The sequence below is a fragment of the Atractosteus spatula genome, chromosome 4, assembly GCF_055471065.1.
Source record: "Atractosteus spatula isolate fAtrSpa1 chromosome 4, fAtrSpa1.hap1, whole genome shotgun sequence".
Lineage (NCBI taxonomy): Eukaryota > Metazoa > Chordata > Actinopteri > Semionotiformes > Lepisosteidae > Atractosteus > Atractosteus spatula.
Genome location: NC_142709.1, coordinates 35,810,577 through 35,935,808, shown reverse-complemented (window position 1 = coordinate 35,935,808; position 125,232 = coordinate 35,810,577). Strand labels below are relative to the sequence as shown.

At 37.7% G+C, this 125,232-nt stretch overlaps 1 protein-coding gene across 6 annotated transcripts; it reads right to left on the bottom strand.

Annotated features, from left to right (window-relative positions):
- Positions 1 to 13,288: 13,288 nt before the first annotated feature.
- Positions 13,289 to 124,640, bottom strand: agpat3 (1-acylglycerol-3-phosphate O-acyltransferase 3). Of its 6 annotated transcripts, none has more exons than XM_088912852.1 (11): positions 124,449 to 124,640; positions 117,950 to 118,064; positions 69,047 to 69,164; positions 68,721 to 68,946; positions 57,938 to 58,107; positions 55,694 to 55,855; positions 47,004 to 47,157; positions 44,566 to 44,668; positions 42,654 to 42,729; positions 23,909 to 24,107; positions 13,289 to 23,584 (listed from the first exon to the last, which is right to left on the bottom strand). In XM_088912852.1, the coding sequence occupies exons 4-11, from the start codon at positions 68,896 to 68,898 to the stop codon at positions 23,496 to 23,498; spliced, it is 1,131 nt and encodes a 376-aa protein (XP_088768978.1). In that variant the 5' UTR covers positions 68,899 to 68,946; positions 69,047 to 69,164; positions 117,950 to 118,064; positions 124,449 to 124,640; the 3' UTR covers positions 13,289 to 23,495. The 6 variants fall into 6 exon arrangements, with proteins under 6 accessions (XP_088768978.1, XP_088768979.1, XP_088768977.1 ...); XM_088912853.1 differs by lacking the exons at positions 69,047 to 69,164; positions 117,950 to 118,064; positions 124,449 to 124,640 and adding exons at positions 70,863 to 70,932; positions 72,071 to 72,199; positions 87,714 to 87,794; XM_088912851.1 differs by lacking the exon at positions 69,047 to 69,164 and having other exon boundaries at positions 124,449 to 124,629.
- Between the last annotated feature and the right edge of the window lie 592 nt (positions 124,641 to 125,232).

Genomic DNA, 125,232 nt, shown 5'->3' with positions numbered 1-125,232 from the left:
CTGACATAAAAATTTGGATGACTCAAAACTTCCTTCATCTTAACTGCGACAAGACCGAAGTCATGCTTATTGGCACCCTCCATCAACTTCGTAAAGCCAGTCCTGTAACCCTATCTATAGATGGTTCTGTACTTGAGCTTCAGTCAAAATTGAAAAACCTTGGGGTTATATTCGATTCTGGCTTAACATTTGACCCACATGTGCTGCATACTGTCAAAACTTCTTTTTTCACCTCAGAAATATCGCTAGACTATGCCCTATGCTATCACTAACTGTGGCTGAAAAGCTGATCAACACATTTGTGTTCTCTTGAATTGACTACTGTAATGCTCTACTCGCTGGGGTATCTAAATCTACCCTGAACAAACTACAGTATGTCCAAAATTCAGCAGCCAGAATCCTGACCAGGTCTAGTGCAAGTGTTCACATTACTCCTATCCTGGAGTCCTTGCACTGGCTTCCGGTCAAATTCCACATAGACTTTAAAATCCCCATGCTCACCTATAAGGCTCTGCATGGCTTGGCACCTCAGTACCTGTCTGAACTATTATCGCCATACTCCCCACCTCGCAACCTTCACTCTTCTAATTCTGCTCTCCTTACTGTCCCCCAAGCCCGTCTACATTGCATGGGTGACAGGGCCTTCTCCTGTGTAGCGGCGAGGCTTAATAATAAGGCAGAATTAAGTGTTTCTGAGCTTCCCAAATGAGGCCCCATTTCTCTGTTCATCTCTGTGGTGCAGCCACAGAGAGACCATTAGTGCAGGGTGATAAGGTTTCCTAGGACAGCTCCCAAAGGGGGATGCACTTAGCTAAGCCTGGCTATCATGATCAATGGTCATCCATTGGCGCCTATCTGTCTAGGGAGTGCCAGATGGACATCTGGACTGCATTCCTAAGTGTCAGGAGTAAGTGACTCATATCTCACCTTGATCAACCAATCAGGGACTGGTAGGGCCGAGTAACCCACGTGGGACTCTGATGCCCATGGAACTTTCAGCCAATGAACGAGCTGAAGTTCCTCCAGGTAAAAACGAGATTCAGTAAGAGATTCAGTAAGATTCAGGAGTGGACTTCTGTGGACTGTTCTAAAGGGAATTCAAAGGAGAATTCCAGGGCAGGACGGCCCAGGAGCAGAAGGCTCCCAAGGGCAGGACATTCTCGCAGCGCGCCTCCTGACCATCCTGAGACTCAGCCCGGACAACCACGGAACGGCCAGTGTGTCCGAGTGCCAGAACTTTCCTTTGTTCTAAGAGTCTAGAGCGGAGGTTGCCAGAGAATAACCAGAGGATCCACCCGAGGTTAGCACCAGCAGCAGGCCTCGTGAACAGGTCAGAACTGTGGACAACTGAATCACTATTCAGAACTAGCTCTTCATCAGGAACGAACCGGTCCTCTTCCTGACTTGCTGGGACCCACAGTCATCTTTTCTCCTGTGCACAAACTTTGCTAGTTAAAGCCAACACTAACTAGCCGGTCAGTGAGCATCAGCAGCGCACCGTCGCAAGCCGCACAGCACAGCCTGGCACACAGCCAGGGAGCGCGGATTGGACAGCAACAGCCTGCAACTGTTTCTTTGTGCCCGCAGGAGATCTGAATCCCCAGAGATTGGATGAGTATTCAACTTCAATGCATTACAGCTCGAGAATTCAATTGTTATCCCAACCAGTTGATATCAATTTAATTCCTAAGAGTTATGTACTTGTTTTGAGTATCTAATGTAGAAGTTATAACCAAGTTCACTTTACGAAACGGTCTTAATGAATGATATACTGAACGTATGTCCTCTTGATATATGTAACTCTTTGTAACTGATTGAATATATACCTTTTGTATTCTGATAACCCTCTCGATAAGATCTGTTAGGTTTACATGCATATTCTAGGTATTAATAAATGTATCCTCGTGTATTAGTACCTGTGTGTGCGGGTTGTTTGAGTTATGTCGCATGGTTGGATTCTAAAGCCATCAAAAGAATCAACTTTGTGATTTACTGCTACAATTAATAATTGTCACAGTAAATGCCCAAACCCTACAGAACTGGTGCCTTCAGAGAGCCACTACATTTACATTTTGGCTATGGTTTTCTTACATATTTGGCGTCCCTGAACGGCTATGAAACATTACATATTTGGCGTCCCTGGGTGGGCGTGGCAAGACTGAAATGAATCAACCAAGCGGAATAATTCAATATAAAACGCCGCGGGTTTCATACACGATAATACAGTGTGCTGAAAGCCGAAAGAAAAAGTTCCCCTTGCTCTTTAAGCAGTGCTTGAGTGTTTTGTGATCTTTTGCGATCTACAGGGTTGATTGCATACTTGATCTTGTGGTTTTCTGTGGTAAAACTGTGATTTCGTGCTTAAAAGTAATACTCTTTAAGTTTAACGATGGTTGCTAAAAGGTCTGAATTCGAGTCGCTATTAAGCACTCTCTCTAGCAGCGACAAGTCTGACCACGATCTCTTCCATATCTCCGTCAGCGGAGAAGCTAGAAGAATAAATCTCCATTCTCTGAGAGAGCTAGCGAAGGACATAGAGAGATTTGACCCTGCAGTGTCAGAGAATAATATCGAGAGTTATATTCAAGACCTCAGGTATAACCTGCAGTTCCTGCCAAACGCCACAGAACAGGAGAAAGTGTTTCTGGTCAGGAAAACTACCAGCAGAGCTGTACATGAGTGGATGGCTAGGCAGATGAAAGAAGTCTGTAATGACTTTGAACAGCTTTGTCAGGCACTTATCGAAGAATACAGTGCGTTTATTGACCCGACTGCCGCGATAGCCGCCGCTCTTAACATTAAGCACGAGTACACCTGTTATGCCCCCAAGCTCTGGAACTCTCTCCCCAAGGATATAAGAGAGTCACCTTCTCTAAACTCCTTCAAATCCAGACTCAAAACCCTCTTCTTCAGAAAAGCCTTTACTTAACTGGTTTCATTCTTCACCCCTCTGCTTTTCTTAGTACCACCATCCACTGTCTCCTCTTTATATTGTAATTGTGTTTTATCTTGTGTATTCTTCTTATTTATTGTTGTTAAAGAGCTTTCAGAAGCAATCTTTAAAGGCGCTATATAAAATAAAGTTTATTATTATTATTATGCAATCAGTTATTTTCTATTTTCTATTTATAATTTCTTTAGCAGAATCTATAGAATTTTGTTTTCCCTTTGACATTGTAGAGGATTTTGTTTTGGTCAATGGCAAAAAAATTAAATACATTTTGATTCCATATTGTAACTGTACTGCATTGCAATCCCTGGTTGCTATGGCAACCAGCCACATTTCCATGTGGACTGAATCTTTTACTAAGGCCTTAAGTACAGGCTATTATCAGTACCTCCTGCCCTTAATTAAGCCTTGCTTGCACTTTACATTGATGCTCAGTCATTGGGATTGCTTCCCTTGCTGCTCTTCTTTATTGCTTGTTTCATTGTGTTCAGATCCTTGCTCGCTTCCTTGATTACACTACTGTAAGCCCCATGGCTTGTTCTTCCTTGTGTCTACCTGGAATTGGACTTGGTTAGAAACTTTGACTTCCACTACTGAATTTTCCCTGTGCTACAGTCTGGGCATATGTGCTCCTCTGCTCTCAATGCAGTGCTTCTTATTTCACTCAAAGTGCTTTACAGGTAATGGAGGCTCCCCTCCACCTCCACCAATGTGCAGCATCCACCTGGATAATGCGACTGCAGCCATAGTGCAGCCATAGTGCTCCAGAATGCTCACCACACATCAACTATCAGGACGGCACCTGTTTTACAGTATAGTCACTATATCCCCGTCACTATACTGGGGCATTAGGACCCACACAGACCACAGGGTGAGCACCCCCTGCTGGCCCCACTAACACCTCTTCCAGCAGCAACCTTAGTTTTTCCCAGGAGGTCTCCCATCCAGGTACTGACCAAATAATGTACCGTTATTTAAAGTCTAGCTCCTCCAGTCCTTGGGGCTCAACATTAGGGTACGGATGTCGCAAGGCCCACCTAGCACCAGGATACCCTATGTCCGTCTCCTGAGGGCATAGCCTCATCCTCAACACCTCCCGTTTCCTGAGCCCTGAGTCTGGAGGAACTCGCCCCGTCATCCTAGGACCTCCATGTTTTGCGTGTGTTCGTGTTTTCCCCCTTCCTGGGGATTTTAACCTTGTTGCGTCAGAGGATGGATTAATTGTTGATGGACTCTTGGACTGTGCCCTTACCTGCCTTCAGACCTGTTCAGATTTGGATGCCATTCTTTGTCTCCCCCGCTCACTGTCTCACGGACTGTCACTATTATTTTGTGCACTATTAAAACCCTGTGTGTTTTCCCAGACCACGGCTCCTGTTTACCGTATCGCATAGCATAGGGTACAAAACCCAACACGGTCTGCAGACCTTGTCTGTAACACTTGTGTGTGGATTCACTCTTCAGCTTTGCAATTGCTGCCTCCTGCAGGACAGGGTGTGCCATAAAAATAACAAAATAAAATGTGAAAAAGTCCAAGAAGATGGATACTTTTATAGCCACTGGAAGTCCCCTTAAAAGCTTTCATTGAAGATCCAGCTGAGAGATGTGCCAGTATGTTCAAATCTGTTTCCATTTGTTTTGAAAGCTTTGCATACTGTATGTCATCTACACTTACTGCTGATTCATGACTCACTCATGTTAGCTTTGTGAATGGTTGGATTATTTGTAGGATATGTTTGTCTTAACCCGCTTGGCTAATGATCAGCCTCCTGATAATAGGACAAGAAGGCTCAAACCCCATTCAGTGGGGAGGATGCTTGAGTCGAATGCAAAGGGAGGTGTTTGTGATAGATATTTATAGCTAATGCCTGTGATGATTTTGATTAGGAACAGTGAGATTAACTTGTCATTGTTATCCCTGTCGAACTTCAGTTAACTTCCATGATATATATATTTAATAATGTAGAATTTAAATCAAAGGACATTGTTTTAAAATTTTATGATGCGCTGGTATGACCTAATTTAGAATATTTTTCACATTATGTTAGGAACTAATTCTTGATTTTATTGAATCAATCCAGAGAAGGGCAACCAGACACATTTCTTAAGATTGTGCTGTGTTGACAAGCTAAAAGAACTGAGCCTTTTTAGTTTTGATCAGAGAAAACTGGAAAGGGGACCTGTTTCAGCCTAGTGGATTTTATCAGAATCAACTATTAAACACAAACCTGGTCATTGAAAACTTAGGGAAGTATAATTAAAATGGGGAACTATTGTTACTTCTTCACATAACAATGAGAGTAAGGAACAAATTACCCTTCCATGTTATTGAAGCCAATATCCTATTTTATTTCACTAAATGGCTGTATCAGATCCTCAGATGAATAAACTACTAATTACAGGAAGGTCAATGTGGGCTGAAAGACCTCCTCTCATTCGGAACTGTTCTTAAATTTAGACTGCAATGAGACAGAAAGAGAGTGATGAGCTAGGGACTGGGACACTGTATGTCATCAGTATAGAGTAATCATCATGTTAATTAAACCTAATTCAAAACCAATAGAAACTAAAGTCAACCATCAATATTACCATTTGAGCCAATAAATATCCTTCTTGATGTCTAATAAAAGAATCCCAAATAAGAAGGCAATGTCTGGTACCACATGTACAGTATAATGAGACGTAGGTAATGACTGCATTACCTGGTACTACAGCAGCTACTACTTGGAGTCAGAACAAATCACAGACACAGGACAATATCTCATGCAGTGTAGGATCTTTTTTGTGTAATAGGGATATAACAGCAGGGTTAACATCTCTTTTAAATGTACATATCTAACACCACACTCATTCAAGGCCCCTCAGGACAATTCCAGATCACCCAGATGGCATCTTGTACCTCCAGCAACCTTATTTACTGTATCTCTTGCAGTAAATGCCCAGCCATCTACATTGGAGAAACAGGAAGGAGACTCGGAGACCGCTTCAGAGAACATGTTAGGGCTGTGAAGATTAAAGATCTCTCCAAGCCCATTGTTTCTCATTTCATCTCTGACGGCAAATCTGTCACGATTGTAGTCCCTCCCCCTTAAGGGCGCTCCGGTTCTTTCACTTCTGAGTTGATTTTGTGCACCTGCCCCCTGTTCCAGCCTCCTATTCAGCCCACCTTAAAAGCCAGACGCTCACTCTGTTCCGGGCTCTGCATTGGTTCCTGTACCAGGCAAGTCCGGGACCTGTAGTGCCTGGTCCCGTTCCCCCCCTTTTCCCCCCAACCCTCCACCGGATCCCGTTCCAGTTTTTAATCCAGTTTGTCTTCGTCTCTGATGGACCGCCTGGCTCTGAACATTTGCCTCGTCTTGGATTTCCCTTTGGACTCCCTTTTGGACAGTTTGCCTTGGATTCACCCCTCAGAACACCTGCTCACCTTGGACATGCCCCCTGTTTTCATTCCCGACTCCTGCATGCTTTTTCCCCCCGTGTTTTCCTCACTCTAACCCAGATTGTGTCGTCTGCATAGGGTCCAGAAAGAACGCCTCCATTACATGATCACTCTAATCTCTCCATCTGTGTTCTCAAAGATGGTTTTCCGAACTCATACATCAGAAAAACTACAGAAACTAAAATTATCCTGCAGCTAGGATCACAGCTTCCCCCTTCTCTTAATGACAGACTACTTTTCTTCTAAATTCTCTCTATTCATGGTAGGTTTCATTTCACACCTCTCTACACCTATCCCGACTTCACACCTCCTGATTGGCCTCTCTTTCTGTCCCCTGCTCCCACCCCTTGCTCCTCCTCTCTCCCAGCTTTTGTTCTCCTGCTACATTAACTTTGCTTACTGCCCTGTCTTTCTCACACCTGCAGAAGGCTCCACGGCTGAAACGTTGTGTTTTCTTTCTTCTCTTTTCAGCATGGAATAAACCTATTACTTGTTCCTTTGCAGCCTACGTATGCTGACGCAGCTACCCACCTGAACGATTTATACAGTATACAGTATGCTTGAACGTTTGTGAACCCATTGCATAATTTGAGATTTTTTTGTTTTTTTAACCACAAAATGCATATTTTATCAGAAATATTATTATTCCTTAATAATAAATAATTATTCCAGTAACTCAAGGGAACAACCATGCAGATGCAGATGCCAGGCGAGCGGCCCTGGGAGACAATGAGTCTGAGACCCCTGTGAAACCTCTGTTGGTGAAAAAGGGTCAGCTACAGGATATTCAGGCTGAGGCCTCTAAAGCAGAGAAATAGACATAGTTAGAAAACAATGTGGGGCTGCATGATGATGGGGTATGGGAGCCACCAGCACACCAGATGCCCTGCATGCCTTCATAGCCTAATGCCCTTTGTAGCCTGACAAATTCATGCCATCAGACACCCAGGTGAGAGTCAAATGATGTGCTGGTTGTCCCAAAACTGGGTAGGAATTGGGTTTAAAGCAGTAGCCAGTGATATTGTATTTCAATGTGATGCTTGGCAAAGGAACTCAACTACAGCTCAGGTGCTGGTGCGATGGCTCAGAAGGCCAGGCCCTGAGGGACCTGTCATGCATTGGTGAATTAACTATTGTAGCTTGCCGAGATGTAAAGAAAACACTGGACTCATAATGATGGTGAATCTGTTCTCCTGGTGGGCTGAGGCCACTACCTCTGTAACTCACAAACATTTGATGACGAAGATAATCCTGTGGTGCGGACTGCCCTGCCCCTTGGATACTGATCTAGGGGCATACTACACTGGGAAGGTGTGTCAGGCTGTAATCGCCTCACTGGGGGTGAGGTGGAATTTACATTGCCCCCATCACCCGCAGTCTGTGGGGATGGTGGACTGAATGGAACTCTGAAAGACCTACTGATGAAATATCAACTGAAGGAACACCGTGGGTAGATGCTCTACCTGCGGTCCTGTGCAGTCTGAGGGCTGGAGCAAACGGAACTGTGAGACTGAGCCCATTTGAGATCATCACGGGCAACCAAAGAAACTCCCTGGAAATCAAATTTGGCTAATGGATTGTTGAGTTTGCTAATTCTCTATTACAGAATTGTAGGTTTGTTAACTGAAGCACAGGGCTCGTGAACTGGTGCTGGACGCTTGGGGACCTCCAGTAGAGGGAATACATGACCTGATACCTGGTGAGTGGGTGTGGGTGAAGAAGAGATACCCTGCCAGACGTTGCAACCCTTCTGGGAGGGACCATATCAAGTGCTACTGACTACCGACTCAGCCATCTGAATGGCAGGATGAGATCGCTGGATCCACGCATCACACTGTCACCTAGCCACTGCACCAGAGACTGAGTGAAAGAAAGAATTATGTTGTTACTGTTTCTGTGTCTGAGGCTTCCTAATGTGGGCCAACAGTGTGCTTGTTAGGCCTGAGGGGCATTACTGGGGAATATGGTATCAATACATTCCTGGTGTTGTTATATCTATCAGCCAAAAATGATAATCAGAGTTGGGTCTATATTGCTATTCCAAGATCCTGATGATAGATCTCCACATGGCTAAGGTCTGCATTTGGGTCCTGGGGTGGAACTTTATTACAATATTTATTTGTAGGATTAGTATTGTTTATATGTATAACTGTAATCATCACTTGTACAAAGACATTAATCACATCTTGCTGTAACCGTGGAACTCACAGTGTCATGGTAATGCATGCCTGTACACCTAGAAAGGAAAGATCTGCCCTGACATTGTTTGCGTATAAAAATAGGCAGCACTGACATATGCCATATTTTATAAGGGGGGAATGAAGAAAGATACAAGATGTGATGAAGGGGTTAACTGATTCCTTTCTCCATGAGGACTGGATTTCTAAGTAACAGGCTAGAGTTATGGCAGGAAAGGGGGATAACTGATAAGGATTCCTGATGCCAGCTAGGAAGGAAACCTAACGCTGACCATTAAGAGTGACCACAGTCTGTGAACTGGCCGAGCACCGTGACCTCCCTCCATTACCATAATAATGATCTACGTCAGAAGCGGCAGAAAAGGGCTATTACCATAGTAATGAGCTACGTCAGAAGCGGCAGAAAAGGGCTATATAAACTGGAAGTTTTGTACTGGCACTTTGAACAATACTTTGGTTTTATTGTTCCTTGCATGCAATAAAACTCATCTGTTTAACTTCATCTTGGGATCCAGAATTTATTTGTCCGTTTCAACATAGTGAATACATAAAAATAGTCCACTATTATAGCTTTTTGGTGGCTCTGGTGTGAATTTGTGTATCTGGATAAATTAAGTGATAGTATTGTGATTAAGGATTTCTTTGCGAAATTCTTTAAGTTAAACAAACGAGGAAAGGTAAAGAAATCATGTAGTAGTTATACTGTATGTATTGGAAGGTGCTCTGTTTTATTAACAGACACTCCGATTCAAACCTGTGATAGTATGTAATTCTGGCTTTATGAACTCACACCTGCCTGGAATTCAATTAATTCAAAATACATTTAAAAAAACTGCACCATGTACTAGATCTTGTTTATATTAAAGATATATCACTGGGCAGTGGTGGACAGTTGGTGGATGGTACACTATTTTGTCAGCAACCTGCTAATCTGCTTAACACCTGTAGAAAACTATTTTATTTCTGTATGGAATGTGTGTTGCGTTTACAAAATTAATGTGTTTCAAATGTTTAATTAAGAAGTAAAAATAACTTATTATTAAGTTATTATTAAGAGCTTAGACAAAGACTCAAAGACTACGTGAATAAAATGTGTTTTTAACTGATTTATATACAGTCTTTTCATGTTGATTTAATTGTCCTTCTTTCAGTTGGATTGTATGATTCCATCAACTTGTTCGCTTGTGATTATATTGTGAATATTGACATGTTCCTTCTAACTCAGACTTTGTATTGTCAGGCGCGCTGAACGAGTTAAGCTTTGATGCAGTACAAATAAATGTATTTCCCACAACCTATACTGTAGTGACTTTAAAACAATACAACATCGTGCTGTTTGCACATCTTTGTTCAAGTTTTAAAACTACAGTATGGAAAAAACGAGTGTTAAAAAAACAGGACATTTGATTACTGGTTGCCTTATATTTATTTTTAAAAATGAAATAAAAAATAAGATACAATGACGTGCTCCTGCCTAACTCAAACATTGCATGACTTTAAAAGCTGTAAAAATGGTTAAGATAGCAGAAAGTCACGTGGCTAGCACAACACAACTTTGTCAGTGAAAAAAATGAGTTGGAAAATTAAAGTAAAAAATTACTGAGATGGATAGTTTTAGTAAATATGTTGACAAATATCAAATATAAATTTTTACAAGATAAAAGTGACAATAGAGTGTTTGAATACACTGTACAGTATAACAGTATAAAGCAAGTATGTTTTTTTAATGTTTGTAATCGCTATTCTTGCAAGTACATTTTGTATTCAGATTGCTACTGTGTGTTAGCTGGTGTGTTAGCTAGTGGGCAAACGTTCAAGATTAAAATTAATCCACAAGGAGTGTACATTTAAAGCAGAGAAGACCGCACCAAACTTTTGGCTCTGTATGTCGCACAAGCCATTTCTCTTTGACACTTTCTTTAGTCATAGAGGTGATGCCTCCCCCCTCCCCCTTCCCTCTGCCTGCCTCACCTGTTCCCATTTTTAACCATTCTGTGTCTGAATCGAAGCGGGTTGTAGGCTCTGTGTCATTTGTTCACAAAGCTTATGACATCTGAAACATTGTGTCTCATAAATAGGTATTTTAATAAGCGAAGAAAAAAATGACTCTGAAAAAGATACAAGAAGCTAGAAATTCTTATTATTAAATTAATACTGTTAATAATGACATTTCTAAAGTTTCAGTGGTATTTTTAATACCGCTTTGTTATTCTCGATTCTAATTACAATATATATTATTTCATTTTAAGGCTTGAGGCATCTGTTAAATTGCCCCACTGAATAAAGTGTCTTGAATTAAATCGGTTGAACAGTTGACAGTAATCTCATTTGCTAATTCATGTTTTTATTTAATTATTAATATAACTTAACATTGAATATGTTATAATATATATACAAAAAAACATTAATATAGTGTAATAAAACGTGTTTACAAAGAAGGTGGATTACAGTAATACTACTAGCTACAGTATATAAATACATATAACTAAAACCTTAAATTAATATTGTTATTAATTTTTTTAGATACGCGATTCCATATTATATTCCCAATAATCAAAATTTTAAAAAGTATGCGGTTCTTTTACTGCGATAATGAGCGTAAGTATTCATGGAAATGGTTAAAACATTATAACTTTTTATGAAGTATATAAACTTAATATAGTCAGAAGGAGCACGTAAAAACTTCCAAAATAACCACAGTATGTAGCTGAACGAAAGACTTTGATGCTTAAAATATATAGGAAGAAAGTGGAATACTGGTGTGTATTTTTTATTTAAATGTCAAATATCAGCCATATACAGTTTACATAATATATTTATGTTGCTAAATTAATATCGTTTATGATCTTCAGACGTGTTATGCTCCTCTTCTTTTTATGCTCAGCTACTAAAATTTCCCTTTTGTTGTAAAATTCCATATTAATATTCAATATTAAACGGATTAAAGAGCACATGCACAGTAAAGAGATTAAATGATTAAATCGTTTAATTAACAACCAATGCACCACGAGTGCCCCTGTCAGTCATTTTGGCCAGCCAATCACGTACTGCGGTACAACGTGGTGAACTGTAGATAATTTTGCGCATGGTTGTACCGTGGATTTTGATTGGCTGCATCTGTACCTTTATCATTGCATCCGATGCCTAAAATTTGAATCAGGTGCACCAAAACAGGTGCAATTGATAAGAACATCATTAGAGAGTAATTGCCTTATATAAACATCAGAAACCTATAGTCTGTTTTGGTCTTAAGAATTGAGGTGTGTGACTACATCATGCCAAGATCCAAAGAGCTCTCCGAGGCCCTCAGAAGGAATATTGTTGATGCCTATGAGTCTGGGAAGGGTTTTAAAGTCATTTTGAAGCAATTTGTAGCCACTGTCCGAAAGATCATCTACAAATGGAGAACATTTCAAACCACTGGCAATCTATCCAGGCCAGGTTGTCCCACCAAATTCAGCTCAAGAGCTGACCGAAAAATGCTACAGGAAGTCTCCAAGAACCCCGGGATAACATCAAAGGATTTACAAGCAAGTCTTGCCTCAGTCAATGTCAAAGTGCATGAGTCAACCATCCAAAAGAGACTGCACAACTTTGCCCTACATGGGAGGTCAGGAAGGAAGAAGACTATGCTCTCAAAAAAATTTGCCAGACATCACCTAAGTGAAGATCACGACTATTGGAACAATGCTCTGGACAGATGAGACAAAGATAGACCTATTTGGCCACAATGCCAGATGTTATGTTAGGCGAAAACCAAAAACTGCCTTTGACCAAAAGAACCTCATTCCAACTGTAAAGCCTGGTAGTGGAAGCATTATGGTTTGGGGCTGCTTTTCTGCCTCAGGGCCTGGCCAGCTTGCCATCATAGTCAACCAGGAATTCCATACTGTACCAGAGAGTACCTGAGGAGAATGTGAGGCCATCTGTCAAAAAGCTGAAGCTGAACCGTAAGTGGACCTTGCAACAAGACAATGACCCTAAACACTCAAGAAAATCCACAAAAGAATGGCTCAAAAAGAAGAAATTGAAGGTTATGGAATGTTCCAAGTGAAAGCCCAGATCTTAACCCCATAGAAGTGCTTGGGGGGACTTGAAGTGGGCAGTACATGCAAGAAAGCCCTCAAACATCACACAGTTGAGGAAGTTCTGTAAGGATAAGTGGACAAAAATGTCTCCAAGTCGATGTAGGAGACTAATAGACAACTACAAGAAATGCCTACAAGAAGGGGGCAACACTAGCTAGTGAAGCTAGGGGGTGTACTTATTTTTTCCACGAGCAGACAATTGCATTTCTGACTTGTCTGAATAGTCTGACTTGAATAAATGATTGTAAATAATATTTTTCATTGTTACTTGTTAAATTAGATCACCTTTATCTATCAATATTGTTGAATTGAAGATCAAATATCCATATTTGCAAGTATGTTGAAAAACACACAACTATTCATGGGGTATACTTCAGTTGTGGATCAAGTGGGTCCTTTCCCATGTAAAATGAGTTCCTTTGTGATGAAAAATGCTATAAAGAAGCAAAGAATTATTCTTATGTCTGATAATAATCACTTTACAATATTATTATTTTATGATGTATTCATGATTATGACACTGAATGTTTTATCATGAAAGAAATTCTAAATTTCTTGATTAATTGATTAATTCAAGATGTAAGTCCTGACTAAACAAAGAAAAAGAGGCATATTTAATCTATTCAAGATGTCTTTATTGAGATTCAAATGCAAATACAATGCCTGTGTTTCACAGGCCAGATGAACAATTGTGCATCTACTTAGAAATGAATCCCTGAAAGTCTTTTTTGACTCTGTTAATGTGCAATACTGCATAATAACATGCAATAAAAGTAACAGCCTAGGTGACCAGGCTTTGTTTATTGTTTACAACTGTACAGTAGGCATTATGTTTTGTTTTTATCTAGGTAGGAATAGACATTAATTTACACATTCATACAGTCTTCAGCTGAATCAGACTAAGGAGATTCTTATTTGTATAATGGATAATTGACCTATATGAACAGGTTTCATACAGGTCAATATGAAGATGCTAAATCCCTTCTACCTTCTACTGGTTGATCAGAAGGTCTGCATTTCATCTAAATGGTTTTGTTTACACAATTTAATCTGGCTTTACCTGTCTCAAGGTAAAAAAGACAAGACATAAGATCATAAATATGCCAACCATTCAGATTTCACCCAGCCATTCATTTATAAACATGTTTTGAGGAGAGAAGGAAAATGGTCCATCAGTCAGATTGCAGTGTATTACTCTGTGACCCAGGGGATTCTGCTCATATTATAATTTTGACACTTAAGGGTACAGATCATGATTGTAGCCTTTAACCTCATAATGAATATAACACACATTTATACAACTAAGGAAAATAATTTTACCTTTAATGTGTATCACTCTTTGACCATGTGGTAACCAGAGATTGAGTAACTTAAATATTGTATCACATCACTGTGTCATGTAAGCTAGCTTGGGTCTCCTGAATCATTATCAGTAAAGGTTATGTTTTGCAGAAAAATAAAGGAATCTAATGTTTCAACAAATAAAACATTATTTGGTGCAGTGATGCAGAATGAAAGATGCAACATCTTTTATTAAAGAATTGTACCAAATATTATAAAACATTACTTGCATCTGAAGAAATCTCAGTTGCTCCTGTGTCTTTATACCAGGGGACTTATTGTATCTTATTGACATAATATATGAAAATACTGTACATACTGTAACTGCTGAAATGCTTAATTTGTAAATTTTTAGAAACAAAATAGTCATTATTGTTTGACTTCTATGCTCTGTAGGTCTAATAAGATAAAAGTTATTGAGTTTTCCTGTGACACTGCAAGTTGATCCACTGTTTAAGAAGTCTGGGCTGGTTTGTTCTGCTATGCTGTGGTGTTCAACTGTGTAAATCAGAATAACCTTATTCCTGTTCACTGTTCTGTGAAAGCAATCTTTGCTTAGCTATAGGACTTTCAGAAACAATGAAGAAATATTAGAGCTTTTCAAATGCTGAATTCCAAATCTGAGTGAGTAATTTAACAATAAAAATGTAGAACTTCAGTCATAAGGATTTAACAATACATCACTCTGTCATACAAAATATTAAAACTCTTTAGGACACTGAAACTGAATAGGACAACCTACCTGCCTACTAACCACTTAACTTTGTTAGTGGTAAATGACAGCTTAACACATAAGTCAAAGTGTCCTAAAGTACCCTATGGAGAAAGGATGTGAGTTTAAATACCCTTTCACTTTCAAAACATGGTTTTCCCAGTTTGCAAGTTTAAAAGATATACATAAGAAAATCTAGCTGGATAATTACAATTGTGTATTTTACTGCTAAAGACAACACTGCTCTCAACTACTCTTCCTCCGTGAGATCCACATGGAAATATTTTCTTTAGATAACAGGGTCAGTTTTTTTAATGTTAGTAACTAACTTTTCTATAGTGTAGCCATTTGATCTTGAAACAGTCAATGATAAAACATTTTAAAATGTAGGAAAAAATCGAAACTATTTAGTATTTTAATTAATCAATATATTCTTTTTGTATTACCAAGCAAGCACACCAAGTGATTTCTTAAAACAGATTTTGTTTCCTCAACCCATCAAATATTTTCAGTGCTAAGCTTTTCCTAAAATGTGCAAGGTACAAGGCAGAACTGTGAACACTCAACCTCTTGTCCATCTCTGAGACAAGAGTTATATCTTAAAAGTTAAAAAACAGCAAATTAAAGGGAAGACAAAGTGGGGAACATTTATTTGTTATATATTTGTTTCTTCTTAAGTTTGATTACACTTCCCAACATAATCTATACTTAAAAATAACTACAGTAATATATTTAAAATGCAAATTTATCAGTTGTGTAAAACAATCAACAGTTAATACAACTGGTGTTTCTTAAAAGTACGTTTGATTAAAATTATTTGCTCTTACATTTCTTTTCTCTTATCTAACAAATTAATAACAAGAATTTTTATTGGATAAAAAATCATATTACTCTTTGACATTTGTAAAAAAAACTTTATAAACTTGTTCTGCTCTGTGTTAGAATGTCTAAATTCAAAGATTTCAAGGTACAGTGTGCATGATTTGTATATTAATCACAGCAATGACTAACTGATTTAACAGGCTGCAAAAGATCTCTTTGCATAAAGGAAACAAATCAACAGAGAAAGACTGGGAAATCTTCACAGACCAAGCATTTACCAAACACGAAAACCAGAAAGGTCAGCTTTTGTTCTTTATGTTAAATTTCTATGAGAACTTTACATGAACTTTATTTTAGCTAAAAAAGTAACAAAATCTCCATAGTAATGCCATTATTTCATTTTAACTTGACTCAAATTTATTTAACAGAAGGTTACAAAGAAACTTGAGGGAAAACAGATGACACATACTGAAGGCCATGCTAGTGCTTTTAACTAAGAAGATTCCAGTGTGCAACAGTAAACTCTCATTGAGGCAATTAAAATATCACAGAATGGTTGCAGTTATATTCTGTTTCAGCAGCAGAGGAAATATGAATGCTCTGAGTGATTAAAAACAAAACAAATATGAAACATTATGAAAGCTTAGTATGGAAAACAGATTTGGGTTTTATTCTTGCCCAAGATCAGGAAATCTTTTACCTCAGATTTCTCCAGCCTTTGCACAGCAACGGCACAGCAAGTTCATTTACACTTTTGTAAATTAAGAAAAGGAAAAAAAACAGAGTATACTTTATAAATCTCTGAAGGACAGATCAATATAGGCCTTTGCGCCTTTAACAAGTTCCTTCTTTGTTGTGTTACGTTTTAGTGTAACATCATTCTGCATTCTGCATTCTGCTCTGTATCTACATGGGTTTTGGTCAAAACATGATATAAATGGTATTGTTTTAAAATTTGGAATCACCAAATATTTTAATTATATACCCAATCTATTTGGAATTGCAAATTGTGATTACCCCTCTACTCACACAGAGAGTATGTGGAAGAGCAAACAGGCTTCTCTGTGACTCGTCCACCCATTAGGCCATTCATCTTTTAAAACATAACAAGCTCCACAGCATCATACAGACAGTTTAGCACCACCTTGCAGCACCTCCATCACTAACAACAGCCCGAAGGTACCCAGGAAGCTTGTCCGTGGTCTGCTAATCCCAGCTCCATCACCTGCAGAACTTTAGGCTGCTTGGGAAATCCTATTAACACTCAGTTAATCATGAGACTAGTTCAAACTGGTACCTTCTGGATCACATAGCCCAGCACCTTTTTCTCAACAATGTGGAGACATCCAAAAATATATTTCATAAGAAGACCTGCATTAATCTGACCCTTTCCAACCTGAATTTTAGTATTATTGAACATACAACACACAAGACATTTAACATTTAATTAGTTTTGTCAGCTACTGAGCTAGATATTGCTTCTCACAGCTGTTCTGAGGCAAAGACAACACCATCATCTGAAAACAGCACCCTCAGGTTCCCAAACTAAGTACACCCCAAACCTTGGCTGTGCCTTGATATTGTGTCAACGACAATTCCGAACAGAAGAGTCAATTTAGTGCCGAGCATGCAGATACAATTCTTGATCCACAAATACAGGGGCTGGATAGCATACAGCAGCGGCACCAAAATACCATACTCTTCCACAAGATACCCTGGGGTACACAGTTTAAACCTTCTCCATGTCCACAAAACATCTAGGTAGGGGCTTCAAACTCTCATAACCCCCTTAAATATCCTTGTAAGGACAAAGAGTTGGTCTAATGTTCCAGGAATAGAACGGAATCAACATTGTTCCTCCTGTATCGAAAGCTCAGCTATTGGGCACAGTCTGCTTTCCAGCACTCTGGCACAAACCTTTCCAAGGAGGCTAACATCTACTATAAGAAACAGAATAATTGCCTTAAGGAGGAGGTCTACAAAACAGTTCAGTTCATTCACTGGTTGCAGAATTATGCTTTTAGAAAGTCAAGTTATGTTAATATCTCCCAAATGGTAAGACGGCTGTCCTTAAAGCATGGAGCCTCCTAAAACAGCACCAAGGGATACTGCAAACCTGCACAGACATGATTCATGTACACCCCTGTATGGAATCCCACAAAGAGCTGCCAATATAAAATCAGACACTTCAAGGACATTCACAGGGTTCACTTCAAGTTCACAGGATTGCAAAAGTAGGACAAAGAACAAATTTATCTGATGAGAGCAAGCCATGGGTCAATGAGAGCTCACTTATGCACATAATTCTATTAGGGTTTCAAGCTCAATTTGCAGTGTCATCCTCAACAGCCAAGCAGGTAGTTCATCTTTATATTATTAATTCCCTAGGTTAAAAACACAGCAGTAACAGCAAAAGAATCCAAAAAAGATTTGGTATCAACTTATTTATTATCTTTAAAATATAAACAAAACTAGAGATACATTCTGTAGACACTATTAAGGAAGAATAAAAAGATTAAATTCTTTCTTAGCTTTATAACACGTCCTTATGATCTGGAACAGATCTGCTTGCACTTCCTTAGACTTTCATTTGATCCTGTTTGTAATGTGAAAATCAGAAATGTTTGTGGTACAACAATTGTAACAATAGTCAAATTTCACCATACCTACTCTTAACTTGTATTTGCCACTCTTTGCTGTACTGTACTTTGTTTTTTGTTTTGGTTCACTGCCTGGATGTTATCCATAATAAATCTCCTAAAACTTTTTTTTTAATGAAGCATTTTCAAATAGTCTGCCAGATATGCTGTATTTATGTGTTAATATTTCTTCTATGTACCTCAGTTTCTCCCCCTATCAGTTCAGTTGCACATTACCCTGAAAACATACAGCTATGAGTTGATATTCTAATATCAATAAGACCATATTATTGAGAGTGAAAACACAACCAACTGTAGTATAGAAAAAGATCTACAAAAATGTATAACTACAAGCTACCTACAGTAGCCAGTTTCTTCACATATTCACAGTATTAGTTTTACATATTTAACACAACTGTGCTCTGACACTAGTTCTATTCAGTGCACTGATCTATCTCTCAGTTGGAGTGCAATGCCCTTCTTTTAACCAAACAAAAGTCTCAACCAATCCTTAAAAACACAAGACAGTCAAAATGAAAATATCCAAGTATAAAGTGCATGAGGTGAACCATACACTAGAAAGCTAGTGAGTTCCACTATACTGATGATAAGGTTTAGAGGCAAAGGGGAAATCAGCTCAACAGTCAGCTAGCTGCTTAAATTAAAAGCAGCCTGATGAACAATAGCCTACTGTCCCATTTACTGTATAGGAATAAATACAATTGTAGTGTACCCCACCAAAAATGAAGAATGACAGTTCCTTTGTTGATGATTTGAATTACAATGAATCACCAGTGTATGAAATTATACATGTAAACAAACTGTGGGTGTTATTTACTACTTAATGTTCTTGTTAACCTACTGTATACTGTTTTCCAGTTGTTTTATTCATGTTCTAAAAAACAGTGTTTCACAACACTGCATCCATTCAAAAACCAAAAGCACCCATGGTGTTCTGTTCTGCTGAGAATTTCTTTCAACTGGAAATCACCAACAAACAGTAATGTGTGATCAGTGTTATCAGTGCCCTGGTTTATTAGAACATCCCAAGACAATCTATAAGGCTTGCACATTAATTTATTAGAAATGCAGGTTACTCATTTTGGCAAGCACATCTTAGATGAAAAAAATTAGAAACTAAAACCACAGTTCCACAACAGATGCAAAATTCTCCACAGAGACGTAGACAGAAAAGTAGGACAGACAGTTTTGAAATGACAGATAAAACTAAACAAGCAATAGTTTGCCTACTTTGACTTTTTTAGGATTATTCGTAATTTGACTTCATAATAGATGCTTCATAAAAAATGCTTTTTCATCTTGAATTATAGATACCCTGACTCCAATATAAACAAACTACAGAGAAAGCAGTAAAGTTAATGATAAGATAAAAACATTATTAATATCACTGTGTGCTCATGAATAGGGCATTATAAAGGAACACCATTTCCAAATCCAAAATTCATTTTGCTCTTGGTCAAGGAGGGAAAAAAATCACCTTTTTTCATCAGGATGAAAACAACAATGGGACAGGTAAAAAAGACATCAAGACAAGGAAACAGTGTCAGCCCCTACTTTGGGAAACAGATTCCAAACACATAGAGAAGGAACAAATACAAATACAAATTCAGAAAGGAAAGGGACTTTTTATTGAAGCAAATATAAAATTTGCTTTAGCTTGCTGAAGAACAACATTAAAAGCTGTGTCAGTGACACCGGTTTCTCAGATGACACTAAATTATTACTAAAGATTTTTTATTTAAGAGTGCCAGATCTCAGAATTCATGAGGCAGACGGGAAACAATCTCCAGTTCAGAGCTTTGTCTGAAATGAGGGAATGGCCTTTACTTTGCTCATTATTCCCATATTAAGAACTCCTATAAAGATTCTGGCAAACACAATCTACTAATAATATTTTTATCTTTGATTTCCCTCTTATTTAAAAATAATTAATATCTTTCTTCTATTTTATGAGATCCCAGCTGATCAAGCTGAAGGATAATAACCGGCACACAATCTCACATCTGGGGAAGTTAACCAATCTAATTACACCATTTGCCTCTAAGCACCATCTTATAGTCCATAGGACAGGCTGTTTGTGGAGTTAGAACTGCATAGAGTTCCACTCCATGACAGATCACTCTGGCTGCTTTCAAGAAAGTCTAGACCTACAGTCATGCTTGAAAGTTTGTGAACCCTTTTACATAATTTGAGATTTTTTGTTTTTTTTTAACCACAAAATGCATATTTAATCAGAATTTGTCACTTCTTAATTGAAATGAAGTATAATTATTCACCAATTTGAGTGTTTAGAAAGAAAATGTCCACGCAGCAAAAATAACACACACAGTATACACAAATTGTGCAGGCGCACAAATAAGTGAACCCTTAGTTCTATGATTTACTTCAAGGTAAAGGAGGATCAGGTGGGTCAATGACAGAGTGTTAACCAATTAACCGAGATAACCAAAGAAACTGAAGATCTGAAATGATGTGTTAGGGAGGAGCAAACATAAACAGCTGCAAGAAAGCAGGTCAGTTCTCTTCCTATGAGTCTAGAATCATGCCACAAGCTAAGGAAACTTCAGCAGAACTGAGGAAAAAAGTAGTGGATGCTCATCAATCTGGACAAGGTTATAAAGCCATTTCAAAAAGATTCAGACACCATAAATCCACTGTTGGGCAAATTGTATACAAGTGGAGGGCATTTAAAACAATGGCAACCCTGCCAAGAAGTGGACGTCTACCTAACATTTCATCCAGGACCACAAGGAGAATAATAAAAGAGATAAAAGGTAATCCTATAATACCATCCAGAGAGCTACAAGCCTCCCTAGCTGCTTCTGGGGTAGTGGTGCATAGATCAACAATAAGAAGAACCCTAAACAGAAATGCCATCTATGGAAGGGTCCCCAGGAAGAAGCCTCTTCTGTCAAAAAATAACAAAGCTGCCTGTCTGAAGTTTGCCAGAGATCACCTGAACAAGCTTGTAGAGTTCTGGAAGTCTGTTCTCTGGACAGATGAGTCCAAAATTGAACCATATGTGGACATAACAAGAGGGCCCATGTTTGGCAAAGAGCCAATACAGCCTACCACCAACAAAACCTTATTCCTCATGTCAAGCATGGTGGTCGGAGTGTCCTTGTATGGGGCTGTTTTTCTTACTCTGGCCCTGGGCAACATGACATCACTGAGGGAATCATGAATTCTGAGAAATATCAAGGAATTCTTGAGAAGAATGTCAGGCCATCAGTTAGAAAACGTAAGCTGGGCACAAAGTGGATGTTTCAACAAGACAACGATCCTAAACATTCAAGTCCACTAACGAATGGCTTAGGAAGAAGAGGTTCCGTGTTCTGGAATGGCCAAGCCAAAGCCCTGACCTGAATCCTATTGAAATGCTGTGCCAGGACCTGAAGAGGGCTGTTCATGCAAGACATCCTTCAAACCTTACAGAGCTGGTGGAGTTTTGTAAAGAGGAGTGGGAAAAAATCCCTCCAGCAAGATTTCAGAGACTGATAATTGATTATAGGAAGCAACTGTTATTGCTGCTAAAGGAGGTTATTGACTGAAATTTACTTTTGCACACAAGAATATCTGGTGATTTGTTAAATATCAGTCTAATAATCTATGAGTTCAAATCCCTTTTATGTGTGGGAAGTCTTTATTTAGGATATTCATTCGATATATTTATTAAGAGTTCAGGTTCATATAATAGCTCTATAATATCTAAAATAATGAATACCTTGAAGGGTTCACAAACTTTCAATTATGACTGTATAACCCCTTCCTAAAAAAAGAGTTATTCATTTCACATTTCTGGTTTTTACAGACAATATGAACTTGTGATTTTGGATCCTACCAACACATTCATACATTCTGTATGACTCATTCAGACCATTTTTCAGCCACAGGCAAAAACAGTGCAATCCAGCTTAACATCCTGCAAAAATCACATAATGAAATCAACAGATCCCATCAGTCACCTCTTGGACAAATTAATTAGCAACTGTATCTTAAAAGAAAGCACATAAAAAATACTCAAATCAGAACATGATTGTGGAGGGACCAGTTGGCTTCAGTTGTAGGGATTCTGCTAAAAAAATTGATTTATCCTAGGCTGCAACCTGGCAATAAATGAAAGTTTACATACTGATAAGCTATCAAGTCCAGAAAATGAACCTGATTCTTTTTTTTAAATATACAGAAGTTCACCTGTGATTATAGAATATATTATATATTTCACTCATTCTTCAGTGCTCAATTAAACCTTTCTACAAACATTTCACAAAATGCTGGTCCTGGAGTAACATTTCACCCAAGTCTACAGGGGGAGGTTAACTGCAGAATTACAGTAAGGAGTGACGTGAACAGTCATGTAAATAATTGCATTTTTCCATCAACTATTATATTCAAAAGAGATATGCGTTTACTCAATTTCCTCAGGCTCTTGTGGAATAACCAGTCTTGTGTTTCATTTATAAAGAACCAAGACTAAGAATATTACCAAATTCAGCAAAACTACAATCTCTTTGCCTAACTTCTATTTGCAACATTTCCAGAGTTTACAAGGAACAGGGAATTGGTAAGTGGACTCACACTCTAACTTGATGAGACATATCAATATGACTTGAAACAACTGAAGAAGAGGAGATGCTCAAGAAGCAGGCTAATGTTAACACAACACAACAACACATTAAAATTAAACAGTAATGGGGGCTAACATAACCTAAATACTAACTTGTTCTCAAGAATCAAGTAAGATCCTTGCAGTATAGCAAATTTCAGGAATGAAAGCAACCATGCTCCTTTAGTACACTGCCAGCTTATTTTGAAGAACACTAAACAAAACTACACTAAATTCATTAGTTTCAGATAGTGTTCTGCAGATTTTAAGCCTGAAAGTTTATGACAGAAAGAATGGGCTGCTTCTATGGTTGATCCAAATCACCACATGGGACAGCAACAGAACTAATCTGTTTTTCCACAGAAACATTCTGGATCAGAACCGAAAATAGTACCCTATATATGTTTTAAAAAAAATGTTTTACTGAGACAGAAGTAGAATAAAATGCGTAGTTAACTGCTGTGCCTTGGATGGAGTTTCCAACCACCTTCCCTTCAAGTTGTATCTGCAATGAACTTTCAGCTTTCTTCCAATTGAAATTTTTTTAAAAGCTGTAGACCCCCTTCCATCAGTATCACAATTAATTGTATTATTCTTAGCACTATTTATTAACTATTTTCTCCATACGTTTCCCTCTACATGAATAAAAAAGAACGTTTAATTTAATTTTGTAAGTGCTCTAATTCTTCTTCTTGACTTCCTGGTTGCCATAGCTGGAGCCCTTTTCGATCTCTGTCACTCCTATGAGCCGTCTCACAGCAAAGCATGCTGAAGAAAGAATAGAAAAAAGGTTAATTTTTGTATGTGCCTTTTCAGTGAGAGTGATGACTAGGTGTGTGGAGATAACTTTTATATCAGAAAAAGGCTTTTATTTTTTTATATTTTGGTACCAAAATACTTTATCTCCACCCTCACACACCCAATCATAACAGTTTCACGGGTAACATATCTGTAATCACATTCATTACCATAAGATTGCAAAGTCCCAGTATTACTCTTTCTTATAGTGTTTTCTTCTTTGATTGCATCATTTTTGCAATACTGATTTACAGACTTATTGTAAAATGAAAAAAACACAAGTTTAAAAAATACCTATTCCAATAAAAAGGATGAATCCAATAATGAGAAGAGGGGAGCCACTGACAGCCACTCCAATGGCAAAGTTAATGAGAGGAGACAGCAGGACTGTGGCCCAGAAGAGGAAGTTGAGAAGAGTCCAGGGCCTCCGGGGGGGCTTGATCTGGGGACCAGGGAAAGTGCCCTCTTTCTGATAGAGGTCCTGTAGCGCATCCTGCAGGCAGATAGCACAAAGCAACCTCAGAGATCTTCTCTTCACTTGAAAATTCACTTCACTTGGAATTTCTTGAAAAGGTTAGGGGTGTTACTCTAGTGTCCTAGCCATATATCCCACTGGCCTTTACCAATTATGCCCTGTTAATAATTCCTATCTATGAATTGGCTTAATTACTCTGTTCTCCTCCCTTCTAATAGCTGATGTGTGGTGAGCTTTCTGTGTGCATTTTCACTGCTGTTGCATCATCCAGTTGGGTGCTACACATTGGTGGTAGCAGGGGGGGGGGTCTCCATTACCTGTAAAGCGCTTTGAGTGTGCTGTCCTGAAAAGCGCTACTGACGCAACCAATGCATGGCAAAAGTCTCACCACAGCACACTGCGATATTATTTGTCACACCTACAGATGCAGCCATTCAAAACGCGTGGAGTATTTCGCGGTACAGTACACCGTGGTGGGCATGACGCAGTATCACGCGGTGCATCGCGTCATCTGACGTCATGCCGGAAAGAATCACCTTGTAAAACCGCCAGGAGGAGCCAATAAAGCTTAACCTCTCATGTACAGCATTTGAGCTTTTAAATTTAAACTGTGTATTACAGCATGTTAATTATCAGTCATTAAAAAGTTGGTATATTTTATAAAAGCAAGATTGCTCAGTTGGGCAAAAGTACACAACCTACCTTTATCATAAGTATTTTAATTATGCAGAAATATTTTATGCATCAAAGCCTTTACCGAAGATATTACTAATAGTATTAATAATGAATGACTTTGGACAAGCTGTAAACTCAAAGTATTACGCTGGTCCACATTCTTTCTAACCGTCATTTTAAACGGAAATACTTTTATTTTTTTCTTTGACAAACACCACAGCATTTCGTTGATCTAACTAACGAGGACAGGACATTAGCTAGCCAATACGATAAAGGAATGACTTTTTTTGCTAATTTCTTTAGCACATTTGTACAAGCACTTGGAATCTGTCCAAGCCCTACTTTGTCAGGCATTTTCTTTTACTGTAACGGACATAAAAACTCCCTTGCTTTTAACAGAGCGTTTCATAATTTCTAACTATGAAAATTATTTAAACTGCGACACTTATCATTCAAACAGAGCTCAAAATATCACAAGGATCCTCAAGAGCACAGCAAAGACTGTACTGCAATGCTCTACTCCCTGGGGTATCTAAATCTACTCTGAACAAGCTGCAGGATGTCCAAAATTCAGAAGCCAGAATCCTGACCAGGTCTAGTGCAAGTGTTCACATTACTCCTATCCTGGAGTCCTTGCACTGGCTTCCGGTCAAATTCCGCGTAGACTTTAAAATCCTCATGCTCACCTATAAGGCTTTACATGGCTTGGCACCTCAATACCTGTCTGAACTTTTATCGCCCTACTCCCCACCTCGCAACCTCCGCTCTTCAAATTCTGCCCTCCTTACTGTCCCCCAAGACCGTCTACATTGTATGGGCGACAGGGCCTTCTCCTGCTATGCCCCCAAGCTCTGGAACTCTTTGCCGAAGGATATTAGAGAGTCACCTTCTCTAAACTCCTTCAAATCCAGACTCAAAACCTTCTTCTTCAGAAAAGCCTTGACTTAACTGGTTCCATTCTTCACCCCTCTGCTCTTCTTAATACCACCTTCCACGGTCTCCTCTATCGTTATTGTTGTATTGTTGTAATTATAATTGTGTCCTATCTTGTGAAATCTTCTTATTTATTGTTGTAGTCTTCTTATTTATTGTTATTGTCATCCTGTAAAGCGCTTTGAGAAGCCACCTTTAAAGGCGCTATATAAAATAAAGTTTATTATTATTATTATTATTAAAAGATACTTGTATCAGATACATGAGAATCCAAGCTTTTTTATCTACACTTTCTTTTCTGTATACCAGATATTATGGATCCACTTCAGAAGGGTGTCAGCCAGTCAGATTCCAGGAATCGGTACTTTAAAGAAAAAATACACACCAGTATTCCATTTCTCCCTAAACATTTTAAGCATCAAAGTCTTTAACTAACATGTGAAATACGTGTAAAAAAGTGGTAGTTTTAAGCTTTTCTGCTAATATAATATGGAATCGCGTATCTAAAGAAATTAATAACGATATAATTATATTCGTGTACTGCGACAGGGCTGTGTAGGGCTGTTTTGCCTCTGCTCATGTGACTTCTCCAGTAGCCTGCTGGTCTACGTGCTGCACTAGTAACTCACGGGTTGTGTGTTCAAATCCAGCCAGCGCCGCAAATTTTTCTTTTAACAAACATTTCTTTGAAAAAATAGAATAGCAATATTATGGACAATTAATTTACTTTTTATATTTCTTTATATCACAACATGATCGAATTTAAGTCATTTTTAATAACAACGAATAGTCACCTTCTTTCCTTCTGACAACTGTCCCTGCTTCTGCTTCCTGCTTCTATCGTGTGTGTGTGTGGGGGGGGGGATCCCTTTAGATCTCCCTTCAGATTTAAAAGGTTATTAATCATATCTTCGGTGTCGCATCTTCCCAGCGTAGCTTATCTTTTGCTGCCTGGGTAAACTATCACAAAGCTTTAGAGAACTTAACATTTCTATTATCAACAAATTCTAAATATGACATTTACATTGGCATTATTAATTTTTCACTTGAGTGTATGGAGGATTGTCAGCTGTCACTGAGAGTAGACCCCCTTAGGCTGCGCAAACGATCTTTTAAATTTTTATAGAGAAATGGAGGCTGTACAGTATACGTTACAATATAAACATTTATATTGATTTAAATCGCATTTTGATTTAAATCGCAAACGCGTGTTTAATTATATGTATTTTTTTATTCACAGACAAATGCAACATAAATTGTTATCTTTGTCTTCTAAGTATCTTAATAAACTTTCAGCATAGCTTTCTCCCTGTTTAGATTTATTTTTCTTGGGATTATGGAATCAAACGTGGAAAGATTAGATCGTTTTTATTTTTTAAATACATTTTAGAAAAGTGTAATCTATACTAAAAAGCTGTACACCACCTGCTATATAGATACATATTGTAATACTTTCGGGTTCGGATAGGACGGACACAAGAACTCAGACTTTTTTGACTTTTTTTAAATTACAACCCATACATAAGATGATACTGTTAAGACTTTTAATTATTTTAAACTGTATTACAGCAGCACAATGTGCTTTTTCACGAAACCTAGAGTAATGAAATGTCTTGCGTTGTACAGCTTTTCGGCTAAATATATTTATCGCTTACACCTGACACTTGAGGTGCCCGACAAAAACCAGTTGAACAGCTCTGTTGGTTTGCAGATCAGATCAGATTCCCTTCCCCCCACAGAAAGACAGACTTATTAGTCGCTATTCACCGCACGGCGAGCAGCTCTAATTTCAGGCGTAAGCGATAGATCCCAGTTTAGCCGATCTTGTTACAGCATGTTACAGTTTACTATTATTAACCATATTAATTTTAAGTGCTTAATGCCATTTTTTGACCACGCACAAATATTCTTATTTCCATATCTTCGCAAGGGAATTGGTGCGAATTGTAATACTAATTAAATGACCGCGGGCACTTTCCACCCCCTCTGACAGCAGGAACATAACCCATTCTCAGCTCAGCAGCTCATTACAATATAGGGTGTTCGAATCTTTTGCTGCCTCACAAAGCTTTAGAGAACTAACATTTCTATTATCAACAAATTGTAAATACGACGTTTACATTGGCATTATTAATTTTTCACTTGAGTGTATGGAGGATTGTCAGCTGTCACTGAGAGCAGTTAATTAAATGTATTTTTTGATTCACAATCAGACAAATGCAACATAAATTGTTATCTTTGTCTTCTAAGTATCTTAATAAACTTTCAGCATAGCTTTCTCCCCGTTTAGATTTATTTTTCTTGGGATTTTAGGATCAAATGTGGAAATATTAGATTAGTAATCGTTTTTATTTTTTAAATACATTTTAGAAAAGTGTAATCTATACTAAAAAGCTGTATTTATTTAATACCACTCGATACTTATATTAATGGAGTTTAGTTGATACTGTTTAAACTTTTAATTATTTTAAATTGTATTACAGCATTGTACACATGCTTAAAAGAGGAGAAAACGCAAGCCTTCTTCAGGTGTGAGGGTCTTCTGCTCAGAATGAAACGCTAAAATGTAATGTAGGCTCTGAATGGGTTCAATTATGATTTCGGCTCGATTAAGGTCGCTGCCTTTCATCTAAAATCCTGCTTGAATCCTTCTAAACTAAAAATTAGACACGAGAAGAGGCTCTGGTGAAATTTCTCTTTTTTTAATTAATTTATCTTTTTTTCTTGGAAAAATATCTTACCCGCTGCAGTCCAGGCACAGAAGGATTAAAAGAAGCCAGACAGGCAGGGGGAAGAGTGAGTTCTAAATAAAGAAGTATCCAGGTAACAGTGAAGGTAACAGCCGCAGAAGTGGCCTACTTAGCCTGCCAGGGTTACCCTACTCTCCCGGAGGAGGCCCACTGGGAGATAGCGCTCCAGGCGTTCCTCTGGGCCCTGGCGCCGACTGAGGTGCAGTGCCACGTGATGCTGGCCGCGCCGGTCCCCTTAAAGCAGGCCCTGGCTCTAGCTGAGCAGGCTGATGCCGTATTCGAGGAGACCGGTGGGCACCAACAGAGGGACGCATGGGGAATCAGATGGGGAGGAGGAGACGGCCAGCGCAGCGATGCTGGGGGAGCGACGACGGCTGGTCATCTGCCACCGCTGTGGGGAGAGGGGGCACATCGCACAGGAGTGCTGGGCGCTGGATCCCCGGGTGCTCCGGAGGCTGTCTGGAAATGGGAGCAGGGTGGCCTAAAGGGGGGAAGGCCACCCTTGAGCGACGCTACCCCCACTCCGGAAAGTCAGAAGGAGTGCTTCACCCCGCCTGCTGCCGTGGGAAGGGTTGGCCACAGCTAGGGCTTATTTCTTCCCTGCCTCATCGAGGGCAGACCCTGCCAGGCCCTCGTCGACACCAGTTCGACCATCACCCTGCTGCGGCCTGGTGTCCTGCCAGGCACCAAGGCAGCCGGACCCTCAGGGCGCTCACCGTGCACTTTGGGGCTGTGAGGGTGAAACACCCCTTCTACCTTGCCCAGTCCGTGAGGACTGTATCCTGGGGTTGGACTGGTTGCAGCAGGTGGGTGGTTGCCTTACACAAAAATTACACAAAATCAACATCTCAACACTCCATATTCAACAACGATAATTCACAAACAGCCAGAACATGTAACTCCACATTCCCAAATAGACCTCATTTCCATAGTCCCCTTATGCAAAACCATCATCCCTCCCCTGTTCTAGTCAATTAAGCTTCCCCCTCTTTCGCTTCTTTTCCTCACCTTCAACCTTATCACTCCCCCTTTACTCTCACCATCTGATTAAGAATGATTAAAAGCATTGTATTTTTGTCTGGGTGCTGACAAAGTAAGCAAAATCTTAAGATTTCTATATTTATGTCTTTATTTCGTGGTTTCATTAGTGACAAAGGCTAAACTTTCTTGGAAAAATGTCTTTTATGTAAACCATGTTTGCTATTAATTCATTTAGGGCTTACTGACAGAATTGCTGTTTTTTATGCATGCCAAAAAATTTCGGTGCCGTCGTCTCCACTTTAAAGGTACCCCCGTGCTGGAAGAATTTTATCTCAGAACGTTTGCCCAGCGTACATAGGCACATCCTGGAATTTTGACTTCACTGTGTAATGAAGAAATTTTAAAGACTACTTCTTAGCGTAGATAAAAAAGCTTGGATTCCCATGGACAGTATCTTATACACATCTTTTTCTGTTGTCTTTGTTGATCTCTTGAGGATCCTTGTGATATTTTGAGCTCTCGTTGAATGATAAAAGTGTCGCAGTTTAAATAATTTTAGTTGTTAGAAATTATGAAACGTTCTGTTAAAAGCAAGGGAGTTTTTATATCTGTTATAGTAAAAGAAAATGCCCAACGAACTAGGGATTGAACAGTTTTTCAGTGCTTGTACAATCAATGGAAATGTTCAAATAAATGTGCTAAAGAAATAAACAAAAAAGTTATTCCTTTATCATATTGGCTAGCTAATGTCCCATCCTTGTTAGTTAGATCAACGAAATTAAACGAAGATTAAAAAGTATTTTTTAATCTGGCTTCTTTTAGGTATTTACAGTATGCTAGTTTTAAATACAACGTGTTTTTAAAGTCACAATGTCTTATATATATATGTCTTATATATTTTTTATAATTAAAATTCTAAACAAATACACCTGTTCGCCATAATAAAATATTTTAAACAATATGTATACTATATTGACATTTTTATTAATTTTATATATCATAGTATGTTAAATATTCACTTTACATTCATGATCCCTTAACCCCAGAGTGGCTACTAGGTACTGGGGACATATTAAACTGAAGAAGAAAGACAGGAGATGGTAACTTCAGTTCTGTCCCAACCGCCTAGACAAACTGAGAAAGCAATTTGAAGGCGTTAACTATCCAGTGTGCCCAGCAAGCCATTCTGCCCAGTGATTATCAGCCTTTCTCCTACTTCACACTATGATGTGTTTCTAATTCCTTTAAATGTAATTGTTTTCTAATGCTCCCTTTTTAAGGCAAAAATGGCAACTCTTGTGTTTTAAATTAAATTTAAATGAAATTTAGATTTAACTGTTCACACAAAAGCATAGTAAATACTACTATTCAAATACTGTTTCTCTGTTATCCTCTTAACTGGTAATTAAATGCCTGAACTGTCTAGACTGTGTTGCTAATGTTCACGTTCCTTGTACACAGTCATGTGATTATCGGAAACATAAGGCGCTATATTTCAGGAACGAAAGCAGCACAAATACTACTTTTACTTGCACAAACCGAGCATGAACAAACACAGGGGGTTTAGTTGTTTGTGCTGTTTGCGGGGGGGGCATTTTCACAAAGCTAATTCCCAGGAGCTAGTTCCTTAACTGGATACAATTTGATCTTGCTTCGTGACACTGAAAATCCAGATTTTTCCAACATAAAAGGCAGCTAGGCACACAGTGCTCTCACACATGGGTGTGAAATAAGGTTAATAACTTCTGTTTTAAAGAATTTTTTTTAAAATGTGTATGTGTTGTAACTGTAATACAATGATGAATATAATTGCCATGTGCCTCTGTGCAGATTAAATGGCATGGAGATAAAACCGTTAGTTTGTATTGTGGCTTTAGGTGCACAACATAACTTGAATTTGATCAAATCTTCACCCAGATTATATTGCCACATAATATCAAACATATAGCCCACTCTGTCAAAGGCATTCCAGTGTCCAATGACATGAGAAAAGGGCTGAAACCTGTAGCTGGTCAAGGTGGTGCATTATGTTAAACAATCTCCTATTATTATTATATGAACTTTGTGCTTTAATAAGCCCTGCTTGGTCTAAGTCGATAATGTTAGACATTCTCTCTAAACGTGTTGTCAATATTTTAGCTAGCACTTTCATATCAACATTTAGTAAACTGATGGATTTTATGAACTATAAAGTTCTGGATCTTTTCCTTTCTTGTGAATCATTGTTATGTTGGCAATATTAATAGATTCTGGGACAAAAGCTTCCTTAAAAGATTTATTGACGGCCTTAAGATAAATGCTGTATATATGATCCTTCATTTAAAAAATTCAACAAGGTAACCATCAGGTCCAAGTACCTTTTCTTATTGTAATGATATTGTTGTGATGGTCTCTGTGAACTTTGTACACACTTTTCCTGCTGAAGCTGCAGTATTGTATAAGGTGGACATACGAAACACGTTTGAACTGGATTGGAAGAATGGCAGACACAAGGGCTACTATGTCATTTTATACCATGTTATATAGGAACATGTGGTAAGAAACTACTGTAAGTAACCAACTACGTTAAAAGAAGTTATCTTTGGCAAATAGGGAAGATGAAGATGTGCATTGAACGCTGTCAATCTGATAAGCACAGGGGAGCACAATAGATAACAAAAAGATATTTAAGGCCTGTTATAATTTAATTACTTTGAGAAATATACACTGAGCATCTCTGTGTTTTTGCTCATTTACTACCACATTTACTGTTTTATTTTCTCAATCTGTTAAATTTACCAAATAAATAGTAACTGTGCATTAATATTTGCAGAAATATGTCAAGTTTAAGTCTGTTCGCTGCATAGGTTGTGTTAACTTATTTTCATTTAGAAAATTAACAAAACATGTAATTTGGCCAGGGGTGCCCAAACTTTAGCATAAAACTGTAAGCTTTCTAGGATCAATTTTGTCAGTGTCATTGCACTCTAGGTATAGTTTGATTTGCTCTTTAAGGAACTTAATCCAGTAGACTGAGTGGATTTAGTCTCCAGACAAGAGAGTGCTCACTGGGGATATATTTATTGTAACACCAGCCTGAACTCATATAGTATCTACATCTGTAACTAACTGGGTCATGTAAGGATGTGGTCAATATGAGAAGCTGTATGGTGTCGTGAGTAGTACATTGTGAAGCCTTTAGAAGTTGAGTTGAAGAATCTCCATATATCAATTACATCCATTTTGGTACATAAATTGGTCACGGTCTTGAGAGATTTTAGACAATGGCACATTACCAGGTGGCATCTTAGCTATCCTAGGACAGAATGAAAAATTGAAATCTCGCCCAAAGATGTCATTATTACAGTCCATAATAGTGAGTTGCTCAAACACATAAGTAAAGAATTGTTCATCTTGTTCATTAGGGGCATATATCTATTACCACTTCTTCCCCATATAGTAATCCCTTAATTATAATGACTCTTTCTCAATTATCCACATAATTTGAGTAGTTTGTAAGTGGGAGATTCTTATGAATGAGAATAATGACATCTCACTTTTTGGTGGAGGATGATGACATGCAGATTTGACCTACACATTCTCTTTTAAGTTTTTTATGCTCCATATCATTCAAGTGAGTTTGCTGTAAAAGTGCTATTTGCATCTAATCTCATTTTAGGACATTCAGAATTTTTTATTTGCCCCTTTCACATTCCAAGTACATATCTTTATACTATAAATGGTGATTTTGTAGTTCTAACTAACACGGTGGCTAAAACACTGTATAATGCTACAAGACAGCGAATAAAGAGCAGCTGTTTGTTCCCAATGCAAACATTTTGAAGGAAATAATCTTGCCTTGTCTTTGGGACCACATACATGAGGTAACAGAACTTGTCACCAGGAGAAGAGCCCCTACCTGCCCTCTGCTGTGCTGCTCAGGGAGTGTTTGGGGTGCAGCTCTGGATCTCTACAGATGAGAGCTACTCCAGGTTCTACCCTCAGTACCACCGGCCTCTCCCAGTCTACCTGGAGGTGCGACTGTTGAACACTCCAGACCCCAACCTGGTGCTGCTGGTGCACTACTGCACAGCCTTCCCCTGCTCTGGTCAGGCTGCCTGGGTGCTGCTGTATGATGACTGCTACAGCCACACTTCCACCCTGCACATCCACTCCAGGCTGCCTCTGCTCAAGCACCACCGCAGCTTCCACATCTACACCTTCCAGTTCCTGGACAGCACCTCCTACTCCTACATCTACTTCATGTGCTCCACAGAGCCGTCTGTGCGGTACTGTGTGGAGGGCAGCTTTGGTGGTTGCAAAATCTGGTTGGAAAACCCAGATGTTAACAAGTGCTGTGATGGAACATCTTGTCCTGGAAGAGATGTGGCCCTTAGAGACTGAGGAACAGGTTAATCCTGGACCCAGCATGTGTCTCTTGGGGATGTCCCCATTTGTTAATATTGGAGAAAGTCAATTCTAATAAACATGGTGCTTTTTGAATACTTGGCAGCAGTCTGGGGTTCTCTGGTTAGTCAAGATGCATACCTTGGTTGTAAATGTTGTAACTTGTATGTTGTATGTTTATGTTAAATATTGCTTAATGTGCGTATTGCACTATTAATAAAGTTAACTTTAACTTTATTTTAACTATTTAAAAAAACAACAAAATACAACTTCACCAGGATATTTAAAAAATAACCTCTTTATCTTCTGAATAATGAATAATGGTAAGAAAGAGAAAAAAAGAACAGTATTAAAACAAGGTTACTAGACTCAGTCTGCAAACTAAGAAAAAGAACAAAATTGTTTAGCTTCTCTGTTAAATTAACAGAGAAGTAAAACTAAAAGTTTCTGCGAGCCATGCAACTGCGACAGTCAGTAATAAGTATGCACAATTATAGGGGGTTCAACTATTACACTAAGAAAAAAACTGTCTACTCCTTGCCAAAATACTTTTTCTTCAATTTTTTACACAAAACTAGTACCATTTATGTTCTACACTTACCTTATAAAAACAATATCTCAAAAATACTGATTACTTAACAAGTCAGAGAAAAAATTCAGTCACTGTGCAGGCATGATGATTCAGTTCTCTGCTTGATCATATTCACAAACTAAATCCAAGGCCACTCATTTATTAGTGGACATTTCACTATTTAGACAAGGAAGATTGCTGTTGAAGGGTTTTAAGGAACTTCTCTGCCTCTTTAACATTGGAAAGAGTAGCGGATCCCTCCGAGCCATTAAAAATTTTAATGATTGCGGGGTACAGAAATGAATACCTCAGTCCAATATCGCGTAGCCAACTCCTTGACGCGGCAGTTTCTGCCCTCTTTTTCTGCACCTCTACCAAGAAGTCTTGGAAGATGGAAGCGTTTTCTCCTTTCTTTTTCCTCTACAATGATTTATTTCTTGGCCCTGGCTGCTTCTATTACTCTCTGCTTTTCTTAGTAGTTGTGTTGTCACATCAGCACCTCATTGTGCCTTTCCCAGATCTGTGTCGAATTCCCATGAGATGGCAATATTCCAGTTTGATTTTATCGCCCTTTACTTTCATGCCAAGGGTTTCTGGAATCCTTTTCTCAAAGAACTCAACTGGGTTGTTTCCTTCGATGTTCTCTCTTAGTCCCAGGATTCTTAAATTTTCCTGCCAGCTTTTATTTTCGAAGTCTTTAAGACGATCCTGTGCCCTGCACAAGTCTGCCTCAAGCATTTGTACTCTACTGTCCACCATCACACTACCATCTTCCAATTCTGAGACTCACTACTCCACTTCATCTACTCTTTTAATCATCATGTCCACTTTATTGGATATAGCAGAGACAGGTTCTTAAAACAGTGAGTTTAGAGTCAGTGATGTTTGCTGTTACTTTATCTATGATAAGGTTAGCCTCAACTGTACAGTTTCCACTGGCATGATCTCCATCTTGGTCATCTTCTCTCTGATGTTGTCGAATCCTTCTTGACATTTTTATTTGGTTTTGGGAGAGTTGATTTTGTCCAAAGTAGTCGACAAGTGACATTATTTCACTGTGAAAGTGTTATGTTAATGTCTTGTGTAAATTCCCTAAGTTCGGTGAAGAGTTTGACAGATATACAGATGCAGCCATTCAAAGTTCGCGGTACAAACCCATACCGCGGGCAACTACCCACAAGCCACCGCAGTCTACCGCAGTAAGTGATTGGCTGGCCAAAATGACCGACAGGGGCACTCGTGGTGTATTGGTCGGTAGTGAAAAGATTTAATCATTTAATCTCTTTACTGTGCACGTTTTAATCCGCTTAGTATTGAATATTTATATGGAATTTGACCACTAAAGGGAAATTTTAGTAGCTGAGCATAAAAAGAAGAGGAACATAACGCATCTGAAGGTCATAAACAATATTAATTTAGAAACATAAACATATTATGTAAACTGTACTGTATATGGCTGGTCTTGGTAGTTTAAAGAAAAAATACACACCAGTATTCCATTTCTCCCTAAACATTTTAAGCATCAAAGTTTTATGAAACGGTCCCCAAAAATGCGATTGCTGTATAGAATGAATTTTAATTAAAAAAAATATTTAACACGAAAATTAAGCTGTTTACATTCCTCCACCTGAGAATATAGTCACTCGTTGCTATGCAACGCAGAAACACACCCACAGGTAACTAGCAAAGAGAGGACATTAGCTAGCCAATATGATAAAGGAATAAATGATTTTTTAAATTTCTTTTGCACATTTATTTGAACATTTCCACCGATTGTACAAGCACTTGGAAACTGTCCAATCCCTAGTTTGTCTGAATTTCTTTTATGCTCCGGGCATTCTCCCGGTCTGGCGCCGGTCTGTATCTTCTAGGATATAATGCTGGCAATTTGTGTTAAAACTGGGTTTCCAATAATGCCGCAGCAAACTCTTGTTTTTATGTCCACTATAACGGACAATCTCCCTTGCTTTTAACCGAGCGTTTCATAATTTCCTAAAATGAAAATGATTTACTTACTTACTCACAGGATCAATAAAGTATCTATCATCTATCTATCTAAACTATGGGACAGAATTCTGGGGTCTCCCTATACCAGAGTTTACGGTAGGGCTTCAGAATGGTGATTGGCTGACACCATCTGACACCCCTCTGATTGGGGAAAAAAGACGTGCTGATCTGCTCTACACACCAGGAAGTCAACAACATATGTTGTTTCTATTCAAATAATAATATATCCCCTAAGAGGTATCCAGGTAACAGTGAAACGGGCGTACAGTCTGGGGAGATCGCCTATTTTCCATGTAAATAGTTCCCTGGTTCCGCACCCCTTGGTGTCTCTCTCTCTGGATACCTCTTAGGGGATATCCTCTATATCCTCTTGGGGGGAATATCCTCTTGGGGGATATTCTAACAACAAGTGATTATAAGACGATCTGTCAAAGTGCAATGAAATACAATATGCTGGACAGTATGCTTCTCAAAGCGCTTTACAGGATAACAACAATAACAACAACAATTTTACAAGTCCTGGGAGGAAGAATATCATCAATATTAATAATAATAATAAACTTTATTTTATATAGTGCCTTTAAAGGTGGCATTTAAAAAAAAAAACTTTTTTTTAAATGCATTTGCATTTGCACACAGAGCAGTGTTTACTTGAACATGGAGATGCCATACTGAATAATTCCTGCACACAACCATTCCACCGGAATTTGCATCGTTTGGCAGGGCTATGATTCATACAAGTGGTGGTGGATTTGGAGACAAAATGTATTTACACTGGGTTGCTGTAAGTGGAGCACTAATAAGCCCAAAGCTCTACTTATTAATTTACAAGAGAATGCACCTGACAAGCTGGACAGTATGCTTCTCAAAGCGCTTTACAGGATAACAACAACAATTTACAAGTTCTGGGAGGAGAAATATGATCAATATTCATAATAATAATAATAATAAACTTTATTTTATATAGCGCCTTTAAAGGTGGCTCCTCAAAGCGTTTTACAGGATAACAACCAATGAAACAACAGTGGCTGGGGGTTGAAAATACTTGTGAAACCGGTTGGTTCACAAACAACGTACTGTAGACACAGAGACTCAGTAGCAATAGCAATTAGCAATATCAAAATAGCAATATTATGGACACACAATTTACTTTTTAAAAAAAAAACATTTTTTGACAGCTGGTTTTTGTTGTTTTGTTGCTAAATTTAATATTATTGATTACTAATAGTTTATGCTAACACATAGCTTTCTTAACGCGAGAAGTACTACCGTAAGTAAGTACTGTACAGTAAGTACTTACTGTACTTACTGTACTGTACTTAAGTACTACTACTGTAAGCAAAAAAAAAGGGGTTTCGGGGGTGGGGGGGTGTCTTGCCCCCTTCTACTTTGAAAATATCTGTGAAACCTGTTTAATTCATCACAGCCAGCACTCCCGCAGAGAGTGATGAAAACCGCACAGCGCCAGGCGAATGCACATTAATATGTGGGCTTTTGGGTTCGGGTGGATTTGCGCCCTACAGTTCAACCTGCGGTACCGCTGTGTACTGTACATACAGTACGAACACGTGTTATTTTGAAATATAAAAAATGTCAATATACTTTAGGAGAAATTGAGTATTGGTGTGTATTTTTTCTTTAAAATACCAACAACAGCAACATACAGTTTACATAATATGTTTATGTTCCTAAATTAAAATCGTTTATGACCTTTATGACCTTCGTTATGCTCCTCTGCGTTTTATGCTTAGCTACTAAAACTTCCCTTTAGTGGTAAAATTCCATATAAATATTCAATACTAAGCGGATTAAAATGTGCACAGTAAAGAGATTAAATGATGAAATCTTTTCACTAACGACCAATACACCACATTATCTTCCGTGTCGCATTAACATTGGAATGTTTTTTTTTACAAGTGTCAAAAGAAGCGATACACAACCTGTCTCATCTATAACTCTTCAGTTTACGGAGAAATTCCGCCAGAGCCTCACAACATTGATCAATAATACTCTTCTCGTGTCTAATTTTTAGTTAAACAGGATTTGAACTACAGACCATAACAGACCAAAAAACAGAATCCACCTGCGATTCGGGTGTTAACAAAATGTGTTTACAAAGAAAGTGAAATACAGTAATACTACCAGCTATATAGATACATAGATTTAGAAATTTAGATCCTTAAATTAATATCATTATTAATTTATTTAGATACGTGCTTACATATTCTCGATTATAAAACAGATAATTCCGGTCCTGGAATCTGACTGGCTGACACCCTTCTGAAGCAGTACCATAATCTCTGGTATACGGACGCCCCTGAAATTTGACTTGTTACTGTGTGATAAATTTTAAAGAGTACTTCTTAGCGTAGATAAGAAAGCATAGATAAAAAAGTTTGGATTCTCATGTATCTGGTACAAGTATCTTTTAAAACAGTCTTTGTTTTAAAAATGACAGACGAACTAGGGATTGGACAGTTTTTTAAGTGCTTGTACAATCGATGGAAATGTTCAAATAAATGTGCTAAAGAAATAAACAAAAAAAGTAATTTATTCCTATATCCTATTGGCTAGCTAATGTCCCGTCCTTGTTAGTTAGATCAATGAAATGCTGTGGTGTTACTTTTTGTCGATGAAAAAATAGTCTTTTCATTTAAAATGATGGTTACAAATAATGTGGACCAGCGTACTACTTTGAGTTTACAGCTTGTCCAAGGTCATTCATTATTAATAATATGAGTAATATCTTCGGTAAAGGCTTTGATGCATAAAATATTTCTGCATAATTAAAATACTTATGATAAAGGTAGGTCGTGTACTTTTGCCCAACTGAGCAATCTTGCTTTCATAAAATATACCAACTTTTTAATGACTGATGATTAACATGCTGTAATACACAGTTTAAATTTAAAAGCTCAAATGCTGTACATGAGAGGTTAAGCTTTATTGGCTCCTCCTGGCAGTTTTACAAGGTGATTCTGGATACTTTCCGGTATGGCGTCAAATGACGCGATACACCACGTGATACTGCGTGATACTGCGTGAAACTGCGTTTTGATGCGACACGCCCACCGGGGTATACCGCGAAATACCCCACCCATTTTGAATGGGTGCATCTGTACATCCTTCTCCTTACAGTGCATAGCCACCCCTCATATCGACATTTTCAATCAAATACGTCAAGCACTTAGCTTGGTATAGTGTAATTCACATGCATTGTATCATTTCAGTAATCTCCAAATGAAAAACAGGTGGTGTATTTGTACTGCTTACACATTGACTGGAATCAAACTCAACCCTTTCTGCATGGCAAGCAAGAATTCTACCACTGAACTACCAATCCATCATACCAATTGGATGAGTTAAATAGAAACTACAAGTAGCGTTTTCCAATACACTACAAAGAAGTGTTGTACAGTATAGAAATTATATAATTATGTATGTACAGCAAATAACTAAAATGATCAACGTTATTATTGCTTACAGAGGAAGTAAAACCACACATTTAAAAATTAAATGAATTTAAAACACTGAAATAAAACTAGGATGGAATTACTGACACACTAAAAAATTGAATACTAGAATTCAAATACATTTAGTCAGAATCATTACGATGTGGTTTCCCTAAAAAAACATTTATACAGTGCTGAATTATACAGTATTAGCTCCAACGCAATTTTTGATTGTATAGTACATTTTTCAAGTCACAGCTAATTTCTTTTGTTTTTAATGTGTTTATTTTATTTGAAATATGTTTTTAAAGCCACTATATATAATATAGTTTTGCAATCAAAATATAAAATAAGTGGTGTTAGTGGGGCCAGCAAGGGGATGCTCACCCTGCAGTCTGTGTTGGTCCAAATGCCCCAGTATAGTGACAGGGAAACTATACACTCACATCCTGGTATGAGTACGTTCAGTATACACATTTTCGCTAATCCAAACATCAAGATTTTGTATCTTGTAATTCGTTATAAGAATGAAATTTCGCTAATGTGAACTTTGAAGTTCAAAAGTGAACGATTTTGGCCGAGATCCATTTGAATTTTGCACCACCGAACAGGTGTTTGTTTCTGCAGGTGCGCAAGGCATTGTGGTTAAGGATGCCGTAGAGGCAGCAGTCCTTTGTTTACGATTACAGTTACAATACACAGAGGAGAACGTGGATGGTGGTACTAAGAAAAGTAAGAGCAGAGGGGTAAAGAATGGAACCAGTTAAGTTAAGGCTCTTCTAAAGAAGTCTGGGTTTGAAGGAGTTTAGAGAAGGTGACTCTCTAATATCCTTGGGCAGAGAGTTCCAGAGTTTGGGGGCATAACAGGAGAAGACCCTGTCACCCATACAATGTAGACGGGCTTGGGGACAGTTAGGAGACCAGAATTAGAAGAGCGAAGGTTGTGAGGTGGGGAGTAGGGCGATAATAGTTCAGTTACTGAGGTTCCAAGCCATGCAGAGCCTTATAGGTCAGCATGAGGATTTTAAAGTCCCACACGGAATTTCACAGGAAGCCAGTGGAAGGACTCCAGGATAGGAGTAATGTGATCACTTGCACTAGACCTGGTCAGGAGTTTGACTGCCGAAACATTTTGGACATACTGCAGTTTGTTCAATGTAGATTTAGATACCCCAGTGAGTAGAGCATAGAGACAGTAGTCAATTCGGGAGAAGACAAATGTGTTGATCAGCTTTTCAGCCACAGTTAGTGATAACATGGGGTGTAGTCTAGCAATATTTCTGAGGTGAAAAAAAGATGTTTTGTTGCTGTTGCTGTTGCTGTTCATTATGGGGTTTTAAGGAAGAGAAAAAGATTCTTAAGTGTAATAGTCAACAACAGTATGCACATTGTTCTAGCTGATCGCTTAGATAGCAATCTATTATGAAAGAATAAAAAAAATATTATTTTACAGCTATAGTTGGCTTATTTGAGTAGAACTGCGTTGTTTACTAAGGTTGCTATAACGGTCTGTATGGTATTATATGTTTAGAGTGGTTTTTTATTTAACTTGACGAAACAGGGTGGAATGTTCCCCATAAGAAATAATGGAATTTTTCTTTTCAATTTACGATCTCCCGCCTTTCGAACAGATTATCGGGAACAAATTAGGTTCGGATACTGGGGTATGAGTGTACTGTCAAAAGGCATGTGTTCGGATGAGACATTAAACTGAGGTCCTGACTGTGGTCAGTAAAAATTCCAAGGTGTTTCTCGAAAAGAGTAGGGGTGTTACCCCGGCGTCCTGGCCAAATTTCCCCCGATTGTCTTTACCTATCATGGCCTCCTAGTAATCCCCATTGGCTTCATTACTCTGCTCTCCTCCCCACTGATAGCTGATGTGTGGTGAGCGTACAGTGCACACTATGGCTGCCATCACATCATCCAGGTGGATGCTGCACATTAGTGGTGGTAGAGGGGAGTCCCCATTATCTGTAAAGCACTTTGAGTGGAGTGTCCATAAAAACACTATATGAGTGTAAGGAGGTATTATTATTAAAATATATGTTTTCTTATTATTATTTACACACAATTACTAATGACTAATAATTATGTATACTGTACATAATTAAAAACAATGAAAAAATCATTTAAGTGTTACTGTACAATACGATTAGTGCAGGAAAGCACTAATGGGGGATAATACACAGTTACTTTTTACTATTAGATTTACTATATGCAACAGACACAGCTGACACACAGTACAGGAAGGATTCAATGTGTCACCTGGCAGTTTTACAGAGTAGTACATTCCTGTATCAGATAATTCAATAATATAAAAAAGGTACTTTTCATCATACCGTGGCAATTGTCATGGTATGGCACATTACACTTTGAGTATTCTGATTGGCTGCATCTGTATATAAGGGTGATTATTAATTATTATTATTCAATAATTATTATTCTACTAGCAACAAAAACAGCTGGATGCCCACTCCTGTGACCTTCCTCATATCTTATTACAGATTACATTTACAATTATAAGATGAGCACCAGTATTCGCCAGCTGCCAGCCACACAAGTATGATCACCCCATTAACAGGTGTTTTTTTTAAGTGTTTAATATAATGGAAATACAATGTGACTCAATGTGACCGCAACCTACCACTCACATGTAGTATCCATTGATTTCTTAAAGGCCAGTTAAGAGATTGAGAGGGTTACTGTTTGGATGAGATAATACTGTGTGTGGTAAAACAAATTACAATATAAGTGGTCCCATGACTCAATTTATTAAAAGATGAAAAGATGAAAAGAATGGGAATTTTACCTTTTCCTGATAAAGTTTGTGGAGCCAGTTTGCTCCCTCCTTTTCATCCTCTGGAATATCTTCAACAGGAAACCTCCTGCCATAAAATAACAAAGGTACCAGTTAGTCTAAAGACACGATCCATGGGTGTTTTACTAGTCAAATCTAAGCTGTGGAGATAAGGTTTTCAGACCAAGTTTTTTTAAGTTTTACTACAGAAACCCAAGTGTGCATGTTAAATTCTACTTGCATGGAACCTACTGTAATAGCATTGGCTGAATAACTATGTGGCAGTGCTGTGGCTCTGTGGCTAAGGATCTGCACCTGTGGCTGGAAGGTTGCCGGGTCGTATCCTGTGGCCGGCAGGGGAATCCTACTCCATTGGGCAAGGCCTACTCCTACTCCTGAGCAAGCCCCAACTGCTCCAGGGGTGCCGTATAAATAGCTGACCCTGTGCTCTTACCCCATGCTTCTCTCCCTGTCTGTGTGTCTCATGGAGAGCAAGTTGGGGTATGCGAAAATACAAGAAATTGTATATGGCCAATAAAGTTATCTTAATCTTAATATAATTAAGGACTCTAACATGACAATGCTGAGTTGGAATTGAACTGTCAGCATCAGTGCTCTGACTCTCACCACGACCTCCTCTCTGAGGAAGTTCCTCCTTCCACAATTACATAGTTCTGAAAAGAGGAAGGGACACCTTTGTGTAGATCAACATAGATTGTGGGTGTCTGGAACAAATTGGCCAGCCATGTTAAGCAGAATGGGATAATCTAATTCATTATTCATTAGGAAAATTATTAGGAAATAATTTTTAGGAAAATAATGATCAGAATGGTCCTCTTGGCCCATTTTCATTTCAGTGTGGAATAAATCTTTACCTGTTCCTTTGCAGCCTATGCATGCTGACGCAGCTACCTACTTAAACTTCTAAAAGCTATCTGGTTTTGATTTTTTCCATTGAACTACACTTATCCCACAACCATGGACAAGACTGTAACACCAGTTTGCAACTAGGTATAATAAGAAAACAGTTTTAAGGATACCACACAGCATGTATGCAAGCTGAAAAAAGCTGAAAAGAGGAGTAAAATAGTATTAGAATGTGAAAAGTGGATTAGTATAATATATGTTTTCAGATTGTGCTTTCTTGCTCTTTTGTTTCTTCTTTTGTGGGATAAAAATATTATCCTTCAAATCCTAAACAGTGAATTCCACAAGGGGACCCAACTGAGTTATTCTAAATCCTTGAAGGCATTGTCAACGCAATGGATGTTATCAGAATAAATAGTGAAACACAAACCAGAAGACACAAAAGAAACCTAGGTAAAAGTGCACTTTTACTTCTTTGCACAAAGTACTTCTTTGCACAAAGGGATGCGGGAGTACGGAACAAGCTACATAGCCATTAGAGCCATTATCAAATACTTACTAAAACCAATAAGAACTTGCTTAGTTCTTTTTACCACCAGATGTATAAACTCCCAACTCAAAGCACAGCCTATAAATATAAAGTCAATGTAAAACTTTTGCCAGTTTACAATTGGATTAAAGCCTAGTAATATTCTAAAACTGGTCATACTGATTATGACAAAAGCATAAAGCCTAACAACTGCAAAACTGTGGGGAACCACACTGGCTCTGAAGAGACATACTAAGTTCTCTGTCTGAAATGTTTTTGTCAAAGCAGTATCTATTGAATCTAATACTAATTATCCACCAATTATTTGATTTGCCAATAAGTCATACATACTGCACGTATGTAAAAAAAATGTCTGTGGACAATCAACACATTCATTATTAATGTAAAACATTTGTTGGAGCTGATGGGTTATAAAGAACCTGTGGTGGTGGGTAAATCAACTCAATCACATAAAAAAGAAGAAAAGTCAGTTCCAGCACAACCGAATTAAAGAAGTGCAATTCCTACCTGACACATATGTCTGCCCCGTACTTCTTTCCATGTAGGATTCCTAATAGAGAGGGGTTCTTCTTGTCTTTGAAATTGAGGGTAACATCGTAAACTGCAGCAACTAAAAATTAAAAGCAATAGCATATTATCTTCATAAACTCAGCTTTACCCATAATCACAGGGAGAAAAACGATCACCAATTTTCTCTTTGCTTTCATTTTTCTACTCCACCTGACTACTCGTTATTAACATTAAAATGACAATTCTGGTGAATTATTTGACAAGTGAATTAATTCCATGGGTTCCCTTATTCAAAAATATCAAAAAGAATTATTATATTTCCTATGTGAAAGATGCAAAGCTAGCTTTCAGATGGAAAATAAGCTTCTTAGAATTGACACAGCTTCACCCCAACATTCTCCAATTTGGAATAAACATTCATAGTTTTTATTTAAATCAAGCCTTTAGACACAGTTAATAATACTAATTCCTTTCATTTATATAGGGCTTTTCTGGACACTCCACTCAAGCTGCTTTACAGGTAATGGGGACTCCCCTCCACCACCACACATGTGCAGCATCCACCTGGATGATGTGACAGCAGCCATAGTGTTGCTGTATATTCATCAAACATCAACTATCAGTGGAGAGGAGAACAGAGTGATGATGCCAATTCATGGATGGGTATTATTAGAAGGCCATGATTGGGGAAGGCCAATGGGAAATTTAGCCAGGACGCAGGAGTAAAACCTCTACTCTTTTCATGAAATGACCTAGGGTTTTTAATGATCACAGTGTCGGTTTTACATCTTATCTGAAGGACAGTGTCTTGTTATGGTACAGTTTCCCAGACACTATACAGGGGCATTAGGACTCACACAGACCTCAGAGTGAGCGCTCCCTGCTGGTCCCACTAAAATCTCTTCAAACAGGAACCTTAGCTTACCCAGGAGGTCTGCCATCCAGGGACTGGCTAGGATCACACCTGCCAGTTCCACACTGGCCTGAAACAGTTGCAATTGTCCTCTAAAAGAAGTTCACGAAGCCCTTGCCCACACCGACAAAAGAAGGCTTAGCAGATGTGCAGCTAAACTACCTTACCTTAGCCTGATCCCTAACGCAAAGTTGGGTCTGGTAAGAATTGGGAAATTGAATGTTGATTGATAATGTGCGACAATGTGTCAGGTCAGGCATTGATGGCTTGTACTCATTTAAGATGCTATCTGAAAGAGTAACTTCACCAATTTGTATTCTTTCAATTTGTCATATACATGCAGTATATACATTGCAGGAACAAGCATCACAGAAACACAATATATAATGTTTATATTATATATAACCAAAGTATGGAATAAGATGACAAAATGATCAATATTTTTATAGCTGTTTATCAATCATTAAAAGCATTAAAAGAAAATATCAAATGTATACATTAGTAGAGGACATGAAAAAATATAATCAGAATATATTAAAATAAATTGGCAAAAAGAATATGAGAACAGAGGATGAATATATGCACATTTCAACAAGCTTCATAAGGTCACATGGAAAAACGTCTGTTGGAAAAACCTGATTCGTTTCTTACCTTGCCCCCAAAATATAAGTAAAAGTAAAACAAAAGGAAAATACTTCAAGGTGTTGGAGGTTATGGGGTTATGTGGAAAGCAGATAGTGATTCATTAACACATACCTGGTCCTGCCCAAAGGTACACTGTTAGTGGCAATTTATACAAATAACCCTTAATAAAATAGTAGATTTACTCACCTTTTGAATTCTGTTACATATTTGGGAAATTTTCCTTTTGTGCAGAATGAACCAAAACACAGATATATACTAGGAATTATTCTACTAGTAAAAAAAGCCATCACAAGAAAAAAGTTTATTAAAGAACCTCCAACAGTGCATTGATATTGTGAATGAGATTAATATAATGGAGAAGATAACCTTTTTTTCCTCAATGTACAGTTAGGAATCAGCTACTGGTTATCCTGGAATAAAAAAAAAAAACTATGTACTGGTTAAGACCTGAATTCACTTTTGAAGTAAAATGAAGTAAAATTTCTGTGTAGATGTTTTTGTTTTTCTGTAATGACCAAACGAATGTATTAGTAAATATACTAATGTGTTTAGTATATTTAATGTATATTTAATTAATGTATTAGCAAATATGTTGTGGAGGTTTATGTATTAAAACCTGAAGTGTGTAGCAAAATGTGTACACATAATTTTTTATTTGTTCAGAAACTCAATCTGACAATTTAATTTAATTACAATTTGTGTGTTTGAACTAGCCTGATTAGTGAATGCCTTGCCTGCACACTAATAAAGCGGTCTTGAGACAATTGTGTCAGACAACAAAGAAGGTAAGATCGTGTATTGGCCTCCAGCATATGACATTGACTTCTGAGGGCTAAGGACTGTTCACTAGATCTCCAGTCTGGACAGACATCCTCACCTGTTCCCTTTAAACAGTGCAAAGTGGTAGTAAATCCTTTGGTCCGTGGTAGTAGGTGGTGTTTCAGTTTTGGGAGGCCTTTGGACTCTGCAACCTGCATGCTTATCTGGTGCTTCTTCTCTGTGAAGCGCGTCCCTTCACAGTAGAGGAGGATCTATAGAACAAGACAGTGCAAGAATGCATTGGGAGAGAAGAACTTGGTTAAAAAACTGTGTTTTTAAATTCCACAGCTGGGGAATCATTGGATTTTGAATATCAAGTAACAAAACATGCTCCAGCACTGGGCAGGACAAGTCAATATATACTATTACAGATAATCCTGAACCATTCTAGCAATCTAGCATTGTTGGACATTCTGATTTCAATAACTGTCATCTGTACAACAGTTCTCAAAAACATATAGTTGAGGGGAAAAGGACTAAAAAAGAAAATAGGACTCAGGTTCTAAATGATACACACTACCTTTATTGTTGGACACATTACTAAACAGTGGACATGAAAAGAACAGAAGACTAAAAGGTTAACACACAGTCATTTGCAAAGTTTTAAAATGGACACCATCTCTTCCTAATTTGAGAAAGAAACAGCAGTTGAAGCAATCAATAAATACAATTAAAAACTAAACAACTTATATTCAAGAATTAATTATTGCAGATTTTCGGAAAAAAATTCAGCTCAGAAACTATAACTGTGTATCAAATTAAACTGTTTCTAAAATTTAACTTTTAAATGAGGAGATTCTGTATCATTGATTTATGTTATACAGCTTTAATCCAAGTATGTTTTTAATATCTGAAAGCAGCAAAATATGTTTTTGAAAAAATTAAAAATAAATATGCATGCGTAGGAGTCATGAGATGTTTTAATTTGGTTAGATTTCTTTAAAAACAACACTGTAAATATGTTGATGTTCTACTATTTGAAAACCACGTTGTTTTGTTTACATAAATTGTGCATATGCCTTTAAAATGGCAAATCGCCGATGTTCATTAATGTAAATTCTGGAAGTTTTAGTTTTCAAGAACAGAGAGGAAATTAAAGCGCAACTGTTCTGATGTGCTAGTGTAGACCGGGGTAAAGTTAGCTTAAAGTTCGAAAACGATTTTGGCAACCCTGTAGCATTTTTACAAAACCTCCTTGAGTCGCGAGAACATTTGCTTTGTGTATAAAGTACCTTGTGACTGTTTTCACTGCTTTCACATCGTTTTTATGCCATTTGTTTTTACCATGCACGAATATTCTTATGCCCATATCTTCGCAAGGGAAACACAGAAAGCCTTCAAACCAAATGCATTTTAAAGACCACGACTTGTGAAAAATTTCACAACCCCTGCATAAAAATATCAGTGAGCTAATTATTTTTTTCTGACACTCGGGGTTTTGATTGATGCGCAATTACGCACCATCTGGAACACTGGGGGACCGCTGTATACATACATTCACAACGCAAGAAATACTGCTCAATAGAGTTTCATGCAAAAAACCCGTATATGACCATAGAAACCAGAACAGCACAGTCTCCAATCATCCAGACTGTAAGCACAAGAATAAAGCTTTGTTTGATTTCCGAAACCCTTTCTTTATTTCATATTAAAAATATCTTTAAAAAAACTAAAAAAGGTTTCACAACCCAAAGCAAGGCTTGGAAAGGTCAGAGGGCCTGCTTAGTGTAAAACACTTGCAGCATTGTGGGTGCTGTGGTTTAAATGCTATTGACTCGTGAACAGCATCCCCCAATCCCAGTGCATAGTGCCACATTCAATAAAACCACGAGAAAAAGAGATTCACAACCGAAAGCTGTGTCTTCTGTGTAAAAAATCATGGACATCATGATTTGAACATCATGGGTACTGTTTTTAAAAAGCTGTTGAGTAAAGAATAGGAATTTTCCTGCTGAATGAAAACAGGACATAAAGAAAGGGTTTCAGAAATCAAAGCTTTATTCCCGTGCTTACAGTCTGGGTAATTGGAGACTGCGCTGTTCTGCTTCCTTCGGTGATATACAGGTTTTTCGCACAAAGCTGTATTGAGCAGTATTTCTTGCATTGTGAACTTGTGTACACAGCGGTCCCCCCGGGTTCCAGTTAGTGCGTAGTTACGCATTGATGAAAAACCGGAGGTTTAAAAAAAGAGAATTAGCTCACTGATATTTTTATGTGCAGGATGTGAACATTTTCACAAGTAAAGGTCTTTAAAATGCATTTGGTTTGAAGGCTTTCTGTGTTTCCATTGCGAAGATATGGACAAAAGAATATTCGTGCGTGGTCAAAAAAATGGCTTAAAAACGACATAGTGAAGGCTGTGAAAACAGTCACAATGTACTTTGTACACACAGTGTTTTCGTAACCCTAGGAGGTGTCGTGAAAACGCTACAGGCGTGCCAAAATCGTTTTCGAACTTCAAGCTAACTTTACCCGTGTCTTGTGTAGGTGCGCGTTTAGTTTACTAGAGCTGTGAGGAATAGTTTTGGTATTGTGGAAAACTCCTTTTTTTGTTTGTTGACGAAACCAAAGTGAATGTGAATAAAACGTTTAATTTTTAAACCTGACGAAGTGTATTGTGGAGTCTACAAGGGCATAGTCAGCCATACGCTCGCCTTTCTTGGAATTCGGATACTACAGCATGTATAAAAGGTAGGTATAAGTAACCAATTATGGGGTTATGTTGATTAAAGTGATAAACAGGAAACAGGAAATGAAAAACTAGATAAAGAGGACACTTTGGGATTACAGAAAATGCCTGTTGAATTCCAGTATTTCTGACGATGACTAGGACCTACAGTTTCCCTTTTAAATTAATAAAATTTTGAATGTGAATCGCAAGTGACCATGAAAAGAGTTTAAAAAATCCTGACAATGCATATTTTAGCAATAAAACTCTCACACATAGCAAGTTCTCATCTATTTGAAAGAACATACAACAAATGCCCTTTTAACTTCTTAAAGAGTTTAATGGGATAAAATTCCATTGTGTAATCTTGCACTACTTATTGCATACAATACTATGTTTTTTTATGAAGATACAATTTTAATAAACAGAATCTACACAATGCCGTCAATAATGTAATCTTAGTAGCATTTTATGTGTCTATGTAATATTTTTCTTTTAAAGTTATCACTGTTATTTCATGACACTTACACACATTAATCTAACCAATATGCCCAATATTCAGTTACGTCCTTTGGTTCAAGAAGCGGCAGGTCTCTTCAGTGAACAAGGTCCCTTTGGGAAATAATTTCCTGCTTTTTCGCTAGGCATTAAAAACTACTTAAAATGGGAATGGTGACTGAGAGGAAAGAGTGCCACCTACTGGCACTACACTTAACATTGCAGAATCTGAAATTAGCAATAAGGGTCTTACATTGAAGCACAGGTACAATGTGTAGGCATTTAAAATGGCTGCATTCAAAAGGCTGTTCTCGCAAAAGACCTTGAAAATTAAGGAAGGTGTAGCCTGGGGCTAGCCAAAGATTCTGGCTGAAAGAAACCTTGTAACAAAACCCAATCCAGGCATGTCAGTATTTTCTAAACCTTTCTGCTTGTAACCTAAGAGAAAATGTAATCTTTTCCATTATATAAACCTCCTTCACAACATTGATCCACTGTTCCGGTGTTGGAAGTTCTTTAGTAAACCATTTTCTTCTGATAGTTTTCTTACTAGTAGCTAGCATACATGTATACTTTAATTCCATGTAGTCAAAAGTAAAATTACCCAAATACATAACAGAGAATTCAAATCGTACAGTATGTCTAGGTTGACTATATTAGTAAGCAAAAAATGTATGAATTTCCAACACTGTTCTATTTTCGGGCATGGCCAGAATATGTGGAAATGAGTTGCTACTTGTTCTCCACATAAGCTCCAACATTGCAAACTGCTTCCTTTTTGTTTTGTTTGAATTTTAGGACTAATAAAAATGAGTTCAATTTTTCCAACAGAAATTTCTCCAAACTTGTGAACTGGTGAAGCTTTGCTTAAATCTGTTCTTCCACTGTTCTGCAGAAATGGCTTCATTTTTTTCCCCCACTTAATTTTAATATTTTCTGTTGAATCATTTTTCATATCTTCAATGTTATTATAAAATTTTGAGATTGTTTTCTTTAGGTTGCTTTGCTCGTATTAAGCTATAAAACGATCACGCAGTTTATTATCCTGCTCTGTTTTTGGTTGTTTTACCCAACTATTTACATAGTGCCTAATTTGGAGGTATCTGTAGAAGTATTTTTTTAAGTTATATTGCTGTGATAAAGTTTTTCTAGTGATTCTGTTTCATGAAGGCATGTTACTGTGATCCCTCTCATAGTCCTGATTTTAAAACATGTACCAGTTTTTTCAGAAGGGAAATCTGAATCATAAGATATTCACCTTAATACTTTCATATCTGTCTCCAAGTTAGACAACAGGTTCTTATTATTTTAAACTAAATTTTAACTGGTAATATTACTCTGGATATAGTTGTTTTATATATAGCTTCTGCCAGTGATCTATCTCCCAGAACTGTCTGTACTGGTAATTAATCTATAATCAGACTTCATCTGCTTTAATTATCAATAAAATCTTGATCACACCAAGTATAGGTGACTGTGAAGTGTCTCTTAGATTTTAGATAAAGTTCATGACATTTGGAAGAGTAAACACTTCTAGCGTCAGAGCAGAGAGGATGTTTGCTGAGGTCTGGGGTGACACTTCAGCTAAAACAAAATTTGTTATACCTAGGTAAGCTGTGGGTTAATGACTGTCAATGAGCAGTACAGAAACACACAATATAAGATCACATTAAGAGCACACAGGAGACAAGAAAAAGCAGGGTGTACAACAAGAAGGAGAAGAGGTCAAGAAGAGGATACAAAGGAGAGATAAGAGTCAGGAGAAGTTGGAACTTGAAGCTTCCACCAGGCGAGAGCCCCTACTTCATGATCATCCAAACAAAACCTGACTAGAGCTAAGTACTTGAAACTTGTTAGAGAGAGCTTGCTATTCTGTATTTTTTTAGGGAACTTGGGTTTCCTGGATAAAGATACCTTTAACTTTTCCATTCCAAATAAATCTTCAAATCAATTTATCCCATTCATTATTTTTTTCTGTAGAGATCTTTACTGGAAGGTATTGAAAAATGTATAATTATGGTAGAACATTCATGTTAATAACTTCCAATCTAGATCCTAATGAGAAAGTTAGCAAACTCCAGCCAGCAAGGTCCTCTTTTATTTTAGGAGTTAAAGGGTTAAAATTTGAATTAAACAATTTCAGCAAATCTTTTGATAAATGTACTCCCAAATATTTAACAGATGTCCATAGACAATTTAACTTTTAATAGATCTGTTGGATTGTAATTGAAGTGGGACATGTATACATCTCACTTATCTAGTATTACAATATCACCTCTTAAGCACATTATGAGAGGTATTGCTGGGGTCTGCTAATTTAGCCTTCAACAAAAGTTACACTAAGATAACATAAAGCTGACTTGCTTTAGCAGCCCCACTGACTTAACGCCACATTATAAAAGACAGGAACAACACCCACAAACAGGATAAAGCAGATCAATGTCTGCTGCATATCAAAGGACAGAACCTAGAGCAAGACAGAGCAGGACAAGGAGTATTTACATATCAAAGAACAGGACAAGCACTCAGATTGTGAAATAAACTTCTTTCTGACTGTATATAAGAGCTGGGAAACCCTTTCAGTTTGTCTGTTCTGCGGTGTAGATCGAGCTTTCACGTTGCAGTCATTATTGAGCTCAATAAAACTGAATCTTCACAAGACTGTGTCCTGCTCCTCTGATGAAGAATTTCCCACAACATAATTATAACACAATACCTCTGCTTTGTCTATATTTAGTTTGTACCCTGACATCTGACCACATTTTTCCAGGAGATCCCTAACCCCAGCAAATGATTTGTTGGGATCATCAAAATACAAAAGGACATCATCTGCATACAACCCTATCGTTTGTTCTTGTTCTTTGAATTTTATCCCCTTAATTTTTGTGTCTTGTCTAATCCATTCTCCCAGGGGTTCTATGTATAAAGACAACAGGAGAGATGACAGGAGACATCCCTGTCTTGTACCTCTTTTTATGCTGAATCTATCAGAAAGATCTTGATTTGTGTTGTTGTGTTGTTGAATAAATTATCTGAATTATATTTATAAATTTATCAGATAATCCAGATCTCTCTAGTGTCATATATAGAACTGACTCAATCAAAGGCTTTTTCTGCATCCAGTCTAACCAAGGTTGCCCCTTTATTTTGATCAGCAATATGCATCATAATATGGAGTGCGTGTCTGATATCATCTTGAGTTTGTCTGTCTGTTTGTCTGTGAGTTCTAGTTTTATCCTTTCCTTTTTTTGGAATAACAGAAATAAAAGCTTCTTTCCAAAAAGGTGGACGATCTCCAACTTCCCTTATTCAATTACAGGTGGACAGGAGGATAGGAGCCAAGTGATTTTTGAATACCTTATAGCAGTGGTTCTCAAACTTCTTCGACCAGGTATCACCCCTGATCAAATCAAAGCATCCAAGTACCACCTACAAGTCATCTTCTCATAGGAACCACAGAAAATCTCAATGACCAACATGAGCGCGTGCACACACTCACACACACATATAATAAAAATAGCACTAGGCACTTAGTTAATTTGGAATGTAGCACCTCTTTCCAATGCTTGCTAACATGAGCAGTGCTGTCTGTGTCAGGATCAGCAGCAGAGCTAGTATCGGTGGCCATTAGGGTTACCATACATCCGGATTTTTCCGACCATGTCCTCTATTTTGATCCTTATATCTCCATCTGGGGGGAATTTTCAAATATCCAGAAATGTCCGGGATTTCGATCCCATTATTTTCACCATGAAGAATAATTAACAAAAGTTATAAAGACAGTTGGAAAGAGAGAGAATTTCTAAACTTCTCTAGTTTGCTTCGCGACGTACGTTGTCACTCAGTTTTCATCCTGTATGTGTATGATTATATCATGAGAGAGCAAAATCGGTGTCTTTACTCAGTCTGTGCAGTGCAGAAGCATTCCATCGAAAGGCTCCCTTTTGTTTCTCGTTTTCCTACCCTCAAACACAGTGCCAAACCAATAGTATAAATTCACAGCAGAACTAAAAAATAAATGTATGCGAAGTGGCAGAGAAGACTGGGAAGCTGAATGTTTGGTGTGTAAGCCTGGTACTTTTGTCTCCGTGGCAAATAAAGGTGTACTTGACTTGCAAGCTCATGTTGACTCAGACAAACACAAAAAGGCAATTCGAGGAGAGAGATCGTCAACCAAATTAACAGATTATTTTGTCAAATCTGTCACCAAACAGAGGATACTGTTATTGCAGCAGAGGGGACTTATGCATTTCACACAGTTAAACATCATCACTGTTGCTTTACCAATGAACATACATGTGGGATATTTAGTACACCCTCTCCATCCCGACCCCCTTACAAGATAAGGCAATAGGAAAGTTTCTCAGGGTATCCTCTTTTTTGATGTTCAAATATGGTAACCCTAGTGGCCAATGTATAATCCTCCTCCTTCTCAAATGGTGTGCGTGATCTATCAGAGCTGGTGTAAGTACTCTTGGCGTCTATTCTTTTCAGCCATGACATAATACTTGATTTTTGTGAGGTATTAGAAGTAGAGTCGCTGCTCCTCCAGATCAAGAGGACCCAGTTGAGGTGGTCTGGGCATCTCATAAGGATGTCCCCCGATTGGCTTCCGCTGGAGCTGTTCCAGGCACGTCCCACTGGGCGGAGACCCCGTGGCACACCCAGGACACGCTGGGGGAAGTATATTTCTCGGCTAGCTTGGGAGCGCCTGGGGATCCCCCAGGAGGAACTGAAATCTGTTGCTGGGGACAGGAAAGTCAGGGCTGATCTACTTGGCTTGCTGCAACTACAACCCTCACCAGGAAAAGCAGAGTGAAAATGGATGGATGGAAGTTTAATGACTTGCGCCAGGCGAGAGCCATTGCTTCATGATCATCCAAAAACATATTTCCCGCTTAGGGTGCACTTTTATGGATAGGGATATAGGCTCCCATTTATTTTGTGGCATCCGGGGTGCAGAGAGAGAGATTTAACTGCAGGTTGCTTTGTATTTAGTTAAAGAGTTTAATAGTTAGTAGCAGTCTGGGGTTTTGTGGATGACCACAATGCTAGGCCTCTGAAACACTTTTGTTCATGGAGTGTGTTGTATGTTTTGTTGTGTGTAGTGTAGTTTGTGTCTTGTCATTGTAATACATATCTGTTTAACCATTAGTTCCTGAATTATTACTCCTCTCACCAAAGCTCTGCCAGAGAACAAAGAATTCACGTGCCTCTAATTCTACCAGCCGCTCAGGTACATTGCTAGAAATCACTTACAAGTTGGGGGTTATGAATAATTATTTCACTTATTGTTTAAAACCACTCTGTCCAATCCTGATTTTCACCAGTTTTGTAACTATTTGTAACAATACAATATAATAAAGTTAATAAAAAAGTAAGCAAATTCAATTTTATGGATGCTTAGATCTTAAATATGAAGCTTGGAAGCATTTTCCCTTAAGAAACACTAAAAGAGAACTAAAAGGTAATTTAACAAGGTGTTTTTGTGCAGCTAGCCACAATGCTCAAAGGCAGTGATTAGACACTGCTCAATTAGCAGTCACCCATTTGAAAAGAGGTTTGTGCAATTAGACACTCACCCACATGCACTCAGGATAGTCAGCAAGGTTTTTCAGTCCACTGATGACCTTGTCTCTGTCCTCTTCCCATTTTCTTTTGCAAAACACAATTTCCAAGAAGTACCACGTCCAGCCAATCAGTGGCACTTTCAACAGCTCCTGCTTTGCAAGGACCTTGGAGCTCTAAAAAAAGAGATGGAGATTAAAGACATCATGTTAGAAAAGCTAAAATGCTCATTCTAATATATGTGTCTTTATCATCCAAATGAGCAAAGGAAGTGTGAAAAGCCAGGTAAATAGCGTTGTCAGTGGTATGCAACTTCTCTTCCAGTTCTTTTGTTACATCTTGTTCCCATGGACAGTTCCATTTGTTTTCAGCTACAGAGGGAATATAAGTGTAAAGATAAAACAAAAAGGAGAAGATGATGAAAACCTCCTATAATCTGAGTCATTTAATAATTTACCTAAAATATGGCAAATAATAAGAAATAGCATAGGCTATATGCAAAAAGGATACTTAATAAAAACACAGTTCTTTTTACTTCACCATGTTTGATCATATTCAGCAATCAGTCAGCAAAGTGGAAGGCTATCATTGTATAATGCAAGGACAGAGTATTAGTTCCTGCCTCCTTTGCAATATAAAAATATAAGCCTCAACATGGATGTAACGGTAAACTAAAAGTATAAAAAACACGGCCAGTCCAAAAACGCATATAGGAGGTTCAGGTTTAACGTAAAAGAAAATATGGCCTCATTTTACTGACTGCCTCATATGTCATTTCAATTTCAGACCTACATGTGTTTTTGGCATGTCACATGTGCTGCTGAAAAACTTTACATAATTGTATGAGATTTACTTCTACCACTGAAGTACAGCAGCCCCTGTGTCTCAGCTACACAGCAGATCAGATGGAAGCTCAAGAAAATACTTCACAAATTGAATTAAGGGGAAGGTTCAGGTACTTCACATAGTACGGTACATATCTAGAGTGGAATTTAGAAAGGATACCAGAGTTAACACCCCTGTTCTTCTTAAAAATGCCCTATCTTTAATAACCAAGTAGTCAGGACCTTAGTTTCTCATCTGAAGGCCAATATAAACAAGGTTTTGCAATTCCTGATCTGGAGGGAAAAATGTCACCTTCAGTTCAGTTTATTTATGATATGCACAAGTGGAATGAAATACTTATTTGCAATCATGCTCTGTTACAAAGGCAATAAGGCTTTACCAAAAACATAAACACAGAATAGCAACAGCAACAACAATAAGTTAAGAAACATACAACTTAAAAAACAAATCAGATAAGCAGTGTGAGAAGAGGAAAAAACATCAGAGGTAGGGATAGAGATCAGTAATCGTACAGCTTGCGGGAATAAGCTGTCTCTGAATGTGGAGGTTCTTGCCTTTATGCTCCTCTAATGCTTACCGGAGGGAAGAGGAGGGAAAAGTGAGAAACCAGGATGATTGGAATCCTTATTTCCAGCCTTCCTGAGACAGCAAGTTTTAAAATTTCCACAACAGGGTGGAGCTGTACTCCAATAATGGACTGGGCTGACCTGATCACACCTTGTAACGCCTTCAATTCAATTAAATTGATTTTTATATAGCGCCTTTCACAACAAGGTTGCCCCAAGGCACTTAACCAATGCAAGTGACCATACATGTTGTGAATACAGAACAGAAAAGACCAGAAGACAACGGAGGAGAGGAACCAAAAACTCCTTAGTAAGCAGAAAAAAAACCTTACTTTAAGATACTGCCCAACCCCTTTGGGCATGCTAACATTATACAATTAAAAAAAATTAAATTCCAGTCAGACAACGAGCTGCTACGAAACTACACTGTAATACCACACGTTAACACACTAAACTGTACTTCTGTTAGTGACTTTTGTCTCTGCATATAATTTATTGCATTCACCCTCCCATTTTTACCCTAATCAGACACCTTGATTCTTGAGTTTGATTGAATCTATGAGCCTGTTTCATCACAGCAAAAATTCAGTCAAATACAAAATAATTTTTATCATTTAAGATTTTAAATATATAACATTTTTAAATATTAAAAATTATGCTGTGTATTTCTCTGTGTATTTTTATTAACCATTTGTGAAAAAGGTCACAATCCAGCCACAGGAAATTCAGACTACATCTGGAGCAACGATTCATTCCAATCATAAAAGTCAATGCTCAAAACTTCTTGTTTGTATATGAAGTGATGTGATTCAAAACAAATACAGAGGTATATAGAAAGAGACTAACCCCCAACACGCCAAATCGCTCACACATGGTCCAGCCGCACAGGAAGTCGATTTCAAAGTTATGATTGAGAATGATGATGGCGTGCTCCTTCCCAAACTTGTCGACTGTGGCCTGGTCAGTGAACAGGGTACACTCGGTTCCTGACCACCACTCCAGCAACATCACCAATTCTGCGTAAGGGAACAAGAGTGTACACATGAAAAATGTGAAAAATCTTATTCTGAACTCACAGATATATTTCAAATCACCAATTCTTAATCAACTCAGAATACCATAGGAAGAATGAGAACTTGTGCACATACTTTTATAACATGCCCAACTGACACAGCCATTCATCTTTTAATACTGCTGCTAGCCCCACCTGTGCCTGGTAGGAAAACTAATCACTGCTTTGTGACACAACAAGGGTGCCCTAGGCAGCTCAAGCCCTCTCCCAACACAGAGGTCCTCTGTTACTTCTGTAATGCTGCCTGTAGAACAGCAAATTACATTTGGCTCGTATTTGGCTGACACAACCCAATCATACCAGTCACATCCATGCTACAGGATTAAACGTCTTAACTGATTTTAGGACAGTTAAGAACAACTTCATGCATGATTTTACAATCTCTGGTGAAAACTTACCTACAGGTCAAAGTGCCTGACAAACCAGGTAAAATATACATCAAGTTCGAATGCTAAAAAAATGTTGTTTGCTTCCTACCCCACCCTTATTAAAATGTTCATCTTTAACACTCCAGTACAAAAATGGATTGAGTTTCTGAGTGTAGTCTGAGTAATGTCAGATGCATTTTAATAGGATTTCTTAATTAAAACATTTAAAAGTTAGCTACATTAACAATGTAACATGAATACACTGCAAAAAAAAGTAAATACCTGTTTAATGTAGACAAGTACAGGGTATTACATGCAGTTAATAAAAAGAAGATGCTACTTGTTAAAGATGCGTAGGTGTTAATCCTGAAATATAATTTACATTTTCTAGACAATGTGGGGAAGCAATTAAAAAGGCAAACAAAATGATTGGATAGATAAGTTACAGCACAGAATTAAAATCAAGAGATGTTATAACATTTTATAATACACTAAAAGGCAATATTTAGAATATTGTACACAATTGTGATCACAACATCACAGAAAAGATAGCTACTTTGGATCTGTCCAGAGAAGAGCACCCAAATACATTCCAGGGCTTCAGGGAATATTCTATACTGACAGGCTGAAGAAACAAACCTTATTGGCCTTTAACAAAGAAGACTATAGTAGGTCCGATACAAGTATTCAAAAACAAAAAAAAAGTTACTGATGAAGTCAACCCAGCCAATTTCTTCAGAATGAATAGTGAAACATCAACCAGTTGGTACAAGTATAAACAATGCTGATTCTTTCTACTCCCAAAATATAAAAATAGTGTTGCAGTTCCCCTTTAATTCATTAGAATGATTACAAAGAGACTAGATGTATTGAATGGTCTCTTTTTGTTTGTAACCTTTATGTTCTTAAGCTAAATCAATATGTAAAGTGGCTGCTAATATAACTGTAGTTTTAACTTTGAGAACAAAATAATGGTAAGTCTTGGTTTAAGCAAAATCCCAATTTTTATGTCTGTTCAATTATATTCTAGTGATTTATTATCACTAGAATGAAAACTAGAAAGCTCAGATTATCGTAACAGTTATGAGGTGCAAATCACATGGTTTCAATTCAACTGGGGTGGTGCTTTCCTTAACATAAGCAGTGTGAAATCTGAGAACTAAATGTCAGCCATGTGGCTATATCTGTATACACAGGAATGGCACTGCATTAGATATTAATGACATGCTCACTAGAACGATACTTACCAAATATTCAGCAAATTGTTTAAATAGGTTTTAGAGTTGGTCATACCAACATTAACACAAAGAAAAGTAAATGGCAGTCTGAAGGCCATCTAAATTTATACAGGAATCACATTTTCACATCTATTAGTCTTGTTGATACTAGTACTAACTACTTTTATTGATTAAATCTGTCGTATATTTGCCAGATATTTTTTCTGATGGAACAGTTTGCAGGTGTAAAGACTATTATAGCAAATTTTCACGTGCAAAATTTCAGTTTCAATGTAAGATGATGCCTTTACTTGTTCTCATTACAATGTTAAGGACACTATTTTGATGGTCACACAAACTATGAAGAGTAATTGAACAAAAGAAAGTGGAATGAATTTGCTCTTTTTGAATTTCTAATGGACTAAGTTTTTCAAAGTGTGAGAGTGAGTGGTTATGGTGTTGAGTAGTTTGACTCATTTGTTATTTGATGTTCAAGCTCCTTGTTACTTTAATAAATAATAAATTACTACTTTTACCAATTTACACAGTTACTCAAGAATACAATTTTTAGAACCAACTTACCCCCGTAACCTTTTTGTTGTAAATCCACCTGGGCAATAGACACCAGGGTGGATCATTACGACATTACAATGCATAACACCTTTTGATTTTTTTCAAATAATCTGGTGCAGGACTGCATTACTTTGTAAAACCACGTGGCACTGTAGCCCTTAACATGGCTTGTGCCTAACATAATGTACTAACAATAACTTATTTTATAAATTAAATTTAAATTGTATTAATCCATTAATTTTTTTCCTGAGCTAGTCGTATTGTACAGTAATATTAACATTTTTAGTTTTTTCATTAAACACAGCATTCAGAATTATTCACATTTGTGTATAGTGATTGATTGTAAAATATTATACATAGGGGATTTAAAAAACATTGTCAGAATAAAAAAAGGAGTTGGATCACCTTTAATTGCACAAACAATTCTATTTTTACAAATGGGGGGATACAAAAATGGTGAAAATCAGTAATTGACCAAGCGGATTAGTCTCATACAATTATGTAAATATTCATGACCCCCAACTTTTAAGTGCTCTTTCCAGAATATACCTGAGTGTTGGTATAATTGGAGGCACGTGAATTCTTTGTTCTCTGGCAAAGCTTTGATGAAAATAGTAATTATTCAGGCACACTTGGTTAAACAAATATTTATTACAATGCCAAAGACACAAACTCCACTACACACAACAAAACATACAACACACAAGTTACTCTATATACAATATTTACAAACAAGGTGTTTCAGAGGCCTTACATTCTGGTCACCCAGAAAACCCCAGACAGCTACTAAGCATAAAACTCTTAATGCCAATAAAGACCACATAAAAGACAGCTGCCTTCCAACTAAATAAAAAGCAACCTGCAGTTAAATCCGTCCTTCGGATGAGACATAAAACTGAGGTCCTTACTCTCTGTGGTCATTAAAAATCCCAGGGCGTTTCTCGAAAAGAGTAATTTGGCGTCCTGGCCAAATTTCCCATTGGCCCTTACCAATCATGGCCTCCTAATCTCCATCTCTGAACTGGCTTCATTACTCTGCTTTCCTCCCCACTGATAGCTGGTGTGTGGTGAGCATTCTGGTGCACTATGGCTGCCGTCGCATCATCCAGGTGGATCCTGCACATTGGTGGTGGAGGGGAGTCCCCATTACCTGTAAAGCGCTTTGAGTGGAGTGTCCAGAAAAGCGCTATATAAGTGTAAGCAATTATTATTATTATTATTATTAAATCTCTCTCTCTGTACCCCGGATGCCACAAAATAAATGGGAGCCTATATCTCTATCCAAAAAATGCACCCTAAACAGGAAAGACGTTTCTAACTGAGGTATCTTTTACCCAGGAAAACCGAGTTCCCTAAAAACACAAAATAGCAAGGTTCAAATACATAGCTCCAGTCAGGTTTGGTTTGGACAATCAAGAAGTAGGGGCTCTTGGCTGAGCTCTTTTAAACGGATCTTTATCATTGTTTTTTTTCTTCGTTCTTTCTTTTGTTACTTTTCTTAGTCCTCAGTTTCCCTCTCCACAATGTTCACTTACATAACTTATGATCCACAAACACTTTTAGACATCGGAACAAGATCCGCAGGACTACCACTTAGTCTGGTAGATCTGGACTGCATCAGCTTGCACGGACTTCTCCGACAAGGCCTGGAAACCACGGTATCACCTGAACAAGGTAACCAAGCCAGGAAGCGTTGCAAACGATGTGAACGAAAACGGAAACGCGGTAAGCGAGCTGGGCTACAAACAAGACTAAAGACCGAACAGAACAAACATCCTTTACCAACCATTTTACTCACCAATGTCCGATCCCTCGACAACAAACTCGATGATCTCAGACTGAGACTCTCCACACAACGAAAAATTAAAGAATGCTGCGCTTTTATTTTTACTGAAACATGGCTAACAGACAGTATTACGGACTCGGCGATACACCTAGACGGATTTTCTGCCTTCCGCGTGGACAGAACTACAGAGTCCGGTAAAACCAGGGGTGGGGGAGTGTGCATTTGTATTAACAACGCGTGGTGCAACAATGTATCTACCATCACGAAACACTGCTCACCTACTCTGGAATTTTTAATGATCAAGTGCCGCTCCTTCTATTTGCCGAGGGAATTTACAACCGCCGTCTACATCCCCCCTTCTGGCAAAGAAGCACTAGAGGTACTGCACACTGCAATAAACAAACAGGAATCTGCACATCCCGACGCAACCTTTATCGGCGCAGGTGACTTCAATCAAACAAATCTCAAATCCGTTCTGCCAAAATACCATCAGCATGTCTCCTTCCCAATGAGAGGAGAAAACACTCTAGACCATGTTTACACCAAGATTCAGAACGCTTACAAGGCAGTACCCCTCCCCCACCGTGGAAACTCAGACCACATCACTCTGTTTCTCCTCCCGGCATACAGACAGCTGCACAGGCGAGTGAAACCAGTGGTCAGGACGGTGAAAGTGTGGCCTGAAGGAGCTGAATCAATCCTGCAGGACTGTTTTGAATGCACTGACTGGAATGTGTTTAAAGAGGCAGCCACACAGGGATCATACACCGACATACAGGAATATGCATCGTCAGTCACTAGCTACATCAGGAAATGTGCTGACGATGTCACACTCACAAAAGAAATAAGAACTTTTCCTAACCAGAAACCATGGATGAACAGTGAGGTTCGCACCCCAATCAAAGCAAGGGATGCAGCATTCAAATCGGGCATTAAATCAGAACTAAGGTCAGCCAGGATCAATCTTAACAATGGTATTAAACATGCAAAAAACACACTCAAACAGGAATTAGAGGAACACTTCACCACTAATGACCCAAGGCGTATGTGGCAAGGAATACAGGCCCTCACAGACTACAAGAGGAAGAACATCTGTGCACCTGCCCATGATGCCTCCCTGCCTAACGAGCTCAACACCTTATATGCTTGGTTTGAAGCCAACAACACAGAACCAGTCATTAGAACTGCACCCTCCGCAGCTGACCAGCTGCTCTCACTGTCTGCAGATGAAGTGAGGAGATCTCTGCAAAAAGTGAACACACGCAAGGCTGCAGGACCCGACGGCATACCCAGTCGCGTCCTCAGAGCCTGTGCCAATCAACTGGCGGGTGTATTCACAGACATTTTCAACATGTCTCTGGCCCAAGCCGTAGTCCCCACCTGCTTCAAGACAACCACCATCATCCCAATACCAAAGAAAACCACAGTGACATGTCTTAATGACTACCGACCAGTGGCACTAACACCTGTCATCATGAACTGGTTTCGGGACTTTCTGACAGGCAGACCTCAGGCTGTCAGGCTTGGAAACCACATTCCACACCATAATGTCACATTCCCACGTTTAATCAATTTTTTTGTTTCACAAATAACTTACCGGTGGCTCAGTGATACCATTCTCACCCATTTTATGAAACACGGTCCATCCAATCCCAGACAAGACAAAAAATATGTTTTTAACAATTTGTCCCTTAATTTTAAATTATAAAATTTTAAATATAAAAAAAATATAAATGTTTTTTGCTGCCCCTTTTGTCTTTTTAGAAGTTGATATAATTATGTTTTTTATAATCACTTAACTTCACCAAAGTTGATGAAGTGGTTTCTCACTTAGTGCCTATATCTGCTTAAATTTTCTTATGTAACACCGGAAGGGTTGTCTCCTTGCAGTGGAGGGAGAGAATCTGGGTGTGAGCGCTCTCTTTTATTTCCACTCACCTTCTTGTCTGATGATGCCCATACCAAAAGCTTTTTATGCTGTAAAGCTGGTGAGGAATTAAGAAATGTTAAACTACTCTTTTCTAATCTTTCTTGCTTCCGGGCAAAGAATTAAACACTCCACCTATGTGCATGACTAAGAACAACATGAGCACAACGCCTTATAAAATGTTGACCACATATCCTCTTTTCTGAAGCTGTGCTCTAAAACTTACCATATATAGAATGGTTTGTCCGTTAACCCAGCTCAAGAACATTGTGTGTTGACATTTGATCTTGAACTTTATTGCCATATGTAACCGGTACATGTACTGGTAAAAATGGAATTCTTACTTACAGAAAGTCTCTTGATTGTAAAACAAGTGTAAAAACACAAAGTGCAAACAGTGCATCAAGACAATATACAAACAGTAGACAATGTACAAGTAAACATGTAGACAGTTTGAATGTAAACAATACAGATGTGTAAACAATGACTGGAGATGTGCAATAAATAAGAAATCATAATGAGGTAGATGGTGATGGTGTAGGTGTGGTCCAAGGGGGATGGCTAAATGTGTTCACCAATCTCACTGCTTGTGGATAGAAGCTACTAAAGAATCTAGTGGTAAGTGTCCGTATGCTCTTATATCTCTTGCCTGAGGGCAGTGGGGTGAAGAGCTCATGCCCGGGGTGGTGACTGTCCTCTGTGATGGCCAGAATTCTATCACGGCAGCGGTCCTCATAGATCTGTTTAATCTCAGTGAGACCACAGCCAATGATCTTCTGGGCCATATTGACCATTCTCTGCAGTGCCTTTCTCTCTCGAGAAGAGGTGCTGCCATACCACACAGTGATCCCGTTGGTGAGGATGCTCTCGATGGTACAGCGATAGAAGTTCACCAACACAGGTACTGGCATCCCCCATTGCTTGAGGCACCTCAGGAAATAAAGGCGCTGCTGAGCCTTCTTCATGATAAGAGTCAGTGTTCACAGTCCAGGTTAGATCTTTAGAGATGTGAATTCCCAGAAACCTAAAGCTGGTGACTGTTTCCACTTCCATTCCATCAATACTGAGTGGGTTGTGAGTGTGTGGCCTGTGTCTCCGAAAGTCCACTATTAGCTCCTTCGTTTCATTAACATTCAAGTCCAGGTTATTGTTATGACACCACCTAAGCAGCTGTACAACTTCATCCCTGTAAGTGGACTCGTCATCATCGCTGATCAATATTTACAAACAAGGTGTTTCAGAGGCCTTACATTCTGGTCACCCAGAAAACCCCAGACAGCTACTAATCATTACAATTCATCCCTGTAAGTGGACTCGTCATCATCGCTGATCAGGCCTATTATAATGGTGTCTTCTACAAACTTAATGATGCGGTTGTCGCTGTGTCTTGCTGTGCAGTCGTGAGTGAACAGGGAGTACAACCTTGGACTCAGACAGCAGCCTTGTGGGGTTCCAGTGCTCAGTGTGAGTGGTGTTGATGTTTTATTGCCTATCCGCACCACCTGTGGTCTCTCGATAAGAAAGTCCAGCAGCAAGTTGCAGACAGAGTTGCACAGACCTAATCCCCTAAGCTTCGTCACCAGTTGACTGGGTATGATGGAATTGAATGCTGAACTGTAGTCCACAAACAGCATTCTCACATACGAGTTCTTAGTGTCCAGGTGTTCCAAGGCTGTATGTGGAGCCAGGGAGACAGCATCATCAACTGATCTGTTGTTCTGGTAGGCGAACTGCAAGGGGTCTAGGGACTCTGTGATGGAGGAGTTGATGTGTGACAACACCAGCTTCTCCAGGCATTTCATCACCACAGATGTTAATGCTACTGAGCGGTAATCGTTCAGGCACGTCACTTTTGCTTTTTTGGGGAGTGGAATAATAGTGTTTTTTTTAAAGCAGGTGGGGACCATGGTCTGTGACAGGGAGAAGTTAAAGATGCCTGTAAACACTGTGGTCAGCTGGGCTGCACATGTCCTCAGGACGCACGGTGGTATCTGGAATACCACCGCTTTTTGTTAAGGATATTGTTTGTTAAGGATATTGCACTATGTGTTGTCTACGCCAAACTTTGTTACACTGTATAAAAGGACTAACTTTATAACTGTTCGGAGAGACTGGCTGCAGGCTGCTCTCCCGTATGCATACAAAATAAACGACTCTTCTTTCACAGACAGCAGGACTCTGTGATTTATATGACACAACACTGGCCATACAACTTTAGAGAAGTTTGCAATTATTGTTATTTACTTTGTGATGTCACTTTGAAGTGTAAAGGAAAAATAAACTATTTTTTAATAAAACAACTGCTAAATCAGCTATACAGAATTAATTTAATTAAAATGTTATTTTCAGAATAATGTCTGACATTGGGGATGTATCAGATAATAAACTGGGGAAGAGGGGCAGGAGATGGTAACTTCAGACCCACCATCCAACCCTCTTGGACAGACCGAGAAGGCAATTTCAAACTATCCAGTTATTAAAATGGGTGCAGTGTCAAAGAGATAAGCACATTTCCAAGATAATACATAAGTTATTAATAATAAGTTATGAACAATGGCAGCCACGATTCCTGGTGCCATGAGGAAAAAAATTACCCTAAATAAGACATAGAATATTTTTTTAATTAAAATTCATATATAAAATTAATAATTAAAATTCAAATTATATCAAGTTTCAATCTCTTTTGTGACAATCATGACATTTATGAAAAATGAAGCTTATTAGTTTTGAAGTATTCTCTGCCACATTAAAATATTTTTAACTAAGACTAGTTTAGATTTAAAATAAAATCATGGGCCCAACAATATATTCCATTTAAAGATCAAAGAGTGGCATCATTATTATACTATAGCATTCATAATGTATGATATAGCCATGTCACTTGATCTAGAGAACACAATGCGGTGAGTGTCACTGTACTGTATGCAGTTGGGGGGGGAGGGCCTTCATGTTCAGGGTAACTTCCCAGATCCGCGCTTGAGTACTTTAGTGCTCTGTACTAACCGTACTTCTTTAAATCCACTAAATAAGGAATATTATTATGGAATTCTGTAACTAAACAGAAATTTTAGTAGCTAAAAATAAAAACAGTACAGTAAAAAAGTCTGAGTATAATGTCTCAGAATGTTTTAAACAATATTAATTTATGTATAACAAATAATGAAAAATGGTAATATACATATATAGCTGGTAGTGCTAGCTAAAAAAATAAGGTACACAACAGTACTCCACCTGTCTACCATTAACATTTTCTGCATCAAAGTCTTCAAAACACTAATCAGTGTGACCCATTGCCGATGTAGCACCTTATTTTTCAGTTTATGTTACTTACAATACTTAATAACCAAAATTGCCAATTATATCAATACAGTGCCTTATTTTAATGACAATGCTTCTACTAGTTTAGCGAGGGAATTTCTTCTTGATTGATATGCATTACTGTATGCATTTTTCAAATTCATTATTGAAACAACCTTTAGTTTCTAGTTCATTTTTTTGCCTTTTCTACAAAATTAACATCATGCAAGTGAAAAACCCCAAAACACTTTGATAATTTTTTTTATCTAACAGTTTTCATGTTTGCTAAATTGAATTTGAAATATTTCATGCTGTTTCGAATGCAATATAAACCATGAAAGGGAGAATACAGAAAGAAATCCTGAAGCATTTAAACTGAAATGAAAAGGAGGAGAAGCCTTAGAAAATCCTAAAAGAAGTTTAGGGGGAGCAAAGGCAAAAGAAGAAGTAAATGGAAAATCAAAACAAAGGACCTGCTAATTAACTGGTTTACCTACATACTAGGAGTTTTAGAAACAAATTACAAGAGATAGAAACTACCTCTATCTCATAAGCAGGCAATTATGATATAATTGGAATCACAGAAACATGGCTAACTGAAGACAATGAAGATGAATGTAACAACAGTGTATATGCTACCCTGTTAAGTATATACAGAAGAGGTGTCAAACTAGATGTCAAAGAATGTTAAGGATATAAAGCTAAATGGATCAACAGTCTCTTAGGTATCGAGTTGGGAGCATGCTATAAACACCAAATAGTTCAGGTGTGTAGCTGCGTCAGCATGCGTAGGCTGCAAAGGAACAAGTAATAGGTTTATTCCATGCTGAAAAGAGAAGAAAGAAAACACAATGTTTCGACCGTGGAGCCTTGTTCAGGTGTGAACTCACGAAAGAAAGCTCACACCTGAAGAAGGCTCCACGGCCGAAACGTTGTGTTTTCTTTCTTCTCTCCATAAACACCAAATGCAACATTACAACATTATGTAAATTAAGAACTTAAGTTTAAAAAAAGTCATTTTTATGGGAGATTTCAACTTTCCCCTCATAGACTGGGGAACACCAATGGGAATGTGGATGAGTGCTAATTTAATAAACAGAGCTTGTTTTTATATAGTAGCTTGCATATGTGTCCTCATTCTGAACCAGCACAGAAAAAGATGAAGATCTATAAAAATGATCTGAAATGTGCATCACATTAATTCATCTGAACTATTATGGGCAGACTGGAATCAGGCCGTAAATGCATAGAGACCAGCTATTTTAATGGGTACAGGTCCCCAAAGGGAACATGTTAAAATAACCAGAGCTACACAGTAGAAAAGATGCAATTAGAAATACAGAAAATGAGAATGTACTCCTTGGATAAAAGAAAAGACATGTGACTTACGGCTCCAGAGGGAGTAGGAGAGGCGGCAGTTGACTCTGCGGTACAGCTGTTTGTTGACTGGCCAGAGGACAAGTGTGCATAGCTGGATGAAGTTAATGATGAGTCCGCTCACTACAAACACGAAGCTTATAAGCAAGTGCAGGATGAATTGAGTCTTCAGGTATGCAATGAAACCCATGATAGGTGTCAGTAGCGTTTACACGGTCCTTCACTCAGTACAACAGACCTGGAGAAGAAAAAAATAGATTTTTGGGGGCATTCTTTGAACACAGTGCAAAAGTTTTAGTTTGATTTTACTCATTGCAATCCCATATAGGTCACCTCACCATAGAGAATATTCCAAACAAGGCTGCTTCCTGAAATCATGATCACATGATTTTTTTCCCTTCCCTCTACTTTCTGATCTGAGTAGATCAAGTAGGTAGCTGCGTCAGCATCCGTAGGCTGAAAAGAAACAAGGAAAGGTTTATTCCATGCTTAAAACAGAAGAAAAGAAACACGTTTTGGCTATGGAGCCTTCTTTGGGTGTGAGTGAGAGGAATTGTGTTTCTTTTTTTCTCTTTTCAGCGTGGAATAAACCTTTACTTGTTCCTTTTCTGACAGAGGTCTTTTCCACACATTCTTTTCGTTTTTCCTTTTTTCTTTTGACTTCTCCTGACACAATCCTAACAACATTTTTAACTAAAAGCAAAAATAATTACTTGCTAGCATGTTATAAAGTGCTTTGTTATAGTGTGGAATCAGTTATAAATTATTTATGATCATGGCTCCCACTTCTCTCATAATGCAATATAACTCGAATGTTCCAGATAAACAGTAGGAAGCATGACAGACAGCAGAAACCAAAGCCTATTCTTTGTTAATATTAAAATCTTTATGCCTGAGACATTTTCAGGAAAAACTTTGAAGTCTAAAAACTCTAAAACTTTGTGGAGGGCAGACAATAGTATAGGTATAATACCAAGCATAGAACAAAGGTCCTATCAACTCGATCAGCTCAATTTTAATAGAGGGCTTTTTATTCTCTGGCACAGCTCTGGTAATAAAGTTATAAATCAAACTTGCGCAAGACAAATATTTATTAACAATTAATACAACTACACAACACACAATCACACAATGTGAGACAATATGTACAAACCTAAGTGTTCAAGAGAAAAATGTTCTACAGACCAAGAAATTCAGAATTCAATCACTGTCTAAAAACACTATGCAACACCTAAACAACCCAAAAAGAGAAATAAAAACAGCATTCTAACAAATTAAGACTACTGAAAATTAAATCTCCTAATAAATACATCATCAACTAAGCAACTAGGAGAGGACAGTTTTCGGCTGAGAATACAATACAAGAAATCAGAATTTCCAAAAAGAAAAAATCAAGGTCTCTATAAAAATATTCTCCTAGTCTCCAAAACTGATCATAACACAGTCCTCTCCTTTGTCACATGTCACAGGCTTTGAGGAACAGCTTTCTCTCTCCCTGTCTTCTTTGTCTGTTCTGTCTGTTGTCTCAATATTTATGCTGTGCTCAATGATTGTTCAGTGTTTAACCCACCTACAGCTAGGCAAACACCTGAAGCAATAATAATGCTTTTTGAATAATTTGGATCTTTCCAGGAAAGGAAGCATAGGAGAGATATTCAGTAGGTTTTCATGCATTGGGACATGATTATGAAGCTTCAGAATAATTTAAAGACATTTTTAAAGTATCATACTGTTACCTGTAAATGGAAAAACAGCTCTTAATTAGTGGTTTGTGTATTTGTTGTTTTTTAAGATGTGAGTAAAATTAATGGTATTTGTGGTGTTATTGTTAAATATGCTATAAAAAGACGTGGTGACTTGAACATTAATATCTCTGCAGATTACAAACTGACTAAAATGACATACTGACTAAAACATTATTGTTTGAGGGATTTTTTAAATTAGTTTCTTTAAATGTGTTGAACTATCCAAACATGACCATAGCAATTTAAAACAACTGCAATGCAATATGTTGTGCAAATTCAATAGTTTTAAAAAAGTGTGAGTGTCTATTCAACTATTTCCTCCATTTTTTCTTAAACAAACCTGTCATGGTGATAAATCATGTGCAATTTTAATTTTGGAATTAAATAATATTCAGTTATTGTTAGTTACCAGTTAGCCTAAATGGACAGTCTCCCCAGGTTCCAGTCAGACTCAGACAGTAATGCACGAGTCTCAAGGTCTGTTTAAACAAAGAACATTATAAAGTTTATACATGAGAGCAGGCTATTTGGCCCTTCTAGACCATTTGGTGGTTAGCTGTTAAATAATCTTAAGACCACATCCTGTTGTTTCTTCAAAGAAGTCAGGGTATTAGCTTCAACAACATGACTGGGCTTGTTCTATACTCCCACAATCAATGCAGCAAGTCCTAAATTATAATGTATAAAAATAATCAATGAAGTCAATATAAATTGACATAAAACATACATTAAAGCTATACTTCAGGATTTGGAACTGTAGTTTATACTACGTAGAGTGTATCAATTTGGTTTATGGGCCATTTAAGGAAGGACAACAAAGATGTATATATATATACTGATTCAGCCATTTAGACGGCACGCTGGATAATGCAGCAGATCACGGTGCACACAATGCACCACACTCCACCACATTGCACTATTTTTTTAATATTCTGTTGTCAGACTGCACGACTTTGTAAAATCGCCAGGTGGTGCAGAAAATGCTTCATGTGGCGTGTGAAAGCATTCCAGAAAACACCTGGTTTCCAATCCCAGTCAATGCTAAGTCCTTTGGGACAATCTTTACAATTAAAGAATTGCATAGTGTTAGGACTTTTATTAATTTTATACTTTAACTTTCAGGTTTACATCCTTATTAAAATAATCTATTTATGTCTTAATGCAAATATCAGCAACAAGTAATCAGGAAACATTTTTGCTTTTAACTTTGATAATAAAAATATAATTCACACATACTGTACTGCAGTGGCCTTAAAACCATATAGTACCATACTGTATGTATTTACTATGTATTTTGTATAGTTATATACTGATTATATCATACTGCAGTTGATTACTGCACAGTACCATATACTGTAGAGTCCAAAGACATACTGGGAAGTTAACTTTTTCTGGAAAAATTGGCTCTGGTATGAGTGTGTGCATCTGGATAAATTATTATAAGTAATGGTTACATGCTTAAGGAATATTTTACTAAATTTATAAGTTAAACAAAGGAGGGAAGAAGAGTTATCTTTACAATTGCCAGTAACTAGAGAACAGTTTATTGATATGTTTAAGCCACACCAAGACGGAGAATTCAGACGTGTTACGCCTTTAAATGAGACAGTTACTCACTCTGTTGTTTACTGATTGATGCTGTCTAAATGCAGACGGTTTTGTTATGCAAAATGTTTTAGAAACAATGTGCTCAGTTATTCAACTCCGAGATCATGAATGATTTGACTTTCTATTCATCTCATTTAGCTGAAACAGAAAAAGAAAACATATATTAACTTATTAGAAGGCACTGTTTTATTATCAGACAGTGATTCAAACCTGTCTCATACAGCGATATTGACGTGGGTAGTGCCACTCCAATTAATGTGCTTATCATGTAAATCCTTCTAAACTATAGGTGTTCCAGAAGGTGGTACAACAAACTATTTGCTGGAGCACAGTTAAGTTCAAACAAGCAATAGTCCATGGAGTTCCTCTTGTTTATTGGTACCAAAACTTGATAGGATGGTACGGTTGTGTACAGACTATAGAAAAGAGAATGCTGAAACTCGAAAAGACATCGTATGTATAATTATAATCAATGACTGATTGAGTTTATCCCTGGAAATTAGACACAAGAAGGGCACAGATAATTTTAACAGCAATGGGGGATTTTTTTTGTAAGATGAAGAGTTATAGCAGAGACACATTGTGCTTTTTTTCTTTCAGCATGGAATTAACCTTCAGTGTTCCTTTGCAGGCTTCCGTGCAATGTCGCTCCCTACTAAAACTTCTTTAACATGCACTATGTTTGTTACAAATTGTGGGGGTGTTACATCCCACTGTGTTTGTTATTTGGAATAACTGTTCTGTTCTGACCTATTCTCCTCCCCACATGTCCGGATGGCGCCCAGGCTGGGCACCATCTGAGTTGGATGCTGCCTCACTGCCATGGATCCAAGAGGGACATCGTGGATATAGGTATAATTTAGGAGGATTTTGCTGGTCTACAGAGATCTGCATGAAGTACTGACCTTGGACCCCTAGAGGTTTTTTTTCTCCTTACTAAGGAGTTTTTGGTTCCTCTCCTTCATTGTCTTCTGGTCTTTTCTGTTCTGTATTCACAACATGTATGGTCACTTGCATTGTTAAGCGCCTTGGGAAATCTTGTTGTGAAAGGCGCTATATAAAAATCAATTGAATTGAATAGGCAGTTTTACTTGGGATCTGATTTTAGTCTCCTACACTGTTCTTCAGTTCTTTGTTGCATTTTGACATAAGGCAGTTAGCAATCAAATAGCCTGTTTTATAAAAACACTTGTTTTTCATTAGTGTGCATACTGTAGTTTTATAACTTGATCAAAGACTACTTTCCCGTCATGCCACACACGCGAATCACATGAAGTCAGAACCACAGAACTGCTTGTACTTTGAAATTATGTTTTGTTCAGTGTGATTTGTCACTGTTTTCACAACCTTCGCCTTCTTATTAAAACGCCTATTTTTGAGACAGGGTGTTCCAGGGTGTTAAATTTGTGAAATTAAATTCTCTTTAATTTCTCTTTATTTCCTATTTTCACACAGATAAGAAAAAACTACATATGCAAATCTTTTCATATGTTCTATGTTCAATAGTAATTTCACCACAGTACGCATTATGTTACATTTTTAAGCATCAGTCAAAGCATTCTGTTCACCCCGCTGTATTTGTTATGTAGAATACACAGTTTTGTTTGGGAGATGGGGATGGAAAACATGAATGTTCTCATAGCGGGGTAATAGGGACCCCACTCTCCTGGACAAAGGACAAAGTTAACAAAGGTGTTAAACATTCAAAAGGGGGCCTGTGGTAGAGTTTTGTGCATTTTAAATTACTGAGAGAACAGCAGCAGCATCTGTGTCAATGTTAGAGGGTTTTATAATAAATAATATAATAATAATTATTAACAACAACAACTCTCAGATCTCGGAGTATAAGAAGTGCAAAAACATTTCACATAACAAAACCGTGAAAGAATCAGACCTTAAATTTAGATTGTGTTTCTCTGTAGTGTCAGAACAGTTCAATGAAATAAGGTACAATACAGTCTTCAAGCAAAATTAGCTCTTTAAGGTTTGTCAAAATCATATTCTTTGCAATCAGTACATGACTTCTCACAAGATACTGTACCCGTTTCTGTCATCCAAACAAAGGTTTGATTTTTTTTTATTTCGAAACGTTGGATGGTTTTCCTCAATGATTCAAAGTGTAATCCAAACAAAAGAGCTGCTGGGCATATCGTGATCTTGACATGCAGGTGTAAAGTAGAGTTAACAGCTTCTGTTTCAAAAGGTTTTGGATTTGTGTTAGCTTAAGCTTTTAAGTTAAAAAATCAGCTTCCCACTTTCACCTTGCCTTAACTATAGTGGGAATGTAGCATATGTACAGCATTTGAGCTGTCACCAGAAAACGCCGGTTTCAAATCCCGATCACTGCTGAGGGACAATCTTTATTCAATTAAGAATTTAAGTTGTATACTCTTTCGACTTTTCAATTTAAACTGTGTATTACAGCATGTTAATCATCATTCATTAAAAAGTTGGTATATTTTATGAAAGCAAGATTGCTCGGTTGGGCAAAAGTACACAACCTACCTTTATCATAAATATTTTAATTATGCAGAAATATTTTATCAGTCAGCTTTACCGAAGATATTACTAATAGTATTAATAATGAATGACCTTGGACAAGCTGTAAACTCAAGGTATTACCCTGGTCCACATTCTTTGTAACCATCTTTGTAAACGAAAATACTTTATTTTTTCATTGACAAAAAGTAACACCACAGCTTTTCGTTGATCCAATCACATATTTGTTTCCAATCATACAAAGTAAGTTTTGAGAATCTCCGATTCACCATGCCTTTCACCTGCTCATAAACTATATTAATTTAGGAACATAAACATATCATGTAAACTGTTTATGGCTGGTATTGGTATTTTAAAGAAAAAAAACAGTAACACACCAGTATTACACTTTCTCCCTAAACATTTTAAGCATCAGTCTTACATGTGGTTATTTTGGAAATGTTTTTACTTTCTCCTTCTGAACATATTAAGATTATATACTTTGTGAAAGCTCGTTATCGGCTTAAACAAACGCATACTTTTAGAATTTAACAGGGAATATGATATGGAATCGCATATCTAAACAAATTAATAATGATATAATTATATTCATTTACTGTCTGGTGGAATAAACTAAAGAGTTAGTTAACGCGACACAGAATTATTAAGAATTATCACCTCTTTTTACACTTGAGAACAAATGAGAACATTCCACTCAGTGGGCGATGCATGACAGGAAAATGTGATTGTACTGTATCTGTACGGAATGTGTGTTGAGTTTACAAAATGTAAGTGTTTAAAGTGTATAATTAAAAAGTAAAAAAAAAACTAAAAGCTTACACAAAGATTCTAACATGATCACGAGGAAGTGTACTGCATGTCTAATGTTCTAACCCCATTTTGATTAAAATCGCAAACGCGTGTTTAATTAAATGCCTTTTTTGATTCACAATCTGACAATGAAAACCGGGGTAAAGTTAGCCTGAAGTTCAAAAATGATTTTGGCACGCCTGTAGCATTTTCACAAAACCTCCTAGAGTTGTGAGAACACTTCCTTTGTGTATAAAGTACATTGTGAATTTTTTCACAGCTTTCACTTTGTCGTTTTTATGCCATTTTTTTGACCATGCACGAATATTCTTATGTCCATATCTTCGCAAGGGAATCAGTGCGAATTTTAATACTAATTAAATTACTGCGGGCACTTTCCACCCCCTCTACTCTTCTCAAAGTAGAATAGGCTAACCTTCGGTGGATGTTTTGGGTTTTGCTTGTTCACATATTTTTATAAAACGACATGGTTGATAACTGTTCCAGAGCCACTGTTGTTTCATCAGTGAAAAGTACATCATGAAATGCTTCTCCCTGTTCAATCCATTGGAAAAAAGAAAAGGAGCATAAAGCGTCTGATGGTCATAAACGATATTAATTTAGGAACAGCATCAGAGATATTTTTTTAACTGCACTGCAGTGAGTTAAGGGATTACCATTTTACATGAATACTTTCATTATCACAGTAAAAGAAACTCATACTTTTGAGAATTTAATTATTAGGGACTATAATATGGAATCATGTATCTTAAGAAATTATAACGATATTAATTTAAGGATCTAAATACTGTATATGTATTTATATAGCTGGTAGTATTACTGTATTCCCCATTCTTTGTAAACACGTTTTATTAACACCCTAATCACAGCGGGTGAGAAAGAGACAGAAAAAGGTGAATCCTATATTTTTTATGGTCTGTAGCTTAAATCCTGCTTAACTAAAAATTAGACACAAGAAGAGTATTATTGGACAAAGTTGTGAGGCTAAAGAAATTAATAACGATATTAATTTAAAGATCTAAATACATTGTAACGCATTACAGGATGTGTGTGCCAGCTTGCCACTGCAGTGACATCACCGCCTTTCCCTGTGAATAGCAGGGGACCTCAGCCACCGGGTTGAGGAGAGATGTCCCTTTAGCTCAGCTGGCTGATTCCCTATTGAGTGACGTCAAATAAATTAATTTATTTTTAATTTGACTCATTCACACATGATGAACCATGATCTTGACATGCAGGTGTGAAAGCGTGTTGCATTAACATTGAAATTTTCTTCCAAGTGTAAAAAGAAGCAATACACAACATGTCTCCTCTATAAATATTAAATTTACAGACTGTCCAAGATCATTTATTATGAATAATGTCTTCCGTATCAAATTAAAATTGGAACACTTTTCACAGGTGTAAATCCACCTATTTTCTAACCGCTTTATCCAGGACAGGTAACAGTTTTGCCCCCCCCTTCCCCCTGCCTGTCTGACCTCTTTTTAACCCTCCTGTGCCCGAATCGCAGCGGGTGAGAAAAGAGACAGAAAAAAGTGAATCCTGTTTCCTCACAAAACGAATCCTCACATAACATTCAAAGTTAAGTGAGTTAAGTGATTACCATTTTCCATGAATACTTGCGCTTTTTATAGCGCAGTAAAAGAAACTCATACTTTTCAGAATTAAATTATATAAGCAATAAGGCATGAGAGGCCGTGTTATATCATGGATATAGTCACAGTTAAAAGGTATTGTTAGGTCTGATGTGATGTGGAGGAGTCTCACAACATTGTCCAATAATACTCTTCTTGTGTCTCATTTTTAGTCAAGCAGGATCTGAGCTACAGACCATAAAAAAACAGGATTCATTTTTTTCTGTCTCTTTCTCACCTGCTGCAATTCGGGTGTTAATAAAACATGTTTACAAAGAAAGTGGAATACAGTAATACTACCAGCTATATAAATACAGTATTTAGATCCTTAAATCAATATTGTTATAATTTCTTTAGATAGGTGATTCCATATTATATTCCCTAATAATTAAATTCTGAAAAGTATGAGTTTCTTTTACCGTGATAACGAGCGAAAGTATTCATGGAAAATGGTAATCATTTAACTCACTTAACTTTGAACGTTTTGTGATATTTAGAAATACCAACAAATTCAATATAGTGTCAATAATATCTATTATCAGTAATAATGACAGTAGTAGCGGCTTCAAATTATTCATTGTTATTAATAAATGACTTAGCTTCGAACATGTTGTGATAATTAGAACTATAAAAAATGTCAATATAGTGTCCATAATATTTGCTATTTTAGTTTTTCAAAGAAATGTTTATTTGTTAAAAGAAAACTCATGGCGACAGCTGGGTTTGAACGCCAGACCTCAGGCTTATAAGGCACATGCTTAAGCCATCACGCCAGACATAATCACATGGAAAGGAATGAAACTGAAGCACACATATCCACAGAAAGTGTATTCTACTACTATTTGAGATACAGTACATGAATATAATTATATTGTTATTAATTTCTTAAGATATGCGATTCCATATTATATTCCCTATTAATCAAATTCTAAAAGTATGCTTTTGTTTACTCCGATAACGAGCGTATTCGCAGAAAAGGTTAAAACATTATAACTTTTAACAAAGTATATAAACTTAATATAGTCAGAAGGAGCACGTAAAAACGTTTCTAAAATAACCACATGTAAGACTTTCTTCCTAAACATTTTAAGCATCAAAAAGAAAGTGGAATACTGGTGTGTATTTTTTCTTTAAACTACCAATACCAGCCATATACAGTTTACATAATATGTTAATGTTTCTAAATTAATATCGTTTATGACTATCAGATGCCTTATGCTCCTCTTCTTATGCTCAGCTACTAAAATTTCCATTTAGTTGTAAAATTCCATATAAATATTCAATACTAAGCAGATTAAAACATACACAGTAAAGAGATTAAATGATTAAATCTTTTTGCTAATGACCAATGCACCACGAGTGTCCCTGTCGGTCATTTTGGCCAGCCAATCATTTACCGTGGTACAAGACAATGACTTGTGGGTAATTGCATGCGGTATGGGTTTGTACTGCGCATTTTGAATGGCTGCATCTGTATGTAAGCTAATGTCCATGAATGAGAGACAGCTATTTGTTTTTTGAGATAATATATACTTGTACCTCCATTCAGAATGTGCCTCATTTCTTCCAAATGCTTCACCTGAAACGTGGCACGGTGGTTTTGGTGATTCACTGACCATCAATATGTGACACCTGTGGTGCGTTAGATGTTATTAAAACAATTGTTTTGTTTAATATTTCTCTTCTGTGCATGTTTAAATCTGCTTATATGCAATTTTGGAATGTACAGCTAAAGGGAATTTTTAGGCAGTTGAAAATAAAAACAGAAGTATAATGTAATACATACCTAATGTAAATACTGTAGATGGAGTGGTAGCTAAATAAAACAAAATATACAACAGTATTCCACCTTCTTCATAAACATTTTACAGTATATTCTCGATTGGACTAACTGGGGAAGGGGTGTCCGATATTGCCGAATGTCCATTCCAAATATCCATAAAATAGCGTCTATATGAAACCAGAAGTCCATTAAATAACAAATGATATATTTTGAAGCACAATGCCACCTGTATTTATGTGAAAAAGCCATATAATTTCACCATATATTGCATATCATGCATTAGAAAATAATAATAATAAATAATAAATAAAATCACTTGCTTTGAAATAGATTTGCTAGCGTGTTTGCTGCAGATTTCAACTCTACCCCTCGTACATTAACACCGCATCTTCCAGTGAAGATTCTTGTGCCATCTTCATATGTTTCCTTGGCTTATTTGGAGCATCTGCATCACACATTAAAACAATTTTTTAACTTCTCTTTTGCTTTGCAAATATCTGACACAGTTTGTTTCTTCATACAATATTCCTCACAAACACGTGCGATGGATACTCCCATTTCTAATTTTTCAATCAATTCTAAAATTTGTTTTACACTCAAGTTGTCCTTTTTCTTTTTTTGCCCATGGTGAAAAAAAATATTTGTAACACAGCAGAAATTATTGCTTGTATGAACGAAATGGGCCTCTTTCAGGTTTACATCTGCATTGAGAAAATATGTATTTTGTCTTAATGCGAATTTTAACAATAAGTAATCAGGAAACAATTTATCTATAATTTTGCTTATGAAAAATGTATTTCACACATAATTTACTGTACTGGCTTTAAATCCATAGTGTATCATACTTTATTTACTCTATATACAGTATACTTATATAGTAAACCAATCATTGACGTGTATTGTTTTGGCAAAACTGTGGATATGACTTCATGTGATTCGTGTATGAGGCATGTCAGAAATTCTAGTCTTTGTTCACATATTAAGATCATGTGGCCAACATTTTAAAAGTATAGTACATGCTTTGAATGAAAGATTTTCTGTTTTCAATAGACCACACAATATTTTGATAATAATGGTGTTGCACCCCCTTTAATCATACAAACAGTGCACTGTTGAAAGTCGAGTTTGTGGAACTTGTTTCTTAAGAGTAATTCCTTATGCCCCAGGATACTGAAGGAGAGAATACTACGCTGAAAAAAAAACTGTTTTTCTGATGAGATGTAAATCTTAGGTCCTAACTCTTCCTGGTCATTGAAAATCTCAGGGGCATTTCTCGAAAAGAGTAGGGGCGTTATCCCTGGTGTTCGGGCCAAATTCCCACCACAGCATTTACCAATAATGGCCTCCTGATAATCTGTCCATTTGAACGCTTTGAGCAAAATGTCCAAAAGTGCTACATAAGCAAAAATAATAATTGTTGTTGCGGTGGTTGTTATAGCCCTTAGAAATTAAAGATTTTGCTTGATTACTGCAGGTACAATTGGAGAGACTGGAATGCAGCTGTTTGAAATAATGCAAAGGCTCCCAGTGGAATAAGACTGTCTGGAAATGGCAGCAGAAAAAGGCTGGGATTTGGAGGACAAGGTGAAAACAAATTGTTAAAAACGTACGAGCCACAATAAAGCAGTGATGGCTGAATAGCCCAGTTGATTCAGTACTCGTCAATCTAGGGAAGAAACAAGGTGATTGGGAAAAAAAATTGCATGACTGAGATTGGGAGGATCTGCCTGATTGATAAAATAAAGGCCCTCTTGAGCAGCTATAAGGTGCTAGTTGCCCTGGGTAACACTGGATGCTAACTGCTCCTTGCTGTAACAATGATTTGGGTGTAACAATAACCCCATGTTGTGTGATGCTAATCATACAATCTAATAGAAAGAAAGAAACTGAAAATATATTTTTTTTCATTATTAAAAAATAACATCACACTCCCTTGTTTAATCAGATTGTTTTATTGCTTCACAAATAACTAAAGCAGAGGTAACAAATATCTTTTTGTTTGGAGTATTTAGTTGATCCAATCACATATTATTTTCCAATCATACAATGTAAGATTTGTGAATCCCTGATTCACCATATCTATAATAGTTTTCTAGAAATTACAGGTTAAGGTCCTTTTGCCTCTGGACCTGTCAAAATTTTCATATGTGGTCTACCTCCAGTAAGTTTCAAAAGTCAATAAGTTCCAAAACAGAAGAGCACAAACCAAGAACTCATCTTAGCAATTAACAGGTTCTGCTTTTCAATGAGCTCTTGGAAGTAAGCTTATATCCTCTGATTTAAATACAGTAGAAATGGTATGGCATTCACTCAAAGACTATATTTGGAACATGGGAAAACTGAGCACAAAGTTAGAGCTCATCATAGCCATTAACAGGTTCTGGGAGGCAGAGCTGACAGAAAAAGGTTGCGATAATTTTATTAACAGGCTTTTTTGTTATCTTCCGAAGACTGCTGAATGCAGTGGGGGCCAATTAGTGTAATTAAATGTAAGGGGAATGTAAATTCACAAATGCTTTTGTTCTGTCTGAAACTGTCAGTTTGTGAATCAGTTGAACCTGTGATGACTGTGGCCAAAAAGTTCAACTTTGGTAACATCTGACCACAGTTTAAGTGCCGCTCCCAATTAAAGTGCCAGTAGTGTTTGGCAAACACTATTTGTTTCTCTGCAACAGTAGGGGCTTTCTTCTGGCAATCATTCCAAATAGCTTGTTGGCATGGAGGTATCGTCTAATAGTCATTTTTGAGACGGGATGAACCTACAATGCAACCAATACTAGTATTTCTTTAACCGAAACCGTTGGATTTTTCTTTGCCACCCTCACCATCCTTCTCACTGTGCGTGGGGGGACAAGATGGTCCTGCGTCCTCTTCCTGACAAATTATCCACTGTTCCAGTGGTGTTGAATTTTTAAATTATTGTTCTAACAGTCGATATTGATATTTTTAAAGTTTTCCTTATTTTGTTGTACCCATTTTTTGCTTTGTGAAGATCAGTAATGGTTTGCTCATTTCTGTTGTTAGATCTTTGACCTTCCCCATGCTGATGGATGACAAAAGGTTTTTCTGTATCATTTTATACCCTAGGACAGAGGTTCTCAAACTTTTTGGACCAAGTAACACCACTGATTAAACCGTTGCATGCAAGTACCACCTACAAGTCATCTTCTCATAGGAACCACAGAAAATCTCAATGACCAACATTAGCACGCACGCGCACACACACTTACACACAAATATAATAAAAATAGCGCCGAGCACTTTAGATAGTACTGCCTTGTAGCTGTTTTCTGATGCTTGCTAACACGAGCAGTGCTGTCTGTGTCAGGTTCAGCAGCAGAGCTAGTGTCGGTGGCCCATAGGATTACCATACGTCCAGATTTTCCCGGCCATGTCCTCTATTTTGATTCTTATACTATATCTCTGTCTGGGGGGAATTTTCAAATATCCCAAAACGTCCGGGATTTTGACCCTATTATTTTCACCATGAAGAATAATTAACAAAAGTTATAAAAATAGAAATAGAATTTCTTAACTTCTCTAGTTCGCTTTGCGACCTACGTCGCCATTGAGTTTTTGTCCTGTACATGTTGTAAGAAGTCCATGGGAAGGGTCATCCATAACCGGTATTTTCGGAACCTACTTACCTACTTAATATGCTCAACATAGACCTGAGCAAAATGGCCACCAAGAAGAACCATCTGGCCTGTATATGGAAAGGGTCTATTCAGAGAAACGACGAGACACAGCTGAGCCTCATCAGGAACCGAAATATAAATGCCTCGGAAGCAGTGAACCGGCGCAGAAGCCGATAAGGTGAATGCGATTTGGAGGAGAGAGAGGAATTAGAATTGTGTTAAAGATCGGATTAAAGAATAATGGACTATTGAAAGGAGATACGGATTACGGTTTTCAGATTGTGGATTGTGGTTTGGTTACGGCACAGATTGCTGTTATTTTATGGACTTTGGAACTCGGATCGGATCAGGATTAAGAGAACGAATTACGGACTGGATTTGGAAGATATTTGGACAGAAGAAACTCCGCGAAGATAAAGAAAAGTGTGGTGTGAGTAATTTTATCTCATTTACGTTAACTTTTCCCCCGGAGACACCACAATGTATGATTATGTCATGAGAGAGCCAAATATGGCATCAATATCAGTGTCTTTACTCAGTCTGTGTAGTGCAGAAGCATTCCTTGAAAGGCTCCCTATTTTGTTTCTTGTTTTCCTACCCTCAAACACAATGCCAAAGCGAAACTGTAAATTCACAGCACAACTAAAAAATCAATTTATGCATTTTTTAAGTGGCAGAGAAGACTGGGAAGCTGAATGTTTGTTGTGTAAGCCTGGTACTTTTGTCTCCGTGACAAATAAAAACGTACTTGACTTGCAAGCTCATGTTGACTCAGACAAACACAAAAAGGCAATTTGAGGAGAGAGATCATCAACCAAAGGAATAGATTCTTTTGTAAAATCTGGCAGCAAAACAGAGTATACTGTTTTGCAGCAGAGGGGACTTATGCATTTCCCACAGTTAAACATCATCACAGTTACTTTACCAATAAACATAAAATGTGGGATATTTTGAAAAGCCTCTCCATTCCGACTCCCTTCCAAGATACAGCAATAGGAAAGTTTCTCAGGGTGTCCTCTTATGTTAACCCTTTTGTCCAATGTATAATCCTCCTCTTTCTCAACTGGTGTGCGTGATCTATCAGACCTGGCATCAGTACTCTTGGCATCTATTCCTTTCAGCCATGACATACTGTAATATTTGATTTTTGCAAGGTATTCATTTTCGATCACTTGTTCTGTTGGCGAATGAGTCTCTGAAAGCTTGAGAGGAGTATGAACACTATTATTAGCTGTACAGATGTAGCTAAGTACGTAGGCTACTTATTTGACACTAACTAATTTTCTTAAAATTGAAAATTTGAAATCCCATCTCAAGCTTTCTTAAACCGATTAAATAAAATTAAGTAAATTATAGATGAAAAATTTACATAATTTGGAATTTTTCAAATTTAATTCCCAGTTTTTCAGTGCACACAACAGATTTCCAGGGTCATCTGGAATACCACAGTTTCAGTGGGGTTTGGGGGGGGGGGGTTAGGCTGCAATTGCAATTCGCACTCTCTGGATCTTGTCTAAAGAATGCTCTGAAGCAGTAGGTAACCATTTCTATTTTCTTTGTGATGCAACTTCGTAAATAAAATGGCTGCTAGATCAAACATTAAACTAATTAAAAAGTAGGTATATTTTATAAAATAAAGATTGCTCAGTTGTACAAAAGTACACAACAGTATTCCACCTTCTTCATTAATATTTTGTGCATCAAAGTATTTATCTTGGTAACTTACAGTGGGTTATGATTTTAACATGCTTGTTTATATACTGTACTTCATAAAAAGTTATAATGTTTTATCGTTTTCTAAGAATGCATAGTAAGAACACTACTTGCTGTTCTTGTAAAAAAAAGTTGTACTGATTTAATACCACTTGATAGTTATATTAATATGGACTCCTTTTGGCTATATTTTTTACATAGTTGGATGTGTAAAAATAGATTGGATTAATAAATGGATTAAGATATAATGATGTGTTCCTGCTTAGACATTGCACAACTTTAAAAGCTATAAAAACAGGTTTCGATAGTTAATAGCCACTTTTTATGTGCAAAACACGGGCGATTTTTCTTCCTCCTGATCAGCTTAGAATCTGTGTACACTGTAAGGTTTTTACTTCCTAATTAAACGTTTAAAATACACGTTTCGAATAGAAAAAATCATATTCTGTTGTCTTCCTGGTATGTAGAACAGATCAGCAGGTCTTTTTTTCCCCCAATCAGAGGCTCACCACAATTCACACTCAACCAAATCACAGATCACTGCCTTTCATATGAATCCTTTCATACGGAAACATTTTGACACTGCGCTTAACAATCTTAGGAAGATCACAAAACAAGCCTGTTACCCTGCATTTTGCCTAAAAAAATCACGCCCGAGAAAGTGAAGTAGCATTAACTAGCAAAGGTGTTTCGCAGACGTAGGCATAGTACGTAATTCAGGCTTTATGAACTATAATAATTAATAACCCTAATTAATCGAATCCCAGGTGTGAGTTCATAAAGCCTGAATTACGTACTATGCCTACGTCTGCGAAACACCTGATCATCTCCTCTAAAGATTTCAGTGCTTTGTGTATATTCTAATCGCAGTGGGGGCAGGGTGTGTGGGGACAGGTTTGGTTGAAATTGCATTGGGGATCTGTGTTCTTCACACCTGAAACATACGAAACATACGATGTTTACATTGGCGTTAATTTTTCACTTGAGTGTATGGAGGAGTGTCAGCTGTCAATGAGAGCAAACCCCCCCTCTTAGGCTGGGCAAACGATTTTTTTAATTTTTAAAAAAGAAAAAAAATTAGATATAATGATATAAACATTTACTGCAATACATTTACTTTGGTGGGTAGCCGCGTCAGCCTGCAACGTTTCGGCTGTGAATCCTTCTTCAGGTGTGAGGGTCTTCAGCTCAAAATGAAACGCTTGGAGTTTGTAATGTAGGGCGCTCTGAACGAGTTAAACTTTAATGCAGGAAAAATGTATTTCCCAGAAGCTATACTGATTCTTGGAAATGGTATTCTCTCCGATGCAGTGCAGTTAAAAAAATATCTCTGATGCTGTTCCTAAATTAATATCGTTTATGACCATCAGACGCTTTATGCTCCTTTTCTTTATTCCAGTGGATTGAACAGGGAGAGGCATTTTCATGATGTACTTTTCACTGATGAAACAACAGTGGCTCTGGAACAGTTTTCAACCATGTCGTTTTATAAAAAGGGGAGATATGTGAACAAGCAAAACCCAAAACATCCACTGAAGGTTCTCGTCTGGGGGGTATATCTAGAAGAGGTCCGGGACCACTTCTTATTTTCAAGAAATAATGGATCATGAATAAAAATGACAAAGTGAAGGCTGTGAAAACATTCACAATGTACTTTATACACAAAGCAAGTGTTCTCACAACTATAGGAGGTTTCGTGAAAATGCTACAGGCGTGCCAAAATCGTTTTTGAACTTCAAGCTAACTTTACCCCCGGTTTTCATTGTCAGATTGTGAATCAAAAAAGGCATTTAATTAAACACGCGTTTGCGATTTTAATCAAAATGGGGTTAGACCATTAGACATGCAATACACTTCCTTGTGATCATCTTAGAATCTTTGTGTAAGCGTTAAGTTTTTTTTTACTTTTTAATTATACACTTTAAATACTTTAATTTTGTAAACACAACACACATTCCATACAGATACAGTACAATCACATTCTCCTGTCTTCCCGTGGTGTAAAACGAATTAGTAGGTGATTGAGATAACAATGCATCGCCCACTGAGTGGAATGTTCTCATTTGTTCTCAAGTGTAAAAAGAGGTGATAATTCTTAATTCCGTGTTGCATTAACTAACTCTTCAGTTTATTCCACAAGACAGTACATGAATATAATTATATCGTTATTAATTTGTTTAGATACGCGATTCCATATTATTTTCCCTGTTAATCAAATTCTAAAAGTATGCGTTTGTTTAAGCCGATAACAAGCGAATTCACAGAAAAGGTTAAAAGACTATCACTTTTCACAAAGTATATAATCTTAATATGGTCAATAGGAGCACGTAAAAATGTTTCCAATATAACTTTTTTTTACACAGAAGAGTTTCACAGTTTCGCTTTGTGAATCTGTTTTTCCATGTTTACAAAGAAAGTAGAATACAGTAATACTACCTGCTATATAGATACATATTTTTAGATATTTAGATCCTTAAATTGATATCATTATTAATTTCTTTAGATACGTGATTCCATACTATATTCCCTATTATAAAACGCATAATTCCGGTCCTGAAATCTGATTGGCTGACACACTTTCGAAGCTGTGCTATATTCTCTAATATAAGCACACCCCAAAATTTTGACTTTTTGTGATAAAGACATTTTAAAGACTACTTCTTAGCATAGATAAAAAAAAGCTTGGATTCTCATGTATCTGATATCTTTTTCTGCTGTCTTTGTTGCACTCTTGAGGATCCCTGTGATATTTTGAGCTGTCGTTGAATGATAAGTGTTGCATAGTTTAAATCATTTTCATTCTTAGAAATTATTAAACGTTTGGTTAAAAGCAATGGAGATTATGTCTGTTATAGTGGACATAAAAACGAGAATTCACTGCGGCGTTATAGGAAACCCAGTTTTAACAACAAATCGCTGGCGTTATATCCTAGAACGCACTGAGACCAGGACCAATAGGAGCGCCCCTGCAGCGAAAAAGAAAATGCCTGACGAACTAGGGATTGGACAGGTTTTCAGTGCTTGTAAGATCGATGGAAATGTTAAAAAAATGTGCTAAAGAAACAAACAAAAAACAAGTCATTTATTCCTTTATCATATTAGTTAGTTACTTGTGGCTGTGACTTACTTTGTATGATTGGAAACGAATGCAATCTGCAATAACTGTGGTATTATACGCTATGTCGCGATATGACACGTTGTGATTCGACACACCCACCGCGTTTTACCGCAGCGTACCCCGCTCATTTTGGCTGCATCTGTATTCATATCAAACTTTTTTTTTTAAGTGAGGGTTATAAATACTGATTTTCTATTGAGTTGTATATTGTAGTATATTGATTTTAGGAAAGCATTTTGGTGCACATTTTTTACATATTGGAGACAGGATATCAGGACAACAAAATCTATACTAGCTTTCAGCGATGAACGAATTTAAGAAAAATGTATAACACAGCATGTTATATGGCATTGCTTCATCTTACTTAATAAATTATATATTTAAATTCATTATATTCTTGCTTTCACTTCATGTTTTAAAGGCAAGGGCTTTAAATGAAAACTGTAAGAGGTACCTTCAGGAACCTTCAGTTAACAGGTCTCAATCCATCCATTCTTCATTGGTGATGGTTTTTACAGCCCTAAACTAATAACTTATTTTTCTGAGTAAAAAAAAGTCAAATAAAGTCAAATTTAGTTTAATTTCTTGAACAGGAACATTACACTGCTCTTAAGCTACACCAGTTAGATAAAAGACTAATTTACATTTACAGTCCCTTGGCAGGACACAACCAACAAAATATAAGACATAGACGAAAGACATCTAAAAAACATCTCAACATTCTGATAAAATAAACTATATCTATTTCTACTGTAAAGTGTTATATTCCATTCACTTTTTTAAATTGAAAACCTATACCTGAATATTTTCTTACCTATGTAATAATGTATTTGCCCTTTGTAAGCACAGCAGGCTCAGACAAAATGGCAGGCCTGTTAGGACCACATTTCACAGGAAGCTTAGGGGGAATGAGCTGCTGCTCTCAGTCACCTGACCAGTTGCTGGAAGACAGTCAGGTGACAGTCTAAAAACCAGACAGCTTTTCTGTGTTAGTGATTATCTGCTATTTGTAGGTCAGAGAGCAGATCCTATGTGTGCAGCCATGTAAGAGGGAGGTAGACAGACCAAGAAACTGTGAGTCTTGAGATTTTGAAAATTTTATCTAGAATCTAGAACATGATCTGGCACATACAACCAGTTACAACTATCTTGGTCTAGCAATAGCTCATCTGGGAGTTTTGAACTCACATTAAGGGCACTGAAGGAGAAGGTGTGCAGGGTTTTACATATTATTAGAAGAAGGAGACTCTTCAATATCAACCCCCACTGGTTGTGAATATTTGAAAGTGTAATCCAACCCACTGCCCTGTATTGTAGTGACTTGCGGGGGCAAATCACAGACCATGACAACACTAAAAAGTACAAACACTAAACAGAAGGCCTACACACAGACTCCTGTAAAATTATGTCTTTAGTGGAAAAACCAATCAATTCAGGGCCAAATTAGGTTAATCCAGACTGATAATTAATATATAGAAGAAAGCAATAAAATATTGGTAACAACACAACCAGAACTCCTATGACCACAAGGCCCAGCTAAGCCAAGAACTGCCACAGAACAGCCTCCTCAGCCACACAGTCCTGAAGCTCAACCAGGGTAGCACAACTAAAACAACACAAATCCAAGTCAACTAAATCACAGCAGAAGCCAAACAACCACACCTTACTCATTGGGACACATGTACTAACACAACACAAACTGGAATGCTACAGGACCATAACAAAACAATACACAGTGGTCCAGTATCTGACCTGGGTGACAGACAGCAAAGAGAAACTCTAACAAACTAAGAAAGTAATGCCTCAATGACCACTGACCATAGAAACTGGGAGACACAGGCAGACCTGGCTGCCCAGAGAGAACATGCTATATGCTCCGACTGCCAGCAGGAAGAATCAGAAACTGAGATGTACTTTCTGCAGCACTGTCAGAAACACTCCATTTGACAAATGTTCTTCCCTAAAATGACAAATCTAAGAACAGAATTCCCACACGTACCAGAATCATAACAGCCTACCAACTTCCGATCCTACCGGGGACAGAGAAAGGAAACTCAATAGAGCTGGCAGCCCAGTATGTGATCTTCTGAACAACAGAAAGTGAATCTATCCCACAATAATGTTTTATGTGTTTGTACTGTAAATGTCTGTAATTGCTGTGTTATTTGTAGCTGCTCTGGTAACACTGTTTAATTCATCAGTCATGCTAAAAAATACATTTGAATTTTAATTTGATTTGGATTTGTTTATAAGAAATTTGTGAAGAGTTTCAGGGAAAGACTGAAATGTAATTATTTTAGAAGCTGGTAAGTAGTTTAACGGCCCAGTATTAGAGTCACAGACTAAAGGAACCAGTTAGGAGCTCAAAAAAGTGATTAGGTTTTTGTTTTGGTTTATGATGTTTTTTCCTGTAAATAAAGAGCACTGATTTTGAACCTTATGGATGTTTTGGTGTGTCTGATGTCCTGGACTTACCTATTTTAAAGGTCTTGTTATGATATAGCCAGGGGGTGTCACACCTACTGCATAAAATTATCAACTTTTGACCACAAAATTGAACATAAAAACATTGAACACAATGTAATGTGTTCTTATATTTTTTCCTGACTCTGCCTTTAATACTAATGCAAGAATGTTATCTTGTACTCTAATTGTATACTCTTCTTCTACCATCTCTTTTTGTTTATACAGAGGGGTTCCCTTTAGCTTTAACATCAAAAGGAAGAGGAGAGCCTTTCACCCAGCAGGCACACTGCAATCTGCTTGCTTAGTCTGTGATATTCAAAGGTCCAGCACATTCCATGAAAACATTGTATTTGCATCTCCTAAAATATGAGTGAATTGAAGATTGAAGCTAGTGATTGTGTAATTGCGAAGTGTGCCTCATTTAGCACAGGCTGTATCTTGTACCTGTGAGAAAACAGCCGAGAAAGACTTTAAAGAACTGAAAATAAAATTTAATGCAGCCTACATGATCACACGCGAGGAATTACCGTTCACAAAATATGCCTCCCAAATCTTGCTAATTAAAAAAGAATGGAATGGATGTATCAAAGATATATGATAACGACACCGCATGTTCTGAGTTTACTGGGTCCATTGCAGACTAACTTAGAAGCGCAAACACTAAGTGGGGCTGCAAAGGCAGTGCAGATTGCTCAAATTGCTCATCAAAGACCAGTTTGCATATATGTCCTACAGTAGTTTCTAGGACGTCATCTTGACAAAAGAGCCTTACTGTACAGATTTCAGGAATGTTTCGCATTTAGTTCAGAATAAAATGAAAAGTATGCAATTCATTTAATATCTCAACATTGGAGGATTTAATCAGGATCAAAAAGGCCCTTCACTTTAGCAGTTTGATCCTGAGCCCTGTGTGAGGCCCTGTGAACAAGAAGAGGAGGCCTCAGTATACAGGATGGCCAAGTGACACTGATATTTTGATGGTCAGTGACACTGGCTCAGAATCTGATGAGTAGACACTCCATTTGTGACTGTATATAGCTTTAATGTTCTAACACAGTGGTTCTCAAACCTTTTGGACCAAGTACCACCCCTTATAAACCAAAGCATCCAAGTACCACCTACAAGTCATCATCTCATAGGAACCCCAGAAATTCTCAATGACCAACATGAGCACACGTGCACACACTCACACATACATATAATAAATATAATAATAATAAACTTTATTTGATATAGCGCCTTTAAAGGTGGCTTCTCAAAGCGCTTTACAGAATGACAACAGGAACAACAATTAAAAATAAATAAAAAAGTACCATTTCAGTGAGAGGGGTGAGCCTGTTTAGTCAAGCAAAGCAGATGTGAAGTCACTGGTCGAGCCTTGATACAATTCACAACAGAGTCTAAAAGATTTTAAATCATCAGGCATTTTCTTGACTGCCAAGGCCTTGCGTTGGATGCTGCAGTACGTTCACTTCATATCTGGACCAACCTCTCTAATTCGTGCAACTATACCGCTGTGTCGGCTTGTCATTGCTCTACCACCGTCTGTACAAACTCCGACGCATTTTATTCAGTCAATGCCATTCTCTTCGATAAATTCATTCAGGAGCTGAAATGCATGCTCTCCTATAGTTCCTGTTGGTAGCGGCTTACAGAACAGAAAGTCCTCATGGGACGTACCCTCAAACTCGTATCTAACAGAAACGAGTAAATTGGCCAAATCAACGATATCTATACTAATCTAGATATTAGTCTTTCGGAGGGAGCAGCAGGTGTTACGAAGCGTTTTTTAGGACCCTATGCAGACAGCACAATTTGGAAGGGAGTGAACAAACATGAGGAGGAGACGAGGAACTGGGCTGACAGACAAACAGGGGGGTGTGATGAAGGTGCGCAGGTGCTCGGGGGGGAGTGGTCCAGGCAAACAGTCCAAAGGGAGTCCGAAGGGAAATCTAGTGCAGGGAAAAAGTCCAGAGCCGGGTGATCCAGTTAAAACCCGGAGCGGGATCCGGCGAAGGGTCGGGGAGATAAAAGGGGTAACGGGACCAGGCGCTCCAAGTCCCGAACTCGGCTGGTTCAGGACGCCGATAGGAGGCCTAAGCCCTCGAGCCACGGACGTAGGGCGACTCGGTGGTAGGCGGGCCTCCGGGCGTCCGTGTTCCAGGCCAGAGCCCAGAACAGAGTGAAAGTCTGTCTTTTGTAGGGAAGGGCAGGAACAGGGAGCAGGTGCACAAAATCAACTAAAGTGTGAAAGAGCCGGAGGGCCCTTAAGGGGGAGGGATTACAATCGTGACAGCAGGTTGAGCTACAGGTTGAGCTGTTTAGCTTTTCAGCCTTTTCTCCACGCATAATACGTGTCAGCTCTTTTGCCAACGGTAAACAAAGTTCTTCACAAATAGTATGGAGCTTACCTGCTTTAGCAATCCGCAAGCTTGCATTTTTACCCGTTTCTGCTTCAGGAGTCCGTCTCAGAAGTTAAAAGAAGTTTTTATTTCATGAGCATGGGAGCGAAACACAGAGACGCTCAGTGTATTTTTCTCAAATTAACCTAGAACAGTTCTTAAATATTTTTCTGTTATCTATCACGCTTTCCTGTGCTCACAAGATTCCCAGCATTCGTAGGACGCATTTCTATGCTTTCCTGTGCTTACAACATTGGCATTGTTCCAAAATCACGCACATTCTCCTACCTCCCTATTTGCTGGAGATAACTTTTTTAAATACAATTTGTCACTTACGTTTGTAGCACGCATTCCTATACAATGGTACAGAATTAGATAGTAGCTCTAATGTCCACTCAAGTATTAGCGCGTGCTGTATCATAGTATGTAGGTTGCATATTCCACACAAACTACCATAGTTTGAGAACCACTGTTCTAACAAAAAGAGTACATAGTTGGATGAGGCGGAGAATCAGGCAATAAAAGAGGAGGACAGACCTACAGGCATAGAACAGAGGACACAGTAAGTCTTTTAATGTTAATATGAACCAGCCAAAAAATCATTTGGCTCCTAAATTTTTCATTTTAGGAGCCAGTGGCACCCAAGTAATTTTTTTAGTCTGGAGTCCTGACTAAATATCTGTAGCAAAAATGCTGGGGGCACTGGAAACAATCCAGTAAAAACAATTAACGTTTTTAGTAATCACACGAAATAATAAAAATCCATGATTAAGTTCTAAATCTTTTTTATAAATATTTTTATACACTGAAACCTGAAGTGGATCAGAGGTCATAGACACACTGTATTCATCATCCATGCAATGAGAATAGTGCGACCTGGAGGAAAAACACAAAAGCCCCTTTTCTCTATCTACCGATATGTACATAATGAAGGGTAAAAAGCTCCTTATACTGACCTTTTAATTATAAAACATGTTAAAAACTTGTACCACTTACATCCATCAATACTTGGACTATGGCTATGAAAATTCTAGCCAGAGAATGGAAAATGTTTCATTACTGAAACCAGAGAACTACTGTCCTGATTTGAAACCAGAGCTGTTTTCTGTATGTCCAGACTCATCATTCACATATAAATGGCTTTCTGTGGGTGCCAGAAACAAGTTCACAACTGAAATCACATGTCATTCAGGTCACAATCATGTCACAGTGTCACTGAGCATCATGATACTTTATCAGATTTGGGCAGTTATGCAAATTAATATTATTCCTGTCACCATAAATATTGTTCAGAAAGCATATTTATCAGGTGCCATTTTAAAAAAAAACACAACAGTTGTGAACTTATTAAATGAGAAAAACAAAATAAACAGCAACTGATAAACGTACAGTAGATTTGTAACACTAAGGACAACAGATTAAGAAGACAGCAGACCAAACCTTAGCTGAGCTATATTCATTCTATTCCTCAAGACCTGAGACTGAGTTACACTAAACAGGCTGAAATCTCTCAGCTACCATGTACCCATCTGGAAAAAAGCAAAAACAGACCTTTTTAAAAGGGAATCCTGTTTTCCAAACTTGCAATAATGTTTTGCTGCAGTGCTGCATTCACTACAAAGTGAACTGTGGTATGGTGGTATCACTATTCAACAATAAATCAACGGACTTTGGAGTCTTGCCTAATTGTGACGTCTCATTTAAAACGCAAGCTTGTAAGTCATCTCCAGTGAGTTGGACTGAGTGAGAGAAAAACAAATATCTATAAGCAAGCAAGCTGTAGGCGTGTGCTTTGTTGTGAATGGATCACCTGATCCCTGCTGCCGAATGGTGGGGTTTTGAGGTTATTGAACTTTTAACTAAAGGAGGGGAAGTAAGTTCACTCACTTATAACTTCAGGATCCTCACTTCACATTCAGGATTCCCCTCATCTGCATTAGCCAAAAGCATGAAACAGACAGTGCTTTTTGTTTCTTTCAGTCTCATTACATGATGTGCTGGAAGAAACTTTTTTTACAGCTTTGTGAAACTTTATATTTGTTAACGAGTCAAATCTCTGGTTTTGTATAGTCCACCCATGAATCTCTTGAGTGTTACTGATATAACACTTCAATTTTAAATACATCACTATTTCTTTCTGAAAAGAAGAAGATTTGTGAGCTTCACACATCCTGGGGTGCTCCACAATTATTACCTCAGAAAAAGTGTATTATTAACTTTAAACCACTGCAACTTCTTGTAAGAACTTCCTGAATGAACCAAAATATCTGTAATGGGTTGATCTGTATTTGAATAATTTTAGATAAAATGTCTGGTCGGATAGTATTAGTCCAAATGCTTTGAAATAAGATGAGTGAGGGTAATTACTGCATCTTCTGTGCTTCACCCTTGTTTATAAAAAAACTGATTAAAAACTACATTTACCATTTACAGACGCAGTTCAATTCTGAACCAAGATCCTATTAAATGATTTAACCAAAACTGATGTAGGAGCAACTGGTCTAAAATAGTGATCGCTTAGACAGGTTTTCTTAGGGAGGATACCAGTATAGTATGCTTATCTACAGACATCTGGAAAATTTAGCTAATTCTCTTGCAAAGAACTACAAAATAAGTGGATTTAGATTATAAGAACCAGCTGAATTACAAACATTTGTACACTGAAAAATATTAAGGACTTGGTCTACATTAATGATAACCCTGTCTGAACTGTAAAATGAAAGTGACTTTATAATACTAAAACATTTTTCATGGGTATCTGTTTTAACATACCTGATCAAAAACATCTTGTTCATTTAAAAACTGAAATTCTTTGTCAATCACTAAAGGTTTCCTGATAAGGGACATTACTGTCATTCTTTTCATGCTTTTCCAGAGTTTTCTAGGTATATTAGCTTTAAATCCATCCTCCAAATCCTGCTTTATGTACAAGTTTTCATGCTCTAAATTCTCCTTTTAATTCTTTTTCAGTCCAGTCTTTATTCTTAAAAGAGAGCTCCCGGGGCATGGCTATGCACTAAGAGGAGGAGGACGTGTATCTGTCGAACTCCTCGCCGAATTTAGCAAAATAGGCATAAAAATACAGTCTTTTAACACAAAATACCAACTTAACACTTTTACAGTGTAAGAATGTCACTTGCCGACTATTTCGGACAAACCCCTCTCGCCCAAAACCAAACAAAAGCGTCAAGAAAGACACGAAGACAACAGAAAGAAGGCGAGCAAGATGGCGACTTCACTGGGGGAGACGGTACAGTTGAGACCAACTTAATTATCGAAAAAGTAACATCAAACATCGCCGAAATATTAGATTCAAAACTTGCAACGATTCGAGAACCTGTTGCTGCTATATCCACTAAAATGGACATAGTGATTAAAAGAATAGATGAAGTGGAACAGCGAGTTTCGGACCTGGAAGACGGCAGTGTAACGGCGGGCAACAGGATACGGGTGCTTGAGACAGACCTGCACAAGGCATTGGATCGTCTTGAAGACTTCGAAAACAGAAGCCGGCGGAAAAATGTGAGAATCCTCGGCCTAAGAGAAAACATCGAAGGAAACAACCCAGTTGTGTTTTTTGAGAGCTGGATCCCTGAAACCCTTGGCATGGAAATGAAGGGGGACAAAATCAAGTTGGAACGTTGCCATCGCACGGGACCCCGGCGCAAGTTGGGGGAGGGCAGAACACCTGTACCCGGGGCCGTGCTGGTGAGGCTGCACAACTACCGGGATAAGCAGAAGATAATGGAAACGGCCAGGGCCAAGAAAGAAATCATTGTGGAGGGGAAAAGAGTCTCCATCTTTCAAGACTTCTCGGTCGAGGTGCAGAAAAAGAGGGCGGAAACAGCCGAAGTGAGAAGGAGGCTGCGTGATGCTGGACTGAGGTATTCGTTCCTGTATCCAGCGATCATTAAAGTGTTTGATGCCTCAGGGGGATCCACTACTCTTTCCAGCTTAAAGGAAGCAGAGAACTTCCTTAAAAATATTCAACAGCAATCCTCCACGTCTGAATAGAATGTGAGAGGTCCACTGATAAACAAGCAGCCTTGACTTTAGTTTGTAGAACTGATCGAGCAGAGAACTGAGCGGTTATGCCTGCGCTTAGATCCTTTTCTGACGTTTTAAATGTTTTCTATCTTTAAGATTCTGTTATTAATGTTAATGTTGAGATATAGATGATACTGTTTTGTATAGAAACTTAAGACTGTAACTAATTATTTTGGCGAGGAGTAGACAGTTTTTGTTTTAGTATAATAGTTGAACCCCCTATAACTGAGCGTACTTTATTGCTGACTGCCGCAGCTGCGTGACTAGCGGCAACCTTTAGTTTCACTTCTCTGTTAACTACGCAGAGAAGCTAAACAATTTTGTTGGACCTTTTCTTAGTTTAGTTTGCAGACTGAGTCTAGCAATCTTGTTCTAAGACTGCTCTTTCTGTCTTTATCACCGTTAATCAATGTTCAGAAGATTAACAAAGTTCCTTTGTTTCTTTTTTAAATACCTGACAAGTGCTGTTACCTTATGTACTGTTTGTGGTCACAAACGGAATTTTTGTTTTCTCTCTCCAAGACATTGTTTTATTTTTTTTTCCTTCTTCTCTTTTCTCTTTAAAATGTATGGAACGGGTACGTGCAGCTGCTCTATTTGCTATTCACTGTTATGTTGCATTATACTACAATTTAGCCACTGCGTTACCATATTAAAACTAAAAAAAACACCATGAATAATGTTAAGATACGCACTTGGAATGTAAAAGGGGTGAATAGCGTAGTTAAAAGGAAAAAGATTCTGAACGTCCTGAAACGAGATAAGATTCAAATAGCATTTTTACAGGAAACTCACTTCAATGATCTGGAACATAAAAAACTTAAAAGGGAATGGGTAGGTCAAGTTTATTACTCATCATTCTCCACCAAAAAACGAGGCGTGGTTATTCTCATTCATAAGAATCTCCCATTTACAGTCAACCCAACTTATGTGGATAATGAAGGTAGAGTGGTAATAGTTAAAGGATTACTATATGGGGAAGAAGTGGTGATAGGATGTATATATGCTCCTAATGAACAAGACGAACAATTCTTTATCGATGTGTTTGGACAACTCACTATTATGGATTGTAACAATATTATCCTTGCAGGAGACTTTAATTTTTCTTTCTGTCCTAGGTTAGATAAGATGCCATCTGCTAATGTACCATCATCTAAAATCTCCAAAGTAGTGACAACTTTATGCAGCGAAATAGATGTTATTGATATATGGAGATTCTTCAACCCAACTGCTAGGGGCTTCACATTTTACTCCTCACCGCATCAAAGAGCTTCTCGTATTGACCACATCCTCCTATCCAGCCATATGGCCCATCTAGTAACAGATATAGGTATTGATCCAATTACTATATCAGATCATGCTGCTGTGACAATGAGTATGTCCTCTCCACGACCAGTGGAGCGTTCTCTTGTATGGAGACTAAATCCATTTAATCTGCTGGACGATGAATTCAGAAAGTTCCTTAATGAACAAACAAAGCTATATTTACAGTGCAATGACATTGAAGAAACCGATCCTAGGGCAGTATGGGAGGCTAATAAAGCTTACATGAGAGGTATGATAATTTCTTATACCAGTAAAAAGAAAAAGGAACGGATCTCTTTGCAATTAGCACTTGAGAAAAAAATTTCAAAATTGGAAGAAGAGTTTTATACTGCTAAATCTGAGAAAATTCTAATTGAAATTAAAGAAGCTAGGTCACAACTTAATAACCTAGTGACAAAAAAAGCTGAAAGAGATGTTCTATATGCAAGACAGCATCTATTTGAAAAGGGCAATAAACCAAACCGCCTCCTTGCAAGATTGGCAAGGATGGCACCATCCGAAAATTTTATTTCTGCCATTAAAGAGGAGAATAGCCAGTGAACACTGGAAAATAAGAAAATAAATGGCATCTTTAAGAATTTTTTTGAGAAGCTATATAGCTCAGAAACAGATAAAAAACTGCTTCAGGAGAGCACTTTTTTAAAAGGCATAGACATTCCTCAAGTCAGTGATACACAGAAGGAACTTCTAAATAAACCTGTCTCCAGTAAAGAGATTAAAACAGCTATCATATCACAGTCAGGAAAGACACCAGGACCAGATGGCTACCCTGTAGAATTTTTTAAAATGATGAAGGATCAGATCTGTGACATTTATCTCAAGGCCATCAATAAATTTATTAAAGAATCTTCCCTACCAGAATCTATGAATATTGCCAACATAACAGTTATTCACAAAAAAGGAAAAGATCCTGAACTATGTAGCTCATATAGACCCATAAGTTTACTAAACATTGATATAAAAGTGATAGCTAAAATACTGGCAACACGCTTAGAGAGAATAATGACTAGCATTATTGACCCAGACCAGACAGGGTTTATTAACGGAAGAAACTCATTTAATAATACCAGGAGATTGTTTAACATAATGCACCATCTTGACCAGCTACAGGTTTCAAGCCTCCTTGTGTCGATGGATGCAGAGAAAGCCTTTGATAGAGTGGAGTGGGAATATATGTTTGATGTTATGAGGAGATTTAATCTAGGTGAAGACTTTATCAAATGGACTAAGTTATTATATAGTGCACCTAAAGCCACAATACAAACTAACGGTTTCATCTCCCCCCCATTCAGGCTGCACAGGGGCACACGGCAAGGGTGCCCCTTGTCACCCTTGCTATTCGCTATAGTAATTGAGCCATTGGCTATATATATAAGATGTAATCCAAAAATCAAGGGGGTCCAACTGGGGGGAAGACATCACAAAATTATGCTGTATGCTGATGATGTTATAATGACAGTAACGGACCCTGTTCACTCCCTACCTGAAATTATTAGTGGTATAAAAATGTTCTCAACCATATCAGACTATAAGGTCAATTTCAGTAAATCTGAGATTATGCCTTTAGGGAACATGGGAAAAGGAGAACCCGCCTATATTAAACCATTTCACTGGAATCCTAAGGGTATCACATACCTTGGGATTCAGGTGACCCCCAAAATCTCACATCTGTATTCTGTAAATATAAGACCTCTACTGATACACTTAAAGGACAACATGAACCGGTGGACAAATTTACCAATATCTTTCCTGGGCAGAATTAACCTGGTAAAGATGATAATATTACCTAAACTTCTCTATCCTCTATCTATGATATTCACTCCCATGACTAAAGGTGACATAAAGGATCTGAATAAAGCAATATCAACATTTGTATGGACAGGAAAAAAAACAAAAATTAAATATAAGACTTTGCAGTTACCTAGGGATTACAGTGGATGTGCCTTGCCAAATCTGAAATACTATACCTGGGCAATACAAGCAAGAATCCTCCAAGCAAGCAATCCTCCAAGCAATCCTACAAGCAAGAATGGTGGATTCATGCACCACCAGACTCCACCTGGGTGGATATGGAGGCTGAACACGGTAAACCAGCCTCTCCTGTAAACCTCTTAGGCAGGAAAATGACTAATGTACCCCCACTAGCTAAAAAGAACCCTTTAATAATAAATGTACTGAGAACATGGAGCAAGATTATTATTATATCCCTCTCTTTATATGCTATCTTCACTTGTGGGTAACCCGGACCTGCCTCCTGAAAAGACAAGCTCCCACTTTACTAATTGGCAAACAGCAGGTATACATAGAATTTTTGACTTATTGAAGGGGGGGTATTTAAATCATTTGAGCATCTTCAAGCACAATATAATATACCAACATGAGACTTCTTTAAATATCTTCAGATCAGGCATTATGTGAGTACCAAGAACGGTGGTCTTGATTTATTCAACAGCTCGCACACACTAGAAAAAATCTTTCTAAAGAACGGGAACTCAAAGAAATTTCTATCCAAGTTTTACACTTTATTGTCTAGGCATGAGGTAGACTTCCAAAAATCTTTACAGACAATCTGGAGCCAGGAACTGAGGTGCTGTATAGATGATAACACTTGGAAAACTATTCTTTCATTGCCTTCAACAATCTCCGTCTGTAACCGGTATAAAGAAATGCAGTACAGTTTGTTACATAGAGCATATATATCTCTACAGATCTATAGCAAATTTATCACAGGCACTTCACCAAACTGCCCTAAATGTAAAACCCAGGTTGGAACACTGTTTCACTGTCTATGGGAATGTACATATGCCCAGAGGTTCTGGTGGGAGGTATGTAAAAAAATATCTTTGATCTTTGTAATACAGTTAGATCCTCATCCTCTCACATGCATTTTGGGAGTCTTGCCTGTTCAGCTGCTGAACCATAGAGAAGCAGTCCAGCATGCCCTGATGCTGGCAAGAAAGGCAATCATGACCAGGTGGGTGGGTGACGAGCCTCCCTCTCTAGCTCTCTGGGAATTACTCATAAGAGACTTGATCTCTTTGGAAAAGTTAAGATTCATCCTAAAAGGTGAGCTGGACCATTTTAAAGATTTGTGGGATAAGCCTTTGAGAGCATTAGGTTTAAAAGAGGAGCTCAGTATATATTCCTAAGCCATTATATATAACTATGCTATAACCTTTATGCCATTAAATGGTAAACTCTGATATAGCTGCGACTGTACCTGTTTTTGTCTTTATTTTGTTTGTTTGTTTTTCTCTGTCTTTCTTCTTTCCTCTTTCACTCTTATTTTTTTTCCTTAACTCTATTCTTAATTTCTTTTTCTTACATTCATTGTTATTCTCTTAAAAAAATGTAAAAGTTTAAATATTGATGTCTCTGCTGTGATATTTAATAAACAGAATTGGAAAAAAAAGAGAGCTCCCTTAAAATCACAGTAATTGTACAAAAAAAACTAATGAACTCTGTAATCACTGTTATGTCATATATAGTAAGGTGCCTTGGTGAAACATTTCCCTCTTTGTACACTCAAACCATACTTGAAGTTCTTCCTTACTTTACTGTGTCCACACCTAAATCTTCTTGTATACTCTTCTTGTATAATAATTAAATGTACTACATTACTAATCGGACTTAGAAATCAGTGGTCTGATCTTGGATTCATAAGCCCCTTCAAAATTCACAAAGCACTTAACCATCATGTTGTCTTTTCTGGTTTGACCCTTAACATATCAGTAGAATCCCGACATTGTGATTTCCAATTTACATTGTTTCAAATTCCCAAGCTAGAGCTTCTGGATACTGTTGCTGAAGTGTGTGAGCACAGTCTGTGATAATGGCAGCCACTTTTGTTGTTTTGCCACTAGGGGGGATGTATTTGTAACAAACCACAACCAAACTCCCTGGGCAAATAAAAGGTATTAATGTCATACAAAGAATTTAATCAAGATAAGATAAGATCCCTTTATTAGCCATATACAATTTCTTGTATTAGGAATTTGTCTTTTCACATACCCCAACTTGTTCTCCAAGAGACACACAGACAGGGAGAGAAGCTTGGGGTCAGAGCGCAGGGTCAACCATTTATATGGCACCCCTGGCACAGTTGGGATTAAAGGCCTTGCTCAGGGGCCCACGGAGTAGGATTCCTCTGCCGGCTGCGGGATATGAACCAGCAAACTTCCAGCCACAGAGCCACCGCACCGCCCCGACATCACTGTTCCATATTCATTTCTAATGGTATATAGGCAGCACCACTGATATACACACACAACTCCCTCCTCCTCACATTTTGCTCATTATCATTTATCATTTCTGTCAGCTAGTAAATGTGTAACTGCTCCAGTGACTGAGGGGATGCAGCACGGTGGTAGCTAGCTGGTCGTGAGGTCTTGCTGCAGGCTAGATCTTGGGTAGAATTCTGTCTTTACGTATGGGCTCACCCTCTAACTCAGCGCTTTGGGAAAAGTCTAAGTCCCAAAGTTTAGACAAGTTGGTATGGCAGAAAGAGGAACATGGTTTGCAGTTATGCCCCACTTTTTAACTGAAGAAAATACAGCTGGTGATTGGTCAAGAAGTCACCAGGTGTAGTGAGTTCCCACACCTTGCAGGTCCCTGATTGGCTAGTCATCTTGTTGGATGATTGACCATGGCCTGTGACTTTTATGATTATGTCCAGATGTGTTTATGTCCCTCTGCTAGACATCAAGATGCCAGCAGTGGACAACTATCTTAAAGGAATACTGACACTGGATCTGGACTGTACCGGGAAAGATCTTTAGCCAAAAGATTATCTCCCTCACTTGCTCACATGCAAAGATGAGGTCATCCTAGGTTGAAAATAACAGAATCTCTACATTCCTGTGACAGGCAACATGCATTTTGGTACATTCATACAAACTTGGTAGAAATATTTAATATAACTTAAATCTAAATTAAATAATAGGCCTTGCCCTTGCATATCCCCATTTTTGAAGGTTACAAGGTCTTGAGATGGTGTTGTCCTTCAAAACAAAAACAGTTCAGTAGGGTCCATAGTAACACGGTTAGCAGTGACATTCAATATCCACATTGCCTCTTGAGAATTTGACTAGGACCTAGCATTATGAACAAATATTCGCTAATGCATATAGACCACAAGTTGCCAAATACAAGTGGCTAACTATCACCTAAGCTTATCATAGCACCTCTATCATATGGATAAAGCATAAGTCATTCTATATAACTCTGAGGTCTTACAAAGCATCAGGAAATTCACTGTGTCTTACATCTCTATAGTAGACAGACATTTTGGTGTGAAAGGTTGAAGTCCTTGATATTTAACTGTTCCCTTTGAGTAATTTAAACCTTCTTGTAAGGTCTTAATGTGAGAGACCAACTTCCAGAATACCCAGCCAGTCATGATCCAGCCAACCAGCAGCAGTGTGTGGTATTCCCAATTATGCACCCCTGGGATGATCCACAACTGTTATGTTCGCACAATAGGAGGGTGGTTTGGAGTCTTTTCTATCAAAGGTAAACTCAATTACTTGTGCCCCTTCCAGGCTCACTATTTCTCAGACTACACTATACTATAGACTATACTCCAGTTCAACAGTGTTACCCCTAAAGGCATCTGTAATCTCAATTGCGGTCTCATATCAATCTGATTCCAAGTGATACAATGCCAGATCACCAAGCTGCACTATGGCTCCCTCAAGAACTTGTCATCATGTCTGTCATAGGTCACCATAACACTTAACTGTGGTTAACTGACCAGCCATCTATATTCCACCTGCTCTACTTGGGGTGCATCAACCTCCCTCTGGTTCATAATGGTAGCTTTCAGTTTTGCCTTCCTGATAGCACACAATCTCTGGGTGGAATCCCTTTAAAACAGCTTAATGGGACACACCCAGTGAGTATCCTTTATAGATATGCACATCGAGATTTAGAAGCAAATGCAGACTTGGGATGGCGTCTTGGTAAGCTATGAGTGGAAGGGTGGTTAACTTTTCATGCATTTCCCTTTCCAGAAGCCAACATTTAATATGGATTTAAGTCTATAGATACCTTTACTACTAACAATAGGGAGGTTCAAGAGAAAACCTATCTGGATTCAGATTTGATATGTATGGAAATAGCACTTCCTAAACTTTACGGAAGGTATGCTTGCAGCAGTTGCACAGTCTCTGAAGTAGCTTACCACAATATATTTTCCACTAAGGTGGAACCAGGTACAGGTAGGTGGCAATCTGTTCCCACTTCTATAACTTTTTTTCAGCAGGAGATGTGAAATAGTTCCAAGTAATAAGCTCCCTGAGAAGATCTTGCATCAACATCCTGACCTGTTGCGCATAAGTATAATTGCAGTTGATGACATAGACAATCCTGTCTTCATTGTGAAGACTCAGCATAGTGCCCTGTAATGTTCTCCCTAACCTTTCCGAACGCTGCTGCTGGAATAGCTTATCACTAATCTGAGGCATCTCTTTCTGAAACTCTGACATGTGTCTCCTCAATGTGATCATGGTGACAGTGTCCACAGAAAACAGACCTGATGAAAATAATGATCCCAGAGCAATCAGTCCTCTCAGAAATCTTTTGGGGGGACTGACAAGTCTTCTCCTCCTGAGTGACTGTTGACTTCCAGGGGGAAGAGTGAAAGCTGAGAGGGGTCTCTTCTGTGGCACTACATGCAAGAGGCATGTTCAGTGTGGAGGTGGAGCCCTGGAGGAAAGGCGACACATTGTCTTTGTAAACACAACTGCACTCACTAATCAAGGATGAGCTGCAGCTGTGAGGGCTCTTTAAAGGCACACTGAGCAACCCCCCAAAGAGGACGAGCAGGGCATACCTCTGGAGGATCACTACACCAGCTGTCCCGGAGGGGATTGTACCCTCCGTTAAGCCATTTTTCTTCTTGTTTTTTAGCCTGTCCTGTCCTCTACCTCTACCCGGGCAGGCTGACCTTTTTCCACAAGTTTAATTTTTATTTGTGCCTGCTCTCCTACCTAGAAGAGTCTAGCCTGGGCACCGCTCTACACAACAGTACAAAGCCGTTGTACTTAATGGTACATTATCTATTTTGCCTTTTTGTTTTGTTTTGTTTTCAGTTCTCGCTAACCTCACACCGTTGCTTCCACCCCCTCAGACATGGTGTTGACTTTTACTTGTGCTCTGCACGGCTCCTCCCATTGCTACATGTGTCTCCATCACTATATTGGGGCATTATGACCCACACAGACTGCAGGGTGAGCGCCCCCTACTTTCCCCACTAACACCTCTTCCAGCAGCAACCTTAGTTTTTCCTACGAGGTCTCCCATCCAGGTACTGACAAGGCTCAACCCTGCTTAGCTCCAGTTGTCTACCAGTTGTGAGTTGCAGGGTGATATGGCTGCTGGTACAGCTTGGACAATTCAACTCAGAAACTATAAGGACCTCAAAAAAGTAAGGAAAGGTGTATGCTGGAGGACTAAAAAATAATTGGATGAGAGCAATAAGCATACAATATTTTGTGTAATTATTGGGAGAGAAAAGAAACTTAAATGACAATAGGTTAGATATAGTGCAAGCATAGCCCAATTGATCCACAGAAATTCTGAACTGCTCTCAAAACACAACAGACAACTAACAAGAAAGCATCATAGACAAGGAAATTGAAAATTACAAGTCTGTAGGAGAAACACAGATGAACTGAGCAAAACATAAGGATCTGTGAAGGGGAGGCAAGGGGACTGCAAAGGGATTCTGCTGATCATGATGATGAAGATGACATGGGCCTATTGTTTGTTACGCCCAAGATATAACTGTAATCTGTAATTAAGATGTGGTGGAACCTGGAAGATCTGTTAAACGTTTTGACTTCTGAAGGACACCAAAAGCAATTATAAGTCAACATAACTAGTCAAATATACAGAAGTAATACCACAAAAAATTCTAATGTCTACATCCCATTCACTGAATGTTAAAAACAAGTAAGACTACAGCAGGGGTCTCTAAGACTACATGTGAAGAGCTGTGGTTCAGTCGGTATTCAAGGTTATTGATGAATTAAGCAAGTAATCAGCCGATTAATAGATTACTTAATAGAACCTTGAGGGCTGAAGGATGTTCACATTTTAATTCCCAATGATCTCTTATTTACTTAAACTGACATATCACCTGCTTAATTTCCCACATTTAAATAGTTCAAAAGTCTTTAGTAGTTGGTGATTTAGTGGACTGCAGAGCCTGGACTGAGGTTCTCCAAGAGCAGACGTTGGACCCTATGGTACAAAATATTTAAGTGATTTAGTATTGATATAGTATTTTCTTATATCAATAAGTTTTCATTCCTTGTTTTAGTCATGGACTTTGAAAGTGGATAGAGCCAATGGGGTACTTTGTCATGGAAAGCAAGGGAGATGTTAAATCAGATGTCAATTCAGCTAAAAAAGCCAGGGATTTTCCCATACTCATCAAAAACTCCTGAAAGCTTAAATAGATCTCTGTACAAAAGAAAGAAACTGACGGAGGCTATTAATGCTAGATTCCAGTAGAACAGAAATAAAAAAATGATATGGCGGTCCAACCCAAAAAGGGAGTAAAACCAAAGAGAAATCTTGCTTATAAACAAAACCTTTTCACTGCTAGAAAACTGCAATGACATAAAGTCCACAACAATGTGCTTATGTAGCTAAGGTGCCTCTGGTCAATACTCGCAAGGGGAAACATAAAAGCAACACGACTGATTTTGTTACCCAAACCTAAGCAAAGAGCTCCACAGCAGCCTACTTACCAATAGGTGTAGTACGCCACTGCCAGAATTAGCAGAGCTGCACAAATTCCAGTAAAGATTAAAACGCTGGTCTGGTTTGCCAACATCTTTGGGTATTTGGGTTTTTTTTCCTCCCAATTTCTGTTCACAGGAGAACAAAAGGGAGTCAGTGTTCATCCAAATGGACAGCCATGCAAATCCCAGGAGATTATGATGACACAAGCATAAAGAAGCAAATCTAAGAAAGCTGCGGCTTTGCCCCCCCGTAAAAACTGCCTCCTCAGCAAAGAGAGACTTTCAATATAAATCCAAAAGCACAATACAAATATTCCAAAGCCTTTATGTTACTACCAAAACAAACACTTTAGTGCCATGGAACATCTTCAAGAAGGGACTAATTGTCCAAATTTACACTGCAGGAGGCAAAAGAAAGCCACTGTAAGAAACAACTTCGCTTTTCTATAAATAACTGCAGCACTATCTAGTTTACCATCCCTTTAGCTAATCCTTAAATCAGCTTATTTATTAGCTGGCTTCAGGCACCCTGGATCAGTCACATTGGATTTTCGTCCTGTAGGCCCCTGGTGCAAGACCACTGTAACATCACAAATTTATTGCTGTGGTGTGGGCTTTTGTACTGGGTAAGGGTATCTGATTAGGACAATCAATTTACCATTTCAAAATAACCTAGGTAAAAGTAACCTAGGCGTCATATTAGACACAAGGCTCTCATTTAACTCTCATGTTAAAAGAGTATCAAAAACATGCTTCCTACAGTTAAGAAATATTGCAAAACTAAGGCAGTTTCTCTCCACTCAAGACACAGAAATTAATACATGCTCTTGTACAGCAGGTTAGACTACTGCAATGCCCTACTATCAGGGAGCACCCACCATTCTTTCAACACCTTACAGCAAATTCAGAATGCAGCAGCTAGAATTGTTACTAGGAGCAGAAAGAACGACCATATAACCCCCATACTTAGCTCTCTTCATTGGCTTCCAGTCAGGTACAGGGCAGACTTCAAATTTCCTCAGAGGTCAGGCACCTGTCTATCTAATGGAACTTATTAATGTTTACCATCCAAGTTGCCTGCTTAGATCACAGAATGCAGGTCTTCTTCATATTTCACACATTCATAAAATAACAGTTGGCGGCAAAGCCTTTAGTTACAGAGCCCCTAGCTTATGGAACAGTCTCCCACCCCATATTCGGGATGCCGAGTCAATTTCAGTATTCAAATCCAGACTGAAGACCTATTACTTCAGCCTAGCCTACTCACACCTTACATTATAGCCTGCTGCAACCATGGCTGCTGGTGCTGCTGTACATGCCATTGTGTGTCTCTATGTTGGCCCACCAGGCAGATAGATCTGTTCTGACCAAACTATCCTATTCTCCTCCCCACGTCCAGACACCATCTGAGTTGGATGCTGCATCACTGCCATGGATCCAAGAGGGATGTTGTGGATATAGCTATCATTTAGGAGGATTTTGCTCCAGAGATCTGCATGGAGTACTGACATACAGAAGACATGATGGCTGGATGGATTAATACCCTCATTCATTTATTTCCTTTTTTTAATTATATAATGTTAGCATGCCCAAAGGGGTTGGGCAGCCAGTTGACCTTGGACCCCTAGAGGTTTTTTTTCTCCTTACTAAGAAGTTTTTGGTTCCTCTCCTCCGTTGTCTTCTGGTCTTCTATTCTGTATTCACAAAATGTATGGTTACTTGCATTGTTAAGCGCTTTGGGGCAACCTGTAGTGAAAGGCGCAATATAAAAATAAATGGAATTGAAAATAATCTAACATCTAAAGCGTGATGCGCACTAGAGCACACATTTCTACCACTATGGTTGGTAATTGATGTTTGAATAAAATATTGAGATTTTGGCAGGCAAGGGATTTTGGGAGTAGTCATTACTGGACATCACAATCATTATTGGAAATTCAATAGTTTTCACTGTAGCTCTCATAAACCAGTATAATTAAACTGGAAGGGCTGATTTACAGTATATCAGGATAAGTTAAATTACGTTTTAAAATCACTGACGTTAAATATTTTGCTCCAATTTTATTATAGCTGTTTCCTTTGAGCCTTGCCAAATACGATATCGGACATGGCTGGAATTGGCTAATTCATCTGTATTGATGAGGTAAGGAATGTTGAATTCTTAAGTTTACAGAAAAATTTGTTCCTATGGATCCAAGAGGGACATCGTGGATATACCTATCGTTTAGGATGATTTTGCTGGTCTACAGAGATCTGCATGGAGTACTGACATACAGAAGACTCATTTATTCTTTTTTTTTTAATTGTATAATGTTAGCATGCCCAAAAGGGTTGGGCAGCCAGTTGAACTTGGACCCCTATAGGTTTTTTTTTCTCCTTACTAAGGAGTTTTTGGTGCCTCTTCTGGTCTTTTCTGTTCTGTATTCATAACATGTGTGGTCACTTGCATTGTTAAGCGCCTTGGAGAAACCTTGTTGTGAAAGGCGCTATATAAAAATAAACTGAATTAAATTTAGATTTGTTCTGCTTATGTAAAAGAAAATACTTCTATATGAACTGGGCAGTGCTTCACCTTAAAATTACCCAAAACATATGGCCAATTGCAAAAAAGGAGAAAAAAGTGGATTTGAGATTGTAAAGTCAATTTCTGCATTGAATTCCAACTGAGCACACATTTAAATGCTGAAAAAAATTAACATCAAAAACCCCTAAGAACAGGCAAGTGGTTGCAACAAAGAATCAGAAATGATTACTGAAAAGTTTCAGAGTTCATTCAGCTATTGCTTCAAAAGGTGTATGCAACTAAATATTGACTATTACACTCTGCAATGTACTTAAAGTGAATTTATCCCAAATACTTAATCACTGGACTGAACTCAAAATCCACACCCAAAGAAGGCTCTACAGCCGAAACGTTGTGTTTCTTTTCTTCTCTTTTCAGTATGGAATAAACCTTTACTTGTTCTTGAACACAAAGTATGTTGTAGCTCTAATATGAACAAATGTATGCATAGAATTATTAAAAAATAAAATGTATTTATGAATTATGCTAATCTCATGATCACACAAATTGCTTGACTGTAAACTAAAAATAACAGTTGTGACTTTTCTGTCTCTGTACTTTTTGAGGACACTCTGTTTACAATGATGCTTCCCAAGCAAAGGATATGAGAAAATGTTCAAAATAACTTCCAGGGTTGAAACACGAATATACTGACACCACAAGGTGTTCAACTCTTTTAACATTTTTACAACTTTTTTTTGCCATTTCTCACCCGAGGTATTAATTCTTCTAAGGTATTTATTGTTTGCAAACATTGTTAAATAAAATCAGTCATTTATTAGGTTTGTAGTCTTTCTGTCTGGAATTGGTTACCATGTGAAAAAGTGCTTCTATCAGGCAAACTGACACAAAACTCTTATTATATATTCTCTAAAGAAATTGCATTTCTGAACCTTAAAGAGTGGTGTTAAGGTGTCTCTGGTAAGGGACCCATGTATGATGGTACCCAAGTCTAACCTGCCCCACATAATATCAAAGTAGTTAAAATTCAGCATATCTTATCCCCTTTACTGTTTTGAAGAAGATTAATAAAATATTTTTATTGTTTTGATCAGCCATTTCTGTCTCATGACAGCTTTCCTTTAGTGCCTATAGAAAGTCTACACGTCTTTCCAAAGTAACACATTTCATGGCCTTACAGCCTGAAATCAAGAAACATTAAATCATTATTTTACCATTACTTGCACATTGTAACATACAACATTTAAATGACAAAAAAAAATCAAAACATTCTGAAAGGTTATTAAAACTGAATACCTAGAAAAATAGGTTGGATAAATGTATGCACCCCTTAGCAATAGCAGTTGTAAATGATTTTATAATTGTCATTCAAAATCACAATTCACAATTTGGCTCCTGTGTTCAACTGTAGTGATTCTGATTATTCAGAATAAAATAAGCTGTTTCCTTAGGTCACTGCTGGGAAGAGCATCTCGAAGTAAAAAGGTAACTGCGGGCAAAAAGAAGCTATCAAAAGTCCTCAAGGATAAAGTTGTGACAAGGCACAGAGCAGGAGATAGGTATAAAAAATTCAAAGGCCTTAAATATCCCTTGGAACACAATCCAGACTGTGAATAAGAACCGGAAGGTGAAGAGCACCACCAGTCTTCCCTCTAAAATGAATGACCAAGAAAGGCGGAGACTGATTAGAGAGGCCACCAAGAATCATCAGGGTTAAAGAGAAACTGGATGGAACAAAATGAAGACTGATTTTTGAAGAAAACCTGCTGTTTTCTGCAAAGAAACTGAAATTGGGAAGGACGTTTACCTTTCAGCATGACAGTAACCCTTAGCATAAGTGGAGTTGCTAAAGAACAAAAAGGTAAATGCCCTCAGGTGGCCCTGTCAAGGCCCTGACCTCGTTCCAATTGAAAATATGTGGAATTATGTAAAGGTTGCAATCCATCAACAATCCCCTTGCAATGTGAATGAGCTTGAACAGTTCTGGAAGGAGAAAGAGGCAAACACTACAAACTCTAGGAGTGTTACATTGAAAGACCTATCCAACAGATGGCTGTTACGCAAACAAAAAATAATGTAAAAAAAGCCATTAAAATGTTGTAAGCTTCAGTTCTTAAGTCATTGGTGTGTCTTTGAAGACCGCTGGCACAACTTTATGCCAGGCAGATCCTGAGGAAGGCCAAATCATTGAAGACCCATCTCATGTCCTTCATCACGGACTTTTAAACATTTGACTACAGGAAGATGTTTCCGCTGTCCACAGTGCAAGACCAATAAAAGGAAATTCAGCTTTGTTCCAGAATATGTCAGGCTGGCAAACAATGACTATAAAGAAGTCTGATCAATTTGATGTCTAATGGACAGAGCCCCGTCTACAAATGTGCATGTACTTTAATACCATCTTAAATACTACACACTGTTACTTCCAATCACTTTAATGATCCATTTACTTTTTTATATACACATATATATTTTCTTAGCAATGTTTCTTTGTGTTGCACTGCTTGCTGCTTATATTGTCCCCCTGAGAATGAATGAGGTATTCTGAAGTGGATGGAACTGAATTTAAATGGTGCTTTTACCAATTATTAACTCAAGGGGGTGTAAACTTATGCAATCAATTTTTCTAGGTTGTTGTGTGTTCCGTTCCTAGAATGTTGTGCGTTACAATGTGTAAATATATATATTTTTAATTCTGATCTAATGTGTCTTAATTTTAGGCTGTTAAGCCACAAAATGTTACTTTGGAAAGCTGCATCTAAACTGCATCAACATGAACTGCAGTTCAGGGAGGGAGAGTGTGTTAGTTGTATCCTGAAATGTAGTGAGTTTATATAGCACAGGAGTGTTTAAATCCTTTGCTTTAATATCATGTGTTGTGTATAGTATTCTTGGATTAGTTTGAATTTTCTGTAGTCTTTGTAGTGCAGTAGAATAGCAGTGTTTAGCTGGGTGCCAGAGGGTAAGGCGCGTCAGTAGGTATTTTGGAAGAGACAAGGAACATGTATCTTCCAGTGTAGGGAAAACAGGCTGTGTCAAGGATCACCCTGACTGAGTGTGCCAGGGATCCCATGTTTCTTCCAGGTAAAGGGAAGACTGGCCATGGACAGGAGAGCCCGGGAATGAATGCTTATATGTTGTAAGGGCGAAGTAGAATATTCTTGGTGGAATAGGGGACTGAAAGAGTTGTTCCATGTGAGTAGAGCAGTTGAAGAACTTTTATTGGTTATTTTGTACATTTTATTATTTGTATTAATAAATCTACATGTTGTATCTTTGGAATGCATCCCAAATACTGTATCACCATTAATTGTGATTAACCGATGTTTACTAGCCATAAAATAACTTTTCCTTAATAAACTGGTGGGAAGTACTACTAGTAGTACATACTAGACTTAAGTATGTCTATTATTCTGCAGTCAATGTGATAACTAAAGTACTCAGCCTCATCATATATAGCCTGTGCACCTGAGTATTAATGAAAGTGGAGCAGCAGCTCCCAGTTTCAAAAGCAGGAAAAAAAGTCAGGCATATCCCTTGGTTGGGAACTCTTCATTATGCATGGAAACATGGGAACTCTATTATAGTATTTTTAGAAAGACAGAATGAAAGAATATTAACCATGCCTGTGTTTCGACAGACGAAAAAATCCTTAATTTATTAATAATGTCAATGCATACACTTTAACAGGTGTTTTGGTTGTTGATTAAATTCTCTTGATTAAAGTTTCTATTCAATGTATGCAACATTTCAGATGTGTATTTTTAAAAGAATTTGAAGTCTGTGTCAGATTGTCATCTTGGTTAAGGAAAGAACCCCAGTTTATTTCACCAACTTAATGGCTTGTCCATTACAGTGTACCACTTTAGTATGAAGATGTTAATTTGCCCTGTCTTCCAACCCAAGCAATTTTGAAAGGGGACAAAATTCTTATATTCACTATAAACTTTTACTACCCAGAAGCCTAAATAACAGATAAAGAGTGTGTAAGAATTCATGATGATTAGTATTTAGGCTATTTAAATAGTATTACTCATATACATAATCAAAATTTGTGCCAGTAGAAAGTACACTGTGGTATACTACAGTTATGTTCAGTGTCCCGCTTTCAGCCCTTCATTACTCAAAGCAGATCAACAGGTAATAATAATAACAACTTTATTTAATATATCACTTTTAGAAGTGGCTTTTCAAAGTGCTTTATAGTTAGAAAAGAAAAAAAACACAAAAGGAGAGGAGATAGCAGATTTAACAATTACAACAAGAGACTGGAATGCATTAGGAATGTAAAGGGGCAGACACAGAACCAAGAGAAGGCCCTGTCACCTACAGAACAGACAGGAGACCTGAGTCAGAGAAATGAAAGCTGTGGAGTGGGGAGTAGGAAGATAGTAAATCAGACAGGTAATGAAGTGACAAGCCAGGTGAGCCTGAGGATTTTGAAGTCCACACAAAACCTGATAGAAAGCCAGAGCAAAGAGTCCAGGATAGGAATAATGTTAGCACTTGCATACAACCTTGTCAGGATTCTGGCTGCAGAATTCTGGACATACTAACATACCGTTTGTTCAGTGTGGATTTAGATACCCCAGTGAGTAAGGGATTACAGTAATCAATTTTAGAGAAGACAAATGTGTTGACAAGCCTTTCAGCTATAGTCAGCGACAACATTGCACATAGTTAGAAGGTTCCTGAGGTGGTAGAATCATGTTTTTACAATACAGCCATAACACCCTGCAACTCACAACTGGCAACCCACTGAAGCTAAGCAAGTGTGAGCCTGGATGAGAGACCTCCTGGGAAAAACCAAGGTTGCTTCTGGAAGTGATGTTAGTGAGGCTAGTTAGAGGTGCTCACCCTGTGGTCTGTGTGGGTTCTAATGTCCCAGTATAGTGACAGGGACACTATACTGTAAAAAGGCCCCGTCCTTTGGATGAGATGTAAAACTGAGGCCCAGAGTAGGGGTGTTATCCTGGCATCCTGGCCAAATTTCCTTGGCCTTTACCAATCCCCATCTATGAATTTGCTTCATCACTCTGTTCTCCTCCCCAATGACAGCTGATGTGTGGTGAGCGTACAGAGCACACTACAGCTGCCGTTGCATCATCCAGGTGGTGCTACATATTGGTGGTGGTGGAGTGGAGTCCCCATTACCTGTAAATAGCTTAGAGTGGAGTGTCCAGAAAAGCACTTTATAAATGTATGAAATAATAAGAATTATTATTACCCACCTTAGCAGAATATAATAATATTATTAATAATAAGTTAATTAAATACAAAAATAAAATAATAAAACATCAAGCCTGGATCAAATATCACCCACAGGTTCTTCAATTTAGATTGAAATATAAGTACAGTGTCACTCATAGATAATGTTACTGCATAGTCTTACACAGTTGATGGGGAGTGCCGAGAAGCATGACTTCAGTCACAATTTAAAGAGCCTAGAAGAACAGTGAACCTCTCTTGCAAGGAGTTGGTTACAAGATGTTAAACATCAAGAAACAAAGGATATCTGAGCAAATGTCAATGGTACCACTTAATTATCTGTGTTTGAAAATGAATGTGTTTCCAGAAGTATAAACAATTAACACAACATTTACAGATTTGTCCAATACATACATATATATGTATTATACAATATACAGCATATTTTATACAATATATATATACAGTTTTATTGGACATTTACATACATTCAACATTACTGAGAGACAGGCGCACTCTCTCTTCCTCAGGCTGTTAGGAGATCACACACTGTATTTTATTATTATTATTTGTTTCTACACAGCTTAGAGAAAGACACTGACCTTTTAACCTATCACTTAATAAAAACGTTGATGTACTGTAGTACACGTTTTTTAATATATTTATTTTAGTATTAGAGCTATAATGTAGAGAATTAAACGGTGTTGTATGTGTGTTATTTATTTTTTTATTAAACATTGTACCCCCCTGTTAAATTACTTTATTGTTTTACAATTTGACAATTTAAGACAAAACTAATGCATTATTGAAATTACGCTACTGAATGGTCCTCACTGTGTTCTGCAATCGTCGGGAGAACACGAAAAAGTCTGTTAATAAAATTATTACAACATAGCAATTAACAGCTCCTCTTCCCAGAACCTGTTAATTGCTATGAGTTCTTGCTTTCTTGGTCTTGCTGTCTTTTGAATATAGTCTTTGAGGGAGTGCCAAACTCGTCTTCTGGTAATAAATCAAATTATTATGACATTTATATTAATTTTTTATTAATTTTATACATCACAGTGTATTAAATATTTACTTTACATTCATTAACTGAAGAAGGAGACAGCAGGAGAAAGGAGAAAATAACTTCAGCCCATCTTCAATCCCCCGGACACACTGAGAAAGCAATTTGGAGGCCTTAACTATCCAATCATTACAAAGGGCGCAGTGTTGCAGAGATGAGCGCATTTGCAAGATAACCACTATCTCCAGTTGTTTAATGCTGCACAATGAAACCAAATCAAAAATGTGTTTGCAGCTTCTTCCCCAGAGCTGTCAAGTTGGTGACGCCCCCACTCCCTTCCACCTTATTATGATCTCTCCTAACATCCTCCTGTACCCACAACCACTGTACTGCTACACCACCACACACACATGTAAGCCAAAATTGTACTGTCCCCTCGATAGCCCAGTAAAATTGTAACAGGCATAATAATATTTAATATTTATTAATTAACCATACTACTTTTAACCATACTATTTTTTTTTGCACTGTTCCAAGAATTACTTGCACTGTTTTTGTCCTGTTAAATTTTCTCTGTTTGCGGAATTTTGCACAGTTTTGATTACTTGATTACATGTTATTTATGTTATGTTATTACATGTTACTGTTATTGCTATTGTGTAACTGTCTATTGTCTTATCTTCTGTCCTATTTATATACTGCACCTGAGTGACTAATGAGAAACACTTTTCATTATACTATGCACCTATGTAAGTTTAATGACAATAAAGTTGAATTGAATTGAACTGAATCTCCCTTGAACATTTGGAAGCATATGAAATATCTACTACACTATTCAAGGTTACACACTCCCATTCCTGAAAATAACAACAATGGCCATGCCAAAAAAAAGGTCTTCCACGCAACTAATACTAACATCCACAACCCAAACCTGACTGCCTATTCCAATTAGGATGAGAGATGTAACACTCCCACCCTTAGGAACAAACATAATGTTTGTTAAAACAAAGTAAGCAGTTCACAAGATAAACTCCACTATAACTCTTCAGTCTAAAGAAAATTCCCACCAAAGCTAACCCTGTAACAAAGGTGACCAGTGTATCAGCTAGAACATTCTCCATGTCCTTCTTGTAGATCTTTCCAGGGAGAAGCCCTGTAACATAAGTGACCTGCACATCAGCCATTGCTTATAGTAATACATAGGATGAAGAAAAAGTCAAAGGATTGTGATCAGTTTAAAACAATATATGGCAGAAGACTAGAGCCTAAATATTATCCGTAACAGAAGCAGCTACAAAAGTGTCAAATAAATCGAAAACATCTTGCAAGTTCAGGATGTGAGTCTGTAAGCGTGTGACAAACATATGTGGAAAATACCACAGGAAACATGAATGCTAGTTCATCCTGATCATTCAAGAGTTCTGGTCTACCTAAAACTTCCAACACAGACAACACTCTCCCAAAAAACAAGTAATTTCCCAGAATAAAGGCTATCCCTTTAGGCAGGCTACTGTAAGTCACACTCCTACCTTAACAAAGCCAGTAAATTACTGAGACTGTAAATAACAGTAGCACTTTCATATATCCCATCTCTATGCCTTGCAATAACAGATTGGAGTCACAAGAAGCCTGGTCCACCAAAGGCAAAATATTTGCAAGAATAAAAGACTGGTCATTCGGTTTTTCCAATTACAGACACAAATCCCTTTAAAATCAATGGCTCACATGAGGTGATATCAAAGCAACGCTTATTTTGCTTATTTTACTTGTTGTTTACTTTGCTGTGTATGTTAAAATAAGGTAATCAGCAATCAAATGGCAGGTCTTATGGCAGTAAAACACTCTAGTTTTTCCTTAGTGAGCAAAGAAAAAGTTTAGATTGGATGTGACAGAAGATTCATTTGTGCTAGTTGTGTCGTTGAAAGTTGCGTTTGTGCTGCTTTCGTTATCAAGATATACAGTAGCATCTTGTTATTTCGGGTAACCATGTGATTGTCTACAAGGAAACTACAAGTCAACACACTCAGCTTATTGGTTCTTAAAGGGTACAACATGTTTGCCAATTATCACTGATTAGTAGGTATCAATAACTGAACAATTGATAGGTAGTAACAGTTATCATAATCAAGGCAATACATCACATTGTTGGATTCCTACGGAAAGTCAAAACTAAAGGTTTTAATGCAGAAGATTTCTGATTCCAGTCTAACTCAAAGAAATAGATCTGTCTTTTGAGATGTCATCTTTATAGTAGTGGTGTACTAGCACTGCTGCAACATCAGCTACAGCTCCACTTATACTCATGTACTAGTGTTTGTCTTAATACTCTTTACTTCCTTCATTAACCAAAAGGCCATATTTCCTTGAAATTCACAAATCAAATTTGAAAAAATATATTATTGCATTACTAATACATAAAGTGAGTTAAAATATATTGGTGTATATACCTCTAGGCAATAGGATGAAAAATCATTAAAATAAAACAAGGATTAATATTAAAATTATTTTAATTATTTAAATTATACTTGAATGGAAAATTAAATCCATTTACACAACACTCATCAGGATTTTTGTAATTAAATAGCCATGTGAATCTCTCCAGAAGAACCATAGATAACTTACAGTGTAATTGTCGAGGCATATTTGAAATATAAATATATGTAAAGATATGAATTTGGTAATGGGTACAGAGAATTAATTTGTCCATGTAGTCTGCCCAACACTGACAAGACTGTCTAGCAAATAAAGACACATAAAGACCGTCTTTATATACATATAGCATCTTGTGTGATGTACATAAAGTCCTCAGTCAGAATGTTATATAAGAATAGCTGAGAGAAAGGATCTTTTAGAACTTCTTAGATGCCTCTGCCAGTAGCATAGTCTCTATGCATTTGCTTGAATAATTAAATAATAGCTGTTTGATGTATTCATATTACTCTTTAGACAATAACTTACTTTCACTTGCATTCACTCCATGTTCCATACAATTTTGTTTCCTTACAGTCTTGGTGATATTGAGAGGAGTCTTTGAGAATGTGTGCTGCTGTTTGTGGGTTGGATCCTATGGTTCCTGTAAGGGTAAAAACAAGATATTTTTTTTATCTTGTTGCTAGAAACAGAATAGAATCCATGTCATCTTCATGTCAATAGAATGTGTTCTTTGACTGCCCAGTAGAGCCATAGGCCTGTAACATATACATACACAGTGCATAGCAAACGTATCCAGACCTTTCAACAGTGTCTTCTTTCGTGAAATTATAAAACCTGAATGTTCAAACAGTAGACTTTTAAGGGTAAGTAATATGTTACAATAAATAGCAGCAAAAAATAAAGAGAAAAAACTGAAATATGCTGATTCTACAAGTATTCAGACCCATGACCATGATCTAATATGTGTTGGAACAAACTCTGGCACAAAGTAGTGAAGTTGCTGACTGAGAGATGCACTACAGTATATAATGATCTGCATTTAAACCAAAAACCAACTAAAAATCTATTTTTGCTTGTCTGACCACAAAACCTTTTGATATGTTTACAGTATCACTTAAATGCTTTGTTGCAAACTCCATGTAGAATATTAGATGTTTTTTTTTCAGTTCTATACAAGTCCCCTTTATGGTGCAATCGGTACCATATTGTTGAACCATGGATATTTTTTCCCATCTCAGTTGTTGTTAGCCTCACTGTTACATCCCTGACCAGTTTCTACCATGCTCTGCCGCTCAATTCAGGGGGACAGCCAGATTTAGGAAGTGATTGACTTTACCAATGCTTAAAGAGATTCTAAATATCCTTGAAAAGTTTTTGTACCTTTTTATACCTACAAATTCATCCTGGGTTTTTAACCCTTTGGAATTCATTGTTGAACCATTGCTTGAAATTCTCTACTGAAAAGGGGACCTTACAGAGTATATTTACTCTTAAAGCATACAAAACACTGTTTATAACACACAGAGGCTACTGAACTCATCGTATAGCTAAAGTAATCTTAAGTTAGGTTTGCCATAGCAAAGAGTTTAAATACTTATGCAATCTTGATTTTTCCATTGTTCTTTCATATGAATTATCAATTTACTTCTTTCAATTTGTTTTGTGGTTCGAATGTGTGTAACATGTTGTGGGAATAATAAATATTTATTGCTACTTTAAAGTGTCATGAATATAATTAATTAATAACAATAATTGCTTACACTTATATAGCACTTTTCTAGACACTCCACTCAAAGCACTTTACAGGTCCCCTCCACCACCACCAATGTGCAGCAACCACCTGGATGATGCGACGGCAGCCATAGTGCGCCAGAATGCTCACCACACATCAGCTATCAGTGGGCCATGATTGGTAAGGGCCAATGGGAAATTTGGCCAGGATGCCAGGGTTACACCCCTACTCTTTTCGAGAAACACCCTGGGTTTTTAAATGACCACAGAGAGTCAGGACCTTGGTTTTACGTCTCATCCGCAGGACAGCGCCTGTTTACAGTATAGTGTCCCCGTCACTATACTGGGGCATTAGGACCCACATGGACTGCAGGGTGAGTGCCCCCTGCTGGCCCCACTAACACCTCTTCCAGCAGCAACTTTAGTTTTTCCCAGGAGGTCTCCCATCCAGGTACTGACCAGGCTCACACCTGCTTAGCTTCAGTGAGTTGCCAGTTGTGAGTTGCAGGGTGATATGGCTGCTGGCTTTAAGCTTTAAAGCATCAAAATGCGTGAAGTGAAAAGTATTCAAGGGTGTGAATAATTTTACAAGGCATTGTAAGGGAACCAGGACCACCCATATACTTACACCAATTAGAATGGGGTGACATACTCATTTTGAGATCTGGGACTGTATAAACCATATAATAGCCAGATTACTTTCCTATATGAATTACAGACACAATGTGTAGGGACAAAGGGGAAGAATGGGTTTTAATGTAGCAAAGCAATTAGTTAAATATCACAAAATTGGACTAGTTAAGAGCACTAACAAAGATGATGTTCTGAGCTGGTGGAGAGATACAGAAAGTTTTAAAACCAATGCAGAAATGTCAAATAGCAACAGGGCTGGTATTTTTGTTGTATTAGCTGCTGAAAGAGCATTAACGACTTTAGAGGGTGATGTAATGAGCAAACAGATAAGGTTATTGCTGCACAGAATATTCTGTTAAAGATGATACTAAATGGGAAAGAAATCAATGCAAAAAAGAAGAAATTACAATTATAAGCAACAGTCATGAAATGCAGAAAAAAGTTGAAAAGGGAGAAGGACATAAAAAGAGACTCATTAAAAACAGGAACACAGACCAAGAAAGAATGTTCTAAAATCCACGGATTCAGAAAAGAAACAGGTACATATGCATATGTTTCTGCAACTAAAGATAAGCACAAATGAAATTAACAGAAATGTTCATGTGCTAAAGAAACAGAAACAAACGATAGCCATGGTGACAATTCATAACTATATGTGATGACTTAGGAAAAGGTTAAATAACAAATGTGGGAGTCAGTTTTACAGTCCTGGTCATGACAAAGACTTAGCAATTTAGGGATTCAGACTGACATCTACAATATGTTAACCCTTACCATCAACATAGCAGAAGCTCTGTCTGAAATCCTCCGGCCTCCATAGTCAAAGGACACAGTCATCACATAGTTCTAAGAAAACTGCAGTATAAGTTTTTTATAATGATTGAAAATGAAGAAAGGCAAGAGACAGTCGGCTGTATACTAACATGTTAAGAATATAAAGCACATTCACATGCCTGTTTCACTGGTAGCCTGTCAAGAGTGACAGACATAAACAGGCCCTTTATAAAGAATCCTTTGGAACATATGCTGAAAAAATGTGCACTCAGTGTATAAAAGATGACATTGGAGGCCAGTTATGTGAAATGCTATTTGATACTGGGGATATCTGTTAATTTACAAATGTTCCCTTTAACCCCTCACAATTGAGAAAATTACAGTTACTCGAATAGAAAACACCAATATCACAGCGGCATGAACAGATTTATACACATAGGCATAGGGCCTTAGGGAGGTACTAATGCATTTACCAAAAAATAGCAATGCGACTGTTCTTGGCATGGATATTACTGAAAAGTATGCATTCATGGTACACTGTCCAGAACAACATGATGAAATATAAGTCAAGGAAGTTAAAAGGATCACAGTTAGGCCTAGATATGAAAATGAAATTATAGTGATGTCCTTGCAGTCGAGAACGAGCTAATAGAAAAGTACAATGAAGTGAGGCCACTGATAAATAGATAGAACACCCAATTCCCTTCATTAAGAAAACCAAATAAAACCTGAGGCAAGAAAAGAGGTAAAAGAAAATGCAAATATTACAATAAGTGCAAATATTACAATAAATAGAATCACAGATGTAACTCCACCACTAATTCACCAGCATGATCTGCGCGTAAGCCAGATGGATCTTGGTGTCATGCAATAGATTATCAAAATCTGAACAATGCACTTCTTAAATGACCCATATTCACCAGTTATGACCCATTATTGTAACTAATCCAGCTACTTTACTGAGTGAAATGACAGATGTAAGCTGTTCCCAGTGTCAGATATGTAAGGTGGATTTGGAGTCTTTCTTTACAACAAAAAGATGACGAGAAATTTGCTTTTATTGTTAAAGGAGAACAATATATCAGGAAACACACAGGTATATTTAATTTCTGCCACAGGAATTTCATAACAGCCCAAAAATATTTCACCAGGCCTTGATGCACTGAAACCATTGACAGCTTCTGTTAATGACATATTGATAAGTACAGATTCCAACAAACAAAACATTATACTTGCAGGACTGGTTCTGAAAACATTATAGGTTGCTGACTTCAAAAATGAAATCGGCACATTTGGCAAATGATGAAATGCTTCATTATACCTTCCTTGCAATACGCTGCTAGCTACATCACTGAAAGTCACCTTTCATTATATGGCTGTAGTGACTGACTACTGATGCCAAGCCCCCAAAACCCTAGATAACTCATACAATATGTAATGTTATTTGTGTATGTGAAGTGAGCAACTACTACAGCAATGCATCAATGTTACTTTAATGAAGTGAAAAAAAGAAAATATATTTTCTTACAGTCATGTGCATAAGCTGCTGTGTAGTTGCCCAATATTTTGTTTACATTTTTGTTGACCTTAATATAAATTTAATGTACATTTCCAAAAAGATGATCCAAAGCATATTGTTGCTTATAATTTTAAAAAGCACTTAGAAATTATTAAAAGTGCTCCAATGTCCACCACAAAATCTGACAAGAGTCCCCATGAGACTGGGTATTTGAGAATATGAGAGGAAACCCAGCAATCTTAATGTATTGAGGCAAAAAGGCAAAGGTCAGAAAACCAAAGTGAATTATTTCATAACATCTTTAGCAACTGCCAAATATACTGTATATGTGAGTTCAAACAACTACAATCATCTAGATGTAAGCTATGCTGACTGGTTTCCTCTCAGTTTTTTAAGCTGGCTAATTATTAAGTGTGAGTAATCATTGAAAGCTAAGTATCTGGCATAATCATGAACAGCCAGCTCATTTAAAGAGTAAATACTTCATAATCACAGTGGAACTTTAAGACAAGTTTTAGTTTTTGAACAAAATACATGGATACAACCCAAATTCTTTTTTTTTTTTTGTCTATAGGATTTCCTGAGGGTCTCTTTGGACAATTCTACAAAGAGTAAGCTGAAACAACATTTGGATGGACTTTGGACTGAACAAGTTTTAATGCATTTGTTGTTTCTTCAGGGACTGCCACGCATTGCAGCCTAAGACTGCACACTGGTATTTTGCACTGTGCAAACCAGTCTTAAACACTCCAGATAAAACGCAAATATTTGGAAATCATCCAAAACCATTTCAGAATATGAGAAAGCACACAAAATCAAATCAAACAAGATAGCTGAAATACAATTAATACTTTATAGTTATACGAGAAAGAGGCAATAATATTTTAATAAAATAAGTCCAAGGTATACATGAACAAGCATCAGATTCTGCTTTTTAAGAGTAAAATGTGAGTTTATTTTTCTCTATAAATAAACATAAGTTGGCTTAGTTCAATTCACTGACCCCTGCACAAGCCTAAAATAAGTTGCATGACATTTGTTTTCATACTTAATGTCAAAGACTGCAATGAGTGCCAGCAGCATGGCTAAAGTACCCGCCACACATCTGAGTGACACCACAGCGTCCCGATGGTGAGTGGATATCAACAGCATCCAATATAGCCAAAGAACCTGCAGACCATTCCCAATCATATTTGCAGACTGCAGGGAGTTTGTGTCAACAGTGAGCACTAGCCAGAGATACATACAGTTATGGGGGGGGGTTGACTTTCCATTCCGATCTCCCTTAGGTTATTGCATTTATTCAAAGTTTTAGAAAAAAATAATAAAACCTCCTCAAAATCACTGAATGAATAAATATATATTCACAATTGATTTACATTGCTTTTGTGACAAGTAGAAAAGCAGGGATTCTTCCATAAATTGATAGCATAACAATGTGGCATGGAGAACTCTTTTTCTTCCAGCATTTAACAGAAAATGTCCTGGACTGAAACTTGACCACTGACACTCAACCATTTTCAATAAAAGAATGTAAGATGTTGAGTGTATTTAAGACAAAGTTAAACTAAAAATTAAACTGAAAACGTCAGCAAAGTAAAACATTTATTAATTGCCCTCACTCTGCCTGTTGCCACATCTTCAAAACAGAATATTTTTCTCACCAGAAAACAGACAAATCCCAAATCTGATCACTGCAATGAGATTTAAATATTGGCCATCTTAATTTAATGAGGGGTTTACAGAGTGATTATCATTACGCCTAAATTTGCCAACTTAATTCGACTTGAAAACCAGCAAATTGCCTGGTGAGTGACCTATTGCCCCTTTCAAATAAAAGCACAGTTTAAGTTGCTACGTCACCCATAACGTTTATAGTGAAACACTGTTTAATGCTGAATACACTGTCCTTGTAGCAATGAATCAGACGAAATCGGTTCACAACTTATCCGCCTTAGTAGGTACCCAGTAAATTATGTTATCAATTAGCAAAGGTCAAAGAACTCACAAGTCAGTGAGACAGAGCAAATAACGCAATACAGTTACCAAGAACAGTGTTCATCAGATAGCACGCAAATACACCGTGGATCTACGCATCGGGTTATCGTGCAAAGCCAAACCAGTTTTATTGCCACAACACACACAAGCATGATCCAAAGTCATTCAAAGATACTGTAGACATAAAACTAACTATATTTTCATTATTCTGCAACCTAAATATATTTAACCAAAATAACAAGTTTCAATGTTTCCACAATTCATTAACATTAGTCAGTTACATATAGTAAAAGAAGAATTTTCAAATCACAAATAGCTGTCAAAGCATAGTGTTATGAAAATCATTAAAATGTGTACAAATATATCTACCTGATTTCCGATATGCCGTTGCTTTGAAGCTTAAAACGTTTTGAAATCAATTATTTCAATTTTATAACTCGACCACAACGTATCGTTTTTTTAAATCACTTTGAAACGAATATTTAATACTATTTAAATTGCTAGTGTGCTTTGTCCGCTAAAGCTCCATCCTTCGCAGCGAATAGAGATAGCGGTACCCCCGGAACTTCCGGTCCGATTTCACATTCTCTTCGCAGGAAACAGACGCTACCAAAAAACATTGGTTCCTATTGTAATCCATCATTCTTTGCTTGGCTGTATTTCTGTGAGGATTCAAATCTTCAAAGACAACAAAGCAGAAATTTTAAAAAATAGAGATCAATTAAATATCTCCAAAATGTAATGCACAAGTAAATATTGTGAAACTGCCAATGAAAATACACAGGTGTAGTGTGTCAGACCAGGTGCTTACTGTATGTCTTAGTGGAGCTCTAAAGTTACTTTAATGTAACAATACCAGTTTGTCCTTTGCATATGACTACATTTTGAGCTAATATGTCTCCTGTAGAGTCTGGATTAATTCCACTATTTCAGTTCCAGATCAGTTCCCTATTCAAATCAATACCAGATTCAGTTCCAGTTTCTTCATTTGTAATTCCTGCTAAGATTAATTTACCCAGTTCCAGCCAAATATATATCCAATTCCTAATTAATGTTGTTATTCCACATATAATCCTACCTTTAATCCCATGAAATTTTATATTGAAATGCCAGCAACCATGTCACCCTGCAACTCACAACTGGTGATCCACTG

Bases quoted from the DNA above. Each gene is read 5' to 3' on its own strand.
- agpat3 (XM_088912852.1), bottom strand. From the start codon at position 68,898: ATGGGTTTCATTGCATACCTGAAGACTCAATTCATCCTGCACTTGCTT. The intron at 58,108-68,720 runs GTAAGTCACATG...TCCCTTACGCAG, and splicing joins CTCCTACTCCCTCTGGAGCC to AATTGGTGATGTTGCTGGAG. The intron at 44,669-47,003 runs GTGAGGATGTCT...TTTAATTTTTAG, and splicing joins GCACTGTTTAAAGGGAACAG to TTGCTGCAGTTTACGATGTT.